This window comes from Salvelinus sp. IW2-2015, linkage group LG32 (genome assembly GCF_002910315.2).
Source record: "Salvelinus sp. IW2-2015 linkage group LG32, ASM291031v2, whole genome shotgun sequence".
NCBI classification, from domain to species: Eukaryota; Metazoa; Chordata; class Actinopteri; order Salmoniformes; family Salmonidae; genus Salvelinus; species Salvelinus sp. IW2-2015.
The window spans coordinates 23,689,488-23,823,505 of record NC_036871.1 but is presented as its reverse complement, the minus strand read 5'-3'; the positions used below and the strand labels follow the sequence as shown (position 1 = coordinate 23,823,505).

Sequence of the window (134,018 nt, the reverse complement as noted above, 5' to 3'; positions counted from 1 at the left end):
GTGCAATAGAGATTGCATCATCTGTGGATCTGTTGGTGCGGTATGCAAATTGGGGTGGGTCTAGGGTTTCTGGGATAATGGTGTTGATGTGAGCCTTGACCAGCCTTTCAAAACACTTCATGGCTACAGACATGAGTTAGGAAGGTTACCTTAGTGTTCTTGGGCACAGGGACTATGGTGGTCTACTTGAAACATGTTGATATTACAGACACAGACAGGGAGAGGATAAAATATCGGTGAAGACACTTGCCAGTTGGTCAGCGCATGCTCGGAGTACACGTCCTGGTAATCTACCTGGCCATGCGGCCTTGTGAATGTTGACCTGTTTAAAGGTCTTACTCACATCGGCTACGGAGAGAGTAATCACACAGTCTTCCTGAACAGCTTATACTCTCATGCATGTTTCAGTGTTACTTGCCTCGAAGCGAGCATAGAAGTAATTTAGCTCATCTGGTAGGCTCGTGTCWCTGGGCAGCTCGCGTCTGTGCTTCCCTTTGTAGTCAGTAATAGTTTGCAAGCCCTGCCACATAAGACGAGCGTCGGAGCCGGTGTAGTACGATTCAATCTTAGTCCTGTATTGACACTTCGTCGGAGGGCATAGCGGGAGTTCTTATAAGCTTCCGGGTTAGAGTCCCGCTCCTTGAAATCGGCATCTCTACCCTTTAGCTCAGTGCGGATGTTGCCTGTAATCCATGGCTTCTGGTTGGGGTATGTACAGTGCATACAGTCACTGTGGGGACGACGTRATCAATGCACTTATTGATGAAGCCAGTGACTGATGTGGTGTACTCCTCAATGCCATCGGAAYAATCCRGGAACATATTCCAGTCTGTYCTAACAAAACAGTCCTGTAGCTTAGCATCTGCTTCATCTGACCACTTTCTTAATGACCGAGTCACTGGTGTTTTCTGCTTTAGATTTTGCTTGTAAGCAGGAATCAAGAGGATAGAATTATGGTCAGATTTGCCAAATGGAGGGTGAGGGAGAGCTTTGTAGACGTCTCTGTGTGTGGAGTAAAGGTGGTTTAGAGTTTTTTTCCCTCTGGTTGCACATTTAACATGCTGATAGAAATGAGGTAAAATGTATTTAAGTTTCCCTGCATTAAAGTTCCCGGCCACTAAGAGCGCCGCCACTAGATGAAAATTTTCCTGTTTGCTTATGGCTATATACAGCTCATTGAGTGCGGTCTTAGTGCCAGCATCGGTTTGTGGTGGTAWATAGACAGCTGCGAAGACTATAGATGAAAACTCTCTTGGTAAATAGTGTGGTCTAAAGCTTATAATGAGATACTCTACCTCAGGTGAACAAAACCTCGAGACTTCCTTAGATTTCTTGCACCAGCTGATGTTTACAAATATACATAGACCGCCACACTTGTCTTACCAGAGGCCGCTGTTCTATTCTGCCGAAAAAGCTTAAAACCTGTCAGCTGTATGTTATTCATGTCGTCGTTCAGCCACGACTCGGTGAAACATAAGATATTACAGTTTTTAATGTCCCGTTGTAGGATGTACGTGATCGTAGTTTGTCTATTTTATTTTCCATTGATTGTACATTGGCTAATAGGACCGATGGTAAAGGGAGATTACCCGCTCGCCGTCGGATACTTACAAGGCACCCAGACCTTTCTCCCCGATATCTCCATCTCTTTCTCCTGCGAATGACGGGGATGAGAGCCTGGTCYGGCATCTGAAGTAAATCCTTCCCGTCCAACTCATTGAAGAAAAAGTATTCCTCCAGTACAGGGTAAGTAATCGCTGTCCTGATATCTAGAAGTTCTTTTCGGTCATAAGACACGGTGGCAGAAACATTATGTACAAAATAAGTTGCAAATAACACGAAAAAACACACACAATAGCACAATTGGTTAGGGGATCGTAAAACGTCAGCCATCTCCTCTGGCGCCATTAGCACTTCATAGCAGTGCTATGAGTATAATATTGTCATTGCTGTGTAAATACAATACATAAGGAAATGGATGATTTAATAGTGTTCCTGCTTGAATTTTTTTWATGATTTACTTAATAGAGTGAGTAAAGTAAAACATATTACTTTTTACTTGAATACATGGTCTTACCTCGGCTAATGTGACGTTATAGCCAATGGCTTTATGGTTACATTAGTTTTTCAGTAAAGGCAGCATTATAAACTTGCAATGTGAAGATAGTTAACACAATATTTATTTGACACACAAAGCAAAACTGATCTGAAGCAATCTGCTTTGGACACATCAAGTATGTTTTTTCCATTGTTGCATCAGTTCTATGAATGATAGAGGCCTCTGCTGGAGAAGACCATTAATGCATGTTGTTTACCAGCCTGCCTTTGCAKCCAAAATGGCCCCTGCAGGAGTACCAAACATGAAATGGAAATGGAACATTTTGTTCATACGTTTAGGTGACCCATTTCTCAATCCAGGACTGGAAAAACAATCCGAATATGTCTGACTATACTTAATCGGACTATACGGTTAAATGTAAAAACACAGACAACCAGAGTCACTAAAAGAGAGTTCATCTAAGTGACTCTCTTCACTGCAGCATTATGTTGTCTAAGGGTTGTCACCACTAACAACACTTAGACATTTGTGCAACAGTATACTATTTTGGTTGAGCTAAAATATTGATATGTTTGAGTAGGCAGCACACCAACCGTGGAGGATAACATTTAGAGAGGAGCTCCAGGTCAAAGATCCCCAGTTGAGATAAAAACGAGAATTCCCATTACCACAGTTAGCATACGGCAGTATATGGGAGCCAGTGTGTCTTACTGGAGCAAAAACGGAATGTGATTGATCGACTTTGCTAATGGTGGAATATATGAAAGGCTAATTGATTTGTGTACCAGAGCATCAATGCAGTTTACACAACGCTGACAGGCTCATTAAGTACCTCACAGTCTCCACGGTGATGCCTTTATTTCGCTGTGTCAGAGAGAAGGGGTCAAAATTGCTTTTCCGGAAATACTGTACATTCTGTTTTTTTTGTTTAAACAAAACTACATATGTTTTCATTCCCCAGGGTTCTAACATATAGTCTCTAACATATAGAGTGAGTGGTGAAAAGGAGGTTATGCAACAGCATTGGTCACTTGAGTAACTGGTGTTTAATGGAAGTGAATGGAGAGGCCTTAGAGGCATTGTAGGAGACCATTAGTATTCACAGCGGCACGGTATTGGTATTAAGACTCTGCTGCTGCTTAGATCACAATCTGCTCCCAGATCTGTAGTGGTCTTTCTTCTCCACGTAGCCCCACAACAGCTCCTGTCATGGAGACCAATAGTCCAACAGGCACTGGACATAGCCATGCTGTGGCAGACCAAAACATCCCCACATCTTAACAACTCAGGAAGTTTCCTGTATATACTGCTTTGCACAGTAACATACTGTAATCATAGCAACTTAGAGTTTAAATAAAAACATGTCTACTCTTATTAAGGGCTTCGGGGGTTGGATTGATTTCTGTGTTTTGTGCCTTGGTTCATAAATCATATGTTTCATCCATTGCTTGATTGATCTTTTTTTCAAGACCCATGTATAMGTATATTATTCTGTAGCATTGTTGTGTATATAATCAGCTCTGCTCTGGGAATGAATGTCATTCCTACTTTCACATGTTGTATGTGACTTGTTGCTTTGGTGATCACACAGATGATATGACTCACTGAAATAGAAGAAACAACTTTAGGTCATAAAGTGTTAATATCCTCCTGTATTCGTTCATTCACACTGAAAAAAAGAAACAGTCCAATTGTTTGTCAAGGACCCTTAGAGTAAGAGACAATGTGACGAAAAAGCAGTTGAGAATCTAAATCCCAGTGTTAATACAAGCAAACTGAATAAAAAACATCAAGAATATGCAATATAGACCTAAGATTAACGTTTTTCATATTTTCTGGGGACAAAAAGTCCAACATTGGCCAAGTGAAAGTCTTCAGTATTCCTTTGCAGTCTTCCTTCCAGAGCGGAGAGGAGCAGAGCGAAGTAAACTAGGTTATTTGGGTTATGTAACCACTGTAGATCCTCTCTTCAGCACAGCAGCTCGTCTTCCCCTGATCTCTTCTGCCTGATTACTCCCTCCCCTCCCTGACTCATTCAAACTGCTGAGGTTCTATCGCTCATACACAGCCACGCAGGACACACAAACAACCAAGCAACACACAGAGCATGGGGATCCAGACGAAAAAGAGCAGATTGGAAGCTCTAGGTCTTCTCCATCTTCGGTGTGTGGGTGTGTGTGTGTGTGTGTGTTGTGTGTGTGTGTGTGTGTGTGTGTGTGTGTGTGTGTGTGTGTGTGTGTGTGTGTGTGTGTGTGTGTGTGTGTGTGTGTGTGTGTGGTGTTTGTGTGTGTGTGTATGAAGTGGGATTGTATGCTTATGTGACTATAGTGTGGTGTGTGTATGGTGTGTGTGTGTGTGTGTGCGCTGTGCGTGTGTGCATGCATGCATTTGTGTGTGCAGCCATTTCTCAACAGTTGCTCTATGTGACTTGAGAAGAAATTTGATGGCTGTTTCTGGGTTTGGCTGAAACTACAGTATCATAATCGTTCTCGTCATTCCTTTTTGGTCCCTGGTACAGTTGAAATGTTTGCCTTTAGGCACAGCTGCTCTTGTGCTCTTAATGCTAACCAGCTTTCAGACTTCATCGATCAGGCCAGTGTCTTAACAGATGTATTTGACGCTCTACAACTGTCTACACACCATATCTCTATTGTAGACACAGGTTTGTTGATAACTCTTGATATGAGCTTTTTTGTTAGCTCTTACTAGGAGATTATCACAGACTTTGTATGACATAGTGATAATTGCAAAGCCTTTGTTGTAAAACAGTTCCTAGTACCGCTGAAGTAAAATAGTAGGCAAAGGTGAGGCAATAACCAGCAGCATACCACCCTGCATCCCACTGCTGGCTTGCTTCTGAAGCTAAGTAGGGTTGGTGCTGGTCAGTTCCTGGATGGGAGACCAGATGCTGATGGAAGTAGTGTTGGAGAGCCAGTAGGAGGCACGCTTTCCACTGATCTAAAAAAAATCCCAGGGCAGTGATTTGGGACATTACCCTGTGTAGGGTGCTGTCATTCAAATGGGATGTTAAACGGGTGTCCTAACTCTCTGTGGTCACTAAAGAGCCCATAGCACTTATAGTAAGAGTAGGGGTGTCAACCCTGGCTAAATTCCCAATCTGGCTGTCAATTTATCATCCCCAGTTTACAATTGGCTCATTACTATTCCCTGGGTTGTTGCTGAGAATGTGTTCTCAGTCAACTTACCTGGTAAAATAAGGGTTAAAAAAATAACACTTGATGCTGCACGTATTACTGCAGTTAATTAATAAGGATAGAATACCACTGTTTTTAGTCCAGTATATACACAGGGTGCTTGAACTTAATGGATGAGCCCTAGAATAATCACCAAAGAGGGGACTGGGTCAAATATAATGATATTCATATTCACTGTTGCTGTTGCTGTTATGCAACATTAATGACAGCATTTTTATGTCATTATCATATAAAACTCCCCATCAAATGGCTAATCCTTGAATTATAGAGAACAAAAGAGCATGCCGTGTAAACTAACATATTAGAACATAATGTTGATTCCTAAGCTCATCCAGTGTGTCACATTATGTTGACTCTCCAGTAATAGATTAAAAGTGATTTCCAAAAGTAGGCCAAACCCCATAGCTGACAAATTCTGGATTGTTGTTTTCTGCTATGACTATTGAAATGTTGGCCAACGTTGGAGATGACATCAGTGGAATCATATTGGATATGTTGGAGAACAATGTTGAATTTAAGGAGCAAATGTCTAAAAATGTCCAATGTTCAATCCTGTGAACTATTTGTTTGGCCAATCATTGCTTGTTCAGCATTTATGTCCCTAACTTTAACAGTAGGCTATAGTTGATCATATCAAATCGACAGTTGATAGCCTACAAAGCCTAGGGGTGACTTTAAATAGTGGCACAGTGGTCTAAGACACTGCATCTCAGTGCAAGAGGTGTCACTGCAGTACCTGGTTCAAATCCAGGCTGCATCACATCTGGCTATGATTGGGAGTCCCAGAGGGCGGTGCACAATTGGCCCAGGTTTGGCTGGGGTAGGCTGTCATGGTAAATAATAATTTGTTCTTAACTGACTTGCCTAGTTAAATTATAAAAATAAAGCTCATTATCACAGTGAAGTGTTAAAAATGGGAAAGACTGACTGCTCTTTGAAGTGGTTCTGATCAAGCCCATGCAGCATCCAAAAGGGCTTCAAAATGTATCTACAACAAGGCTTCCTTATCAACAATTAATATCACAAGATGTTAATCAATGTGATTTGTGATGTCTATTTTAAGTGACTACCATGTTGTTTAATCAGTGGTCACTGATGAAAACATGCTGCGAATGATTGGGACATAAGACCCCTGTGCTATTAGTGAAGAAATAAACATGTTGCTAACATTTGTGGCATCAAACATTATCACTATGTTTAGAGATGCTGTGCAAGTGCAAATACAATGACATACATTTACATAAGACACTGTCACACCCACATTCACACAGTCTGCATAGTCTGACATAAACTTTAATGCTCTGCTGACACCTACTGGCTCTATTGAAAATGACATTGTTACATCATTTGAGAACAATGGATAAATACGGAAGCTTTATCATCCTCTGCTGGTACAGAGAAAGTATACATAGAATTTACAAGCATGACAGCCATGCAGGCAAAATCATAGAAATTAAATTATTAGAGGGGCTCTGTCATCAACCCTCAAAGTTCCAGAATGGTCTGAAAATGGCAGGGAGAAATCCAAACCAGTTGAATTGAAATGAATGGTAGTAGAAGTGTAGGTGATACATTTCCTGCTTTTAATTATGCAGGCAAATAAAGGTAATGCATGTGAAAAGGTGCAATATAATATCGATTATAAATACAGTTATATGGGTTTTATACACATTTTCTGTATAAATAGCCTCTAAAATATATGTAAACAGACCATAAGTGTCTCAGTTTGTTTTCTTGGAACATTGTGAGTGTTATTATATGATACAGAATCAGTACTTAACTGATTTCAGCCAGTGTACTGCTGTGGATTGACTGCATTGTTTGCATTGAATGTTGGCATATTGGCAGTTATTTTGAAAAAATTATGGAATTATTCCTCTAAAACTGTCTGGCTAGCTAAGTAACAAACATACCATGCAGATAATCTTCAAATTCATTGTTTTACACAATATTTTATCACAGCACTGGCTGACCATGGTTGGCCAACTCCCTTACAAAAATGGCTGACCTTTTATACCATAATTTAATAGACTTATCGGAATGGATCAGGCATCATTGACTGAAAGGACACAAAGTGTTTTTTCTGATGATGTTAAGTCAGATTTCCTTGATATTATGAAAGTTGCCCCACAGGGATCACTTTTAGGTCCTGTACTTTTTACTATGTGATTTTTATTTATTTATAAAGGCTACACCTGTATGCAGATGCCACTGTTTTGTATGCTATTGCCCCGGAGCACTGGTTGATCAACAGTGCCTCGTTTCCCGATAACGATGGACCTTAAAAATAATGAAACTTAAGTGTGTCCTTACAGGAGCTGTCCCATGATGAAAATTACTCCAGAATATAGGCTAAAGAGCTTGATGTAGCTCTTAAATTATTTATGGCTATTCAAAGTAATCTTTTTTACACAATACAGATTTCKCATCTTTAACCTGTTTTGTATTTAAGTGTTTGGAAGCCTATTATTTTGCAATCTGTTATGTATTCTAAGTGTTTTCTCATACTATTTTGTATACAATGTTTTATTACGTAGGCCTAAATTCTGTATTTCTTCCATTTGTGTAAACTGTGAGCAAGAATAAATAAAGTCAAAGTCGCTCGTTCCTTCGTTCGCTATAGAAAATATCAATGTGACCTAAAAACAGGATATGACGACAATGGTTTTCATACTTGCTCAAGAAATCATTTATATTTCAGCAGACACTTTTATCCAGAGTGACTTACAGTAATGAGTGCATACTTTTTGGTACTGGTCCCCCATGGGAATCACACCCACAACCCTGGAGTTGCAAATGCCATGCTCTACGAACTGAGCCACACAAGACCCATTGCGGCCTAATGGCAGGCAGGAATTGAGCTTCATGTAAGCCTACCGATATTTTACAATTAAACAATTTTAATATTTAACCATTAAGTAGAAAGTTAAGCGACGTTGCCACAGATCTAATATGTTGACCTTTAGATTAGGCTACAGTGAAATGTGTGAGTTTTTAGATAAAAGTAGCCTATAGGCCTAATAGATACGAATATTGATGCAGCTCAGATGTAGCCTAATGGCTTAATACTAGGTAGGTCTATCCTATTGCACATACATGAAAGTGGTGTCAATATTAAGCCTAATATTCTAGCTATTACATATAACATTGCACACTTTTTAGGCTATTTACACACTGAGTATACAAAAGATTTATAACACCTGCTCTTTCCATGACATAGACCAGGGCTGCCCAACCCTCTTCCTGGAGATCTACTGTCCTGTAGGTTTTCAGTCCAACCCTAATTTAGCGTATCTGATTCAGCTAGTTAAGGTCTTGTTGAGCAGCTAATTAGTAGAATCAGGTGTGTTAAATTAGGGTTGGAATGAAAACCTACAGGACTGTAGATCTCCAGGAAGAGGGTTGGGCAGCCCTGACATTGACTGACCAGGTGAAAGCTATGATCCCTTATTGATGTCACTTTTTAAATCCACTTCAATCAGTGTAGCTGAAGGGGAGGAGACAGGTTAAAGAAGGATTTTTAAGCCTTGAGACATGGATTGTGTTTGTGACATTCAGAGGGTGAATGAGCAAGACAAAATATTTAAGTGCCTTTGAACGGAGTGTTAGTAGGTGCCAGGCGCACCAGTTTGTGTCAAGAACTGCAACTCTGCTGGGTTTTTCATGCCCAGCAGTTTCCGGTCTGTATCAAGAATGGTCCACCACCCAAAGGACATACAGCCAACTTGACACAAGTGTAGGAAGCATTGGAGTCATCATTGGCCAGCATCCCTGTGGAATGCTTTCGACACCTTGTAGAGTCCATGCCCCGACGAATTGGGGCTTTCCTGAGGGCAAAAGCGGGGAGGTGCAACTCAATATTACGAAGGTGTTCTTAATGTTTGGTATACTCAGTGTATATTCAACTGAAGTTTTGGGCTGTCACAGAGAGACCGATAAACATCTTAATTGCATATTTAGCGTAGATGTGTGTAAAATGTGTAGGAGGACAAACAGTGATTTAACGATGCATTTAGCTGTGATCTGAGGCAGGCGTTAGATTATGAGCAAATTCTAGTGCAAAGTTAGTGAAGATGGTTTCGGTAAACGGCTCAAATGTTAAAATGCAATTAACTTAGCCTTAAAGCTGCAATATGTAGCTTTTTGGGTGACCTGACCAAATTTACATAAATGAATTATAGATCTATCATTCTCAGAATACAAGTCTAAGAAGTGAAAAATCTTTCATAGTCTATTTCTATGCTTTCCGTTCTTAAATTCAGTTTTTACATTTTTTTACTTTCGGTTTAGTACACCATGCAAACAGCTAAAAAAAACTATATTTTTGGTTCTGGAAAATATATTTCCCAGAAGTTTAGATCATACAATGATTCTCTACACAATGACTGCTTGTTTTGTCACATAAAATGAAATTAGGCAAACTATTAGCATTTTAGCAACCAGGAAATGGCGGAGCGATTTCTGCGTACAGTATTCTACCTTTAAAATGCTTTTGGGAAACCGGACCCAGGCTCGTTTGGAGCCTCAATCTGCCTTCATTGCTTTGCAGAAAGCCTTCACTGAACTGAAATTGGTTCTTAATGCAGGTAAAACCAAGTATATGTTTTTCTCCAAATCACGTAAAAATCGATCTGGTGATTTATGCATATGCACATTGGATGTTGCCCTCATTAATCGTGTCCACGCTAATACATATTTGGGCATCTGGATTGACGAAACGCTATCTTTCAAAAAGCATGTTGATTAGTTAGTTACAAATTTAAGAATTAAAAATGTGCTTATTTTTTTAGGAACAGGTCATGCCTTTCATTTAATAGCAGAAAACAAATCATTAAGTTGACAAAGGTTATAGACTATGGAGATAGTCTATATGAATGTAGCTGCCACTGTATTGAAGCCATTAGACAGTTTATCATAGCTCACTTCGCTTGTTACAGGTGATATGTTCAGTACACATCACTGCATTCTGTATCAGAAAGTAGGCTAGTCCTCTTTGAAATATCGTAGATCTTTTTTCCCTCCTGCATAAACGTCTGCTGTACCTTACTTCGTTGTTAATTTATAGACAGACGCAGTCTCAGGGATTGCTAACTCTGGAGATCCCTTCAATCTCCACTGAGTTAAGTAAATCTGCTTTGTCTTTTTGCACCTTATGTGTGGAAAAAATCTAAAAAATGTGATGAATTGGTGTCTCTAGGGTAGGGGTAGGCAACCCTGTTCTGGGAGAGCAGCAGATACTGCAGGATTTTGTCCCATCTAGGCACCCCACCTGGCCATCTGAGCTTATTGATAAGTGCAGTGATTGCCTAAATACAACACACCTGGTCTTCCAAGTCAGTTAAATCAAACACATGAAGTTCCTGCGGCTCTCTCCAGGACCGAGGTTGCTTGTTCTAGGGCAAAAGGCTGATTACCTTTTTACTGAATAATGTGTTTGTTTTTTTATGATTGTGTTTTGCTTTTAGTGTATTCATGTGAATATTGATGTTATAATAAATTACATTTGTAAAGCCCTTTTCATTATAAAGAATAATCTCAAAGAGCATAAAACAAATACAATTATAAAATGTGCACAACTAGACCAGGCAACTGACACAAAGAACCCAGTTGATGCTCCAAGGGACAAGGACACCAAGGAGCACAGCTATCAACAGAAACCTTCCTAAAGAGAAAGCTGGTTTGGGCTCCTTTAAAAATGGCCAGAGTCTGTGGTGCCTTTAGGTGGTCCAGGAAGGCATTCCAGAGGCTGGGGGCATGATGTGTACTATTGATATGTATAGTGTATATTTGTGTTTTGCAGGTCTCCTCTGCGGAAAAAAAAGACAGTGTTCCTAATTCCATGGGCAAAATCTTGCATGGAGATATTGTTCTATACCTTTCTGGAATCTTGCTGAAGTAGTAGCGTGTTGGTTTCAGCTGACATTCAGTAGAAACAGTTTACTGGCAAGTAAGACCAGTCTTTTTGCTCACCAGTCATGGAAATCTTCTGCTCTCTTTTAGATGTCCAGGTACTCTTTCCCTCTCTGAGGGTCGATTCTATTTGCCAACCTGTTTCATCGAGGGTGACTCTCTGCAGACGCGGTCTCAGCCTCTTGATCTTCTACATCATCTACATGATAGGAATGATCCTGGTGTTTGGTGTGGCCCCTTTGGTGGTTAGTCTGTTCAGTCTAATCAAGCAGTTGAGGAAGTTCTGGAGGCAGTTCGTAAAGTCCATCAATAGGAGGAAGAGGAGAAAGGGCATGTGGTTGCTTCTACCAAATGACCAGCTCCCAAGTACAGCCAAGGTGCACAGACGTCGAGGTCAGAGGTGCCTCAGTATCTACAGTGGTCCCATCTCTGTGCTGCACCTGAACCAGACAGAGGACCAAGACACTAAGGAAGAGGCTAGACCAGGACACACAGCTGGAACAAAGACACGTTCACAGACCAAGACACAGCAAGTGACTGGACAGGAAGGGTCTGACAAGGATGTGAACCAGAAGGGACATGGAGATGTCTCTACCTCGAGGAACGCAAAAGCCAGTCTGAAAAGAGACACCATTCCACAGACAACCAGCCATCCCAGCAGAAGCAAGAACAGATGCAGCCACAGGAACCAATGAAGTGCAAACCATCTTTTTATTTAAAAGAAACTCATGCAGTTTACTGCAAACAAACTCTGTGATCCTTTTTATATGAACATATTTTTTATTTACAAGTGTCACATGTATTGTTATCAAATTAAGTAAATAAAATTCACAAAAAGAATACATTGTTAAAGATGCTATCAAAACAGAATACATTTTCAAACATCTTGACACTACACATTTACAACAAGTTCTCTCCCTGGACATGTAAATCATGCTCATACTGCATGTCATCCCTCAAACTATGACCTTTCTCTTTTCCTTAGGGGAGGTTGTTCCCATAAAATATAAATTACTTTACAAAGATATTACCCCCTTTTTGATATTAACATGGAAACGTGTCGCGCAACATTTGCTGCATGGCACTTTTGTTTTCAAAACAAATGACAATATAGGACAAATATTGGGGAATAAAAAAAATACAAGTTGAAAATATCATCCTGCTGTGATACAAACTGATTTCTCCTGACAATGTCATCACACATTGAAATAGCCCTAATTTGTTTTATCCTGAGATCTCAGTCTAAGGCAGCATTACTTTCAAAGTGAATCTGGGATACTGTAGGTGTCTATGTTCAGCCTGGTCTCAAAGACTAGACGTAACATAGTAAACATAATTCCGGGACACTCAAATTAGTATATGTTATGTTTGGTATGTTACATAAGACAGAAAGTTACTTAAGGCAAAAACAAAGTAGGGTGGTTGGTCGGGGTGGGTGTTAGTGGTGCGCGGGTAAGCTGTTTGTTCAGCTGCACCTACCCGCAATTGCTAATAACCCATCCACAAACACCCGACTCTGTGATAAGGTGAAAACCTGATGGCTGCACCCAATGGCTGCTATTTGCATAGCGCCTCAATCGTCACACATAACATCTGGGACTGCTATCATCCTCTTTTACCACATCAACAAATCTTTCCCAAACATGAGTTCTGGCCCTCCTTTCTCCATTTCGCAGCTCTTCTCTTTTTTAATTAAACTCAGACGTTGCCCCTTTTGCCTTCGTTCCCAAAAGCAATTTGGCGTGTAGGATATTTGCCGTGTGTACAGTTAAGTCTAAGCTTTAGGACCTATGCACTAATGCTAGATAACCTAAAATAATTACAGAAAAACCTCAAATGTAGCCTATAGATATAAATGACATAAGAATGATAAATGTATAGATTATTTAAGGTATTGTTTTTTCTTTATTCAACTCGCCTGCCACCCACCCGCCCTTCATCCACACAATATTTCACGACCTATCCCACCAGCCCTGAAGATATATAACCGTGGGGACTGCAGGTTATGAGTCAACCTGCGCATCACTAGTAGGTGTTTAGCAAACCAAAGGTTTTGTGTCAAATCTTATCATGGACAACTTTAGAATTTTTGCTAATTAGCAATTTCTTAGCATTTTAGCTAACCCTTCCCCTAACACATAGCCTTTAACCTGACTCCTAACCCCTTGCCTAGCTAATATTAGCGTTAGCCACCTAGCTAACGTTAGCCATAACGAATTACAATTCACAACATATTGTATGAATTGTAATTCATAATATCATACGAAATGGATGGACATCCACAATGGAATAGATACCATGGGAAAGGTAACATTTAATACTAATTGGAGTGACCCAGATTTATATATACACACACTATCTACCCCTGAGTCCAGATTGCTATGTTTGGACACTTCAACATAGAATCGGTGGAGTAACTGTCAGATCATCAGGGGGGCCAAATCCAAAATAATAGAAATGCTGGAGTTCATTCTGTATAGAATTATTTATTTTTTTCAACCTTTTGAATAAATATTAAATACGTTTGCATCTTGGTTTGAGCCCCATGTTGGAAACAGAGCTATAGTGAATATAATGTTGTTGGTAAGCTTATACAGTGAGGTTTAGAAAGAAATGTGTTGGTAAATGATGAATGCTAGTAGGGCACATGTGCAAATACTATTCATTCCTTTTTTTTAAGCGTAGTGTTGATAGCGTTTTCCTTTGTAAACACAATGGCTGTTTATGTATTCTGTCAAAGTGGCAGTGAGTGCTGTGAAAACTCAATTGGCTCTAATATGAAGCTCTTTATAGTAGGCCTATGGGGAGTGGTAAAAACAAGAACATAATAGTCACACAGTAAATGCAGGCGAGATTCACTCAGTGATATTATGAACACTCCGTGGATGCTGCCATGTTACTCAAATATACTCACCCTATGAACCCAACACATACAGTGTACATTGTATATCATACATAATACGTTTTGACCGTAGAAACAATTTTGGAAAACTTAATGCGAAGAAAGTAACATTAGTCCTCTGTTGCTGATCCTTTCAGCTGAGATTATATTGCAAAGGAACCGTGTGACCCCATAATAATAAATGCCTTTTAGCAGATGCGTTAATCCAAAGCGATTTACAGTCATGCATACACAATCGAACCCATGACCATATGTTATTTGCATTTCATTTAAGACCAAAGCCGCACATACTGTAATGCCAAACCAAACGTAACTATAGGAATTGAAATTATGGCATTAAACTTGTTACAATTTCGTGTCAAATCTTTCAGTTCTGGCAACAACAAAAAAATTGCTTCAGAATAATGGGCTGAAATGTCAAGCACAGAGGTCCAGACAGTCAAAAAAAAAGGGACACATCGCTTTGTGTGTTACCCCTCAGGAATGCCACAGAGAAAACACTTAAATTCTCTCATTCTGCTCTCCAGTTAGAAACCGCTTACAATAATGCCCCATGGATGTTAAGAGAGGGAGCTGAATAGAAAAGCTCTGAGGTAGGAACATCAATTCCAACAGAACCATCATCCATGTTCTTTCAACATTGGATTGGATGTTAATTACTGGTTGGCTGCTGCACAAAAGAAAAACAAAAGCTCCATTAATAGCTTGTCATAAATATGAAAAATGGCACTTCACAAAATGGCTAGACATAGGACTGGCACAATTACGGAATAACTGTATAACCGACGGTTATGGATGAAGACCGCCATGAACATAAAAGAACCCCTATAACCGTAAAAAAAATGATATACAGTACCAGTCAAAAGTTTGGACACACCTACTCATTCAAGGGTTTTTCTTTATGTTTTAGAATAGTAAAGACATCAAAACTATGAAATCATGTAGTAACCTAAAGAAGTGTTAAAAATATCAAAATATATTTTAGATTTTTCAAAGCAGCCACCCTTTGCATTGATGACAGCTTTGCACGCTCTTGGCATTCCCTCAACTACAGTGGCAAGAAAAAGTATGTGAACACTTGGAATTACCTGGATTTCCTCACCCAATGTGGCGTGGATCTGCTTTTTTTCTAAAGTATTTCTATTTACTTCGGATCTGGAGTCCCTCAACTGAAGATAGCCAGCTAACTACCTACCAGCTATCAGTTAGCAAAACATTGCTAGCGGTCATCAGCTAACCTTTAGCTCGGAAAGCTCTCGCCAGTTCGAACAACGTGACTCAAACCAGAGCATAACGGACCTATTTCTCTCCATATCCCCGGATTCCTACCGCAAACTCTGAACATTTATCTGGATCTTCGCAACTAGCTAACCGCAATCCCGGGTGACCACTCCTGGCTAGCATTTCCATCCCGGAGCAAGCACCAATTAGCCTGAAGCTAGCCCGGCCAGGGCTCCTGTGCTACCACCGAAGCCCACTCCTAGGCTACAATATCCGGACCCCTTCTACAGCCGGTACGGGGCACGGAACCCCGCCGATCCTCTACGACTGGAATACCGACATAATCTGCCCGAGGACTCCAACAGGCCCCTCAGGCGCGACGCCCGCTGAAGGCCCATTCTGGTAACTTGCTAGCTACTTAGAGCTACCTGGAACCCTACTAATTCCACGACTGGTATATCGACGTCATGAAGAGGCAAAAACAGACTTACCCCCATCGCGACGTCCCCCAAAGGCTAACTTGCTAGCCCCAGTCTGCTAACTGCTAGCGTGCCTGCCCCAGTCTGCTAACTGCTAGCTTGCCTGCCCCGGTTTGCTAACTGCTAGCTTGCCTTCCCCGGTCAGCTAACTGCTAGCCCCTGCTAACTGCTTGCTTGCTAACCCGGTCTACTAACTGCTAGCTCGCCAGCCCCGGTCTGCTAACCGCTAGTTTGTTTAGCCCTGGCCTACTAACTGTTAGCTTGTTAGCATTGGCCTGCTAACTGTCTGAATCACCGTGTCCCCAGTCAGCCCAACCACTCACTGGACCCATATGTTCACTTGGCTACGCATGCCTCTCTCTAATATCAATATGCCTCGTCCATTACGGTCCTAGTTAGTGATTGCTGTCTTATTTCACTGTAGAGCATCTAGCCCTGCTCAATATGCCTTAACCAACCATGTTGTTCCACCTCCTACATATGCGATGACATCACCTGGTTTAAACGTCTCTAGAGACTATATCTCTCTCTTCATTACTCAATGCCTAGGTTTACCTCCAATGTACTCACATCCTACCTTACCTTTGTCTGTACACTATGCCTTGAATCTATGCTATCGAGCCCAGAAACCTGCTCCTTTTACTCTCCGTTTCGAACGTGCTAGACGGCCAGTTCGTATAGCATTTAGCCGTACCCTTATCCTACTTCTCCTCTGTTCCGCTGGTGATGTAGAGGTTAATACAGGTCCTGCAGTGCCTAGCCCCACTCCCCAGGTGCTCTCATTTTTTGACTTCTGTAACCGTAAAAGCCTTGGATTCATGCATGTTAACATTAGAAGCCTACTCCCTAAGTTTGCTTTACTCACTGCTTTAGCACACTCTGCCAACCCGGATGTCTTAGCCGTGTCTGAATCCTGGCTTAGGAAAACCACCAAAAACCCTGAAATCTCCATCGCAAACTATAACATTTTCCGCCAAGATAGAACTGCCGAAGGGGGCGGTGTTGCAATCTACTGCAAAGATAGCCTGCAGAGTTCTGTATTACTATCCAAGTCTGTACCCAAACAATTCGAGGTCGCTTTCTAAAAATGCATCTTTCCAGAAACAAGTCTCTCACTGTTGCGCTGCTATAGACCCCCTCTCCCCCAGCTGTGCCCTCGATCATATGTGAAGTATTTCCCCCATCTATCTTCTGAGCTCGTGCTACTAGGTGACCTAAACTGGGACATGCTTAACACCCGGCCATCCTACAATCTAAGCTTGATGCCCTCAATCTCACACAATATCAATGAACTACCAGGTAAGGGGGGTTGGCGCCCCCCCTTGGGTTGTGCCGTGGCGGAATCTTTGTGGCTATACTCGGCCTTGTCTCAGGATGGTAAGATGGTGGTGAAGATATCCCTCTAGTGGTGTGGGGCTGTCTTGGCAAGTGGGTGGGTTAATCCTGCCTGTTGCCCTGTCCGGGGTATCATGGGATGGAGCCACAGTGTCTCCTGACCCCTCCTGTCTCAGCTCCAGTATTTATGCTCAGTAGTGTGTCAGGGGTAGGGTCAGTCTGTTATATCTGAGTACTTCTCCTGTCTTCTCGGTGTCCTGTGTGAATTTAAGTATGCTTCTCTCAATTCTCTCTCTCGGAGGACCTGAGCCCTAGGACCATGCCTCAGACTACCTGGCATGATGACTCCTTGCTGTCCCCAGTCCACCTGGCCGTGCTGCTGCTCCAGTTTCAACTGTTCTGCCTGCGGCTATGACCCTGACCTGTTCACCGGACGTGCTACCTGTCCAAACCTGCTGTTTTCAACTCCTTAGAGACAGCAGGAGCGGTAGAGATACTCTCAATGATCGGCTATGAAAAGCCAACTGACATTTACTCCTGAGATGCTGACTTGCTGCACCCTCGACAACTACTGTGATTATTATTATTTGACCATGCTGGTCATTTATGAACATTTGAACATCTTGGCCATGTTCTGTTATAATCTCCACCCGGCACAGCCAGAAGAGGACTGGCCACCCCTCATAGCCTGGTTCCTCTCTCGGTTTCTTCCTATGTTTGGGCCTTTCTAGGGAGTTTTTCCTAGCCAACGTGCCTCTACACCTGCATTGCTTGCTGTTTGGGGTTTTAGGCTGGGTTTCTGATTTGAGGTACAACTCCAAATCCGTAAACACGGGCACCCTCATAGATGTCATCCTAACTAACTCGCCCTCCAAATACACCTCTGCTATTTTCAATCAAGATCTCAGCGATCACTGCCTCATTGCCTGCATCCGTAATGGGTCTGCGACCAAACGACCACCCCTCATCACTGTCAAACGCTCCCTAAAATACTTCTGCGAGCAGGCCTTTCTAATCGACCTGGCCGGGGTATCCTGGAATGACATTGACCTCATCCCGTCAGTAGATGATGCCTGGCTATTCTTTAAAAGTGCCTTCCTCACCATCTTAAATAAGCATGCCCCATTCAAAAAAAAATGAAACTAAGAATAGATATAGTCCTTGGTTCACTCCAGACCGGTCTGCCTTTGACCAGCATAAAAACATCCTGTGGCGTTCTGCATTAGCATCGAATAGCCCCCGTGATATGCAACTTTTCAGGGAAGTTAGGAACAAATATACACAGGCAGTTAGGAAAGCTAAGGATAGCTTTTTCAAACAGAAATTTGCATCCTGTAGTACTAACTCAAAAGTTCTGGGACACTGTAAAGTCCATGGAGAATAAGAGCACCTCCTCCCAGCTGCCCACTGCTCTGAGGCTAGGACACTGTCACCACCGATAAATCCACTATAATTGAGAATTTCAATAAGCATTTCTCTACGGCTGGCCATGCTTTCCACCTGGCTACCCCTACCCCAGTCAACTGCCCGGCACCCTCCACAGCAACCCGCCAAAGCCACCACCATTTCTCTTTCACCCAAATCCAGATAGCTGATGTTCTGAAAGAGCTGCAAAATCTGGACCCCTACAAATCAGCCGGGCTACACAATCTGGACCCTCTCTTTCTAAAGTTATCTGCCGAAATTGTTGCAACCCCTATTACTAGCCTGTTCAACCTCTTTCGTATCGTCTGAGATTTCCAAAGAGTGGAAAGCGGCCGCGGTCATCCCCCTCTTCAAAGGGGGTGACACCCTAGACCCAAACTGTTACAGACCTATATCCATCCTGCCCTACCTATCTAAAGTCTTCGAAAGCCAAGTTAACAAACAGATTATCGACCATTTCGAATCCCACCGTACCTTCTCCGCTATCCAATCTGATTTCAGAGCTGGTCATGGGTGCACCTCAGCCACGCTCAAGGTCCTAAACGACATCATAACCGCCATCGATAAGAACATTACTGTGCAGCTGTATTCATCGACCTGGCCAAGGCTTTCGACTCTGTTAATCACCACATTCTTATTGGCAGACTCGACAGCCTTGGTTTCTCAAATGATTGCCTCGCCTGGTTTACCAACTACTTCTCTGATAGAGTTCAGTGTGTCAAATCGGAGAGCCTGTTGTCCAGACCTCTGGCAGTCTCTATGGGGGTTCCCCAGGGTTCAAGCCTCGGGCCGACTCTCTTCTCTGTATACATCAATGATGTCGCTCTTGCTGCTGGTGATTCTCTGATCCACCTCTACGCAGACGACACCATTCTGTATACTTCTGGCCCCTCTTTGGACACTGTTAAATAACCTCCAGACGAGCTTCAATGCTATACAACTCTCCTTCCGTGGCCTCCAACTGCTCTTAATTGCAAGTAAAACTAAATGCATGCTATTCAACCGATCACAGCCCACACCTGCTCGCCCGTCCAGCATCACTACTCTGGACGGCTCTGACTTAGAATACGTGGACAACTACAAATACCTAGGTGTCTGGTTAGACTGTAAACTCTCCTTCCAGACTCACATTAAGCATCTCCAATCCAAAATTAAAACTAGAATCTGCTTCCTATATCGCAACAAAGCATCCTTCACTCATGCTGCCAAACATACCCTCGTAAAACTGACCATCCTACCGATCCTCGACTTCGGTGATGTCATTTACAAAATAGCCTCCAATACCCTACTCAATCAATTGGATGCAGTCTATCACAGTGCCATCCGTTTTGTCACCAAAGCCCCATCCACTACCCACCATTGCGACCTGTACGCTCTCGTTTGTTGGCCCTCGCTTCATAGTCGTCGCCAAACCCACTGGCTACAGGTTATCTACAAGTCTCTGCTAGGTAAAGCCCCGCCTTATCTCAGCTCGCTGGTCACCATAGCAGCACCCACCTGTAGCACGTGCTCCAGCAGGTATATCTCCTTCCAGTTCTCTGCTGCCAATGACTGGAACAAACTGCAAAAATCTCTGAAGCTGGAAACTTTTATCTTCCTCACTAGCTTTAAGCACCAGCTGTCAGAGCAGCTCACAGATTACTGCATATAGCCTATCTATAATTTATCCCAAACAACTACCCTCTTCCCCTACTGTATTTATTTATTTTGCTCCTTTGCTCCCCATTATTTCTACTTTGCACATTCTTCCACTGCAAATCTACCATTCCAGTGTTTTACTTGCTATATTGTATTTACCTTGCCACCATGGCCTTTTTTTGCCTTTACCTCCCTCATCTCACCTCATTTGCTCACATTGTATATAGACTTATTTTTCTACTGTATTATTGACTGTATGTTTTGTTTATTCCATGTGTAACTCTGTGTTGTTGTATGTGTCGAATTGCTATGCTTTATCTTGGCCAGGTCGCAGTTGCAAATGAGAACTTGTTCTCAACTAGCCCACCTGGTTAAATAAAACATTTAAAAAGATGCTGTGGCATGACCTCAAGAGAGCGGTTCACACCAGACATCCCAAGAATATTGTGGAACTGAAACAGTTCTGTAAAGAGGAATGGTCCAAAATTCCTCCTGACCATTGTGCAGGTCTGATCCACAACTGCAGAAAATGTTTGTTTGAGGTTATTGCTGCCAAAGGAGGGTCAACCAGTTATAAATCCAAGGGTTCACATACCTTTTCCACCCTGCACTGTTAATGTTTACACGATGTGTTCAATAACAACATGAAAAAATATAATTGTGTGTTATTAGTTTAAGCAGACTTTGTTCGTCTATTGTTGTGACTTAGATGAAGATCAGATAAAAATTGTATGACCAACTTATGCAGAAATCCAGGTAATTCTAAAGGGTTCACATACTTTTTCTTCCCAATGTAGCTTCACCTGGAATGCTTTTCCAAAAAGTCTTGAAGGAGTTCCCACATATGCTGAGCACTTGTTGGCTGCTTTTCCTTCACTCTGCGGTCCATTTCATCCCAAACCATCTCAATTGGGTTGAGGTCGGGTGATTGTGGAGGCCTGGTCATCTGATGCAGCACTCCATCACTCTCCTTCTTGATCAAATAGCCCTTACACAGCCTAGAGGTGTGTTGGGTCGTTGTCCTGTTGAAAAACAAACGATAAGCGCAAACCAGATGGGATGGCGTATCGCTGCAGAATGCTGTGGTAGCCATGCTGGTTAAGTGTGCCTTGAATTCTAAATAAATGTACCAGTACCACCAGCAAAGCACCCCCACACCTCCTCCATGCTTCACGGTGGGAACCACACATGCGGAGATCATCCGTTCACCTACTCTGCGTCTCACAAAGACACGGCGGTTGGAACCAAAGATCTCAAATTTGGACTCATCAGACCAACGGACAGATTTCACTGGTCTAATGTCCATTGCTCATGTTTCTTGGCCAAAGCAAGTCTCTTATTCTTATTGGTGTCCTTTAGTGGTGGTTTCTTTGCAGCAATTCGACCATGAAGGCCTGATTCTCCTCTGAACAGTTGATGTTGAGATGTGTGTTACTTGAACTATGTGAAGCATTTATTTGGGCTGCAATTTCTGAGGCTGCTAACTCTATTGAACTTATCCTCTGCAGAGGTAACTCTGGGTCTTCCTTTCCTGTGGCTGTCCTCATGAGAGCCAGTTTCATCTTAGTGCTTGATGGTTTTTGCGACTGCACTTGAAAAAACGTTAAAAGTTCTTGGAGTTTTCCGGATTGACTGACCTTCATGTCTTAAAGTAATTATGAACTGTTGTTTCCCAAATAGGGCTACCAACCCTACATTGTCACAAGACAACCGATTGGCTCAAACGCATTAAGGAGGAAAGAAATTCCACTATTTAACAACCAAACCTGTTAATTGAAATGCATTCCAGGTGATTACCTCAAAGCTGGTTGAGATAATGTCAAGAGGGTAAAATGCTGTCATCAAGGCTCCCGAGTGGCGCAGCAGTCTATGGCACTGCATCTCAGTGCTAGAGGTGTCACTACAGACCCTGTTTTGATTCCAGGCTGTATCACAACCGGCTGGGATTGGGAGTCCCATAGGGCGGTGCACAATTGGCCCAGCAACGTCCGGGTTAGGGTTTGGCCAGGATATGCCGTCATTGTAAATAAAAAAACTGACTCGCCTACTTAAATAAAGGTTAAAGTAAAAAAATTAAAAAGGCAAAGGGTGGCTAATTTGAAGATTAAATATATTTTGATTTGTTTAACACTTTTTTGGTTGCTACAGGATTCCATATGTGTTATTACATACTTTTGATGTCTTCACTATTATTCTACAATGTAGAAAATAGTTCTAAAAAAAAGGGAAAACCCTGGAATCAGTATGTGGGTCCAAGCTTACACCTACACAATTATTCTACATTGTAGAATAATAGTGAATACATCAAAACTATTAAATAACACATATGGAATCATGTAGTAACTAAAAAAAACAGTGTTAAATCTAAATATATTTTAGATTTCAGTTTATTCAAAGTAGCCACCCTTTGCCTTGGCATTCGCTACCTGCCCTAATGCATAGTGCTAACTGTAAAGTTTGGTGGAGGAGGTCTGGGGCTGTTTTTCATGGTTAGGCCCCTTCGTTCAAGTGATGGGAAATCTTAACGCTACAGCATACAATGACATTCTAGACGATTCTGTGCTTCCAACTTTGTGGCAACAGTTTGGGGAAGGCCCTTTCCTGTTTCAGCATGACAATGCCCCCATGCACAAAGCGAGGTCCATACAGAAATGGTTTGTCAAGATCGGTGTGGAAGAACTTGACTGACCTTTTAGCAACACGAAATGCATATTGTTTATTTATTGAATTTTTTTGCTTTTCGAATGGTTATTACGGAGACCGTACTCACTTGGCTGGCCAATTACCATCATCCATAATTCCATGACCATCACTGCCAACATTTACATAGTTTTGCATCAGTCCCCTGGGGCAGGAGGCTCATGCTACAATGTGTTAATCAGGGGTGTGCTAGGTGGCCACATCATCACGTGGCAGGTTGAGCCTCACAGCCCCTCCCCCTGCCGAGGAGGCGGAATAGCAGGCCGTGGCGGAGGTGGGGCCATTCGTCTCCATGGTGAAGAGCTTGAAGGTCCCTTGGGGGGCAGGGTCAGGAGAAGCATCCCGCTCAGGGCTGGATGCCCGGGATGACCCAGGTGAGGCTGAGGGGCTGAGCTGTACTGCTGTCGTGTCCTGCAATGTGTGCTCACTCGTCTCAATCTCAAACGTCGCTCCCCCGGCTAAACCTCCACGCCCCATCATCCCCATGTTCCTTCCGCCCACCTTAGACCTCCGGGAGCCCTGGGCAGGGGGCAGGCGGCTGCAGACACAGCACGCCCCGAAGAAAGAGAAGGCCACCAGAAGCAGGATGGGCCCTATGATGATGGGAGGGTTGGCAGAGGGCACCATGGTGCTGAAGGCGAACGCCCCCACCAGGGTGATGTTGATGCCTGCCAGCATGACGCACAAGCCGCATGCGCAGCACAGCGCCGGGGAGGGCAGGCCATGGGGGCGGGATGTCCTCTTCTTCGGTTCCTTCTTCTTGGGCCCAGGAGTGCTGGAGCTCCTGTCAGTGATGACCATCTCTTCTTCTGCACCGCAAGGCTGCCTTTTCTCTCTCTCTCTCTCTCTCTCTATCCTTCAGCCAGGACTATTGCCCTTGGCAACAGACCACCGAGGGAGGCCATGGCTGTGCTGACTGATTGTTCACAGTGAAAAGCACCTGAATCAGAGCAGGAAATAAAATGGAAAACTGATTAAGTTACATGTGTTTTCAGCTATATCAGATTTTGATTTAGAGTAGGGAAAAAATTAAGGACAAGGACACTGGAAAGAAGCATACGGAACTCATGTTCAATGATGGTGTAATTCATACACCACAGTGTTTCAATGATAATTGTAGTTTATATAATGACATTATGATGATAATTCTAGCCTTGGTTTGAACACTAAAACACAATTAAAATGCTATCAAGAGTCCCATCAAGGGCCCTTGGTCAGGAAGCTCATGTCGTGCTTAACTTAACTCGGTCTCTGGCTCATACAACACTGAATACTCCACTGCAACTCCTCCAGTCCACTGCACATTACAGTATAGCAGTATAGTAAACAAAATCATTTCAAACCTTGATTAGGCTACATTGGGACACAATCACATATGCTTCTCTATTAATGCGTGGAAATACTTGGGAACAGCTAAAAATGAAATAACTTTGAACTGATTCATCCTAAATTAAAATCACTTTGAGATCATTTTCTGGTGATTTTACAGTCCTATGTCCAACAACAAACTTTTAAATAAATAAAATATGTTTTTGCTCAGAAAACTTGTGGGGACAAATAAAATCCCCAACGGGGCACCTATTGGGAAACCCTGGCCTATCTACATTTGTATTTACATTTGAGCCATTTACCTACAAAATGATGATCATAACCAATGACTGAGTAAATACATTATGACTTGTCTGTTGAAGTATCTTACATAGATATACAATATTATATGTAAACTTACTGAACAGTGACTGCATTCATTCATGTCAGGCTTGTAAGTGAATACGGTTTTAATTGCTGAGTAGCAACCAGACAGACCCTTTTCATTCATCATCAAACATACACCCCACCAAAATGAAATGAAAATCAGTCAAGTGCATAGACAGTTTTAGGATTTATTTTTTAAAACCTATGATTTCAAACAGATTATGTTTGCTATTATCTATTGCCCCCGAAAAATGAAATGACATGTTTGGTGTAGCTGTATAGCCTATCTAAGCATTGGACATTGTTGTAGAACGCGCCCAGCAATCAAATCAAATATAATTGTATTCATAGTTGTACTGATCTGTTGCATATAACATTTAAATTAACTGATTTCAGCGCTTCATCCTACCTTCTGTGCTGATATTCAGAATACCTGAAGATTCCTGAAGAATTACATCGCCAACACGCATTTTCAATCCGAATAACATTCGCACATGGCTGGTCAGGTTGGAACTACTTGTAGACGCCGAAGGATTGGTTTTCAGATTGATCACATCATAGTGAGCCATTCAATCAATATGAAATGTCACAACAATGGCCAGTCAACGTAGTGCAGTGCATCTGTGGGAGAGGCTTATTCAGGTGAAGGTATTGGTCTTGACATATGGTATCCACGTGACTGTGCAGTCGGATACATGACGCCTATACAATTATAGGATACATCAACCTCTTAGTACACAACAAGATTATATCCATTGCAATAGCAGCATTGTTCACAATGTAGCCTACATAAGACCTGTCTAATTATCGTAATATTCTTTGCTCAAGAAGGTGGTGCTCTTTAGAGAAAAGCATCGGTGCGTTTCCATAATCCCGCCAGTTTTGTGAATGACAACGCTCATGTTTTTGAGGGGTAGGCTATGTAAGGTTTCTGCGAATGATCCAGTCTTTAAAAAGCACTTAGATCTAGTTTTCTCAGTGCTTGAGACGTCCTCTCTCTCCTCACTGGGTAGCACAATAAACGATGTGCTTCTACACCTGCATTGCTTGCTGTTTGGGGTTTTATGCTGGGTTTCTGTACAGCTCTTTGATATATCAGCTGATGTAAGAAGGGCTATATAAATAAATTTGATTTGATTTGACTATGTGTGATAACGAGTGTCTTGCCTCCATACAACACCATGAAATTCACTGCTCCCCTTGGTGTAGTGGAGAAGGGAAGTGGGGCAACGACGACGGTTGACAGATCCCGGTCCTAAAACAAGCTATTCAAAGCTAATACCTCATTGAACATATTGCAAGTAGGCTAGCCATACTTTTTTTGAGCACCTTGATACTGCATGATCTGTTTGTGTTCTAGCCAACTCCATTGCTTATTATTGTTTGGCATGACAATGAGCGACAAGGAGTTGGCATGATAGCACAAACAGACTGGCATTCAAGCTATAAACACATGGGAATAAACCATTCTTCTTTCAAGCATTTGAAATGAGAAACTAGCTACATCTGAAAAACATATGCACGCCAAGGAGAGAGTGTCCTCATGTAACCTCAAAAGAGCAATGGCATCTAGTCCACACCTTGAAATTGTATCCTATTTGACCATCTTTCAATGCCTACAATGGAAACACAGTAATTTCCAAGTATTTGCATTGTTATTCAGTGAAAAAGGCACTGTAAAGGAAAAGTCCTGCATTTGAAATTAGTTGTAATTATGTAAAATGTAGCCTTACTGAAACGTTGTATATTCATTAGAGGTTTCTTCCAAATCAGACAGAAACTTCAGCCACAGTCCCCTGCTATGAAAATAGGTATTGTGGTAGACAATAACTTCCTAATTTCAAATGAAGTTGTGGATTTAAAGATCCTCACTGTGAGACAAGAAGCCAGCACAATACTGCATTGTTCAATCCCAGGCTCAGAGCACACATCATGCTTTAGTCTACATCAGAGCACAGCGTTTTCCCCACACCGCTATGCATGAAGCAGTCACTCTGCCTAATGTACTCTGCCTCTCCTGAATATAAATGCATTGTGTTTCACTATGAGGGTGCATTGTGGTGTGCGTGCGTGCATGTACTTGGGTGTGAGCATGTCAGCAAATGGTGTTCAGTCATAAAATGTGAGCGACGATAAAATAGGTTGCAATCGTGCTGCTCCCTACAGAGTCTAAGATATTTATATTGTAGCGAATTCAGGGGGAAGCTCCGACCGGTACTCAAATCCAGGTCCAGGGACCGTCAAGCCAATGCCTTCACCATTATGCCAAGAGGTCCAAAGCCCTTGACGAGTTTGCTAGGTGTTGGTTTAACGTCACTTCATTATGTAACATGCTGACTACACCGGTCGCATTGTGTGCGCACATACATGTTATTCAATAATTTTGTCTAAACTGCTCGCCCGCTTCAACTGGCGTCTGTGTAGCCAGGCGCTAAAATAGAAATTGGTTATATTTTTGACGCTTAACATGCTGCAAGTCCCCCTCTCACATCTCCTCATGGTTTTTAGGAGCTTATACAGACGTGGGTGATTGAAAGATGAACTGAGGTCCACACTCCAGTCCAGTTGGTGGTGGTAATGCACCTTAAAGTTGGTTGCCAAACAACATATAAAGTCCACAGAAGAAGAATAGTAATAATAAGAAGAAGAAGAAGAAGACTACTACTGCAGGAGGAGAGATTACTAGAATGTATTAGTTTCCCCTTTTATCTGTGGATTAAATGTCAGAGTAGAGAACACATGATTTTGTGTGCTTCAAAATGGGTCAGAATTCTACAAAGACTCCCGAGTGGCGCAGGGGTCTAAGGCACTGCAATGCAGTGCTAGAGATGTCACTACAGATCCAGGCTTGATCCCGGGCTGTGTCGCAGCCAGCTGCGACCGGGAGATCCATGAGGCGTCACACAATTGTTCGGGTTAGGGGAGGGTTTGGCTGGCCGGGGTTGTCCTTGTCTCATCACGCTCTAGTGACTCCTGTGGCAGGCCGGGTGTGGGCATGCTGACACGGTCGCCAGTTGGACGGTGTTTCCTCTGACACATTGGTGAGGCTGGCTTCTGGGTTAAGTGAGCAGTGTGTCAAGAAGCAGTGCTGCTTGGCAGGGTCGTGTTTCAGAGGACACATGGCTCTCAACCTTTGCCACTCCCGAGTCTGATCATGAGTTGCAGCGATGGGACAAGACTGTAACTACCAATTGGATATAACAAAAAATGGGGACTACATTTATTTATTTTTTTTACCTTTATTTTACTAGGCAAGTCAGTTAAGAACAAATTATTATTTACAATGACAGCCTACCCCGGCCAAACCTGGACGACGCTAGACCAATTGCGCACCGCCCTATGGGACTCCCAATCACGTCCGGATGTGATACAGCCTGGATTCAAATCAGGGTCTGTATAATCTACAAAGATCCAGAAAAAAGGACCTTATGCATTTCAGGTAAAATATCCCAGGACAAATTAGCTAGCAAAAGCAAGCAAGCTAGCTACATTTCCATGAATGTAATGTGTTTCGACCTGTCACCAAATGAATATAGTTGGTTCAGAATTTGTTTTGATATTTCAACCTGCTGTCTGGATCGCATCTGGTGTGGATGTACAAAATCAACATGCGCACCCCCGGTCTAGAAAGCATGTAAGGGTTCACCCATCAGTTTCAAATAGTAGCAATGCAGATGCCCCACCCACCTGAGGATCTGTCTTTTTCAGCCATCTATATATTGCAAGAACAACTTGTCACTTAAATCACACTGTATTGATTGCTTTTATTTTACTCCTGCTACTCTTTCTTACTCTTGCTTGTACCTGTCATTTTTTCCCAGTTCACATTACAACCACAGAAATGTAATGCCCTGTCAAACAGTAATGGCCTATTGGCTTTCCGTTGATAAATGGCCATAGATAAAATTACGTCAAATCACGTTATACAGTTGAAGTCTGAAGTTTACATACACCTTAGCCAACTACATTTAAACTCAGTTTTTCACAATTCCTGACATTTAGTCCAAGTAAAGTTTCCCTGTCTTAGATCAGTTAGGATCACCACTTTATTTTAAGAATGTGAAATGTCAGAATAATAGTAGAGGGAATGACTTACTTCAGCTTTTATTTATTTCATCACATTCCCAGTGGGTCAGAAGTTTACATACACTAAATTAGTATTTGGTAGCATTGCCTTTAAATTGTTTAACTTGGGTCAAACGATTCGGGTAGCCTTCCACAAGCTTCCCACAATAAGTTGGGTGAATTTTGGCCCTTTCCTCTTGACAGAGCTGGTGTAACTGAATCAGGTAGGCCTCCTTGCTCGCACACGCTTTTTCAGTTCTGCACACAAATTCTCAATAGGATTGAGGTCAGGGCTTTGTGATGGCCACTCCAATAGCTTGACTTTGTTGTCCATTTGGAAGACACATTTGCGACCAAGCTTTAACTTCTTGACTGATGTCTTGAGATGTTGCTTCAATATATCCACATAATTTTCCTGCCTCATGATGCCATCTATTTTGTGAAGTGCACCAGTCCCTCCTGCAGCAAAGCACCCCCACAACATGATGCTGCCACCCACGTTCTTCACGGTTGGGATGGTGTTCTTCGGCTTGCAAGCCTCCCACTTTTTCCTCCAAACATAACGATGGTCGTTATGGCCAAACAGTTCTATTTTGTTTCATCAGACCAGAGGACATTTCTCCAAAAGTACGATCTTTGTCCCCATGTGTAGTTGCAAACCGTAGTCTGCATTTTTTATGGCGGTTTTGGAGCAGTGGCTTCTTCCTTGCTGAGTGGCCTTTCAGGTTATATCGATATAGGACTCGTTTTACTGTGGATAGAGATAATTCTGTACCTGTTTTTTTCAGCATCTTCACAAGGTCCTTTGCTATTGTTCTGGGATTGATTTGCACTTTTCACACCAAAGTACGTTCATCTCTAGGAGACAGAACGCATCTCCTTCCTGAGCGGTATGACGGCTGCGTGGTCCCATGGTGTTTTTACTTGCTTACTATTGTTTGTACACATGAACGTGGTACCTTTAGGCATTTGGAAATTGCTCCCAAGGATGAACCAGACTTGTGGAGGTCTGCATTTTTTTTCTTAGGTCTTCGCTGATTTCTTTTGATTTTCCCATGATGTCAAGCAGAGGCACTGAGTTTGAAGGTCGGCGATGAAATACATCCACAGGTACACCTCCAATTGACTCAAATGATGTCAATTAGCCTATCAGAAGCTTCTAAAGCTTATCATTGTCTTGAATTTTCCAGACTGTTTAAAGGCACAGTCAACTTAGTGTATATCAACTTTTGACCCACTGGAAATGTGATACAGTGAATTATAAGTGAAATAATCTGTCTGTAAACAATTGTTAGAAAAATTACTTGTGCACAAAGTAGATGTCCTATCCGACTTGCTAAAACTATAGTTTGTTAACAAGAAATTTGTGGAGTGGTTGAAAAACGAGTTTTAATGACTCCAAACTAAGTGTATGTAAACTTCCGACTTCAATTGTACCTCACCTGTATGTTAATTTATTAATATATGCAAATACACTCAGTGTGTGTATGTATGCAAATGAGGTACAAATAGTTTTCTTTATTGAACACAAAATATAATAAAATACCTGATACAGTAAGAAACGGTACATATGAGTGTATCCTAAGAAAAAAGTGAAATTTTACAATAAATTGAATACCTGAATTCCCATCAAAATCACTGAACTCCATTCATTATTTTTCCATGCCAGTAAAATGTTTTATGTACTAACATTCTGTCAATATCTGATGGATTATACAAATTCTAAACGTTGGGAGTATCTTCATCCATTGTCCAACTGTTGCATTTATTATAATTGTTTTTAAAAACTTTTAACAATTTCGATGACCGCTGCTAATTGCTAAAAGTCATAATCACCACTTGAATCTTGTTTTTTTAACAATACAAAACATATGCACACAAATATGAAGAACATCCCACCTGCCCAGACCTACCAGCTCACACCCCCATGTCCATAACCCAATCACTCTATGGTTTCAAACTGCAACATATTTTTCCCTCCGTCACCCACGCACTTTCAACATTTAGATAATAAAGCATTTGACTTTTCCATTGTGTTAACGATGGAGGATGCGTTGATTTCCAGCTTTTAAGTAGACGTTTTTTTCAAAATGATTGAAGAGAAAAGTATAGTCCACTGCACCCTCATATGCCATGTCTTGAAATATGCAGACAGATGGATTAAAAGTACATTTACATTGTAATACTTCTGACAGACAACTCTGCCCATGACTTTAACGTTATAGCATTCCCAGAAGGCATGGATTATTGAGTCATTGTTAGTTTTACACTTAAGACGTGATTCTGCTTTTGTGCTGTAGATTTTGTGAATTTTGTTTCTTGTATTTTAAATTCTATACATTAGTTTATAGTGGATTAAACGTAAACGATTAAATGTAATTTTCTTAGTTATGTTCCAACATTCCCTCCATCTTGTGCTAATATCAGTTATTTGTATGTCTTGGTTCCAATAATGTATATTTGTTTCTAAGAGATTGTTGGTTGGATATGCTCTCTGTAAGGTTTTGTATATCTTACCTATCATATGAATATCATTTTCTGACTCAAATGGGACTTCCTCAACATTGCTTTGATGTCCAAAACTATCAGCTTGAAATTGCGTGTTATAAAATTTGTGGCCCAATTTATCGGTCAATTCTGAAAAGCTATCCAAGGATTGTTCCATAGGGGTCTCTTTTTAGGGAGTGATATTGGTTCTTGTAGAATCTGTTTCACTTTCTTCCATGTTGTTATATTGTACTTAACTATGAAGTTGTTAATGTTCTTAGCTCCATTCTTTGAAAATAGACACATGAAAAGATTCTGGATATGAGCATGCGCATATTCAATATGTACCCATTGTTCCTCTTTAGCGTATTTAACAATATGTCGCAAGTTAAAGCCTTGTGTGATGAGTTAATACAATTCCAAATCTGAAAAGTTAAAACCAGCCTCAGATTTAGGGACATGTAAAACTTTCTAATTTATTCTATGAGTTTTATTTGCCCATATGAAGTCTGTTATGGCCAAGAATACTATTTTAAAGAATGTCTTCGGTGGGGTAATTGGTATTACCTAGAATAAATATAAAAACTTTGGGAGCCATGCCATTCTAAAGAGGTTTATTCTACCTGCAAGATTTGTGGTGAGATTGTTCCATTTAATTAGCTTTGCTTTCATGTTGTTGAATAATGGGATAAAGTTACCTTTACATATTTGTTAAGCATCCTAAGTATTTCATATTTTTTTGTGGTCCACTGAAAGGATTTCTGTAGAGCACAAGGTATTATTTTTCCTATTTCCATTATTAAAATGTGTATGATTCAGGTATATCAGGAGATCTTCAGCAAATACGTTGAGTTTATATTCATGTTTACCAATACTGATAACTGTTACGTTTGGGTCCTGCCTAATTCTTTCTGCAAGCAGTTTAATTTGCCAGTGCAAACAGGAGGGTAGAGGGAAGACATCCCTGTCTCATGTCATATTATTTGTGTACATTTTTGCTTTATGATATTTATATAATATTTTTATTAAATGTATTATTTCAGCTGGAAAGTTGAACGCTTCCAAAGTTTTGAATATATATATTTTTTAAGAGTGTCTAATATTTATTTTTGGTTGATTTCCATTTTTTTGTGATTCTTTTTTTATCTGCTGATAGTTACTTCAGGGTTATTGTGTCTACCAAGGCTGTAGGATCAGTCCAGCTGTTGTTAAATTCTGATTTATATAGATTTTCATATAAGCTTTTTAAAATTGTCATTAAATCGCATTGTTGTTTCTAACAAATGCATTTGTATCTTTATCTTTTCAGATTATAACTGGTTTGGCATGTATTGGTTTGTGAAGGCTGTGAGATTTTTACCAGGTTTATTTTCCATGAAGTAGTAGGCTTTATTTGAGTTTAACCTGTAGTTGTTGGTTCTCTTCAAAAGTAAAATATCATATTCCTGTTTAAATTCAGAAATCATATTTTCTTCTTTACCTTGTAAAGATTTTTTATGGACTTTTTCTACGATATACATTTTTTAAAATGTGTATTTAATTTCTAACTCAGATTTAACTTTTGCCGAGTATGAGATTATCATTCCCATAATGTATGCCTTAAAAGCATCACACATTTTCTCTGTCCTCTATGTCTACATTTGTAATGGTAAAGGTTGACATTTTTTCATTTACAGATTTACATTTAGGGTCTTGAAGATGCACTCTGTTCATTCTCCATATACTGTTGCTAAGTGTATTTTATGTTGGTGTAATTAAGCAGGATACCGGAGAATGATCCAATTTCACTATTTCAGGTGTCCTGTAAATGATTTGTAGAGATGAAAATGTTCAGTCTCTTTGGAGGCTCCTTGAATTTGCCTTTTTTATTGCTACGTCTGTCAATCTTATCGAATATATAATTTAGGTTGCCTGATAAAATAATTGTTTCTGTCTGGATTTGATGTAATATAGCTTGACTTCCTTCTAAAAACACCAGACTTGCCCCTGGTGGGATATACAATGAAATCAGTGTGTATTTTTCACTATGTCAGTTACAATTCAACATTAGAAAACAGCCTTCTCAGTCCGTGTACTGGGATTCTTTTATTATCTTGTGCGATGAGCTGAGATGTTACTATCCACTACTTGATTATACTTGGTTGATACCTCTTTGCCTAATTCTCGCTTTCTCTCTCCCTCTCTCTCTCTCCCTCTCTCCCTCTCTCTCTCTCCCTCTCTCGCTTTCTCTCTCTCCCTCTCTCGCTTTCTCTCGCTTTCTCTCTCTCTCTCTCTCTCTCTCTCTAGGATAAGAATAATATTGCTAATAAAATGAGACATTGTGGAAGAAAATATGTATTCCTCTGGATAGTTAGGAGAAGGCACAGTATGTAGCTTTTGAATTGTATTGTTGAAGTAAGTAAACATCTGATTCACCAACTTGTGAAGTCCATTTGAAGGTGAACTCAAATCAGAGTAGGCGTGCATGAGAGATGTGTGCTGTGTGGCTGCTATAAAACCAATTTACGGGAGGTCTGGATCAGGGAGGGTCTGCTTGAACTTTCGTCTGGACAAGATGTCTGGCATGTCTGAGGATGTCCTGCAATAGAATAGTGGGAGTGTTAGTAGAGCTCATGATGAATACATTTTTGTTTGTGAGGTACTCTATGTGTGTGTGTGCATGTGCATGCATGCCCACGTGTGTGGATGCGTGCACAAGTGAGTCAAACTGGATCAGACATGCATGCCCTGCAAGGTTGGTGAATATCAGCCAGACTCAGACAATGAATGAAATCAGCGGTCTCTTGGTTACCAAGGCAACAATATCCGGAGCAACTTGATTTCTTGGTTATGACAAGGGATAGAGGTCTCCTTCTCTTCAGTACATTTGGGTTCTTATAGTACTGTTCTAATTGACTTAGGAGACAGGACAGCCATATCGGTCCTTTGTACTGAATTGGTTCTGATCATGTTTCCTTATTATTGGGGGGGAGAAAGAATACACACAAAACACACTTGATCTATGAAAATATACATTTGTTAGATAGCAATGCTAATGTTTTATATGCTTCAGTGCTTAACTTGTTTCATTTTCTACATCAACAGTTAGCCTCTATATTCTCACTGTTGCCTTATGATTTCATTTAACGCTGTGTGCATCCTCTGCTATTATCCTCTACGTTCATAATAGCTAAATGTTATCATGAGAAGGTCACGGTAGTAGCATCACAAAGCAGGGTAGTCTGCCAGTGCCACTGACTCCAAATGATGCCATTAGCATTCACCTGGTCCCATCAGAGACTATCAAACACCTTTATTGAACTGGGTGAGAAAGAAGCAGGCAGGAGCATAGCAGCATACATACAAGCAGGCTGCAAACCAAATCATTCCATTGCTCTGGAGTGCCACTGAGTGTCTGTCTGTTAACTAGGCATCACCAGCTGATTACATTCACAAGCAAAGGGATTCCCCAGGATACACTGTGAAACTAAAATGTTCATGTATATTTCAAATGTGAAAAAATATCCGATCATGCATGTGTCTGTGTGTGTGTCCAAGTGTGTGTGTGTGTGTTTGTGTGTATGTTTGTGTGTGTCTGCATGTCCATCTGTCTGTCATGTCTCACCCCTCATCTGCGGAGGCCTCAGCCATCGGTCCGGCATCAACAAATGTCCCCATCCGGCTCTTAGAGCGCTCCAGATTCAGCTGGCTCTGAGTCGCTGTCAGATGAAAGGGAACACAACAACAGCCTCTGGGTCACATTGAACAATCGGAGTATCTATGAAGTATACATATTCATTATCCAACATCTACCTGAAGCGAAATATATGTTCATATACAATGTGAATGAAATATGCATTATTAGCCCATGCCTGTCTGAGAAATGAGAGAAGTATAACCAAATAAACACTACTGGCTATGCAATGGTTTGGCTGTCCTTAGCTATCTGTAGCTTATACAACTTAGTCTAGCCATCTCTCCACATCATTTTTATTATAAACTGCTATGGTAAGTGACTGCGGTGCCTGTGCAGCATCCTTCAGACATAACTCTCTTCAGCCCAATTGCTGTTGTTCAAAGCAATCTCCATCTCATCAAAGAGTATAAAGGAGTGAGTGTGATGAGTATTCTCTAATGTAATGGGCATGCTCTTTCATCACACACTCTCCTGGCAGAGTTCATTATCATGTCCTATCTGGCCCAGCCTGCAGATTTAGTCAGATCTCTGCCAAGGTATCATGGATTAACTGTCACTATTGTTCACAAAAAATGTTTTCTCTACAATAAATTGTATGAGTCTGAACTACGTAGAACTGACTCCAACACTGGGGACGACAGCAATTGAACCACAGCAACTAAAAACTACAAACATAGCCATCTGACATTTACCTTCTCGTTTCAGTGTCTCTGGTTGCTCAGGGCCAGGAGGGTTAGCAGGCATAGGGTGCACTCTGAAGTTTCCTGTGAAGAGCAGAGGACTTTTCTTTTAAGAAACAATTTTCTTACAAATGGATTTGCTTGAAATCAAATATAATGGGAGACATTAATAACTTGCCCAAGGTGGGGAGAATGTTGTTAATGTTGAGCCAGGCTCTTATGAAGGGGAAGACAGCAATGAGGAGGCCTGGAAAAGAAAGACAATGTTGACACTAATTGATATCAGTCGACCATGGTGCTGAACTACTAATACGAGTGTAGTACTGCAAGTGTGGGAGTTTACCTTCTTTGACTGGTTTGTATTGATTGTAGCATATTAGGAGGGTTTCAAATATCCTTTTGGATACTGTAAATGTCAATTAACAAACAGATGGAAGCTAGTGTTTGGTCTTAGGCACGGACCAGAGTTAGTGATGTAATAGAATCACTGATTAATGTAATAGACCCACAATTGAAATGAAATTGTGGGTTCTGTCACGACTTCAACCGAGGCAGGCTCTCCTTCCCGTTCGGGTGGCGCTCGGCGGTCGTCGTCACCGGCCTACTAGCTGCCACTGACTCTTTTTCCTCCCCCTCCTTATGTGTTGATTTGTATCACCTGTGTTTAGGTAATTGTTAATTAGTGTGGCTTTATTAGTCAGSCAGCCCGTACGCTTCTTTGTGCGGGATTGTTCATTTTGTAGTTTTGGATTTCGGGAGTGGTTATATGTATTGTGGACTGGGTTTTGTCTCCCGTGTTTTGGACAGTTGTTTATGACACCCAGTAAGTCCGTGTTGGACATTTTGTTGCCGGTTGTGCATTAAAGAAGCACCGTATTGAAGCTCTGCTGTTTCTGCGTCTGACTTCACACCCCCCCAACACCGGGGGGTGTGAACAGGTTCTCAAAAAACAAATGGCAGATAAACAAAGAAAGTTACAATGACATAGGGACAGCACAAACATACACTGGGGAGATATAGGAGGCATATCTCATTAAAATGATATTACATTGCCTTCAAGTGGCTCAACAAACACAATCCTAAATGATTATCTCCCTGCTCATGCATATTGTATTTAATGACAAGCTGCTAACTTAATTTTAAAGGGACATTTCAAAATGTTTGAACTTCATATTCATCATCTCCAGCACCACCCCAATGGCGTGTTTCTATGTTTTGTAGTAAAAGAAGATACAGGAAGATAAGTGTTTCCAATGACATCATCAACATTTTAGTATACAATTGGTAGGCAATTAGTAGGCAATGATGTCATTGGAAACACTTATCTTCCTGTATCTTTTTTTTACTACAAAACATAGAAACCACCATTTTTACATATAATATGTTGATGTTGGGTGGTGCTGAAAATGATGAATATGAAGTTGAACATTTTCGAAATTTCCCTTCAAGTGTTTTTAAGATGTTTTTTGACTGAAATGGGTGTTTATCAGCATCATGGTCAGTGTGAAAAAAGGAGACAGATTCCCGTTTGGTGCTACTCAACTATAAATTAGCTCCCATACGATGGTTAGCCTACTGGTAGGCTAAGTGGATTTTCTCTTACCCTGACCCTCCTGCAGTCTCAGGAGCCCACTAGGACTTGTGAATGCATCCAAATAGCTCTAGCTACCCTTGGGCAGGCAGGCTGAACACACTTATTGATTTCCCTTCTGAACCACAGAGAGAGCTGCTATTGAACAGTGGCTGGTCCTGAGTGTGCCTGTGTGTGATGCATGTCTATGCTGTCAGAACATCTCACCAGTCGCCAGGCGGCAACAGGAGCGAAAAGATCCTCCCAAGAACACTGAGTTTTGTTCAGTCAGCTCATAGCCACAGATGTAGACTACCTGGATCAGTGATTGTCTTTGGAGCAAATAATAAGAGGACACCTGCACTTCAGGAAACAACATTTGATTCTGCAGTGCAAGGTCTGTGTGACGTAGTTCTCCACATAAAATGTCAAAGATGCTACCATATTGTTCTGTTAAGAAGCAATAAGTTGTTGTTTAATTACAAGGAAAAGCCACAAAAGTTTTTTGTTTTAGTTTTGGGATGTTCAAAATCAGTGGTCAAAGTTGACTTTGAATGACTTATACTCTGCAGTCAGTGTAGATCAAAAGCCGGCCACTTGTTATCTACTCTCTGACACTGAACTTAATTTCCTGGGTTGAGTGGAATACCCTGCTCCCCATGATGCTATCAACTGTCTTAGATTACACCAGCGGATCAAATGATCCCCAGGTGTGTTTTTGATGGAAGTGGATGGAAAATGGCAAGGGCCACTGATCATTCACACAGTCTGCTACAGGACTTCGCAAATATTAGACATTGCAGCAGGCCTTGTACACCTGAGAAAGGAAAGCCTCTTAGACCCATATGACACCTTAGCACAGAGATCAAATTGTCTACTGCTTCAACATTGCAGTATAATATCCCTCAGTTACAGTTAGGAATAAAGATAGATGTGGTTTTTTTTAAGAAAGAAAGGACAGCCTGGAGTGTAAATATTTTCAAGATAGACCACAGAGATTAAAAAAAGAGAACATTCAATTTGCATGAAGTTTTATCTATTGGGGAAATGACCCACTTGTGGTGCCACCATCAAAGAGGCAGTAGTTTCTGAACTGAATAAGCTACCAGTACATTTCTGTAGGCAAGCTGTATACTGTAGCTATAAATAATGTCTGCATTCCTCTTACAATGCTATGCACTGCAAGTACCAATGGAATTTTGCATAGCATGTTTTACATAGCACATTGCATAGCACTCAACAAAATGAAAGACTAGTTGGAGTTCTGGATGTACTCACCCAGCCCCCCCGCACCGAGGAAGATTCCCCCTACGGCATCCGCATCACACTCCCTCGACACCCCGATAATGATGCACCCCGCCACGATGCTGAGCAGGGCCGAGCCCACCCGCAGACCGTGGTACCCCCCAATGCTGACAGCGCTCATTCGGCAGGTGGAGAGGAGACCCCCCACCTGGTCACCAGACGCTGCCCGCTTAAGGCCCTAGACACGCAGAGGGACTAGGACTGGAACAGACTGGATCTAACTTGGGCCTTCAGAGTCAGACCCAACTGTAGCACCTGTGTCAGCACCAACTCTAGTTGCAAGTACCCACCGCCACTCTCACTCTCACTCTCACTGTCACAGGACTCCTTTCTCTGCCAGCCAGGCATTGTCTCTGCTCTGGCCTGCTTCAAGACTCCTCATGCATCATTAAAGACATGGCTCTGGTTTCCCTTTGCCACCGTTCATTCATTCACCCTCCAGACAGGGATATACAAACTACTCTATAAATCTGATCACAGCTGCTCCTCCCTCCCTCTCCCCCACAGGAATACTTAGACCACTGATAGCTCAGTCAGTGATGGTAATTAGGACTACACTGAGAGTGGTCACAGAGCGTCTGTAGTTCCCCTCTCTATAATACAGTGGTAAAAGGCTGGGTGTCATAAAGCATAAATGCACAGTCACATTGCCTTCTGCTCTTGAGACCCTGGCTGACATGTGGAATGTGCTCTGAGATTAAGGTAACAGCATGCTTGTGATTATGCAAAAGAAAAGCAGGAGAGAGAGGTGGAGAGAGAGGGGGGGGTGAGAGAGAGAGACCGAGAGAGAGGGGGGCGAGCAAGAGCGAGAGAGAGAGGAAGAAAGAGAGAGAGAGCGAAAGGAGAGAGAGTGAGAGGGTGGAGAGAGGATGAGAGAAGGAGAGAGTCTATAGAGGGAAAGAAAAGGAGAGAGGGAGAGGGGAAAAAGAGAGATAGAGGAAGAGAGAACACTGTCATTGATAACTTCTGTGAGCTAGAAAGGAATGTAATGAAAGGTTCTGAGAGTCCTCTGTGGTCGGGACCTGAGGCCGTCCACAAAGGCCCGTAGTTGCCATAGGAATAGCATATCCATGGCAACAGAGGGAGCTGAGGGTGAGCGGAATTAACACCAGAGAGTTGGGTAACAAATGAAGATATCGGGAGGGAAGAAACAGTGACACATATCCTGTTCAAGCTGCATAATTTTTCATTTTTTCCCTTTAATCGTAACATCTCATATTAATGCATTGTGGTAATATCCTGATGCTTGAAAGACATATGATTGCTTTCAGCCAGTATATTACTTTGTAAGAATGTGACAGGGTAATAAAAAAATGTAAGGAGCAACTGTGTGTGTGTGTTTGTGTGTGCGTGTGTGTGTGTCAGAGAGAGATAAAAGAGAACAGAGAATGAAAGAGACAGAAAGTGAGAAGAGAGAGAGAGAGGAGAGAGAGAGAGAGAGAGAGAGAAGAGGAGAGAGAGAGAGAGAGAAGAGAGAGAGAGAGAGAGAGAGAGAGAGAGAGAGAGAGAGAGAGGCACCATGCAAAGAGCTAACTTGTCCCTGAAGTGACTGATCAAAACTCGGTGTTCCCTTGTATAATACAAATACATTAGGATTGTGTAAAATAAATTATGGCAGACGTGAAAAATGTATAACACTACATTGTTATCTCCAACTTCTGCAGCAGTTGATGCTTCCCTCTGATCCTCAGATATCAACAGCAAGTAGCCTAGTGCCAATTAGCCTAAGCTGAGAGAGGCCTCTTGGTGAAACCAGGCTGGCTGAATCCTTCATGATAACTTCTGTGTGGCAATGGGCAGGTGATGGAATCTGTCTGCTCTCTCTGTCTATCTGTCTGTCCATCTCCACCCTTCCAGCCTGAAGGTATGCATATCTAGGGTGGGGAAAAGGATACGTCAGAGAACAAATTTAAAGGTTCATTAAAGATGTGCAGTAGGAGGAAAATGAGCACCATCAAATTAATATTGTGGAAACATTGTCTCAGTGAATGGTCATCTAGGACGGTCTCAATAGCAGGGGATGGACAACAATGACGAGTGGCGTGGGTTTAGAATTATTAGGCCAAGTCCCTGTCAGTTTGCTTAAGCTGAAAGCAGATCAGCCCATCTCCAACACTGATGGTGTGCATAAACCTTTGACATAGGTAAACCAACAACTTAATAACTTACTGTATTAGGCTCTCATTTATTAAGTAATTGGAGGTAGAGAACAACATTTTTGGGGGGACATTGTGTACAAGCATCAAACGTATAGTATTTGACAAATATATAAAACATTACATTTAATCTTGTTTATTTAAATCTTACTTTTATTGCAATTCCATAACCTTATGTGATCCTCCTACCTGGCACCCATAGGCCTGCTGGGTCATTCCTATTATGCGGTGCCTTTTCTGTCCACAGGAAATATCACTTCTTATTTGGTGTAAAATGTGGATTCCAAAAGGCTTTAAATATAAAGTCAGGTGTTCTTTTCCTTAACACAAAAATATGGATCTTGAAACTGGATTTTCTGCTGTGTTTTTTCAGTGGATGAAGGAGTTTTTGACATGACCCGGGTGTTATTCATCAACTTCCATGAAAAATATAAGCCATAAAATAATGCAATATTTAAAATCTTTCTTCGTTATTTTATAGTCCTAGATAAATGATCTCTCATCGCTAATGTTTTTTCAGGATTATTGCATGTATTATTATTTTTTTAAAGATTTTTTGTTTGTCTTTGGTGGGAAAACAATGGTGCAAAGCTAAATAAATATAAACACAGTTTTATCTATTTTTCCATGTTGTTAGTCTGTATGTCCCACTCATAAATGTCCACCCTGTTAGGCAAAATTATGGAGAAAATTAACCACATTTCAAAATGTTAAAATGTGTTTGATAGAGAAGTTATAAGCCTGTTCAAGTGTTCACCATTATGCTAGCTCAATCTTTCTCACTCACAGAGCTATAGCTGATCTAGGCTCCAAATTTCCACCCTGTTAGAATTATGCACCTAACAGGTTAGAAAATGCTCCAATATGTTTTTCGGAAAGGCAACGCATAAAGGAATGACCCTGCTAACGATTTCAATTCTATGAAGTGGGCAACACGTGGTAAACAGCATCAAGAGAAAATGGCATCGCTTGAGATGGCAAGAATGAGATGAATGTTAGGAGAAGTACAATATTATCACATGGAGACGTATACTTGGAATATGGAGGAGGAATGGAGGGAAAAAGAGAGGCAGAGGAGGCCGAAGAGAGAGGTAAGGGTGAGCTTGAGTCATGTAAAAATGGTGGGGGAAAAAGAGATGGTTTGTCGAAGAAGAATGGTAGAAAGTGTAAGCCGTATGCCTAATCGAGGTCTGGAGGAGAAATGGAAGCGAATGAGGGCAAATTATTGGAGGTGGCAGGTGTGGTGAAGTCCTCTGAGCCTGAGGCTTGCACCGATGGTCAGAATAAAGATGAGTCTGTGACAGTAGGAGTGACCATTTTTGGAGAAAGTGGACCCTTGCCTTTTGGTTGATCCATTTGTGGTTTCAGGGTGGGTGAAAAAGGAGTTGGGTGCTATGGAATCAGTGAAGGTAACCCGAAGTGGTCTTGTGAAAATTGTTTGTGTTTCTGCTGTTCAGAGAGAGCAGAGGCTTCACACCAAATGAATGGGGACAAGAGATGTGACTTGTTTTGCTCTCGATAAAAGGGTGCCATTGAATGGAGTGATTATTGGGGTAGCGGTAAATGTGAAAGTGGACCAAGTGAAGGGAAAGATTCCGGTGTTTGTGATGCTTGTCGTTTGGTGCGACGCAGACAGGGTGGCATGAGTGGGGAAACAGAAGAGTCATTGTCTGTTCTTTTGAGTTTTGATGTTGAGTCTCTGCCCTACAAAGTGATGTAAGGATATTTCAGTTATCCTATATGAGCTCACGTCCCGAATACATTACGTTGTTACAGGTGTCTGGTTTATGAGCATGTGGCAGCAGTGTATAGGAGGGAGATTTCTAGGTGTGAGAAGTGTGCAGAAGGGCATGAAACAAAGTAATGTGTAGCATTGGGAAAAGCGGTATGTGCTAATTGTAAGGGGTACCCATGGGGCTGGGAATCAGAAATGTCTGGTGCGAGAGAGGCAGGTTGAGGTTACAAGAGTAGAGCAAAAGGTGTCGTATGCTGAAGCAGTAAAGAAAGTTGATAGAAATGGGTCAAGGGGGAGAGATCCTGAGAGGATTTGTGTGAGTAGTAGATCTTTATTAGTACAGAGGGATAGGCCAACGAGTGATATATCCTTCAGTAAGATTCGCTTTTTAGCATTCATAGCAATGGTTATCAACTGTACTGCAGGGATGGAACGTACGTCGCAGAAAATAGAGGTTGTGGTGGCAGCTGCAGAGAAGTATTTGGGTGTACGAGATTTGAAGGGGTGTTGAGTGGTAGTGTTCCGTCCTTTCAGGCTGTTGGCCTGAGGTAGGACTAGATATGTTTAAATAGTGGAGTAGGGTGGTGAGTTTTTAATGAGGGTAGGGGTAGATGATATGGTATTTGTTGATATATTTGACTTTTTCAAGTAAAGTTCAAAGGAGTTATACTCAAGTCTAGTAGTTGGTGGTAATACAACTATTATTGGATGCCAACCGCCGTTAAAACTCATCGAAGAAGAAAAAGAAGAAGAAGAAGAAGAAGTAGAAGTAGTAAACAGCATCAGCTTCTGGTCAGAAGAGGGTTTGCATTGTGTAGGCTACACTCCATTCAATTTGATCCAAGCGCGCGGTGACTTCGCTAGAGGGTGAGCATTTTAGTAGCGAAAAAGGTTATACAGTTACCTAGAAATCATTTGAAAAGTTCAGCGCTAGCTTATTAGCGGGTACTGGCAAGGGCTTCAGCACTGCAACCCTGGAGCGACTTCTAATACAGCCCACCAAACCTCAGGTGAGCGCATGCATGCAGAAAAAAAAGGTTTTATCCACCTGCAACACGCATGTATCTTTAGGAACGAACTTCAACTACTTCAAATCTCGAGACTGATTTGGTCTAAGGAGTTAACTTTAGCTGTATAAAGAAAGTTGATTAGGGATGGGTGTGCTGACAGGGATGAGTGAGTGACTGATTAGGGATGAGTGAGTGACTGAGTCAATCCCAGTCTAGACAAACCTGTACAGTAATAGTTTTAGTACATCTAGGTCTATTAGGTTAGACCTAATATAGGTTAGGATCTTCCTAGTCACCCTAGTCTGTTTTCCTTCTTTCATGCATGACTGTCAGCAAAGATAGGAAATGCCCATGCCATTTGTCTCAGTTAGTGTGTCCTTGCCTTCTTCAGGTATTCAAGCATCAGCATCCCAACTGGCATCATCTGTCTAGGTGAGGGTCACACTCTTCAAAAAACACCCACCCTTCTCTTTCTCCAAGAGTTAAACATGGCTACAAGATCAAGTTTATCTAAGCAGAAAGGCTATTCTATTGACTTGTATAGTAGAGAGACCTACACATTTAAGTCTTGTAATTTCCTTTTAGGTCCTTGAATATGTTGTGGCACTGGTACACAATACAGAGCAATATGTGACTAATGACATCATGCACACACATGACATGAACATATTACCAAGTAAAAACTCTAGGCCAAGTTCAATGCTATATTGTTTTACTGCGGCTCTCGTAGAAATTAACCAACAGCAATTCAGAGAGTTTGGTTTGAAAAGCTGTTTAGCCATGTTCTATATGTAATGGAATCTGTGATTTCCTCATAAGTCAAATCCAACCTGACATGTAGGCTACAACACATGAAACACAATCCAAGGATTCCAACTATGTCACTGTACTAGAAAGAGAAGTTTGGGGATGAGGTGACTCACCATTAACAGACCTCCCCCTTTCCTCCAGTCCAGAAGCCCAGAGTATTTAGATTGTCTGTCCTGTCTATAGGATAATTTAGCAGACGCTTACATCCAAAGCAACTTACAGAACTGTCTACATTAACCGTGAGTGACATATTCTGTATGTGGTCAATGGGGGAATCAAACCCACAGCTCTGTTTTTGCCAGTACCCTGCTCTAACCACTGACATGATTGAGAGCGAATGGCTAGTCTAGTGAACATTGTCCATTCTTTAGCAATGAAGTTGGGCAATGACCAGCAGACACTTAAACAAAGAACATACCCATGGGGGATGATATTCATATTGCTGTACATGTCTTTGTCTACTTCACACACCTCTGCTGTGTGGGTAAATTACTGGCCGATCTAAAGGAAGAGATAGGGGAGCTTTTGTATGCTCCTTTGTGACACTGACCACCAGTTTACCATTTTAGCAATTCACCTCGTGTACTGTTCAGACTCGAATCATGGGATTTACTTCTCAAAAGTAAATACTCATAGAAACTATTTTGTAGGCTAGAGCAGGACCGAGAGGTTGTTTAGTTAGTTCAGCTCTTACAAGACTCACAACCTTTCACCCAGCAAACCACCCCACACCAAAGGGGAAGTTGGTATCTAGGCTAGTTAGGCCACCGTGTCTGTAGCCTGTGGTTCATTTTTCATTCATGATCTCATTTACTGTTTGTCCGAATATTTGCAATAGTATTATATATGGTTTCTGTAGAATATAGTGTAGCTGTCAGTTGTTTTGGAAATGTACGCTTGGTTTCAGTCTTGTGGTTATGATATTGATCAAATTGTAATTCAAACATTCAGGTGGATGGGGCTCTGGCCTCTGCATTTGGTTTGGAACAAGTTATGCAGCTTCTAAAAATAGAAAATGCTTTTGTTTTACTCACGGGTAACATCATAGGCCTAGTATATTCTTGTTTGTATGGTAGGATGTCGGGGATTTTTAAGATGAAAACATTAAATGCCACCTAATGCTGAGACGGCAGTGAAACTTGTGTTGTTCATGAGCAGAAAGTACCCCTGTTCTCGATGGCCTATAGTGGTTGACAACTACACCCAGTGTGAGACTACAGGTCTAGTCAATCCCCCATCTATATCGTTGCTGAAAAGAGGGACAAGAAAGTGATTGCCCTCTGTAAATACTGGAGATTTGGCTAAAACTTCAGTCCATAGGGAAGTGGTGTATCTGACTGAGAAAGAATGAGAGAATGAATGAAGGGAAATCTGTTATGTGTTGTGTGTGTGATTAACCTTGTCTGTGTTTGTTAAGGTGGAAATGTTCCTTGGTTTGTTTCAGCTCCTATCACATTTTCACTTTAGAGATGTGATGGCGTCTTCCTCCTCCCCTCACCCCATCTCACTTCATCATCCTTCTCCTCATCCTCTCGTCTCAGTCTCAAACACTGGCTCTATGCCTACATTTGAACACAGAAACTCGGTAGGAGAAATATGCACTCAAAGCCCTCATTCCTATGATGATGTTGTCATGTCTTACAGTGCATTTCGACATAACACGATGGGACGATGAGACAACCACGCCCCATTCATTTTCAATAGAGGGAAGCAAAGTGGGCGGAGGGACCATGGGGCGACGCGAGCATGGGCGAGGGTGCGTGAACAAGGCGGACCAAAGTTGGGGAAAACTTTATGCAAATACTCTGCGATATCACAACGTTATTGACCAATCGAAGCTCACTATAGCTTCCAGCCCCTACTGGATTGGAAGTTGATATACAGTTGAAATCAAAAGTTTACATACACTTAGGTTGGAGTCATTAAAACTCGTTTTTCAAACACTATGCAAATTTCTTGTTAACAAACTATAGTTTTGGCAAGTTGGTGAGGACATCTACTTTGTGCATGACACAAGTCATTTTTCCAACAATTGTTTACAGACAGATTATTTCACTTATAATTCACTGTATCACAATTCCAGTGGGTCAGAAGTTTACATACACTAAGTTGACTGTGCCTTTAAATAGCTTGGAAAATTCCAGAAAATGATGTCATGGCTTTAGAAGCTTCTGATAGGCTAATTGACATAATTTGAGTCAATTGGAGGTGTACCTGTGGATGTATTTCAAGGTCTACCTTCAAACTCAGTGCCTCTTTGCTTGAGATCATGGGAAAATCTAAAGAAATGAGCCAAGACCTCATAAAATAAATTGTAGAACTCCACAAGTCTGGTTCATTCTTTGGAGCAATTTCCAAACGCCTGAAGGTACCACGTTCATCTGTAAAAACAATAGTACGCAAGTATAAACACCATGGGACCATGCAGCCATCATACTGCTCAGGAAGGAGACACGTTCCGTCTTCTAGAGATGAACGTACCTTTGTGTGAAAAGTGCAAATCAATCCCAGAACAACAGCAAAGGACCTTGTGAAGATGTTGGAGGAAACTGGTACAAAAGTATCTATATCCACAGTAAAATAAGTCCTATATCGACATCACCTGGAAGGCCGCTCAGCAAAGAAGAAGCCACTGCTCCAAAACTGCCATAAAAAAGACATACTACGGTTTGCAACTGCACATGGGGACAAAGATTGTACTTTTTGGAGAAATGTCCTCTGCTCTGATGAAACAAAAATAGAACTGTTTGGCCATAATGACCATCGTTATGTTTGGAGGAAAAAGTGGAAGGCTTGCAAGCCGAAGAACACCATCCCAATCATGAAGCACGGGGGTGGCAGCATCATGTTGTGGGGGTGCTTTGCTGCAGGAGGGACTGATGCACTTCACAAAATAGATGGCATCATGAGGCAGGAAATTTATGTGGATATATTGAAGCAACATCTCAAGACATCAGTCAGGAAGTTAAAGCTTGGTTGCAAATGGGTCTTCCAAATGGACAATGACCCCAAGCAAACTTCCAAAGTTGTGGCAAAATGGCTTAAGGACAGCAAAGTCAAGGTATTGGTGTGGCCATCACAAAGCCCTGACCTCAATCCTGTGGGCAGAACTGAAAAAGTGTGTGTGAGCAAGGAGGCCTACAAACCTGACTCAGTTACACCAGCTCTGTCAGGAGGAATGGGCCTAAATGCACCCAACTTATTGTGGGAAGCTTGGGGAAGGCTACCCGAAAGGTTTGACCCAAGTTAAACAATTTTAAAGCAATCCTACCAAATACTAATTGGGTGTATGTAAACTTCTGACCCAGTGGGAATGTGATGAAAGAAATAAAAGCTGAAATAAATCATTCTCTCTACTATTATTCTGACATTTCACATTCTTAAAATAAAGTGGTGATCCTAACTGACCTAAGACAGGGAATTCTTACTAGGATAAAATGTCAGGAATTGTGAAAAACTGAGTTTAAATGTATTTGGCTAAGGTGTATGTAAACTTCCAACTTCAACTGTACCTAGCACTAACTAGCTTGATTGCTTGCTTGCTAACACCCACATGAAGGCGATGCTAATGTAGTTATCCAAATTGTGTTATATGGAAATGCACTGTAAGTAGCCAGGTAATCATCACGTAATGATGATGGTATATGGTCTTTTACAGAGTATCCCCCGTGTGCTTTCACCCAGTGAAAGTCCTAAAGCACTGTGTAAACCCACACAGTTCTCAATGTCTTTTTTAATGTTTTTTGCCTGTACACTGCTCATTTCCAGATTCTTCTCATTCCAGTAGCCCTTTAATTCCAGTGTAAGGATGTGTGAGCACATTTCAAGGCCATTCTTCCACTACCACGCCCATCACCAGTTCTCAGTGCCTGAGGAACAGGTAGAACCAGTGCTACTGGGAGATAGTGGAACCTGTCATACTGTGGCGGTGTGCAGTAAGTAGGACCCACCAGCGCAAACTCCATGCCTGTCGCTGGGTGACGATCCCTCAGGCAGGGTAGGGACACATTGAATCCCCATTATTCCCTGTCAAATCCCCCTGCCTCATAATTATTCACCTGTAGCTCTGACTCTGGGTTGACGATTGGGTTTTATGATTATGATGATCAGAATTACAATGATGAAAAGATTGATGATGATACTAATTGAAACAGGGAAATTATTGGAGCATTAGAAATGGATGATTTCTCAAATTTCAATATCACTAACATGTACTAAAAAATCTAAGAGAAAAGTTCCTCCAATTATATTGTCGCTAGCAAATTATTCCTGAATATCAATGCTTTGCAATTTTATGTTGAGCTCCCAAGCAATGGGAAGACAGATATTTTCCAACCCTTTTACATTTTCATTAGTCATTCTTGTTATTATATGGGATGCTCGTTTTTGTTACATACATGTGTGCTATGTGATGGGTCCCCAAAGAGACCATTCAAACTCTCCAGAGGTCGCTACTGGATTCTCCCTCACTTACTACCTTCAGATACCCAACCCTTCTCAGACGACCAATGGCCAATCTCTCTTTTTCTGCTGAACCAATCAGAGAGAGGTAGTGGTTAGGGGAGAGTGAGTCTAGATGTTGAAACAGGGTGTGGTCCTGAAACTAGGTGGGCGTTGTCACTAAGTAGTGTACTTGGCCTTGGGGGTTTAAATCTGAGTTGAATGAGTCCTATAGCTGTACACATCTCGCTCTCTTTCTGACTTAATCTGCTCTGGCTTTATGTGGCCTATTTCTAGACCGTCAAACATTTGAGGACTTCAAGGAAGAAACAAGCACTCTTTTTTTTCTTCAGTTAATGTCTCTTTGACTCTTCTGTTTTGCTGGGCCTGGTTCATTGTGAGCTCAGTGGTTGTGACTCTCTTGTATGTGTGCCTGAAGGACTGACGATTTGGGGAGAGTACTGAGGACAACTCGGCAGGTGAGTCTTGTGTTACCAGTGATGCTCAGTGTTATACTCCATCTAACACTGCTGTCTATTTACTTTACTTCAAGTTTGTTACTCTTATAACACATACCCAAACTGTCAGGACAGGTTTTCCTTTTACCTGTAGGCCTCGTATTGAGACCTGTATGACTTGGTGGATATGATGACACTGTCCCATCTTTGTCGTGTGTGCAATTAGATTTATTGCTATTGCATGGAAATGACATAAACAGTAGTGTCCCACATTCTCTCTCTCTCTCTCTCTCTCTGTCCTTAGTTTGCCGGCTCACCTCCAACCCATCCCATCTTCCTGTCATTTTTCTCAATCAACTCATTCCTATCTAGTGACCTCATACCACATACTGGCTGTTCAAACCGGTTCACCTCTCTGCCTCACCTGTTTGACTGTCTGTTAGAGACAATGAAGTGTTCTCTCAATGACTAAGGAGTAGCTAAGGAAATGTTAAATACTGCTGACCAAGCACTTTGCAAAACTACTGCCATCTTTTATTAGCAGCTATATACAATTTAAAAAAACATTACATTTCACAAGACATTAAGGGTGTGCCCTTTTGTACATGAGTGTGTATGTTATCGTGTGTATGCGTGTCTGTGTCTCTTCAGACCCTGCTGTGTGCTAGCAGTAGTTTAAACAGACAGCTTTGTGCATTTGACATGTCGATACTTCTGTAGTGATGAAGTCAATCTCTCCTCTACATTGAGCCATGAGACATTGACATGCATCTTTATTATTGTTCGCTCTCAATGTACATTTAAGGGCCAGCCGTGCAGTCCTGTTCTTGGCCAATTGTAAGTCCCTCTTTGTGGCACCTGACCACAAGACTGAACAATAGTCCAAGTGCGACAACTAGGGCCTGTAGGACCTGCCTTGTTGATCGCGTTCTTAAGCAGGCAGAGCAGAGCTTTATTATGGACCGACCTCTCCCCATCTTAGATACTGTGGCATCAATATGTTTTGACCATGACAGTTTACAATCCAGGGTTTCTCCAAGCAGTTTAGTCTCCTCAACTTGCTCAATATCCACATTATTCATTACAAGGTTTTGTTGAGGTTTATGGTTTAGGGAATTATTTGTTCCAAATACAATGCTTTTAGTTTTAGAAATATTTAGTACTAACTTGTTTCTTGACACCCATTCTGAAACTGATTGCAGCTATTTAAGTGTTGCAGTGATTTCACTTGCTGTGGTAGCTGACGTGTATAGTGTTAAGTCATCAGCATACATAGCTATCAGGCTTTACTCAGTGGTAGGTCATTAGTAAAGATTGATAAAGGTAAGGGGCCTAGACCGCTGCCCTGGGGAATTCCTGACTCTACCTAGATTATGTTGGAGAGGCTTCCATTAAAGAACACCCTCTGTTTCCTGTTAGACAGGTAACTCTCGATCCACAATATAGCAGAAGTTTTCCCAGCAGCAGATTATGATCAATAATGTCAGCCACTGAAGTCTAACAAAACAGCTCCCACCTTTTTATTATCAATTTCTTGTAGCCAATCATCAGTCATTTGTGTAAGTGCCGTACATGTTGAATGCCCTTCCCTATAAGCGTTCAGAAAATGTTGTACTTAAAAAAATTACTGTGAAATGGCGTTGTATCTGGTCAAACACAATTTTTTTCCCCCAAAGGTTTACTAAGGGTTGGTAACAGGCTGATTAGTTCGCTGTTTGAGCTACTAAAGGGGGATTTACTATTCTTGGGTAGTGGAATGACTTTAGCTTCCCTCCAGGCCTGAGGGCACACACTTTCCTGTATGCTTAGATTGAAGAGATGTCAAATAGGACTGGCAATATCATCCTCAGTAATTTTCCATCCAAGTTGTCAGACCCCGGTGGCTTGTCATTATTGATAGACCAAAACATTTTCACCTCTTCCACACTCACATTTTAGAATGCAAAATTACAATGCTTGTCTTTCGTTATTTGGTCAGTTATGCATGGATGTGCCAGACTTGTTAGCCATTCCTTTTGCCTCATCCCTCTCAACCATAAAAGGTTTCAATTCCTCATCAATCCACTGGGATTTATATGTTTTTACAGTCATTTTCTTAGTGGGTGCATGCTTATTAGTAACTGAAATAATTCATTTCATAAACATTTCCAGTGCAGTGTTTGGTTGCTCCTCATTACACACCACAGACCGGTAAATATGCTTTACATCTTCAGCATAGGAATCACTACAGAACTTCTTGTATGACCTCTTATACACTATATTAGGACCAGCCTTTGGAACTTTGGTTTTTCTAGATATGGCTACTATATTATTATCTCAACATCCTATGGATTTGGATACTGCTTTAGAGCATATTTATGCAGCATTAGTTAAGATGTGATCAATACATGTGGATGATTTCCTTCCTATGCTGTTGGTAAATACACGGGTAGGTTCACTGATAACCTGAACCAGGTTGCAGGCACTGGTTACAGTTTGAAGCTTTTTGGGTGGGCAACTTGATGACAGCTAGTCAATATTTAGGTCGATATCACATACATTATCAAGCGTTTCACACATATTATCTAGATACTGACAATTAGCACTTGGTGGTCTATAGCAACTACCTACAAGAATGTGCTTTAGATGAGGCAGGTGAACCTGTAGCCATATTACTTCAACAGCATTTGACATGAGATCTTCTCTAAGCTTTATGGGAATATGACTGAACATAAACGGCAACATCTCCCACCATTGGCATTCCTGCCTCTTCTGAAGATGTTGAAACCATGTATTGCTACCACTGTATCATCAAAGGTATTATATTATTTGAGTTCAGAGATAGACAGTATATGACTGTTATGTTACTTAGGCTACGTATGTTAATATGGGTAATTTTTTTGCACTTTTCTGGGATTCTTGACAGCTAAATGACAACATGGTGGGGATTATCTGAGCAAGGCTTGGGTCACTGATAAGTCATTGTGTCTGTTTGTGAGAAGATACTTTTATTAGTTAAGTGGACAGATTGTTTTTAGTTTGACTCAATGCTAAAGCCTATATAGTAGATGTATTATACAGTGCATTCAAAGTATTCAGACCCCTTTACTTTTTCCACATTTTGTTACGTTACAGCCTTATTCTGAAATTGATTAAATTGTGCCCCCCCCCATCTATCATATATATATATATATATATAGTGGGGCAAAAAAGTATTTAGTCAGCCACCAATTGTGCAAGTTCTCCCACTTAAAAAGATGAGAGAGGCCTGTAATTTTCACCATAGGTACACTTCAACTATGACAGACAAAATTAGAAGAAAAAAATCCAGAAAATCACATTGTAGGATTTTTAATGAATTTATTTGCAAATTATGGTGGAAAATAAGTATTTGGTCACCTACAAACAAGCAAGATTTCTGGCTCTCACAGACCTGTAACTTCTTCTTTAAGAGGCTCCTCTGTCCTCCACTCGTTACCTGTATTAATGGTACCTGTTTGAACTTGTTATCAGTATAAAAGACACCTGTCCACAACCTCAAACAGTCACACTCCAAACTCCACTATGGCAAGACCAAAGAACTGTCAAAGGACACCAGAAACAAAATTGTGGACCTGCACCAGGCTGGGAAGACTGAATCTGCAATAGGTAAGCAGCTTCGTTTGAAGAAATCAACTGTGGGAGCAATTATTAGGAAATGGAAGACATACAAGACCACTGATAATCTCCCTCGATCTGGGGCTCCACGCAAGTATCTCACCCGTGGGGTCAAAATGATCACAAGAACGGTGAGCAAAAATCCCAGAACCACACGGGGGGACCTAGTGAATGACCTGCAGGAGGCTGGACCAAAGTAACAAAGCCTACCATCAGTAACACACTACGCGCCAGGGACTAAAATCCTGCAGTGCCAGACGTGTCCCCCTGCTTAAGCCAGTACATGTCCAGGCCCGTCTGAAGTTTGCTAGAGAGCATTTGGATGATCCAGAAGAAGATTGGGAGAATGTCATATGGTCAGATGAAACCAAAATAGAACTTTTTGGTAAAAACTCAACTCGTCGTGTTTGGAGGACAAAGAATGCTGATTTGCATCCAAAGAACACTATACCTACTGTGAAGCATGGGGGTGGAAACATCATGCTTTGGGGCTGTTTTTCTGCAAAGGGACCAGGACGACTGATCCGTGTAAAGGAAAGAATGAATGGGGCCATGTATCGTGAGATTTTGAGTGAAAACCTTCCATCAGCAAGGGCATTGAATATGAAACGTGGCTGGGTCTTTCAGCATGACAATGATCCAAACACACCGCCCGGGCAACGGAGTGGCTTCGTAAGAAGCATTTCGGTCCTGGAGTGCCTAGCCAGTCTCCAGATCTCAACCCCATAGAAAATCTTTGGAGGGAGTTGAAAGTCCGTGTTGCCCAGCAACAGCCCCAAAACATCACTGCTCTAGAGGAGATCTGCATGGAGGAATGGGCCAAAATACTAGCAACAGTGTGTGAAAACCTTGTGAAGACTTACAGAAAACGTTGGACCTCTGTCATTGCCAACAAAGGGTATATAACAAAGTATTGAGAAACTTTTGTTATTGACCAAATACTTATTTTCCACCATAATTTGCAAATAAATTCATTAAAAATCCTACAATGTCATTTTCTGGATTTTTTTCTTCTCATTTGTCTGTCATACTTGAAGTGTACCTATGATGAAAATTACAGGCCTCTCTCATCTTTTAAAGTGGGAGAACTTGCACAATTGGTGGCTGACTAAATACTTTTTTGCCCCAGTGTGTGTGTGTGTGTGTGTGTGTGTGTGTGTATATATATATACACACACACACATAATGAGAAAGCAAAAACAGGTTTAGACATTTTTTGCAAATTTATAAAAAATAAATGGCAGCGATTACAGCCTCGAGTCTTCTTGGGTATGACGCTACAAGCTTGGCACACCTGTATTTGGGGAGGAACTTCCCAATCTTCTCTGCAGATCCCGAAGCCACTCCTGTGTTGTCTTGGCTGTGTGCTTAGGGTCTTGGCTGTGATGCTGCCACCACCATATTTCACCGTAGGGATGGTGCCAGGTTTCCTCCAGATGAGACGCTTTGCATTCAGGCCAAAGAGTTCAATCTTGGTTTCATCAGACCACAGAATCTTGTTTCTCATGGTCTGAGAGTCATTTAGGTGCCTTTTGGCAAACTCCAAGTGGGCTATCATGTGCTTTTTACTGGGGAGTGGCTTCCATCTGGCCAGCATCCCAGAGTCGCCTCTTCACTGTTGACGTTGAGACTGGTGTTTTGTGGGTACTATTTAATGAAACTGCCAGTTGAGGACTTGTGAGGTGTCTTTCTCAAACTAGACACACTAATGTACATGTCCTCTTGCTCAGTTGTGCAACGGGGCCTCCCACTCTTTCTGGTTAGAGCCAGTTTGCGCTGTTCTGTGAAGGAAGTAATACACAGCGTTGTACCAGATCTTCAGTTTCTTGGCAATTTCTAGCATTGAAAAGCCTTAATTTCTCAGAACAAGAATGGACTGACGAGTTTCAGAAGGAAGTTCTTTGTTTCTGGCCATTTTGAGCCTGCAATCGAACCCACAAATGCTGATACTCAACTACTCTAAAGAAGGCCAGTTTTATTGCTTCTTTAAGCAGGACAACCGTTTTCAGCTGTGCTAACATAATTGCAAAAGGGTTTTCTAATGATCAATTAGACTTTTTAAAATGATAAACTTGGATTAGCAATCACAACGTGCCATTGGAACACAGGAGTGATGGTTGCTGATAATGGGCATCTGTACGCCTATGTAGATATTCCATTCAAAATCTGCCGTTTCCAGCTACAATAGTCATTTACAACATTAACTGATTTCTGATCAATTTGATGTTATTTATTTATTTATTTTATCCCCTTTTCTCCCCAATTTTTCGTGGTATCCAATCGCTAGTAATTACTATCTTGTCTCATCGCTACAACTCCCGTACGGGCTCGGGAGAGACGAAGGTCGAAAGCCACGCGTCCTCCGAAGCACAACCCAACCAAGCCGCACTGCTTCTTAACACAGCGCGCCTCCAACCCAGAAGCCAGCGTCACCAATGTGTCGGAGGAAACACCGTGCACCTGGCCCCCTTGGTCAGCGCGCACTGCGCCCGGCCCGCCACAGGAGTCGCTGGAGGGCGATGAGACAAGGATATCCCTACCGGCCAAACCCTCCATAACCCGGAGGATGCTAGCCCAATAGTGCGTCGCCCCACGACCTCCCGGTCGCGGCCGGCTGCGACAGAGCCTGGGCGCGAACCCAGAGACTCTGGTGGCGCAGCTAGCACTGCGATGCAGTGCCCTAGACCACTGCGCCACCTGGGAGGCCAATTTGATGTTATTTTAATGAAAAAAAATGATTTTTCTTTCAAAAACTAGGACATTTCTAAGTGACCCCAAACTTTTGAACGGTAGTATATTTGAAATGGTATTTGAACCCAAGTCTGATTTTTTTTGATTTTTTTTTTTTTTATAGCCATGGCTGATAGTGGAATGTAACACTTGGCTATTATAGAAAAGTGACTAATATTACTAAGGCTACCTATGAATAATCCCATTAGGATCTATTTGACATTGACTGACATACAGTACATGGCCAAACGGACTACAGTGCCCTCTGCAGCTATTTTTTATTGTTGTGAAGCATTTGTTTTGTTTGTCTATCAATATCCCCTTATACTACCTACCGCATTGTGCCCTGGAGCAAGGCACTTTATCCCTAAGTGCTGAAGGGAAGCTGCTCTGCCGCAGCCCCCGTGCTGCTTCCAGCCTGTGATGTGTCATGTTGGGTACTACGGTGACAACAATAATAAAGTATATCCGTGCAAATGGACCAATAAAGCAAGTGTTGTATTGTTTTATTATCAGATAGTCAGTCATCAAAGCAGAGCCTCGTGTTCAGGTATATGATGGGCCTGTGCAGCTGTCTCTGTTTAGTGTGGGAGGCAGTGTGGCAGTGCTTTGTTCATCATCATCGTACGTCTCTATAGGTCTCAGTACACATTATTGCATCCCCTGTAGGCGTAACCACATAACCTGCCATCATCACCAACTGTTTGTTTGTTTTTTCAAGCAAATTGTATTTTTGTCTGTATATTTCAGGATTTTTTGATTGACTGAATAAAGGAGAAAAGAGGCCATCAAGATGCTGCGTGAAGTGGGATCCAATATTATGGTGTTTTATGAGTATGTATTGCAGAGAACGGGTGAGTGCTTTCGCATAAGTTGATATTTTTATTCAATTTGGTGATTTGCAGTTTGTACTATGCTGTTGGTGTAACCTGTATTGTCGTCTCAAATATTGAATTGCTTGATTTCTTGTCCTCAGACCACCGATTGTTACCCTACCCGTTGATGCGGACCCCCTTCCAGATGACCAGCATCCTGATGGGCTATGTGTTCTTCTCGCTGTACGCAGGGCCTCTGCTGATGGCCAACCGCAAGCCCTATCACCTCAAAACAGCCATGATCATCTATAACTTCAGCATGGTGTCCCTAAACGCCTTCCTAGTCTATGAGGTGAGCAAAGCATTTAGTTATTCAGGAGAATGAAAGTTCTTCAAAGAGCCTTGTTGTGAAGACATACTATACTGTAGTAAAACTTTTCCCAGCGTTTATGAATTGATGTGACAGCGAGTTCTGTGCTTTGCTTTTGCAGTTCCTGATGTCAGGATGGGGAACCACTTTTACCTGGAGATGTGACCTGTGTGACTACTCAAGCAACCCACAGGCTCTAAGGGTATGTTTTTTTTCTTTGAGAGAATCTGTATTGCATCATGAAATTTACATTTTACTTTACATTCAAATATGCATATGATGTGATTTTTATTCTGTGCTATTTGTCTGTACTTTTTTAAAATCCTTTTGTCAGATGGTTCAAGTGGCCTGGTGGTTTCTGTTCTCTAAATTCACCGAGCTTCTGGACACCGTAAGAATGATTTCTCTATCAGAACATCATGTTTGACGCTAGCCTAAATCATTTAGATGTTGTACATATTCTGACTGCATCTTTCTCCGACACCCTTAGTAAAATACAAATGGAGATTTCTGAACAATGTTTGCTTTAAGTAACTTGAGCTCTTGTCTGATTTTCAGATTTTCTTTGTGCTGCGTAAGAAACACAGCCAGATCACATTTCTACATGTCTTCCATCACTCCTTCATGCCCTTCACGTGGTGGTGGGGAATTACCATTGCTCCTGGTAAGCTTGACCTCTGACCTCATCCCAATGCAGTGTGCTTACAGCTGGTCATGTAACCTGTTTAACATTAACTTTTGGGGAGTTGTTAAATAAACTTTATCACCACAATGAATCTTCTGCAAGTTTACAAGGGAATAAGAACACTAAACAAAATCTATTTAGTAACATTTATTTTGTTATCCCCCTGTGACTTAAGAATTACGTTTGTGCTTTAATACTGTCTTTGTGAACCTCCAGCAGGGGGAATGAGCTCGTTCCATGCCATGGTCAACTGCTGTGTCCACGTCATCATGTACACCTACTACGGCCTGTCTGCTGCCGGACCTCGCTTCCAAAAATACCTCTGGTGGAAGAAGTACATGACCGCAATCCAGCTGGTGGGTGTTATTTCTTAATGATGTACTATTGGAAGAAACTATGTTAAAGGGGGAGCTGCCGGTATTACTGTTGTGAATTGGTGACTCCCGCGCAAACTTCACACCACATCAAAATGTTCTCATCTTTCTTCAGATCCAGTTTGTGCTGATCTCACTTCACATCTCTCAGTACTACTTCATGGAGAAGTGTGACTTTCAGGTGCCCATGTTCATTCACCTTATCTGGATGTACGGCACCTTCTTCTTCCTACTCTTCTCCAACTTCTGGATTCAGGCCTACGTGAAGGGGAAACGGCTGCCTACGGCAACCATGGAGAAGCTAAAGCAGAATGGCGTTAACAGCGACATTACCGTGGTCATCAACAGCAAGCCGCTGGAGAATAGCAACGGGACAACAGCACATCGTGTCAATGGCAATAACCAACTAGGCAAAGTGAAGGAAGTCTAGTTTCGTCCTTTTGGAAGGGGAAACATAACTGTCTGAAGGACCCTGAAATGCCAAAGATTCCCAAAAAAGTATTCATCACTTTCCTCAAATGTATATTTATCTGCAGTTCGTGGGATATGGCAGTTAGTCCACTGTTAAATTGTGGGAACATGGTGTGATTTAACTGTACATCACCCTGTATGAAGGTGTGTCAGTCACCAATACCTCAAACACAGGCTTGAAAATGGCCAATGATTGGACTCTTCTGGTTGTTTGGCTGGCATGAAACTGTTTGGACTGAAACGCTTGTAAATAGTGTACAGTTACTTTCGAAGAGGTGGCGTTCGTCACTGACCAGCTTTTCGTTGCTGCTGTTTGTATATTTAACTTTTTGAAATAAAGCCGAGTAAGACATTACTTTGAGGCACAAGACAGCAACTGTATCCGGTCTGCAGCAGCATTCTTATTAAGGGTCCTCCAGGTCAGGACTCACCTGTTGCTTTTGGACATTCTGGCTTTCCAGCATAGGGAAATCAGTGGATGTATGGTAATCTGCACATGTGGTCTATAGCATTTATTGTTTGACGCTGGACCTCCCGTGTGACGAGTCAGCAACATGCACTCCAGAAAATGAGTGGGACAGTACCTGGTTCGAATCCAGGCTGTGTCCCATAGGGCGGCGCACAATTGGCCATCATTAAGAATTTGTACTCAACTGACTTGCCTAGTTAAAGGTTACAAAATAACATTTAGTTATCGAGTGCCCTAACATGATTAGTAACTGGTGTCATTTATTGCAAATACTAAGTGGCAAGACAATATTTATTTCAGTGAATTAAAGGTACATAATTTATTAAACAATTCAGAGGCGTTGATCAATAACTTAAACAATACAGAAGTCCATTATCGGAAAGCTGTGTGTATAATGCTGCTAGTGGACTTAATCTCATGTGCCTTCTTTTTGACTGGATCCAGCTCAAAGCTCTTCCAGAACCGGACGGTTTCATCACCAGCTACAGTGGCAATAGTCGAGCAGTCTGGACTCATGGTAATGTTCCAAGATTCTGTCCTCATGACCTGGGGTGAATAAATACAGTTTAAAGTTTCTGTTTTGACCTTTCGACACCAGAATAAATCCAAGGATAGTTTTATACGTGTGCTCCGAGACCATCTGCAGGAGATTCACAGCCCAAACACGTACCTCCCCACAATTCCCAACCAATGCAGCTCTGGTACGAGTCCTCAATTTGAATGTGTTGATAGTTGGAGCAATTGCTTGAGCTGCACTGAGAATTTGATATATGACAGTCCAAATTTTAGACCGTTGGCTACGATAGACTTACAGCGTCAGACAATGCTCTTTGACAACTGCAGAGCCGTTAAGTTTAAACATAATGAATAGCAGTTTCAGACCAGACAAGCATTGCCACAACAGCTGCATGTGACCAATAAAATTTTATTTGACACTTACCATTGAGCTCTGCCACTTTAGTCAAGGAGGGGTACTTCCAGATGACTACGTTGTCGTGGGAATATCCGTGGCTGGAAACCAATTCCTTGTAGTTTGGCGCAAACATCACATGATAACTTCGGATCATACAGCATAGCAGTTATGGAAAGTAAACGCTTCAAAAATGGCTGGTATGCAAATACACATGCCGCTATGACTGAGCAGGGCCCTGGAGGTAATAACAAGGTACATTTTGTTAGACTTCACAACCTCATTAGGGTGCAGTTACCTGAGACTGAGTGTCCAGACCATTGATGCAGGAGCCACGGTTGACATTCCAGATGCGGATGTGGCAGTCTCTGGTGCCACCTCCAGAAGCAAGAATGTTGGGTTCCCATGGGCACCAGGCCAAAGCCTAAAACATTTTTGTAAGAATTAGTGTGCAGCAAAATTTCATGTAATACAACCAACTCCTTCAATAAAAACATTGTAGTTTAGAATTTCACAGCAAAATATTTTTAAATTCAAAATGTGTTCACCTTGACTGCTCCTTGGTGCTCACTGAAGCAGTGGACAGAACTGCTGCCTTGGCCACTACCATCCTGCACACCTGACCACAAATACACCAGGTTGTCGTTGCCTCCACTGGCCAGGTATCTTCCATCAGGGGACCACTTCAGCCCACACACCTCCTGAGAGTGCCCAGACAGGGTGAGGATGTAGTGGTCGGCTACCCTCACGTCATGGTGGTGGATGTGACCCGATCTGGAGCCACTTGAAAAAACATATCATAAAATGGTTAAACACTAATGCTATTTTTGCTCAGTTGACAAATGAAGTGATCAGATTAGTCAAAAGATGAATAATTGGGAAAAAGATTAGAATTGGGCTGCCTGTTTAGACAGAATAGAACATCTTGGCCACAAGTATCACAAAAGATCCTGACAGGACAGAGACTTGACTATTCCAAATTTGACATTCAAGACATGATTCTTTACCTGGAGAGAATATAATTGTTCCAACTCAGGCTGGCAACTCTTGCAGTGTGGCTGGCCATGCTGCGTAGACACTTCTGGTTCTCCACATCTACGGTAGGTGAAATATTAAAAACAGAAAGCATCAAATGATTATTTTCCCCAACACCATAATATTGCAATGAAGCCAAATATTTAGATGAGTACTGGGTTGTTCACTTCAGACATTTACCTGAACTTTGCAGTCACTGGTACCAATAGCCAGGAGGTTTCCCTCCGTGATCCAGGACACGGAGCAGATATAGTCCTCCTCCCGCTCCATCTTCATCAGCAGGACGATGTCACCCTGGGCTGCGTCCCACAGGTAAACACTGTTGTGAAGGGCAACCGCTAAAAGGTTCCGACTGCTCCAGTCCAGTAGGCTCAAATCTGTGGGAAGAGAAAGGTAAATAAATTGTTAAAAGTCAGTTAAAGAACTCCTGCCACCACCACTAATTGAATTAAGTTGATAAGAATAGAGATGAAAGGGCCAGATCCCAACGAGATAGTTGCTTTAATCACTTTCTGCAAATTTCCCACTAAAATCAATGTGTGATTTACATAAACAGCAGGCCCATGTTTCACTCAAAGCTAGGATTACTCTCCAGGTAGGTTACTGGACATGTACTGTGCTGGCAGGAGGATCTAAGATATACCTCTAGGATAAGTCCCTCTATCTTCTCACCAGACAGGTTTTAAGACATTTGTGGTGATGTGTTGGCAGGAGACTCACAGAAATCATTTCAGAGTTCAGAAGCTTCTAAGAAACTGTCAGACACAGATGATATGTATCTGGTCTTTTTGGTAGAGACTGGGGTAGGAACTTGACTGTAGAGGACTTTCAGGTTGTTCTGGTAACCTGCAAAGAAAAGAGAATGGGACATTAGATTTTGATATCAATAATCAACTGACAAGTCACACCATTACCAGTGGTAGGCCTACCTTCTGGAGCATTCAAGGGTTTTCCTCCCAGATGCAAGATCTTTGCCTCACCAATATCATATCCATTGAGTGTGACAGACCAAGCCTTCTGGTTCTCCTACAAAGACAAACGTGCAGTTGTTGACTTACAATGCATTAACAAAATGTGCTGATGTGCAATGTTAAAGAGCCTCACTGATGTTGCTGTGGAGGGGTTTGTGGCCATAGGCTCATTTCCCTTTGAAAGCAGGAAGCTTCCCAAGTCCAGCTGTTTGTTATTCCTAGTGGGAATGAAACGGTCCCCACCTGCCTTTGAAGTTGTGCACTTACCATTTTTACCTAAGAAAGAGAGAAGGGGCAAATTAGTGGAACCATTGGTGAAACCACTGACTGGCAACAATGCCACACCCATAGACAGCTGAAAGACCGTAAACAAGAGCAAAATGCAAAGGTGAAAAGCATAATATAGTTAGTTACCTGCTGTTTTACTATGCGTCTTGGACATACTAAGAGCTCTATTTGCGAATTTACCAGGTGATAGAGTGCTGGTGTTGGCACTGCTGGTAGACATTGACGAAATTGCTTTTCTTTGCCACCTCGCCATGGGCGCGTTTGTGATTGGCATATCAAGCTTCAGAATGCTATGAATGTCATTCTCGAATCCATATTGGGCCATGTTCGAATCTGCCTTTGGGACTCCCTGCAGGGTACAATAATAAATCAATTTTTAAACTATACTAACAAAAACGTATAGTTAATTTGCTAAATAAAAAAACGTACATGTAGCTAATCTTTGCCAACCCAATTCACTGCGTTAGTTATAACGTTACATCAAATTAAACGGATAACGTTAACTAACTAACTGTTAGCGACCTGGCAAACTTGCTGCCTTTCGCCGTCATTTAGTATTTACATTCCATGCAACAAAACATTAAATGTAGGTGTTAACAAACGTGTGCTACGCAACTTACTCCGACCTAATTCCACACATTGTTATTGAGAAAGTGTACTGTAGCATCTCAAACTTTACCGATACGTGTTTCTTTCTGCAGCAGGTCAAATTCGACATTTCAAAACAACCATGAAGACAATCTTTAAATGACTAAATACGCTGTCGTGATTGGTTTATTCAAAATATTTAGGAGGTAATCATGGGGGCGGAATAGTATCCGTTAGTCTGATTGGTGGAAAAGGTAGACGTCGACTTCCTGAATAATCAACGACAAAAGAAAACTCAGTGGAGACCACTGAGTATTTAAAGAGTTTATTTACGTTTTTATGGGAGTAAAGTCAAACCTTGTAAAAAAAAACAAGACAGCTATGATGGAAACAGTAAATTTCGGTTCAATTTTATCAATGCAGATAGGTAATTTGTTTGTTCACATGGTGGAATCTTTTATGTCAGTAAAAATAATTATGCGACAAAAGCCGGTGGAAACTACTTTATGCGCACATATTGATACAATAACCTTCATATCGAAGTAAACTTGGAATCACGTGATGATATGGTGTGTGGTTTGGCCTCCCACTATTACTCGGGAAACCATGCTATTAGGCTACAGATTAAATCAATTATCATGAATTTAACAGGGTGGTGCACCTTGATGAGTTTGACGCAATGAAAATTTAGGGTCTTATTCTGGTGACATGATAATCCTTGCTTGACTACCATTTGAAAAATACAAGTATTCTGGCTCCTGAGTAGCGCAGTGGTCTAAGGCACTACATCTCAGTGCGAGGTTCAGTCCTGGGCTGGAGTCCCATAGGGTGGTGCACAATTGGCCCAGCGTTGTTAGAGTTTGGGCCGTCATTGTAAATAAGAATTTGTTCTTAACTGACTAGTAAAATAAATATATAATCTCTCATGCCACTTGCCTACCTGAACTGTATCGTACTCCCTGACGAAGGCCATGCAGCCGAAACGCGTCGGTTTAAAAAAAACTTTGTTTCTATTGAACATGCCATACTAATAAAGGCATTTTAATTAATTATATGAAGAGTGCCTTGGTCCTCCTTTCTTTTTGATGTATCTGTGAGCTGTTGGCCCATGTGCCAAGCACAGAGTAGGCGCATTTGCTATTTTACCCAACAGTTTTTGTGACCACAATGACAAAACTATATCGGTAGTGTTGAAAATGCAATACACATTGAACTCTAGAATTCTTTTTTTGTACATTAAAACTTGAGCGAAAAACTACAATTTGTGTGCACTTCGTCATCAAGATTTTTATCCAAAACAAGTCAGTTTGTGGAAACTACACTGGTGGGGTAAATGTGCATATTTTCTTTAGGCGAATGTTTGAGAATTCATATGAAAATATGTCGCTAATTGGATGGAAACCTAGCTAGTGATGAGGAAATAAATGCAAGATTTGTCCATTCTTGCAAGTTAATTTATTGGAATTTCCGGAGGTGTGGTCTTCGACATCACTTCATGACCTTTCGAGATGCAGAAACTTGGATGAGCGAGGTTCGACTTCAAACAAGGAAGCAAACAATATATAATCCATTGTTCTATACTGTGGTAGGCGGTTTTAGCAACAGCTGTGCTGGACTGTGGTCGACATGGATGATAGTTCTGATGGTATGGGTGGGGATGACGAAAGTCATGGACCTGGATGGTCTGTGGTGAAAAGGAAAAGGAAAAGGAAAAAGAATGTCCCTGCTATAAGCGCTGCTGACAGCATTGGCAGTTCTAGTGTTGAGAACGTGAAGAGGGTGAAGGTAGTGAAAAACAAAAGTAATGATGTGTCAGAGTGGAAAGTTGTAATCGTGTTTGACGTGACCACAGGGTCTCATATACACCTTATTCGATTAACCAATGCCATTAAGAAAGAGATAGGGGAAGTCACATGATCCCGGTTCATTGGTAATGGTAGGCTGTTAATATTTTGTTCTGACCATGTTCAACAAGGGAAGATTCTAAACATGAAAACTCTCAATGGGAAGAAAATCACAAGTCATGTCCCTGGAGCTTCGGCTAAGCTGAGGGGGCGTGTCATTTAAAAACCCTTGAATGAGTAGGTGTGTCCAAACTTTGACTTGTGCTGTATATGTACCAGTGAGTGAAGTGGGTGAGAAAAGGAAGGTGGTTCCTTGGTGTACTGAAGAGTGCACTGCAGCTATTCGAGAAAGAAATTGGGCTTACATAGGAATATGACTCCTGAGAGTCTAGTTGATTTCCAAAAGAAGAGAGCTTAAGGATATAGGGTCATTAAGTCTGTGAAGAGAAATACATGGAGAGAGTTCTGCTCTACAATAGGCAGGGGTACTGAGCTGGGGGGATGTATGGTCTATGTTGAAGAAGATGACTGGTAGAAGCAAGTCCACTTGAATTGGGGGTTATACCTTCTGGTTGGAAACGTGCAGTAATACCTTTTGTAAAGCTTGGAAAGGACCCTTCATGTGCTGATAGTTACAGACCAATAGCACTTGTGTAAACTTGTGTAAACTGATGGAAAAGATGACAGTCAATAGATTGTCATATTTCCTCGAACATAGAGGTTTATTGAGACAATGTCAAAGTGGATTCTGTAAAGGTAGATCTACTTTGGATGCATTAGTAAAGGTGAGCAATGAAGTTGAAAAAACTCTGGTCATGAAAGAAATAATGGCTACTGTCTTTTTTGACATTGAAAAGGCCCATGACACTATGTGGAGAGAAGGCCTATTGATTAAGATGGAAATACTTGGTATTGGTGGGAGATTATATAACTGGGTTTTGGCTTTCTTATTTAATTGCTCTTTTCAAGTTAAAATTGGATCAATTTTATCTGATGACTATGGAGTTGACAATGGTATACCTCAAGGCAGTGCTATCAGTCCTATTTTGTTCAAAATTATGATTAACGATGTGTTTTCGAATGTAGGTAGGGTTATTGGGGCTACCCTATATGCTGATGATGGAGCTATTTGGAAGAGGGGAAGGAATGTCTCTCATGTAATCAAATCTATTCAACAAGCTATAGTGGATGTTGAAAGATGGTCGATTGACTGGGGTTTTAAATTGTCAGTGGTGAAGTCTTGTATGTTATTCTCGAAGAAAAAAGTTGCTGATAATATACAGTTGTTTCTGTATGGACAACCTATGGGGAGGGTTTCTAAGAACAAATATTTGGGTGGTTCTTAGAAATGGTTCAATGAGTGATATACATAGAAAGATCATATCATAAATGTTGAAACAGAGTCTAAGATGGTGGTGAATCTTATGCGCTCAGTCTCTGGTTATGAATTGGGTGCTGACAGACAATCGTTGATGGATATTTATAGCGCTCTTATCAGGACTACAATTGATTATGGGTGTATAGTTTATGGAACAGCGGCAAAGACGGCTTCAGAAGCAGGACAGAATCCAGTATATAGCTTTAAGGATATGTATTGGTGCATTTAAATCAACATATGTACGTGCCTTACTTGTGGAGTCAGATGAGATAACTATGGATATACGGCGAAAAAAAATGTAATTCGCTTATTGGGTTAGGTTGAAAGGCTGAGCATCCCACTGCTACTGTTCTAGATGACTGTTGACGCCGTTCTCCACGGCGTCTCCYGACTCTGTCACGTCTGTCACATGTGCTCATGTGCTCAGTGTGAACCTGCTTTCATCTGTGAAGAGCACAGGGCGCCAGTGGCGAATTTGCCAATCTTGGTGTTCTCTGGCAAATGCCAAACGTCCTGCACGGTGCTGGGCTGTAAGCACAACCCCCACCTGTGGACGTCGGGCCCTCATACCACCCGCATGGAGTCTGTTACTGACCGTTTGAGCAGACACATGCACATTTGTGGCCTGCTGGAGGTCATTTTGCAGGGCTCTGGCAGTGCTCCACCTGCTCCTCCTTGCACAAAGGCGGAGGTAGCGGTCCTGCTGCTGGGTTGTTGCCCTCCTACGGCCTCCTCCACGTCTCCTGATGTACTGGCCTGTCTCCTGGTAGCGCCTCCATGCTCTGGACACTACGCTGACAGACACAGCAAACCTTCTTGCCACAGCTCGCATTGATGTGCCATCCTGGATGAGCTCACTACCTGAGCCACTTGTATGGGTTGTAGACTCCGTCTCATGCTACCACTAGAGTGAAAGCACCGCCAGCATTCAAAAGTGACCAAAACATCAGCCAGGAAGCATAGGAACTGAGAAGTGGTCTGTGGTCACCACCTGCAGAACCACTCCTTTATTGGGGTGTCTTGCTAATTGCCTATAATTTCCACCTTTTGTCTATTCCATTTGCACAACAGCATGTGAAATGTATTGTCAATCAGTGTTGCTTCCTAAGTGGACAGTTTGATTTCACAGAAGTGTGAGACTTGGAGTTACATGTGTTGTTTAAGTGTTCCCTTTATTTTTTTGAGCAGTGTATATATATATATCATACACACACACACATTTTTGTAATAATGACAATTGCAACAATACTGAATGAACAATGAACACTTTTATTTTAACTTAATATAATACATAAATAAAATCAATTTAGTCTCAAATAACAGTAGAAAATATGTTAAAACGAACCACCAGCTTTCATGGGTCTTCAATATTCCCAGTTAAGAAGTTTTAGGTTGTAGTGCAGAAAGCCGAGCTTGTCTGCATGGTCCCTGTCAGTCTGCTCCTCCGCGAAACACAGACCTTATTTGAAGTAGATCAAGACATTCTCTATGGAAGACATGAACGGTAAATAACGAAGGAACCCCTTTCAAGTTCAGCCGCAAGTTATTACAGGAATATAACGCGTCGACTATTTCTCTCTAAACCATATACCTTTGACTAATCCGGAAACTATCACCTCGAAAACAAAACGTTTATTCCGTTCCGTATTTTATCTAACGGTGGCATCCATGAGTCTAAATATTCCTGTTACATTGCACAACCTTCAATGTTATGTCATAATTACGTAAAATTCTGGCAAATTAGTTCGCAAAGAGCCAGGCGGCCCAAACTGGTTGCATATACCCTGACTCTGCGTGCAATGAACGCAAGAGAAATGACACAATTTCACCTGGTTAATATTGCCTGCTAACCTGGATTTCTTTAGCTAAATATGCAGGTTTAAAAATATATACTTGTGTATTGATTTTAAGAAAGGCATTGATGTTTATGGTTACGTACACATTGGAGCAATGACAGTCATTGATTGATTGTTTTTTATAAGATAAGTTTAATGCTAGCTAGCAATTTACCTCAGCTTACTGCATTCGCTACAGGCCGGCTCCTCGTGAGTGCAATGTAATCAGGTGTTAGAGCATTGGACTAGTTAACTGTAGGGTTGCAAGATTGGATCCCCCGAGCTGACAAGGTTAAAAATCTGTCGTTCTGCCCCTGAGGCAGAACGTTCGTAGGCCATCATTGAAAATAAGAATGTGTTCTTAACTGACTTGCCTAGTTAAATAAAGATTAAATAAAGGTGAAAAATAGATATATTTAAAAAATTAGCAAATCGGCGCCCAAAAATACCGATTTCAGATTGTTATGAAAACTTGAAATCGGCCCTAATTAATTGGCCATTCCGATTAATCTGTCGACCTCTAATCAGGATGCTCTCGATGGTGCAGCTGTAAAACGTTTAGGATCTGAGGACCCAGCCAAATCTTTTCAGTCTCCTGAGGGAATAGGTTTGTCGACCCTCGTCACGGACTGTCTTGGTGTGTTTGTAACATGTTAGTTTGTTGGTGATGTGGACGCCAAGGAACTTGAAGCTCTCAACCTACTCCACTGCAGCCCCGTCGATGAGAATGGGAGCGTGATTGGTCCTAATTTTCCTGTAGTCCACAATCATCTCCTTTGTCTTGATCACGTTAAGGGAGAGGTTGTTGTCCTAGCACCACACGGTCAGGTCTCTGACCTCCTCCCTATAGGCTGTCACATTGTTGTCGGTGATTAGGCCTGCAAATATTGTGTCATCAGCAAACTTAATGATGGTGTTGGAGTCGGGCCTGGCCGTGCAGTCATGAGTGAACAGGGAGTACAGGAGGGAGCTTAGCACGCACCCCTGAGGGGCCCCCGTGTTGAGGATCAGCATGGCGGATGTGTTGTTACCTACCTTTACCACCTGGGGGTGGCCAGGATCCAGTTGCAGAGGGAGGTGTTTAGTCCCAGGGTCCTTAGCTTCTTTGCCCGCTTTGAGGACGACGTGAGTAAAACATTTAAACATGTTAACCCTCGCAAGGCTGCTGGCCCAGACGGCATCCCTAGCCACGTCCTCAGAGCATTCAATCGCTCCCTATCCCAGTCTGTTGTCCCCACTTGCTTTAAGATGGCCACCATTGTTCTTGTACTCAAGAAGGCAAAGGTAACTGAACTAAATGACTACCGCCCTGTAGCATTCACTTCTGTCATCATGAAGTGCTTTGAGAGACTAGTCAAGGATCATATCACCTCCACCTTACCGGCCACCCTAGACACACTTCAGTTTGCATGCTGCCCCAACAGGTCCACAGGCGATGCAATCGCCATCACACTGCACACTGCCCTATCCCATCTGAACAAGAGGAATACCTATGTAAGAATGCTGTTCATTGACTACAGCTCAGCATTCAACACCATAGTACCCTCCAAGCTCATCATCAAGCTGGAGGCCCTGGGTCTCAACCATGCCCTGTGCAATTGGGTCCTGGACTTTCTGACGGGCTGCCCCCAGGTGGTGAAGGTAGGAAACAACATCTCCACTTCTCTGACCCTCAACACTGGGGCCCCACAAGGGTGCGTGCTCAGCCCCCTCCTGTACTCCCTGTTCACCCACGGCTGCGTCGCCATGCACGCCTCCAACTCAATCATCAAGTTTGCAGACGACAAAACAATAGTGGGCTTGAGTACCAACAACGACAAGACAGCCTACAGGGTGGCGGTGAGGGCACTCGGAGTGTGGTGCCAGGAAAACAACCTCTCACTCAACATCAACAAAACAAAGGAGATGATCGTGGACTTCAGGAAACAGCAGAGGGAGCACCCCCCTATCCACATCGAAGGACAGCAGTGGAGAAGGTGGAAAGTTTTAAGTTCCTTGGCGTACACATCACAGACAAACTGAAAAGGTCCACCCACACAGACTTTGTGGTGAAGAAGGCGCAACAGCGCCTCTTCAACCTCAGGAGGCTGAAGAAATTTGGCTGGTCACCCAAAACCCTGACAAACTTTTACAGATGCACAATTGAGAGCATCCTGTTGGGCTGTATCACATCATCACCGGGGGCAAACTACCTGCCCTCCATGACACCTACAGCACCCGATATCACAGGAAAGCTAAAAAGATCATCAAGGACAACAACCACCTGAGCCACTGCCTGTTCACACCGCTACCATCCAGAAGGCGAGGTCAGTACAGGTGCATCAAAGCTGGGACCGAGAGACTGAAAAACAGCTTCTATTTCAAGGCCATCAGACTGCTAAACAGCAATCACTAACTCAGAGAGGCTGCTGCCTACATTGAGACCCACCGACCACTTTAATAAATGGATCACGAGTCACTTTAAACAATGCCACTTAAAATAATGACACTTTAATAATGTTTACATATCTTACATGACTCATATCATAAGTACAGTTGAAGTCGTAAATTTACATACACTTAGGTTGGAGTCATTAAAACTCGTTTTTCAACCACTCCACAAATTTCTTGTTAACAAACTATAGTTTTGGAAAGTCGGTTAGGACATCTACTTTGTGCATTTTTCCAACAATTGTTCACAGACAGATTATTTCCTCATAATTCACTGTATCACAAATCCAGTGGGTCAGAAGTTTACATACACTAAGTTGACTGTGCCTTTAAACAGCTTGGAAATTATGTCATGGCTTTATAAGCTTCTGATAGGCTAATTGACATAATTTGAGTCAATTGGAGGTGTACCTGTGGATGTATTTCAAGGCCTACCTTCAAACTCAGTGCCTCTTTGCTTGACATCATGGGAAAATCTAAAGAAATCAGCCAAGACCTGATTTCAAATAGTCTAACAAATTGTAGACTTCCACAAGTCTGGTTCATCCTTGGGAGCAATTTCCAAACGCCTGAAGTTACCACGCTCATCTGTACAAACAATAGTACGCAAGTATAAACACCATGGGACCATGTAGGCATCATACCGCTCAGGAAGGAGACGCGTTCTGTCTCCTAGAGATGAACGTACTTTGGTGTGAAAAGTGCAAATCAATCCCAGAACAACAGCAAAGGAACTTGTGAAGATGCTGGAGGAAACTGGTACAAAAGTATCTATGTCCACAGTCAAACGAGGCCTATATCAACATAACCTGACAGGCCGCTCAGCAAGGAAGAAGCAAGTGCTCCAAAACTGCAATAAATAAGCCAGACTACGGTTTGCAACTGCACATGGGGACAAAGATTGTACTTTTTGGAGAAATGTCCTCTGGTCTGATGAAACAAAAATAGAACTGTTTGGCCATTATGACCATCGTTATGGTTGGAGGAAAAAGGGGGATGTTTGCAAGCCGAAGAACATCATCCCAACCATGAAGCACGGGGGTGGCAGCATCATCCTGCAGGAGGCAGCAAAGCACCCCCAAAGTTAAAGCTTGGTCGCAAATGGGTCTTCCAAATGGACAATGACCCCAAGCATACTTCCAAAGTTGTGGCAAAATGGCTGAAAGACAACATAGTCAAGGTATTGGAGTGGCCATCACAAAGCACTGACCTCAATCCTATAGAAAATTTGTGGGCAGAACTGAAAAAGCATGTGCGAGCAAGGAGGCCTCGAAACCTGACTCGGCTTTGTCAGGAGGAATGGGCCAAAATTCACCCAACTTATTGTGGGAAGCTTGTGGAAGGCTACCTGAAACGTTTGACCCAAGTTAAACAATTTAAAGGCAATGCTACCAAATACTAATTGAGTGTATGTAAACTTCTGACCCACTGGGAATGTGAGCTGAAAATAAAAGCTGAAATAAATCATTCTCTCTTCTATTATTCTGACATTTCACATTCTTAAAATAAAGTGGTGATCCTAACTGACCTAAGACAGGGAATTTTTACAAGGATTAAATGTCAGGAATTGTGAAAATCTGAGTTTAAATGTATGTGGCTAAGGTGTATGTAAACTTCTGACTTCAACTGTATGTACTCTATTTTACACCATCTATTGCACCTTGCCTATGCCACTCGGCCATCGCTCATCCATATATTTATATGTAGATATTCTCATTCACCCCTTTAGATTTGTGTGTATTAGGTAGTTGTTGGGGAATTGTTAGATTACTTGTTAGATATTACTGCACTGTCGGAACTAGAAGCACAAGCATTTCGCTACACTCGTATTAACATCTGCTAACCTTGTGTATGTGACCAATGCAATTTGATTTGAGCTTTGAAGGCACTATGGTGTTGAATGCTGAGCTGTAGTCAATTAATAGCATTCTCCTTTTGTCCAGGTGTGAAAGGGCAGTGTGGAGTGCAATAGAGATTGAATCATCTATGGATCTGCTGGTGCGGTATGCAAATTGGGGTGGGTCTAGGGTTTCTGGGATAATGGTGTTGATGTGAGCCATGACCAGCCTTTCAAAGCATTTCATGGCTACAGACTTGAGTGCAACGGGTCGGGTAGTCATTTAGGCAGGCTACCTTAGTGTTCTTGGGTACATGGACTATGGTGGTCTGCTTGAAACATGTTGGTATTACAGACTCAGACAGGGAGAGGTTGAAAATGTCAGTGAAGACACTTGCCAGTTGGTCAGCGCATGCTCGGAGCACATGTCCTGGTAATCCGTCTTGCTCTGCGGCCTTGTGAATGTTGACCTGTTTGAAGGTCTTACTCACATCGGCTGTGGAGAGTGTGATCACACAGTCGTCCGGAACAGCTGATACTCTCATGCATGTTTAAGTGTTACTTGCTTCGAAGAGAGCATAGACGTTATTTAGCTCGTCTGGTAGGCTCGTGTCACCGGGCAGCTCGAGGCTGTGCTTCCCTTTGTAGTCTGTAATAGTTTGTAAGCCCTGCCACATCCAGCGAGTGTCAGAGCCGGTGGGGATGGGAGAGGGTCTATTAGAAGTTAGTAGGGCTCTTTTTATTTTCTCAGAAGTATTGAGTTAGGTAGGAGGATTTAGAAATGTTGTAAACCTTGATTGACCACACACTCCAGTACAGTAGATGGCGGCATGCACTTTTAAAGTTGGTTTGCGGACCGCCATATATCATGATATATGATAGAAGTAGAAGAAGACGAGGAAGAAGTAAACCTCACATAATTTCACTACGCAGCCCTTTGAAACAACGCCAGTTTCGGGAGGAGGAGCTCGCTAACGTTAGTCATTAGCCAGCCATTCGTAAACGTAGCTACCTAACTTACATATTCGCATTTATTGGAGACCCTCCGACAATAAACCACCAAGATGTTCAACAGAATGACAAGCCTTTGGATGGGTGATGTATGTTTGCTCTGTTTTAATAATTTTGCATTAACGTTACTGGTAACAAACGTTTTAGCACAGACAATTGTTTTAGTTAGCTAACTTAGCTATTTTAGCAACGTAATTTACTAACGTTAGATACCTCACAACAACTTTTTGGGAGACGTAACGGTAATGTCTATGGTGTTATTTTAAAAACAGGATAAGAAATACAGTCAATGGTGTATTCGCAGTATTTACTTCTCTAAAGTAACGTTAACGTTCCCGACAGTTTGGTTAACGTTTGCTTGCTAACGTTATGGTGATGCTGCCCTGGCTGGGCCTGACGTTACTAACCATGGCAGCGGCTTGTAATATTCTATTAGTAGTTAGTAAGTTACTACTAGCACCTAATAACTGCTACTTCTGAGCGGTAGAAATGTGGGTTAACATTTGTTGTATGTAATTCTTTGGCCACATTAGCACTATTTGGCTAGCTAGGTAGGTCTATCACTTATAATCTATCAGTATTATCTCTACATTGATCTCAATTTCCTGGCTTGAGTTTGTACATTTCATGGATATGAATGGGATATTTTAAGCAATTAGACCTGAGGAGGTGTGGTATTTGGCCAATATAACGTTACCACTGCTAAGGGCTGTTCTAAGTCGCAACGCAGCTCTGGAGTGTCTGGACAAAGCCCTTAGCCGTGATTATATTGGCCATATATCACAAACCCATGAGGTACCTTATTGCTATTATTAAAAAGTTAACATTTTATTTTTACTAATTACATTGTTTTGTCATACCCGTGGTATACGGCTTAATATACCCATCAGCATTCATGGCTTGAACCACCAAGTTTATAACAGACTTTGTACCATGGGTATGACAAGACATTTTACTGCCCTAATTACATTGGCAACCAGTTTATAAAGCAATAAGGCACCTCAGGGGTTTGTGATATATGGACAATATATCATGGCTAAGGGCTTTGTCCAGGCACTCCAGAGTTGCATTGTGACTAAGAATAGCCCTTGGCTGTGGCACATTGGCCATATACACACACCTCCTCAGGCCTTATTGCTTAAATATACCATGGCTTTCAGCTAATCAGGGCTCGAACCACCTAGTTTATAATTGCAATGGGTATGACAAAACATTTCATTTTACTGCTCTAATTATGTTGGTAACCAGTTTATAATAGCAATAAGTGACCTCAGAGGTTTGTGCTCTATAGCCAATATACCACTGCTAAGCACTGTGTCCATGTATTCTGCGTTGCGCATAAGAACAGCCCTTAGCCGTGGTATATTGGCCAAATGCTACACCCCCCTCTGGCCTTATTGCGTAAGTGTATATTTTACAGACAACTACTCAATAATCTTTATCTTCTTTATAGCTGGACCCATACATGGATGAGAATTTCATCAAACAGGCCTTCAGCACTATGGGCGAGACGGCGTATGGTGTTAAGATCATTACCCACAGAGTAACGGGGTATGTTAATCACAGACGTGTTTAATGTAGTGAGTGATATCATGTGTTTAGCTAGCTCTCAAACCCTTCTCTCCATGGGGTTTTCAGCCTAAAAGTTGACAAAACAAAAAGGAGAATAGACGAGGTACCACTGTTACGCAATTAGAGCAAGCAGGTATGATTTTCACAAGAAGGCACCAGAGCCTGCAATGCTATCAGGTTCCCACTAGATAACAAGCCTGTGAAGAGCATGAGTTGTGGGTAACATTTGCCAGCTTGAGCTAGCTAGCATACGAACTCGGTAGCACAGAGTAGATCCTCCATGTGACGTCGAGAAAAATGTATATGTGGGTAGTTCCGAAGATATCCTCAAATAAGTTAATGAATATAACCAGATTGGGACCACAACTAAGTCTTTGACCACACTGTTACTTTGGTGATTAAAAACTCATGCTTCCTACTCTTTAACATTTAGAGCAAGTGTAATGAAAGTCCCCCGGGAAGATGCCTTCATCAGTAGACGCTAATGGTAGTTAGCATATATGAATGGGCTAGTGTTTAGCATTTGTTTCCATCTTTGAAAGTAGGCCACTGACCAGTTTGTAATACACACTGTGGCATTGTATATAGATCAAGCCATTACATGCCCAAATGTGCATCTGTCACTGATCAAAATACAATCTAATTGGACCCCATCAGCTACAATGTCAAACCTAAAACATCACTTGTTATAGAACCACCTGGTGTAATTCCAGTGAAGTAGTTAGTTTACTTACCACAGCGCTGTGAATTGATACTGAAATTCCAAAATACAGTATTTGTGGGATATTATTACCCTACATTGTTTTTTTTCTGTCCTGTTTCTAAATGTGGGTGTATCATATTGTCACTAATACAATCTCTTGTGCTACAGAGGATCGGCAGGCTATTGCTTTGTGGAAATGGCAGACGAAGCCAGCGTTGACCGATGCGTTCACAGACTGAATGGGAAGCTTGTTCCTGGATCAAATCCGGTGAGCACTCATTATATGCTTGACATTTCTAATATTCATAGTTCATTTAAACAACTTACTGATTATGTATTAGTGGACAACCACCCTCTTGTTTTAGTTTGATACTTTTTTCAAAATGTGTTGTGTATAGCGGAGCTTCACTATCATTGGCCCCCACCTTAATTTGAGGTTGATGGAACAGAATATCTCAAATTTACATGACAGCCAAGTTACTGAGCTCCGTTTTCTTCCTGATGGTGGTGGTTGAGGCTGTTTGTAAATTTACTTTGTTTGAAGCTGGTGAATAAACTCTGTTAGGAACTAACTGACGAATGGGATAAAGCCTGTACTGGGTGGTGGAGGTATGTAAACCAAATAAAATGTCCTTTTCTAATATACTCTTTATTTTCTAGCAATATGTCCTTACTACACGCATTTGTCTTTGAAGGTGCTTGATTGCTTGTTCTTTCTTCCTGTATAGCCCAGAAAGTTTAAGTTAAACTATGCAACTTATGGGAAACGGCCAGAAGCTGGGTAAGCTGTTAACTTTCTTCCTCATTTTGAGGCATTCTTCTGTTGTTGGAACCTGCAGTAACGTGTTTATTATGTACACTGCTCTGTGATATTTTCCACCTACAGAAAAATAGATTGTAAAAAAAGAAACCGCTTGACGCTATGATGTTGGTAATTTAGGACACCTTGGTTATATCTCTTGCTCTCTGTCCCTCATGGCTCTGCTCAGCCTGGAATTTTCAGTCTTTGTCGGAGATCTGTCTTCAGAGGTGGACGACTACCAACTCCATCAGTTCTTCCTGAAGAAGTACCCTTCCTGCAAAGGAGGGAAAGTGGTCTCTGATCAGTATGGTAACTCCAGGTATGAGCGCTGAACAGACATAGTCATGTTATTTGGTGATGCTGGTAATGCACCACCTGATTTGAACACAATTTGAATTTAATTTCTGCTTCAGATTGATTAATCTGACATTTCATTACATTTAAATTCCTTGGAAAATCGCATGACATTTTTAACAATATATTTGTTTAATTGGATTGTGTGTAGACATATTTGTGTCTTGCGTATCTTCACCGCTGGTATATTTTCCCCAAAATACTGGAAAAGGTTTGTTTCTGACATTTATGCTAAAACTATTGTTTTCCCCATATAGGGTAAGCAAGAGCAACTCACAATTGAAGTGATGCTACTTCATATTAAAAGTAAAACAACAAGTTTCAGTTCTACCATACCATTTTTGTTTTCTAATTAATTACGTGTTTGATAAGCATGATACGCTAAGCCCGGAGAGAACGTGTGCTCAGGGTTTTAGTGTTGTGCTTGGTCTCGCAGAGGTTATGGTTTCATCAAGTTTGGGGACGAGAACGAACAGAAGAAAGCCATCGATGAGTGTCAGAACGCCTCAGGCCTGGGGACGAAACCAATCAGGATCAGCATAGCTGTGAACAAGAGGTATGGTTCTATTACTGTGGAAATTATACAATATTAGGTTTGATTAGTGGCATGCCGGTCACTCTTTGTTGAAAGTTGATCTCATATGCATGATTGTCCTCCTAACTTGACATCTGCTGAACCTAACAATTTCCCACCCCGTGTTTCCTTGCTTTTTAGCCATAAAATGAACAGCTATAACAACCAGAACCACAACTCCTACCACAACAATTACCAACAGCCGTACTATCAACAACCCAACCAGAACTACTACCCTCATTGGGGCTATGACCAGTACAACAGCTACAACTACGGTGGCTATGGTCCCTATGGAGGGTACCCTGCTCCAGGCCCCCATGGGATGATGGGACCCCCACCTCCCATTGGCATGCCCACAGACATGCAGACTTCCTCCGAGGTAAGGCTTCCTGACAAGCTCCTGGGATCTTCCCCCTCATAATTCCCCGTACCTTATCCCATAATGTAATGATATGTCAAAAAAGGATTGCCAACAGTCATCCTCAAGGGTTCACAATGATTCATTTCAGTTGTCTTGTCTTTCCCATTAGCAACCGCAGGAGTCCACAGATGAGCCTGAAGAAGAGGCAGCAGAAGGTAAGTCCTCACTATCCTATTATATGTACTAAAGGAAAATGCAATGTGCTGCAGATAAGTTATTTGTTGTTTCTTTTAACCTTTTCACACGTTCCAACACACAGGTGTGATCGTTCTACAGTGGTCCCTGTAGCGTACGATCAGACTGGTGTGATTAGAACGCTTATTTAGAACGTACAGTTTCGAATGACGCAACAATCAGCGTTTGAGTTGGCCACTGTTTTTTCAGAAACATTTTGCACAAACACAGTCCTTACAAAGTTATGTTCAGAATGTGATCTGTTTATTTTTGGGTACAGTGTTCAGACATTCACAGAAGTAGCTACAGCATAACACAATCATCCAAACCGGGAAAATGTTGGCTACATTTGTCCTAGAGCTTTCTGATGAAAGATTGACGTAACACAAGCGGTCATATTTTTATAACTCGGCTGACAAACTGCAAAATGAATTAGCTAATAGCAATTACTATTTATAATTAATCACATCACAGGTGAGCTCACCATTGATCAAAATAATTGAGTAAAACACTTTTTAGGAATCGAAAGTAATCCGACGATGGGTAGTTTGTGCGTGCCGCCATGCTTGTTTTTTTCGCATCAACCAGAGAGGTGACAAGATGAGTTTGGTCTATTTATACTATGCATGTTGAAGGGGGTGTGTCGTCTACGATCATTCACTAACGGAAGTTTACCTGAAAGATGAGTGAACCATTCCTTCAAGTCATTATAACATATTTGGTCTGACCAATTACGTGACACCCAGAATGCTTTATATAATGTATACAAACATGGCGCAACACATAGCTGGCAAATAGCTTAGCTCATTATAATCAGTACAACCTTAAAGTATTTTACACACATCATAGGTGTCCATTACAATATATGCAATAATCAGAATACATTATTTTTCACCAGTAATTGTAAATGTGAATAAAACTGTAAATACATTATGCTCCATACATACGCCTACAGTAGAAACGACAACACAATATACAGAAAATAAGGAACTTACTTTGATAGGAATGCACACATGTATAAGGAAAACAACAAGGAAGGCAAAGCGAGTGCCAGCAAGAAAGTGTTCCAATTCTTGCAGGACTGCACAAATATATGCATACTTTATCTGCGCTAACATGAGTGAAGAGAGAAGTTTATCTGGCTCAGTAAAGCCTCAAACATAAATTGTCCGCATCGCTAAAATGGACTACTATGTCAATGAGTCAGAACACCAATTCAAACTGTTAGAAAATAATTTGAATTTGACAAGTTGAAACTAATTAACAGGCAACATGTGTTAACTGTCCTGTTGCGTAATAATAACATTTTGGAACAGTGAGTGCATTCGGACATTACGTGCCTAAAACGACTCACGCGGGGGTGACCGGTAAGAGATATTTGGAACTCCGGTGTGAAAATGTTAAATGTATTGTTACCATTGCCTGACTGTTACATTGGCCCTGTAAAACATTGGTCACTAACCTTTTCTGAGTCAAAATGCAAGCCGAGAATAACCGCTCAGATTATTAAAAAAAATATATATATATATACATATTTTATTTTTTATTTTTTTTGACTAAATTTTTTTTACCCAATGCAACATTAACCAATTAAAAACAGGTCTGTAGCAATGAGGTTTGTGCAGTAGGTGCAATACATTATCACTCCATATTGGCTATGCTTGAATTGCCCTGCTAATGTTCTTCTCAGACCATTTTGAAGTTATATAAACCAAATGTTAGGTATATCAAGACACTGGTAATAGTAATTGGTCAGTGAGGGGAGGGACGGAGCCGCGGTGAGGCTGCCTCTCACCCGACTCACTGGCTCTCCCTCCGCTGAGAAAAGGGGGCACCGTCTTCCAGCTGAATGCGACACTCAAGTCACACTGCATTATTCTGCTTTATGCACCAATTCATGTTACTCCTATGACCGGAGAAAGTGAAATATTCCTCGACATTAAAAAATACAAGGCGCTAATAATAACCCAAGCTTATCGGAACACTTTGCTATACTTATTCATTGTGGCTGCAGTGCTGGTTGTTGGGAGAACGTGCATTTTATGGCTTATAAGTGTTCACTGTGCTGAGTAACTTAACCATCCATAAAAACAGCAGCTCATTCCTATATTCATTGAGTCTCTCGCTAGTCATGGTTTTAAGTTTTATCTCACGGTATCAACTTTGCTGTGCGTTCGAGGTTTCTTTTTAGTCTATGGCTTGAGGAAACTGCAGACACGGTGATCTGATTGGCCTGCGGTAGGCCTATAGGTGTACTTGATTTGGTCTCCGGGCCTGCCGTTTAGGCGGCGTTCTACTTTCAGACACATGAAATGGTTAAAAATGGGAACACTTTGCCTTCCCGGCGCTAGGGCTGCTGAATCAAGTGCACTTACCGCCATATATCTCACACACTACCGTTCGAAAGTTTGGGGTCACTTAGAAATGTCCTTGTTTTTGAAAGAAAAGCACCTTTTGTCTTATGTCCATTAAAATAACATCAAATTGATCAGAAATACAGTGTAGACATTGTTAATGTTGTAAATGACTATTGTAGCTGGAAATGGCTGATTTGTATTATTATTATTTTAAAAAATTAAATGGAATATCTACAGCTGTACAGAGGCCCATTATCAACAACCATCACTCCTGAGTTCCAATGGCACGTTGTGTTAGCTAATCCAAGTTGATCATTTTAATAGACTAATTGATCATTAGAAAACCCTTTTGCAATTATGTTAGCACAGCTGAAAACTGTTGTGCAGATTAAAGAAGCAATGAAACTGGCCTTCTTTAGTCGAGTTGAGTATCTGGAGCATCAGCATTTGTGGGTTCGATTACAGGCTCAAAATGGCCAGACACAAAGAACTTCCTTCTGAAACTCGTCAGTCTATTCTTGTTCTGAGAAATTAAGGCTATTCCATGCGAGAAATTGCCAAGAAACTGAAGATCTCGTACAACGCTGTGTACTACTCCCTTCACAGAACAGAGCAAACTGGCTCTAACCAGAACAGAAAGAGTGGGAGGCCCCAGTGCACAACTGAGCAAGAGGACAAGTACATTAGTGTCTAGTTTGAGAAAGACACATCACAAGTCCTCAACTGGCAGCTTCATTAAATAGTACCCGCAAAACACCAGTCTCAACATCAGTGAAGAGGTGACTCTGGGATGCTGGCCTTCTAGGTAGTTGCAAAGAAAAAGCCTTATCTCAGACTGGCCAATACAAATAAAAGATTAAGATGGGCAAAATAACAGACACTGGACAGAGGAACTCTGCCTAGAAGGCCAGCATCTCGGAGTCGCCGCTTCACTGTTGACGTTGAGACTGGTGTTTTGCGGGTACTATTTAATGAAGCTGCCAGTTGAGGACTTGTGAGGCATCGGTTGCCATTAAAGATATACTTCTCCTTAATGCAACCGCTGTGTCAGATTTCAAATAAACTTTACGGAAAAAGGAAACCATGCAATAATCTGAGTACGGCGCTCAGACGACAAATCAACCCAAAGAGATATCCGCCATGTTGGAGTCAACATAAGTCAGAAATGGCATTATAAATATTCACTTACCTTTGATTATCTTCATCAGAATGCACTCCCAGGAATCCCAGTTCCACAATAAATGTTTGATTTGTTCCATAAAGTCCATTTATGTCCAAATGACTCCTTTTGGTTCGCGCGTTCAGTACACAATCTAAACTCGGGGCAGGTCCAGGGAAAAGTTTAGACAAAGGCATATTACAGTCCGTAGAAACATGTCAAACGAAGTATAGAATAAATCTTTAGGATGTTTTTTTTATTTTTTATATATATTTTATTTTTGCATTTTCCAATTAACATTCAAGACAAAGGTGAAAAGATATTAGACAGCAATAGGACAAAGTAACAGACGAGCGTAACAAAGAAAGAAAAAAGAAAACAAATTATACATACAAACATACAATAAAAAAAGAAAAGAAAAAATGAGACATTGGATCATATGGTCACCTGCCGTAGGCTACATATTATACATTACGTGTGAAACATTATATACGGATAATATACAGATTCATTCAATGTGATGTGGGGGGAGATTCTCCATATAGTCAAAAGGTTGCCAAATTCTGTAAAATGTCTTTAACTTATTCCTCAAGCAGTAAGTAATTTTCTCCTGTGGGATACAGCTATTAACTTCTGATAGCCACATTGCAACTGGCAGGGAGGAARCCAATTTCCATTTCAAGGCAATACATTTCTTGGCAATCACTAGCAATATTTCTGTTAGCTTTATAGTATGGCTTTGCCTAAGATTGGTGTTAGTAAAGTTGCCCAGTAGACAGACCTCCGGGTCTAAAGGGAATGCAACCCCYTGAATTGAGGATATGGTATCGCATACCCCCTGCCAGAAACCGTGTAGTTTTGAACACTGCCAAGTGGAATGGAGGAATGTTCCTTCATCTGAGCCACATCTAAAACATAGGGAGGAGATATCAGGGTTGAACTTGTGCAGTCTAGATGGGGTGATATAGAGCTGATGGAGGAAATTAAACTGGATCAGTCTGTATCTGGAGTTCAATGTGGATGTAACACCATCCCTGCATAGGTCACTCCATAGACCCTCATCAAGATCAATACCCAGATCTTTTTCCCATCTAAGTCGGGGTTTATCTAGCCCAGGCAGTGTTAGTCCTGACATAAGAGCATCGTAAACACGGGAAATGGTCTTGAACAGTGGTTGGTCTGCGTGGCAGAGTTGTTCAATAGGCGACATCTTAGGTAGGTTCCATTGTCCCTTGAGAGACACCCTAATAAAGTTTCGTAGTTGTAGGTAGCTAAAGAAGTCCCTGTTAGGCAAGTGGTATTTCTGTTTCAGCTGATCAAAAGACATAAGAACTCCCTCCTCGTAACAATGTTCCAGAAGAGTGATCCCCTTATCAGACCATGGTCTAAAGTTACTATTCTGGAAAAACATAGGAATCAATCTATTGTTCCATAAAGGGGTTTTAGGGGAAAGGAATCCCCCTCGTCCGAACAGCTCATGCAGTTTGCACCATGCCAGGACAGAATGTATGATTTAAAGGGTTGTCTGTGATGGTTTTTATACATTTTCTGTCCCATTTGTAAAACAATTCTGCCCCAGTGTCATCATTTACCTCAAGCTTTTCAATGTTCAACCATGAGGGAGAGGGACCCTTGTCAAACCTCTGAGCCAGAAACCTAGACTGTGCTGCCCAGTAGTACATTCTAAAATTGGGGAGGTTTAAGCCCCCTTGACTGTAATCAAGGGTCAGTTTATCCAGGCCAATCCTAGGGGTTTTGCCGTGCCAGATAAACCGTCTGGTCAGCTTGTCGAGAGAAGAAAAGAATGCTGCGGGAACAGGGATAGGGAGAGATTGAAACAGATATAGAAATCTGGGCAGGACATTCATTTTAATTACATTGATTCTACCCAGTCGGGTAAGAGGTAAGTCCATCCATTTACAAAGGTCACCCTCCACCTTTTGCAACAAACTGGCCAGATTGAGTTTATAGAGGTTGTTCAGATTACCATCCACCATTATGCCCAAATATGTGAAGCCCATAGGCGACCATCTAAAAGGAAACTTGTGCTTGATGGTATGATGGTCAAAGACAGACAACGGTAAGATTTCACTTTTATCAAAATTGACCTTATATCCAGAGAAAGAACTATAACACTGTAGTAGGATCTGCAAGTGAGAGAGGGAGTGTTCTGGGTTTGTTAGAAATAAGACAAGGTCGTCCGCAAAGAGTGATSATTTATGGGTATGGGGGCCCACCTCAAAGCCATGTATGTCAGGGCACGTTCTAATAGCCTCAGCCAACGGTTCGATGGCGAGGGCAAAGAGGTGGGGGCTGATTGGGCAACCTTGTCTGTTCCCCCTATAGAGAGGGAAAGAGGAGGAGGTAATCCCATTGGTAGCAATCCTAGCTTTAGGAGATTTGTAGAGTGATTTTATCAAATTTACAAACACGGTACCTAAACCAAACTTTTCCAAGACGCGAAAGAGGTATGGCCATTCAACCCTATCAAAGGCCTTTTCAGCGTCGAGGGAGACTGCGACACTAGGTATTTTGTTTTTGTTAGCAAGGTGAATTATATCAAAGAACCTTCTGAGATTATTGGAGGACAATCTATTAATTATGAAGCCAGTCTGATCTGGGTTGACCAACAGGGGAAGACATGACTCCAGTCTCTTAGATAGCATCTTGGTGACCAGTTTACAATCTGTGTGAAGGAGAGAGATTGGTCTATAGGAGGCACACTTTAGTYGGTTTTTCCCTTTCTTGTGGATTGAGAGAAAGACTCTGGAAAGCAGTTGTCTTCCCTGGCTTTTTTAAGTACCTCCATAAGGTAGGGGACCAACAGCTCCCTAAATTCTTTATAGAACTCTGGAGGGAAGCCATCCTCCCCAGGAGATTTATTAGAAGGTAAGGAGTTAATGGCCTCCAACAATTCAGGAACTGAGAACTGTTCACTCAGGCGCTCGCTCTCTTCCCCTGACAGGCATGGGAGGTTGAGAGAGGAGAGAAAGGAGTCGATCTCTGATAGATCATCGCTTGATTGGGAAGTGTAGAGGTCTTCATAGTATTTCTTAAAAGTATTATTAATTTCAGTAGGGTCGAAAGATATCTCATTAGTAAGAGTTTCTATAGCATTAATTGTCCTCTTACTTTCCTCTGCTTTCAGTTGCCATGCCAATACTTTGTGAGCTTTCTCTCTAAGCTCGTAATAACGCTGTTTTGATTTAGTGATGGCCCTCTCGGCTTGATATGTGTTCAGAATATTATATTTCAGTTTATTTACCAAAAGCCTGTATAGATCTTTAGTCGGGCCTCTTTGGTAGGTTTTCTCTAGCTCGGCGATTTCAGATTCAAGGGCACTCAGTTCCGCACCGTGTTTTCTCTTCAGCCCTTTAGTATAGGAAATGATCTGTCCCCTCAGATAGGCCTTCAATGTGTCCCAAAGAATGAAACTGTCAGGAGTGGAGGGTTTGTTTGTCAAAGTAAAAATATTGATCTGCTCTTTGATGAATGCACAAAATTCAGGTTGCTTTAGGAGTGTAGAATTTAGTCTCCATCTATATGCTCCATTTACCTTGGTAGGAATGGAGATTGATAATACCAGAGGAGAATGGTCACTAAGCAATCTGGGGAGATACTCGATATCTAACACTCTATGAAACAGTTGGGTCGATAGTAAAAAGTTATCTATGCGTGTGTGTGTCTTGTGTGGGTGTGAATAAAAAGAGTAGTCCCTATCCTGTGGGTGCAACTGTCTCCAGATGTCTAGTAAATTGAGATCTTTCATGAATGACATGGTGAGCTTTCCGGCTTTGGTAAGAAGTGAGGGTTTATCAGAGGACCTATCAAGAACTGTATCTAAACAAAAATTAAATCTCCTCCAACCAGTAGCCATCCTGGTGGTGCTTGAGCAACCTGAAGGAAGACATTCTGTATAAACATATGGTCATCGAAGTTAGGAGCATAAATATTCAATAGGGTCCAAGACTCTGAAAARATATGCCCCTGCACCAAAACAAACCTGCCAGAGGGATCAGAGATGGTGTTGTTGACGCAGAAGGGGATGTGTCTACTTATCAAAATTGCAGTTCCTCTTGCTTTTGAGTTAAAAGAGGACGCAAAAACTTGTCCTACCCATTCCCTCTTCAATTTCTTGTGTTCACTGGCTGTAAGATGTGTTTCTTGTAAAAACACAATGTCAGCCTTTAATTTCTTAAGGTATGTATAGACTCTCTTCCTTTTAATCGGGCTGTTAAGACCTTTTACGTTGAATGTGACATATTTTAGTGGATTAAGCATAGTTGGGTTTCAAATATGTAACTGAATGGAAATCTATCATATGTAGATAGTTAGGAAATGTTTCAACTTTGGTTTGAACACAGAAGTGACCTATGTGTCTCTTTAGGAAGGAAACAATAAACATAGAAAAAAGGGGGAAAAAAATAAGAATCCCACCCACCCCGATTGTTAGACTAAAACCACAATCCCAACAATCAAACATGAATACACTTGTAGAGATACGTTGCTGCTCGCTTTCCATCTTGCTCTTACTAGCTAAACCTTGGTGTAAACTAAAACCTGCGAGCTCTCTAAATTGAAAACAAACATTGTGAATAGACACTTATGGCTGAATATTTACTGCCCACGGTAAGGGCTGCTTCTTTTTTCGAAATATTAACATAAATGAGGGGGAAAGCAGTGGACCTAAACACACTTATTTGCTTCGCCCAGTGGATATGGACTAAACCAAAATATACTCTCCTGTAAATGTAATAGAACTCACCCCGGAAAGATACGGTTAGTTGAAAATGTACAAATCAATTATAGCGACCGGAGGATATCAGCGGTTCAGTCCGGATAAGAGAGAACAAACAAACTGCATCTTATCCCCCAGAGAGACCGTCCTGGCTCAGACGTTGCTCAGTTCTTTGAGAAAAGTGTACACTTCTCCCAGTGTGTTGAAGAGATGGCTTCGGCCTTTGTACTGAACTTTCATCCGCGCAGGGTGGATGAGGTAGCCGGTGATGTTCTTCTCCTTCAGTGCTTTGGCGGCAGGTCTGAACTGCTTGCGACGTCTGGCGAGATCCGCGCTCATATCCGGGAAAAGGCTGACCCTCTTGCCATCGATGGTGATATCCCCTTTGGCTCTTGCGAGTTGCAGTATCTTCTCTCTGTCTTGGAAACGGAGGAACCTGATCAGGACGGCCCGTGGGGGCTCATCTGGCCGGTGTTTCGGCGCTGATGTTCTGTGGGCACGTTCGATTTCCAGTGGCTTGGTGAAGTTGATTATGCCTAGGACATCCGGGATCCATTGAGTGAAGAAACGGACCGGGTCACGGCCCTCGCTGTCCTCTTTCAATCCCACCACACGGATATTACTACGTCTGCTCTGGTTCTCCATCTGATCTACCTTGTTTTGAGGTAGGCATTGTCCTTTTGCAGTTGTATCAAGATCTGATCATGTCGAGCGATGGTATCTTCAACTGTGCTAATGCGCAACTCTGCCTCAGTCGTTCTCAAAAGGAGATCATTCATGGAGGATTTCAGGTCGTCAATGGAAGAATGGAGTTCAGCCGTTTTCTTATCAACTTTCATAGAAAGACCTTTGTTACCATCCTGAATTTCCCGGAGGAGAGTAGCCAGCATGTCGGCAGGCTCGCAAGAGGCCGAGAGCAACAGTCTGGAACTGTTGTCTGAGTTATGAGGGCTAATGCTAATCTTGCTAGCTGTAGCGTTATCGTTATCTTGGGAATCAACGACGTTTTGGTCGTCCTTCTTGCCTCTCGGTCGGAGGTCCATGGCTCTTTGGGAAGGTAAGTACTTGACAATTTATCAGCCGATGTTAGAATATTGTTTCAACGTTGTTATTTAGGTAATAATAGAATAACTTTGAAGAGCTCGGTTTGTCAACGTCTGCTCAGCTCCGCGGCATCACGTGCTCTCCCCTTTAGGATGTTTTTAACATAAATCTTCAATAATATTCCAACCGGAGAATTCCTTTGTCTTCAGAAAAGCAATGGAACAGAGCTCGCTCTCACGTGAACGAGCGTCACGAGCTCAAGGCATTCTGGCAGACCTCTGACTCATTCCCCTCTTATTCGGCCCCACCTCACAGTAGAAGCATCAAACAAGGTTCTAAAGATTGTTGACATCTAGTGGAAGCCATAGGAAGTGCAAAATGACCCCATAGACACTGTATTCGATAGGCCAAGAGTTGAAAACCTACAAACCTCAGATTTCCCACTTCCTGGTTGGATTTTTCTCAGGTTTTTGCCTGCCATATGAGTTCTGTTATACTCACAGACATCATTCAAACCGTTTTAGAAACGTCAGAGTTTTCTATCCAAATCTACTAATAATATGCATATATTAGCAACTGGGACTGAGTAGCAGGCAGTTTACTCTGGGCACGCTTTTCATCCAAACGTGAAAATGCTGCCCCCTATCCATAACAGTTAACAAGGTCTACACTATTTCTCATCAATTTGATGTTATTTTAATGGACAAAAAAAATAGCTTTTCTTTCAAAACAAGGACATTTCTAAGTGAGCCCAAACTTTTGAACGGTAGTGTAGATTTTCTTTTTTACAGTAATGTTTGGTGATTGACAAGGAATGCCTTGAAGATCACTGCTGTGACCAATGCCATGGCTTGTTGGCTTATTTACTCTTTTATTTTCTTCCCTGCCAGACCCCAACCCTCAGCTGGATGTGGATGCACTGAACACAGAATACATGGAGAGGAGCGAGGAACTCTACGATTCACTCATGAACTGTCACTGGCAGCCACTGGATACCATCACGTCAGAAATCCCGCCTTTTTCCAGTTCCTGATCTGTTTCAACTTGTCCTCTGAGTTTAGTATGAAATTAATCTTCTATAAAAGGGTAAAGTCGCACAGAAAATGTCTTTTTTTATCACCAGTCGACACACAGCATGTTTCTTCGCTATTGCCTTTGCCATTTGTATATATTGTCCACATCCTTCCCATCTTGTATTTTTATTTTATGGAAGTAATGTTATTTTTCGCTGTGCACTAAACTTTCCTTCTAAATTATAGCTAAGTCTTTCTGGAAGTGCATTTGTTTTTGGTTTGTTTGATTTAGAAGCTGCATTTTTTTATTTGATTAAATGAAGTAATCAATTGTCATCATCTCCCAGACATGATTTTTGTATTTAACACTGTTTTGAGTACCATCTTATCTTCAGGAAGAAAGAACATTTTAGTTGTGATTTCATTTTATTTTCACAGATTAAAAACTTCAAGTTAAGCTTGTATTTCAACAGTTTGTATCACACCTTTTACTTGTGCTTGAAATCTATGTTTATTGGTGCAATATACAGCATTTTGTCTGCCATTTCCTGGTTGCTAAAATTCTAATTGCTTGTTTTGACAAACTGAAATTAAGCAAACTATGTATAGTGTAGAGAATCATTGTACCCTCTAAACCGCTGTGAAATATATTTTCAATAACCAAAAATAGTTTTCAGCTGTTTGAAGCTAATGTACCTAAATTATGAGTAAAAGTTGTAAAAACTAAACTTAAATGTGAAGCATCTACACGTTAGGCTTGCTTTAAATGAGTGACTGCTCTAACTCACATTTCTATGTGAATTTGGTCGGGACCCCCAAAAAGTTAATTCAATTGCTATTGGTCACGCAAATATTTAGCAGACGTTATTGTGGGTATAGCGAAATGCTTGTGTTCCTAGCTCCAACAGATACTTCTGCACTAACAGTGCAGTAGATACCTTTCATTCTCATGATATTCGTTTTAGACTTGTAATTCATTTGAGCTTTTTTGTGCCTGGAGCTTTTGGAATAATTCTATTAAAGCTGACTTGGGGGGGCAGGATGTTGTTTGGAATGTATTATCTAATTATGTGACAGTGAACATTGGTGCTTATGCAAAGTTTAGCGCAAGTTCATTTAGTCTGGTTTTCAGAAACACAATTTAACTTCTTACTTACATTGCTTGCACTGTCAGATGCATATGTTCAAAAATAAACAGCATTATTTAATCAGTGCTCTATGTTAAGGTCTGAAAGACAGCCAACCAATTTTATGAAGCCTTTCCTTTATCATAAAACTGCTTGTTTCATAAATGTCTTCTCGTACAATAAGTGGATAACTAACAGTTTAAAAAGGACTTGAAATTCTGTTAATATGGTTTAATTCGCCTCTCACTATTTCATGAAAAGGACAAAGGAAAATCATTATGCCAACACTTATGTTTTATGAGATGTGTGTATGGCTCCAACCAATTCTCCCCCTCTTTCACTCAGGCTAAACCCTCTTCTTTCTTGGTTAAGAGTCCAAGGCAATACCACCTGGGTCTGAGGCGGTACCAGTCCTGATATAGGGACCTCCAGCTGAGGCACCACAGGGCCCCTGCTAGGATCTGTGTGTGGAACGCAGAGAAGCAAGAACACCCAGAGGCCCAGCAGGATGACACAGAACAAGAAGAGCAGCTGCAGTGGGGTCCCTGAAGTCCCACCCATAGTCAGGTAGGGCCTGAAAATGGCCTCCTTGGCCAACAGTAGGCAGCAGACACACAGCAAGAAGATGTCATCAGAGACCTCATAGCCGTTTCCCACACACAACTGCTTGCTGCCTCCCGTAGTAGTAGGGCTGGACACCTACAGCACTGAAGGGCTAGTAGAAGCTCCCCTGTAGAGTTCTCAAGGACATCAAGGAGCTTCCAGAACCCCACCCACAGCAGACCTCCCACCATCAGCCGAGAGAGGTGTCGCAGAAAGAGGGATCTGTGCACTGAGGAGAGGAGGCCAACAAAGATGCAGGTCCATCCCCAGCCTAAGCGCAAGAACGCTCTGAATTGTGAACAAACGGCAAGATGATTTGAACATGGTTATAATTCAGCTGTAGATGCTGATTGGTGTAGAATATGTGGATGCAAACAGACTGGACATACCTGAGAAAAGGCCTTGAAACCATCAATAAGGAAATTATGTATTATTGTTTGAGCCCATCTTAATTCTTACCTGTGAAGAAAATGAGTCCTTTTGGCGAAGATGCTGTGTTTGGAGACCCACATGCTCAGGGCGGGTCCAAACACAATCAGACATGACAACAGGTGAAATTGGAACTTCCCATGAGTCCGACGGCCACCAGAAAGCTATTGAGAAACATCTCAATTTACAATCTGGCCTCAACTGAGACAGGAAATAAGCCTCTATCTCTTCCACTGGGTACAAAATAACCCCCTATAGTTTATTTGTGTATCCAATGATCCTGTAGGTTATTGTTTCGGTATTGTTTACTATGCTAGTGGGAGTGACCCTTCCTGCATGTTATAAACCAAGACCTGCAGTTGATGTAAATCAATTTCCATAGAATCAGTCCAAAGGCTTGCTAATTCAATCAAGATGCAATCCTTTGCAGGTTTGTGACATTCAACTCTTCTTGTGTAGATGTCTTGAATATAGTGGCAGGTGTCCTACGTTTCAGAAACAAACTTATTTAAATGTATACTGTAAAATCCAGTTGTTCACCTCCTGTAGCCAACACAGTTGCAGTATCCACAAATATTGCTGTTTTCTGCAGTTTAAAAATCTTTTAATCCTGACTGACTAAATTACCACTCTGGATTTACTTCCTTAATTTTACCATGGTTCGTTCTGTTATTGTTGAGGTCACCTCTTACTCATGCAGCATAAAAACACTTGCTCATCCACAATACAGCAGACCGTGAAGTCAAACTGTTAGAGCTGAAGTTAGTTCCCCTGTCCCCCACGCCTTCAGCTCCCATCTCACCACCCTTTCATCAACACCAACAGAGTGGGACATATGTTCACACCTTTGGTCTGTCCCCCCGTTGCAGGTTTCACATTACCTTTACAAAGTTCAGGGGTTACAGATTGCGTTGAGTGAATCAGCAAGTAGTGTGAAGTTGTGCAACAATATTTGATTCATGTAAGCGCAAGAGCTGCTAAAGATTGTCCTAGTTGAATTGGTTGGCCCACAGTTCTGTGACAGTGCATTTTGTTTTCTTTAACCCTCTACTGTAAATGTCAGTAGAATTCTAAATAACTAGGTCTCCTCCATTTGTCTTCTATTTATATATATATATAATCTCTGTACTGTATCCACACCATCCCATCCACGGATGTTCTCTCCATTCTTAGACTCAGCTGTTGGTGTAGGCCTAGAAGCCTGTCTCTGTCAATCAGTGAGCAGGATCTTTCTCAGTCATTCACTCACCAACTCTGAAATTTCTAGCTCAAGTATTCCTGACTGACTTCCCTCATTGTATACTTTCTCTTTATGCCTATATACAGAGAGAGTCTATCTAACATGTAACTTGTGGGGGCAAATTCCCCCTGGCTCATGATTTATTTTATTTATGCCAATGAATGTAGTAGACTTGTCTTGCCCATTATATCATTGCACATCCTTCTCTCAGCATCAATGATTTACCACAGAACTTGATCTATTGGTCTATATCTATTAAATGTATTGGTAACAAGACACTCATCTCTCTGCATGTTTTTGCACTTTGAAATCTAGGAGGTGTAGGCATTTGTGATGAGAGGATGTATTTTCATGATATGCCTTTTAGTATAGACATTACATTGAGAGAACCAAGCCTATGGGTACGGAGCTTCACGCCCCCCCCCCCCCCCCCCACACACACACGCCAACTGATTAATGGAGTGCTGAATATGATTTTATTTCACTTGCTTTGTTTTCTCTTTTCCATATATGTCTATCTATCTATGATAAGCCACCCAGGAAAGGTCTGAAAATAGCCCATATTAATATATGTAGTCTTAGAAATAAGGTTAATGAAATCAATAACTGCTGCATCAGATAACATTCATATATTTGCCATTTCTGAGACTGACTTAGATCATTCATTTAATGATACATCAGTAACAATAAAAGGATAAAACATCTAGACGAGGCAGAAATGCTTATGGGGGAGGTGTTGCTGTATATTTTCAGAGCCATATCCCTGTAATGCTGAGAGAAGATCTTATGTCAAGTGTTACTGAAGTGTTGTGGTTGCAGGTTCACCTGACACATATAAAGCCTTTTCTTTTGGGGTGTTGCTCTAGGCCACCAAGTGCTAACAGTCAGTATCTAAATAAATGCTTGATAGTGTACATGAATCTTGACTGGTTTTCATCAAGCTGTCTGCTCAAGAGCACGCTTCTCAATGTAACCAGTGCCTATACTCTGGTTCAGGTTATTAATCAACTTAGCAGGGTGTTTACAAACAGTACAGGAACAAGATCATCCACATGTATTGATCACATTTTTACTAATACTGTAGAACTTTGTTCTTAAACTGTATCCATAACCATTGGATGCAGGGATCACAATTTTAAATATTATTTTAATTTAACCTTTAAACAATATAGTGGCTATATCCAGGAAAGCCAAAGTTCCAAAAGTTGGGCCTTAATAGTGTATACAGTGTAATAGATTATGCAAAAGATTTTGCTGTGACTCTTATGTGGATGATGTAAAAAATATTTGTTGGTCTGATGTGATTAATGAGGAGCATCCAGACGCTGCACTTGATGAATTTATGAAATTGCTTATTCCAATTATTGAGAAACATGCACCTGTTAAGAAACTGACTGTTAGAACTGTTAAGGTCCCATGGATTGATGAGGAATTGAAAAACTGTATGGTTGAAAGAGATGGGGCAAAAGGAGTGGCTAATAATCTGACAGGCTGATTTACTGCAAATTGAGAAATTATGTGACTAAACTCAACAAAAAGAAGAAGAAACTGAAGCCAAGATCAATGATATAAATAATGATGGGGAAAAAACTTGAGTACATTAAATGAAATTATGGACAGAAAGACAAATTCAACTCCATGTTTCATTGAATCAGATGGCTTATTCATCATTAAACCATTTGATGTTGCCAATTATTTTAATGATTACTTCATTGGAAAAGTGGGCAGATTTAGGCAGGAAATTCCAACAAAGAACAGTGAGCCATCGTACTCATGCATAAAAAACTAATAATGAAAGAAAAGCATTGTAAGTTTGAATTTTGTAAAGTTAGTGTGGGAGAGGTGTAAAAATTATTGTTAGTAAATAAATAATTAAGCCAAATTGTATATCGCTGATTCATGATTTAAACTATGGTTTGTGCAGTTAACCAATAATTTTACAATGTTTGGAATGTGACAGGTAACAATTCATTATCATTAATAGAAGACTAGTTATAGAGTTATATTCGGGAAATTATTACTCTAAACATTTCCCTCTAATTCATGTTTACGTGATCAGTTTAATCACGTAATAATTAAACCTAGAGAATTGATTTAATAATATACAGTCGTCACATTTAATGATAGTCCAGACACGACACCTTATTGTCAATTTATTTCAACCAATCATCAGTAAAATGTGTCAGTGCAGTACATGTTGAGTGCCCTTCTCTATAAGCATGCTGAAAGTATGTTAATTTGTTTACAGATAAATAGCATTGTATTTGGTCAAACACTTTTTTCCAACAGTTTACTAAGAGCTGGCAGCAAGCTGACAGATCTGCTGTTAAAACCAGTAAAGGCAGCTTTACCAATCTTGGGTAGCGGAATAACTTTGGCTTCCCTCCAGGCCTGAGGACAAAGACATTCCTCTAGGCTCAGATTAAATATATGATAGATAGGAGTGGCTATAGAGTCAGCTACCATCCTCAGTAGCTTTCCATCTAAGTTGTCATTATTTATCGATAACTAAATAATCACACAGAATTACATAACAGATATTTGGGTTACTACATGCTACAAAGAAAAAGTCGTTAGCGGACAATGGCGATATGATGGCTTGATAGACAAAGGAAAGGGGTGGGGACTGAGAAAGAGCGGGAAAGACAAAATGGATTCACTACACACAGTGGATAATTGTACTCATGGACATGCTAATACTTTGCACATGAACAGCCGCTCATTCTGAAAGAAATTGCAATGTACATATTTACGCTTGTATGTCGTTGTTGTCTCTCCGTGTTGTCTCTCCGTTGAAAGCACTCGGTCATCCTGTAGAGTTCATCAGAGTCTCTGGTTAACTTTCCCAGAAGTCACAATGTCTTTTGAGGTTGTAGTTGGTTAGGATGGATACTTCAGAGTACCATTCGGCGGTTGTCGGTATTCTCGTTCTAGATTTACGAGTTTAACCATTTCCAGCAGTGTAGCCAAAACTACAGCTGTATGTTCTAATGAATTGTAGCCATTCCAATGTGGGGACTCTGTCCCGGCATTCTCTGACTTAATGTATATTTTGTAGGAAGTGGGTTTTATACTCTGTGGAAAAAGGGGCGGTTCTATGATGTCCAATGTGATGTCTGGGCTCACGGGGGTGTGGCCACGGACTAATCCATACTCTCATTTAGAAGGTTAACATCCCATTACATCTTTTCACAAATAGTTTCATGTTTAATCACATAGGTTTCGCAATATTTAGATGTAAACCTGACACCTGGGAAATGTACACTAAGAGATACAGTTTTGTGTTTCCTGTCCTTCATGAGATCACCAAATGAAACACACTCGTCATGACTGTCCCTTAAGTGTCCATTGACCATTCCCAAAACTAGAAAGATTGTTTAATTCTCCCATTTTGGGAATTAGGAGTTTGGCCAAGTCTCTCTCTGTATCCCACAATCACACGTTTCAATCTCAATACTACAGACACAGAAGCAGAGTATTTACGATTGTGGGAGCTGTGCTGTTAGATTTCAGTGCAGCCTGTTGTTGAGAAAACATATGTGTTATGGCTTTTGAACCTCTGAGATATCGTGGATTCAGAGCTGTCGATCTAATACAATTCAGAGGGTTTTCTTTAACTTTTACTTGGTACTCATCCCGGATCCGGGAGCACCCCCCACAGTAAAAAAGCTGACTAGCATAGCCTAGCATAGCGTCACAAGTAAATACAAGCATCTAAATATCATTAAATCACAAGTCCAAGACACCAGATGAAAGATACAGATCTTGTGAATCCAGCCATCATTTCTGATTTTTAAAATGTTTTACAGGGAAGACACAATATGTAAATCTATTAGCTAACCACGTTAGCAAAGAAAACCACTTTTTTTACTCCACCAGTTTTTTACTCCATCAGTAGCATACTAAATTCGATCTAAATAAAGATATATATAGCCACTAACCAAGAACAACTTCATAAGATGACAGTCTGATAACATATTTATGGTACTAGGATATGTTTTTTAGAAAAATGTGCATTTTTCAGGTATAAATCACAGTTCTACATTGCAGCTGCAATCTGAAATAGCGTTGGAAGCAGCCGGAATAATTACAGAGACCGACGTCAATTACCAAAATACTCATCCTAAAACATTTCTGAAAAATACACAGCCTACAGCAATTGAAAGACAAAGATCTTGTGAATCCAGACAATATTTCAAGATTTTCTCAGTGTTTTACAGCGAAAACACAAATATATCGTTATATTAGCATACCACATGAGCTAACATCACACCAACATAAATCAGGCAAAAGGGGCGATAACGTTATCGCCACCAAAATATATTAATTTTTTCACTAACCTTCTCAGAATTCTTCAGAATGACAGTCCCTGTAAATCATATTACACTGCATATAGGTTTGTTCGAAAATGTGCATATTTAGCATCACAAATCGTGGTTATGCAATGTAATCTGTCAAAACATGGCATGCATTCGGGCCGGCGCATCTTGGAAAGGCACCTATGTTTACGATTATTTTCAATTAGATTGACTAAAAAAATACAGGTTGGACAGCCTAATGAAAAGATGCATTGGTTATTAATGCAACGCTGATTTAGATTTTTAAAATTTACGTTACTAAGACATACATTGTGAGTTACAGCCAAGATAGTGCCACAAAAAAATGGCTGACAACTGCGTTTCATTTTTCCACATAAATACGGAATAAAATCATAAATAACTCTTACTTTTGGACGGGCTTCATCAGTATCTTGGGCAATGTGTCCTTTGTCCAAAATAATCGTTTGCTTTTGTTGTAAAACGACCTCCTCAACTTCGGAACTAGCAGCTAACGATAGCTACACGGCACACACAGTGCCCAAATCCTCAAACAGCATACTAAGGAAATTCAGAAAAATGCATAATAACTCGCAATAAACTGATATAAATCGGTTTTCAAATAACTTCGTTATGATGTTTTCTAAACACCTATATCGAATTAAATCACAGACGGATATATCTTTGATCAATAACGAGAGCTTTTGAGCATGCGATTCTGATGTCCTCCCTTGCGTCCTGGCAAGCGTCGAAAAGAAGGGACATCTCACTCCATTCCCTTTATAAAACTCTGACAAACACGTAGAGACACCATTCCACTTCTCATTGGTTACTGACATCCAGGGGAGCGGGTGCAGTTCATGTCAAGCCATAGGCACACACAGAGTTTTAAAACTGATCCGAGATCAGAGACTATTTTTTCAGAGCTTCGCATGTCCTGTCATGAGTTCGCTGTAGAAAGAGTTCTGGTTCACCCACAGAACATAATTCAAAGCGGTTTTGAAACTAGAGATTGTTTTCTATCCAATAGTAATAATAATGCATATTGTACGAGCAAGAATTGAATAACGAGGCAGTTTAATTTGGAAATGTAAAAAAAAAAAATTGTTAACAGCTCCCCCTATTGACAAAAGGTTTTATGCAAGCTTCTCTAATCTCAACCAAGTAAGTGTGGTGTACTGCAGGGCAGATCTCTAGGCCCTCTACTCTTTTCTAGTTTTACCAATGACCTGCCACTGGCATTAGACAAAGCATCTGTGTCCATGTATGCTGATGATTCAACCATATTTGTATCAGCAACCACAGCTAATGAAGTCACTGAAACCCTTAAAGAATTGCACTCCGTTTTGGAATGGGTGGCCAGTAATTAACTGGTCCTGAACATCTCTAAAACTAAGAGCATTGTATTTGGTACAAATCATTCCCTAAATTCTAGACCTCAGCTGAATGTGGTAATGAATGGTGTGGCTGTTGAACAAGTTGAGGATACTAAATTACTTGGTGTGTTAACTTGGATTATAAACTGTCATGGTCAAAATGTATACAGTACCAGTCAAAAGTTTGGACACACCTACTCATTCAAGGGTATATTTATTTTTACTATTTTCTACATCGTAGAATAATAGTGAAGACATCAAAATTATGAATTAACACATATGGAATCATGTAGTAACCAAAAAAGTGTTAAACAAATCAAAATATATTTTATATTTGAGATTCTTCAAAGTAGCCTCCCTCTACCTTGATGTCAGCTTTGCACACTCTTGGCATTCTCTCAACCAGCTTCACCTGGAATGCTTTTCCAACAATCTTGAAGGAGTTTACAATATGCTGAGCACTTGTTGGCTGCTTTTCCTTCACTCTGCAGTCCAACCTATCCCAAACCATCTCAAATGGGTTGAGGTTGGGTGATTGTGGCTAGCTCATCTGATGCGACACCATCACTCTCCTTCTTGGTCAATTAGCCCTTACACAGCCTGGAGGTGTGTTGGGTCATTGTCCTGTTGAAAAATGTATGATAGTTCTACTATGCATAAACAAGATGGGATGGTGTATCGCTGCAGAATGCTGTGGTAGCCATGCTGGTTAAGTGTGCCTTGAATTAACACTTTTTTGGTACTACATGATTCCATATGTGTAATTTCATAGTTTTGATGTCTTCACTATTATTCTACAATGTAGAAAATAGTACAAAATAAAGAAAAACCCTTGAATGAGTAAGTGTGTCCAAACCTTTGACTGGTACTGTAGATTTAATGGTTGTAAAGATGGGGAAAGGTCTGTCCCTAATAAAGAGATCCTCTGCTTTTTTGACAACACACTCCACAAAGCAAGTCCTGCAGGCTCTAGTTTATTCTTATCTTGATTATTGTCCAGTTATATGGTCAAGTGCTGCAAAGAAAGACCTAGTTAAGCTGCAGCTGGCCCAGAACAGTGCCACTTCTTGCTCTTCATTGTAATCAGAGGGCTAATATTAATACTATGCATGCCAGTCTCTCTTGGCTAAGAGTTGAGGAAAGACTGCTTGTTTTTATAAGAAATATTAATGTGTTGGAAATTCAAAATTGTTTGCATAGTCAACTGACACACACTTACCCCACCAGACATGCCACCATGGGTATTTTCACAGTCCCCAGGTCAAGAACAAATTCAAGGAAATGTACAGTATTATACATAGACATGAGTGCGTGGAACTCCCTTCCATCTTCTATAGTACAAGTGAACAGCAAACTTTGTTTCAAAAGACAAATAAAGCAACACTTCTCCCTTCATGTGATGTACTTGTGTGTGTGTGTACTGACATGTATGTGTAACTGATAGATGCACACACACACACACACACACACACACACACACACACACACACACACACACACACACACTACATTAAATGTATGTATTGTAAATTGTAAAGTCTTTTGTCTGTAATGTGTTGGATCCCAGTAAGACTGTCTGTTGCCATTGGCGTTGGCTAATTGGGATCCTAATAAATCAACAATAAAAATCAAATACATTATATTTTAGAACAGGGTTTCCCAAACTTGGTCTTGGTGCCCCCCTCCCTGGGTGCACGTTTTGGTTTTTGCCCTAGCCCTACACAGCTGATTCAAATAACCAACTAATCATCATACTTGAATTATTTGAATCAGCTGTATAGTGCTAGGGCAAACACCAAAACATGCACCCAGAACCGAGTTTGGGAAACCCTGATTTAGCGGACTCTCTTAAAATCAAATGGATTTATAAAGCCTTTTTTAACACAAACCTTTTTTCTCCCCATTTCGATCTTGTCTCATTGCTGCAACTCCCCAACAGGCTTGGGAGGCAAAGTCATGCGTTCTCTGAAACATGATCTACCAAACCACACTTCTTAACACCTGCCCGCTTAACCTGGAAGCCATCCGCACCATGTGTCAACTGATGACCAAAGTCAGCCTTCAGGCGCCATAAGGAGAGCGCAATGAGCCAAGTAAAGCCCCCCAGCCAAACCTGGACAATTGTGCACCGCCCTATGGGACTCCCGATCACGGCCAGTTGTGACACAGCCTGGGATTGAACCCGGGTCTGTAGTGACACCTCTAGCACTGTGATGCAGTGCCTTAGGCCACTGTGCCATTCAGGAGGCCCTATAAAGCCTTTTCTACATCAGCAGATGTCACAAAGTGCTTATACAGAAACCCAGCATAAAAAAAAACCAAAAGCAAGCAATGCAGCTGTAGAAGCATGGTGGCTAGGAAAAACTCCCTAGAAAGGCAGGAACCTAGGAAGAAACCTACAGAGGAACCAGGCTATGAGGGGTGTCCAGTCCTCTTCTGGCTGTACCGGTGGAGATTATAACAGTACATGGCCATTAAAGCCAGATTGTTCTTCAAGATGTTCAAACGTTCATAGATGAACAGTAGGGTTAAATAATAATTACAGTGGTGGCGCAAGAGCCCGAGGTGGCGCAAGACCGGACAGGAAGATCACGTCAGTGACTCAACCCGCTCAAGTCGAATATAGCAAAAAAAGCTTGGCACGATGTGACGCACCCCTCCTAGGGACGGCATGGAAGAGCACTAGTAAGCCAGTGACTTAGCCCCCGTAATAGGGTCAGAGGCAGATAATCCCAGTGGAGAGAGGGGAACCAGCCAGGCAGAGACAGCAAGAGCGGTTCATCACTCCAGTGCCTTACCATTCACCTTCGCACTCCTGGGCCAATCGTAGGACCTACTGAAGAGATGAGTCTTCAGTAAAGACTTAAACGTTGAGACAGAGTCTACGTTTCTCACATGGATAGGCAGACCATTCCATAAAAATGTAACTATAGGAGAAAGCCCTGCCTCCAGCTGTTTGCTTAGAAATTGTATGGACAATAAGGAGGCCTGCATCTTGTGACCGTAGCGTACATGTAGGTATGTACGGACCAAATAGGAGAGATAAGTAGGAGCAAGTCCATGTAATGCTTTGTAGGTTAGCAGTAAAAACATTGATAACAGCTCTAGCCTTATCTGGAAGCCAGTTGGCTAGCACTGGAGTAATATGATCAAATTTTCGGTTCTAGTCAAAATCATAGCAGCCATTTTTAGCACTAACTAGCCGGAGAGTAGAGCATTGCAGTAGTCTAATCTAGAAGTGACAAAAGCATGGATTAGCTTTTCTGCATTATTTCTTGACAAAGAGGTTCAGATTTTTGCAATGTTACAAAGATGGAAAGACTCTGCCCTTGCAATATTATTGATATGTTCGTCAAAAGAGAGATCAAGGTCCAGAGTAAGGTCCTTCACAGTTTAATTTGAGATGACTGTACATCCATCAAGATTAATTGTCAGATCAATAAGCAGATATCCTTGTTTCTTGGGACCTAGAAATAGCATCTCTGATTTATCTGAGTTTAAAAGTTTTTAAAAATGCCGCCATCGACTTCCTTATGTCTGAAACTCAGGCTTCCAGGGTAGGTAATTTTAGTGTTTCAACATGTTTCATCAAAATGTACAGTGGTGTGTTGTCATTATAGCAGTGAAAGTTGACATTGTGTTTTTGAATGACATCACCAAGAGGTAGATTATAGAGTGAAAACAATAGTGGTCTTAAAATGGAACCTTGAGGAACACCGAAAGTACAATTGATTTGTCAGAGGACAAACCATCCACAGAGATGAACTGATATCTTTATGACAGATAAGATCTAAACCAGGCAAGAACTTGTCCGTGTAGACCAATTAGGGTTTCCAATCTCTCCAAAAGAATGTGGTAATCGATGGTGTCAAAAGCGTCACTAAGGTCTACGAGGACAGATGGAGAGCCTTGGTCTGACGCCATTAAAAGGTGATTTACCACCTTCACGAGTGCAGTCTCAGCACTATGATGGGGTAAAAAACCAGACTGGAGTGTTTTGTATACATTATACTCAGGAAGGCAGTGAGTTGCTGCGCAACAGCTTTTTCCAAAATGTTTGAGAGGAATGGGAGATTCGATATAGGCCTATAGTTTTTTAATTTTCAGGGTCAAGGTTTGGCTTTTTCAGGAGAGGCTTTATTATTTTCACTTTTAGTGAGTTTGGTACACATCCAGAAGATAGGGAGCCGTTTATTGTGTTCAACATAGAAGGGCCAAGCACAGGAAGTAGCTCTTTCAGTAGTTTAGTTGGAATAGGGTCCAGTAGGTAGCTGGAAGGCCATTACTATTTTCGTGAATGTGTCGATAGGTACAGTATTAAAAAACGTGAGTGTCTCCCTTGATCCTAGGTCCTGGCAGTTCTGTACTGACTCAGGACAACTGAGTTTTGGCGAAATACTCAGATTCAAAGAGGAGTTCGTAATTTGCTTTCTAGTGATAATGAATTATTTTGTCTCAGAAGTTCATGAATTCATCAGAGCTGATGTGAAGTTAATCCTCTCTTGGGGAATGCTGCTTTTTTAGTGGGCTTTGAGACAGTATCAAAAAGAAATGTTAAACTTAAAGGGAACTATGATAAACAAACTAACACTTGCCAATATTGATACAAAACCTGACATTTAACCTGCATCGAAATAACAGAGTATATAGTTATAGTGAAGAATCATTAGTATCACTAGCATGACCCTAATCATGGTAAATGGCTAATGAAAATATATGGTAGAAACAATTTATTAGTCCACTGGCTATTCAAATTAAATCAACATCAACACCAGTGAAGTTTTCTTCCACCCACAGGCAAAAGAGCAGTCTCTTCAAAGGTTGGCGGTGGTAACAGAGAAGGCTGGTGGGAGGAGCTATTGAAGGACGGGCTCATTGTAAATGCTGGAATGATATCAATGGAATGTACTGTATCAAGCACATCAAACATATATAAACCACACATTTTACTCCGTTCCATTCATTCCATTTCAGCCATTACAATGAGCCAATCCTCCTATAGCCCTTCTCACCAGCCTCCACTGGGTGGTAACATTACCCTTAACCCACCATGTAGGCCTACAGCAAAAGACCCATTTTACCAGGGGAATGTTCCCCACATCGTCTTATTGGCAACACCTGTAATATTCTGTGAATGAGTGTACCTGCTGGTAGTTTCCCAACAAGTAAAGAACAGGTTTTATGTACACGTACTGAAGATAACATGGAGCTGAAAGGTTTATTCTAACTTGCTCCATTGCATTTTGGGCACTATGCACCTTGGAACTGTATCACTTTGGAAAAATAAATATACTATTTTGATGAAGTTTTGAGTCCGAAGATCAAGTTTTGCAGTGTGCAGACAGCAAGCCGTCTTTTGAAACCCACTTTGCTGATATTCATATTTGATGACTAAATAATTTATTCAAGAAACAACAATATACATGCCATTTAAAGATTTTAGCTGGAGGAGTGAAGAATGGTAGCAGCAGATGATACCCTCTGGGCTAAACTGTATTGTAGTCAGTCCATCGCTCTAGTTCTATCTCACTCCACATGTATGCATCCCATCTCCTTCCAATCCTAGAATAACTGGGTCAGTTTATGGGCCTATATTAATGTGGTGTTACTGCCACTATGTGGCTAAAAGCTGCACTACATTTACATTTACATTTAAGTCATTTAGCAGACGCTCTTATCCAGAGCGACTTACAAATTGGTGCATTCACCTTATGACATCCAGTGGAACAGCCACTTTACAATAGTGCATCTAAATCTTTTTTAAGGGGGGGGGGGGTGAGAAGGATTACTTTATCCTATCCTAGGTATTCCTTAAAGAGGTGGGGTTTCAGGTGCTCCGGAAGGTGGTGATTGACTCCGCTGTCCTGGCGTCGTGAGGGAGTTTGTTCCACCATTGGGGGGCCAGAGCAGCGAACAGTTTTGACTGGGCTGAGCGGGAACTGTACTTCCTCAGTGGTAGGAGGCGAGCAGGCCAGAGGTGGATGAACGCAGTGCCCTTGTTTGGGTGTAGGGCCTGATCAGAGCCTGGAGGTACTGAGGTGCCGTTCCCCTCACAGCTCCGTAGGCAAGCACCATGGTCTTGTAGTGGATGCGAGCTTCAACTGGAAGCCAGTGAGAGAGCGCGAGGAGAGGTCGAGGGTGACGTGAGAGAACTTGGGAGGTTGAACACCAGACGGGCTGCGGCGTTCTGGATGAGTTGTAGGGGTGTAATGGCACAGGCAGGGAGCCCAGCCAACAGCGAGTTGCAGTAATCCAGACGGGAGATGACAAGTGCCTGGATTAGGACCTGCGCCGCTTCCTCTGTTGAGGCAGGGTCGTACTCTGCGGATGTTGTAGAGCATGAACCTACAGGAACGGGCCACCGCCTTGATGTTAGTTGAGAACGACAGGGTGTTGTCCAGGATCACGCCAAGGTTCTTAGCGCTCTGGAGAGAGGACACAATGGAGTTGTCAACCGTGATGGCGAGATCATGGAACGGGCAGTCCTTCCCCGGGAGGAAGAGCAGCTCCGTCTTGCCGAGGTTCAGCTTGAGGTGGGTGATCCGTCATCCACACTGATATGTCTGCCAGACATGCAGAGATGCGATTCGCCACCTGGTCATCAGAAGGGGGAAAGGAGAAGATTAGTTGTGTGTCGTCTGCATAGCAATGATAGGAGAGACCATGTGAGGTTATGACAGAGCCAAGTGACTTGGTGTATAGCGAGAATAGGAGAGGGCCAAGAACAGAGCCCTGGGGGACACCAGTGGTGAGAGCACGTGGTGAGGAGACAGATTCTCGCCACGCCACCTGGTAGGAGCGACCTGTCAGGTAGGACGCAATCCAAGCGTGGGCCGCGCCGGAGATGCCCAACTCGGAGAGGGTGGAGAGGAGGATCTGATGGTTCACAGTATCGAAGGCAGCCGATAGGTCTAGAAGGATGAGAGCAGAGGAGAGAGAGTTAGCTTTAGCAGTGCGGAGCGCCTCCGTGATACAGAGAAGAGCAGTCTCAGTGAATGACTAGTCTTGAAACCTGACTGATTTGGATCAAGAAGGTCATTCTGAGAGAGATAGCGGGAAAGCTGGCCAAGGACGGCACGTTCAAGAGTTTGGAGAGAAAAGAAAGAAGGGATACTGGTCTGTAGTTGTGACATCGGAGGGATCGAGTGTAGGTTTTTTCAGAAGGGTGCAACTCTCGCTCTCTTGAAGACGGAAGGGACGTAGCCAGCGTCAGGGATGAGTGATGAGCGAGGTGAGGTAAGGGAGAAGGTCTCCGGAAATGGTCTGGAGAAGAGAGGAGGGGATAGGGTCAAGCGGCAGTTGTTGGGCGGCCGGCCGTCACAAGACGCGAGATTTCATCTGGAGAGAGAGGGGAGAAAGAGGTCAGAGCACAGGGTAGGGCAGTGTGAGCAGAACCAGCGGTGTCGTTTGACTTAGCAAACGAGGACCGGATGTCGTCGACCTTCTTTTCAAAATGGTTGACGAAGTCATCTGCAGGAGAGGAGGAGGGGGGGGAGGGGGAGGAGGATTCAGGAGGGAGGAGAAGTGGCAAAGAGCTTCCTAGGGTTAGAGGCAGATGCTTGGAATTTAGAGTGGTAGAAAGTGGCTTTAGCAGCAGAGACAGAAGAGGAAAATGTAGAGAGGAGGGAGTGAAAGGATGCCAGGTCCGCAGGGAGGCGAGTTTTCCTCCATTCCGCTCGGCTGCCCGGAGCCCTGTTCTGTGAGCTCGCAATGAGTCGTCGAGCCACGGAGCGGGAGGGGAGGACCGAGCCGGCCTGGAGGATAGGGGACAGAGAGAGTCAAAGGATGCAGAAAGGGAGGAGAGGAGGGTGAGGAGGCAGAATCAGGAGATAGGTTGGAGAAGGTTGAGCAGAGGGAAGAGATGATAGGATGGAGGAGGAGAGAGTAGCGGGGGAGAGAGAGCGAAGGTTGGGACGGCGCGATACCATCCGAGTAGGGGCAGTGTGGAAGTGTTGGATGAGAGCGAGAGGGAAAAGATACAAGGTAGTGGTCGGAGACTTGGAGGGAGTTGCAATGAGGTTAGTGGAAGAACAGCATCTAGTAAAGATGAGTCGAGCGTATTGCCTGCCTTGTGAGTAGGGGGGAAGGTGAGAGGGTGAGGTCAAAAGAGGAGAGGAGTGTGAAAGAAGGAGGCAGAGAGGAATGAGTCAAGGTAGACGTGGGGAGGTTAAAGTCGCCCAGAACTGTGAGAGGTGAGCCGTCCTCAGGAAAGGAGCTTATCAAGGCATCAAGCTCATTGATGAACTCTCCGAGGGAACCTGGAGGGCGATAAATGATAAGGATGTTAAGCTTGAAAGGGCTGGTAACTGTGACAGCATGGAATTCAAAGGAGGCGATAGACAGATGGGTAAGGGGAGAAAGAGAGAATGACCACTTGGGAGAGATGAGGATCCCGGTGCCACCACCCCGCTGAACAGAAGCTCTCGGGGTGTGCGAGAACACGTGGGCGGACGAAGAGAGAGCAGTAGGAGTAGCACTACACATGAACGTTGTACAGAAATTGAGAATCCCCAACAACATAGTGTGTACGTACTGTATGTATGTTTTGAAAGCAGAGCTAGAGAGGTGCTGGATGTAGCCTAGTATATTTGTCATTGTGTCAGCAATCTAGAATGTGTGGAATGTCACTTGTTTTATAACGGCTCCTGCATCCCTAAATATTTACCCTGGGCTCCACCCTTATGGCTCCCTTGGCTTTACTGGATGTCTCGCACCGTTCATCCCAAGCTATTGTTTCTGGAAGATGCCTATGATTATTCCTGTCTCTTTGTTTTCATCTGAAAATCACCAAATTGTTCTATTTATGTTCACAGGAAGAATGGATGCCTTAAAGGTCTTTAAGGAAATTGAGACAACACAGATACACGAACATCTCATCAAAGGTATGGTGTATTTGTGATGTTTATTTCAATTTTGTATATATAAATTGTACCACAAACATGCCTTGAGAAACACACCATCACTATTAAAGTATAAGCATGAATCTGATCAGTATTATCTTCCAAATAAATAATAACTCTGCTCATCCAACTACTATCCTGTCCTTGGTGATGGCCCAATCAAATACATTTATTTCTGAGTCTCTGTGTGCCTTTGAGAATGGAACATTCAGCTGTGGAACTGGAACTTACCTCTAATCCCCCGGTAAGGCTCTGACTGACAATGCAAACAGCTGCACTGCTGGACACGATCAGTCCTCCTGTCCAAGTCCCATAAGCCCTCTCAAATGAGGACACAGGAGGGAATGATGAGGCAGATATGTGGCATGACATTCCCACACGAGTCAGGGCGCATGCAGACCATGGTAGTTGAGCTCATATGCTATTTTGAAGAGCAGTGTGGACTGAAAAGACCTTTGACGGCTATTTACATATCAATAATGACCGAGACAAAAGTTTTAAAAAACAACAACATATATTGTAAATACAAAATCATGTACCTACATTGAACCTACAGGGGTACATGACCCATCCTCTGGCTATTCTTAAAGTCTCTTAAGTCTCTCTTTCAGACTGCAGACGGTGTTTTAATCTGCTGGTAAATGGTGAAACTGTCACTGACATTGAACTCACGGGGCAGTGACAGGCTGTTGGCAGGACAATGAAAAGTGTCTCTGAAGTATTGGCTCTGGCGGACCCTGGTGGATCGGACCCAAGCAAACTTTAACCGACTTATAATAAGCCTTTCAAGATATGTCTTTCAGATTATGAAGAGTGTTCCTACAAAAGGGCACTCTTTCTGACAGGTTGGCGGCATGATTGGATTTGGAAGATTTTATGCCTGGTGTGCTAACGATGTAATAACAATGAGTGTTATTTTGAAGTTATAGCTCAACCACTTAGTTCTGCTATCATTGGGAGAGCAATAGTCAAAATTATATTTCATATTTCACATTTCAGAGAGGAACAGGAATGTGCCAAATCCTATGACTATAAATAATATGGACTTATAACAAGATCGTAGCAACACTATTCAACGCAAATGTTTGTGTTGGATCAGCTAGGTGTTTCAATCAGTCAATGTGACCTTATCAACAAAAAAAATGGTTGGATGAGTGTGATAATGTTGATTTACATCAGCACTGTCACATGCACATTCACCTGTGAACATGGCAATCTCTGCCGTTCCCCTTGGGAATTGGGAGTGGTGCTGTGGATGAGACAGATGGAGATCTAGGAAAATGGAGTGGCCAAAATGAGATGCATTATAACAAACCCTACATCCAGTTGAACAGAGATAACAAAGAAGATGAAACAGACAAAACTTGACAGTGGTAGATGAAGTGTTGGGGCTTTAGTAATGAATGCTTGCATAAGTATGACTCACAGGATAGAAATGTGAAATTCCTGGACATTATCCCATAAAATCACAATGGAGCTGTGGAAGCCCGGTCAAGGGAGTGGAGCCAGACAACAATGCTCATCTCTAGGCAAGTGGCATGTCCCTCAACAGTAATTTGTGAGTCAGTGGGTGATAGTGATGATTGTGTGTGTGTGTGTGTGTGTGTGTGTGTGTGTGTGTGGTGTGTGTGGTGTGTGTGTGTGGTGTGTTGTGTGGTGTGTGTGTTGTGTTGTGTGTGTGGGGTGTGTGTGTGTTGTGTGTGTGTGTGTGTGTTGTGGGAGGGGCATGGGGTTACAGTGTTCTTGGCCTTTTAAGGCAGGGCCAACAGGGGTTAAATATGATCTCTGCTATTTCAGGGATACAGTTCTGAAGCCTCCATTCATCTTCACCTCTTAGCAGTGTTGAAGGTAAATGAACACTCCGTAAACTATTATTGAGTGATAATTATTACATACATCTAAATCTAATTGTAGGATTTATTACTGTTCATTTGACAAATGATTAGTGGTGTAATGAGACATGTATGGTGGAAATGCAAAATGTAACATAAAGTAACTTTGAACTAATTTGGCATTTTCTCTTTCTCACAGTGCAACCATGGGTGATGCTGAGATCGCGGTGTTTGGGGCGGCAGCCCAGTACCCGAGGAAATCTGACCGGGAGCGTCTGGAGGCCCAGACTCGTCCCTTCGACATGAAGAAGGAATGCTTTGTACCAGACCCCGTGGAGGAGTTTGTCAAGGCGTCCGTCACCAGCCGCGAAGGAGACTTGGTCACTGTGCAGACGCAGAATGGGAAGGTCAGTGCTTTACTTCAAGTGACCAAGTTGAATTCTGCTAACCTTTTTTCCCCCCAGAACAAGGTTGTAAAATCATGCAGAATTAAGTTATTAATAAATCCTTGTTCACGTTGCAGGCCTTAATGCTCAAATCCGTTTTGTTTTTCAAATCAGTTTTGGAATACTGAATTTCCAAACAGAAAGTTACAAATGACCAAATCAGATGTGTGTGTTCAGACAGCAGTCATTTGCTGACATGGCTACGCTAGTTGTCATAGTAATGACGGGTGTGTGCGCAGTGGTGTAGGTTGATTAGTGTAGGATGACCTTCCAAAAGGGTTCTTCAGCTGTCCCCATAGGAGAACTCTTTTTGGTTCCAGGTAAAACTATTTTGGATTCCATGTAGAACTCTCTGTGGAAAGGGTTCTACATGGAACGCAAAAGAGTTATACCTGGAACCAAAAAGGGTTCTTCAAAGGGTTATCCTATGGGGACAGCCAAAGAACCCTTATTGGTTCTAGATAGCACCTTTTATTTCTAAGAATATTTAACTCAGAAGTTATGTAGCAAGCTAAAGTGACAACGATGCCTGCCATGGACATTTCCCAGTTGCTTTGAATGTTCAAAATCATAGAGTAAGAACACTTTTAAAGCCTCAAAGGATAAGATGATCCAACTTTCAAAAGTAGTCCTTTTTGGCTAGCCTCAGTAGTCAACTAGCTAGGTAGCTGTTTAGCTTTCCAGGACAGGAATCAGATTTGTATCTGATTTCAAACCACCTATGAAGGTGGTTTGAAATGCGGCTTGGAACATTTTATTCCATATTCTTTTTGGCTGTTCAGACTGCAAGAAAAATAACAGATTTGAATCGAATATGAGTCACTTCAAACTGCCAATGTGAACAAGGCTTAACTGTCTTTACATAATCTCACAGACTCTCACCTTCAAAGACTCTCAGATTATGCAACAGAATACTCCCAAATTTGACAAGATTGAGGACATGGCCATGCTGACCTTCCTCCACGAGCCTGCTGTTCTGTACAACCTCAAAGAGTGTTACGCAGCATGGATGATCTATGTGAGCACATGAGAGTCGCTTCATCATTAAGTTCGAAATTTGAATCTTAAATTAGCAACTTTTTTCTATGTAAATTATCCCCACCAAACCCATAGTAATACTTTCCAATGTTAGGCCTTAATTCTTCCACTTAAAATGTTATGCACTTTCAACTGAATATATCTTTTACAGACCTACTCAGGGCTGTTCTGCGCCACTGTCAACCCCTACAAGTGGCTGCCAGTGTATGATCCATCTGTGGTCATAGCCTATAGAGGCAAGAAGAGGCAAGAAGTTCCTCCCCACAGTTTCTCTATCTCTGACAATGCCTATCAGAACATGCTGACAGGTAAACTAAAATAGCTACTTTAGAAAATATGTAAGGGAATCATAATGATAATTAATTCTGATAATTGTATAAAATTGCATTTTTATAACCTGTATAGACCGTGAGAACCAGTCTATTCTGATCACGTAAGTAATACACTACCCATTCTACTCACATGCTTTTAAAAAGTGTGTTATCTGTCATGTTACATAAGATAGTGTGATAAGTGCTATTTTTAAAGATTACTGTGTGTTTCCAGTGGAGAATCTGGTGCTGGAAAGACTGTGAATCCCAAGAGAGTCATCTAGTACTTTGCAAGCATTGCAGCTAGTGGCGGGAAGAAAGATGCAGCCGCCCAAAACAAGGTATTCAATCTGCGACAGCTTTGACATGCATATTTTCATGATTGAGCAGTTCTGTAGCTATTTGTAAAGCTAAGCATCTAACATGTGTTTCTATACCATTCTAAGGGAACTCTGGAGGATCAAATTATCCAGGCTAACCCAGCCCTGGAGGTCTTTGGTAACGCCAAGACCATCAGAAATGACAACTCCTCAATATTTGTGAGTTTCTGATGGATATTCTTATACAGCATTAATCACCCAAAAATAAACTAACAAAACTATTCTATTTAGGGTAAATTTATCAGGATTCATTTTGACACTCGAGGAAAGCTTGCTTCTGCTGATATTGAGACATGTAAATCCAAAGATAACAGACTTTGAAAAATCAGAGAGAAATTGTCAACAGTGGCTGTAAGAAATGTATTTGTCTACTGTTCTAAATCACCTTCTTTCCAGACCTTCTGGAGAAGTCTCGTGCCACTTTTCAGCTGAAGGCTGAGAGGGACTAACACATCTTCTATCAGATCTTGTCAAACAAGAAACCTGAATTACTGGGTCAGTACCACAATTAGATAACAATGGTGTATTGACTGCATTCATTTGTGTAGTGTAATAATAAGTAATAGCATGTCTATATTTATCTTTCTATGTCTCTCTCCCCAGCCTCATGGGTATACAGAGATGTTGCTGGTGACAGCTAATTCCTATGACTACGCCTTCATCTCCCAGGGGGAGACAACTGTGTTGTTTATTAATGACGCTGATGAACTGATGGCAACAGATGTGAGTTACTTATTCACCGTCACTCTGCCCCCTGAATTTTGGTATTCTTTCATTTGGGAAAACAAAGTGTTGTCTTGTTGAATTTCAAGCCAGCTTGTTATGTTGCATACAGCACCAGGCAAATTTGGACACACCTACTCAAGTGTTTGACTTTATTTTTTACTGCTTTATACATTGTAGAATAATAGTGAAGACATCAAAACTGTGAAATAACACATATAGAATCATGTAGTAACCAAAGAAGTGCTAAACAAATCAAAATATATTTTGTATTTGAGATTCTTCAAAGTAGCCACCCTTTGCCTTGATGACAGCTTTGTACACTCTTGGCATTCTCTCAACCAGCTTCATGAGGTAGTCACCTGAAATGCATTTCAATTAACAGGTGTGCTTTCTTAAAAGTTCATTTGTGGAATTTCTTTCCTTTATTAATAGTTTTCAGCCAATCAGTTGTGTCGTGACAAGGTAGGGGGGTATACAGAAGATAGCCCTATTTGGTAAAAGACCAAGTCCATATTATGCTAAGAACAGCTGAAATAAGCAAAGAGAAACAACAGTCCATCATTACTTTAAGACATGAAGGTCAGTCAATCCAGAAAATGTCAAGAACTTTGAAAGTTTCTTAAAGTGCATTCGCAAAACCCATCAAGCGCTATGATGAAACTGGCTCTCATGAGGACCGCCACTGGAATGGAAGACCCAGAGTTACCTCTGCTGCAGAGGATACGTTTATTAGAGTTAACTGCACCTCAGATTGCAGCCCAAATAAATGCTTCACAGAGTTCAAGTAACAGACACATCTCAACATCAACTGTTCAGAGGAGACTGTGTGAATCAGGCCTTCATGGTCAAATTGCTGCAAAGGAACCACTACTAAAGGATACCAATAATAAGAAGAGACTTGCTTGGGCCAAGAAACACAAGCAATGGACATTAGACCGGTGGAAATCTGTCCTTTAAAACCCTCCACTGTCACGACTTCCACCGAAGGTAGTTCCTCTCCCTGTTCGGGCGGCGCTCGGCAGTCGGCGCTCAGCGGTCGGCGTCGCCGGCCTACTAGCCATCACCTATCCTTTTTTCCTTTTCTGTTTGTTTTGTCTTTGGTTCATTCACACCTGGTTTCATTTGCCTTAATTTCGGTTGGTATAATTTACCCTGTTGCCTGCCTAGGTTTGTGCGGGATTATTTATTGTGATGTTGCTCGGTTAGGTTGTGCCCATTTTTGTTTCACGTATTTATACTGAGTGTGTATAAATTTAGGAGCTTTGTTTGTTCCTCCTTTCATGAGTAACGGGTTTCTCTGTTGTCGAGGGCGCTTGATTTTTGTATTGTGCCTTACCTGTATTTGGTGGACTTGCCCATTAAAATTACGCATCTCGGACATCTCTGCTCTCCTGCGCCTGACTCCTTCACCTACCTCTAAACGCAATACTGTCACACCCACTGATGTCTCCAAATTGGAGACTTTTGGTTGCAACCTCTGTGTCTTTGTGAGATGCAGAGTAGGTGAACGGATGATCTCCGCATGTGTGGTTCCCACCGTGAAGCATAGAGGAGGTGTGATGGTGTGGGGGTGCTTTGCTGGTGACACTGTCTGTGATTTATTTCAAATTCAAGGCATACTTAACCAGCATGGCTACCGCAGCATTCTGCAGCGATATGCCATCCCATCTGGTTTGCGCTTAGTGGGACTACCATTTGTTTTTCAACAGGACAATGATCCAAAACACACCAGGCTGTGTAAGGGCTGTTTGACCAAGGAGCGTGATGGAGTGGCACATCAAATGACCTGGCCTCCACAATCACCCAATCACCCAACTTTGGGATGAGTTGGACCGCAGAGTGAAGGAAAAGAAGCCAACAAGTACTCAGCATATGCGGGGAACTCCTTCAAGACTGTTGGATAAGCATTCCTCATGAAGCTGGTTGAGAGAATGCCAAGAGTGTGAAAACTGTCATCAATACAAAGAGTGGCTACTTTGAAGAATCTCAAATATAAAATATATTTTGATTTGTTTAACACTTTTTTGGTTACTACATGATGCCATATGTGTTTTTTCATAGTTTTGATGTCTTCACTATTATTCTACAAAGTAGAAAAAAGTTTAAGTAAGAATTTAATTTAATTTAATTTAATTTTGATGTACATTGTATGTACATTGTACATTGTAGCCTACCCAGTTCTTGGTTTGAAATAATAATATCCCCTATAGTAGAGCGGTTATTACATCATGAAATGTCAGTGGTGGGTTTTAAATGACCAATTCTTACTACTACATCGCTTTGCTCTTCTTTTCCTCCACAGAATGCTTTTGATGTGCTGGGCTTTACTCAGGAGGAGACAAAATCAGTGTATAAGCTGACTGGTGGCATCATGCACTATGGCAACATGAGGTTCAAGCAGAAACAGAGTGAGGAGCAGGCAGAGGCTGATGGCACTGAATGTGAGACCTGGCTAAAAGCCAAAAGCATTGAGATGAAATAGTTCTGTGAATCCATGGGTAAACTCACTGGTTTTCTTTCCCAGGTGCTGACAAAGTCTCATATCTCATGGGCTTGAACTCTGCTGACCTCATAAAGGGTCTCTGTCACCCAAGGGTCAAAGTAGGGAACGAGTGGGTCACAAAGGGGCAAACTGTCCAACAGGTGAACTATACCATTGGTGCCCTTTCCAAAGCTGTGTATGAAAAGATGTTCATGTGGATGGTTGTGCGAATCAACCAGTCATTGGAGACCAAGCAGGCTCGCCAGTACTTCATTGGTGTACTGGACATTGCTGGTTTTGAGATCTTTGATGTGAGTTTATAAATAGACAATTATTATCAAATATCAATTTAGGCTCTCAAAGAACACTATCAAGTAATATTCCCGATTGGAACCTTTATGTGAAAACCTAACTATCTATAATTGCAGTACAACACCTTTGAGCAGCTCTGCATCAACTTCACCAAAGCTGCAACAGTTTTTCAACCACCACATGTTTGTTCTGGAGCAAGAGGAGTACAAGAAAGAGGGAATTGAATGGAGTTCATTGACTTTGGCCTGGACTTGCAGGCTTGCATTGACCTTATTGAGAAGGTAACTGAAATACTGTAAAGGCAAGTGAGCCGTTAACTGCATCTATGGACCAAATTAAATATAGCTATAATATGATACATACAATCATATTTAGTAGTATCAGACAACAACCTCTCAGTTGAGTCAAGTGAACCATCTTACCTCTACCTTCTTCCGCTCAGCCAATGGGTATCATGTCCATCCTTGAAGAGGAGTGCATGTTCCCCAAGGCCAGCGATGCTACCTTTAAAACCAAGCTTTACGACAACCATCTTGGAAAATCCAACAACTTCTAGAAGCCCAGGCTTATCAAAGGGAAACCAGAGGCCCATTTTGCCCTGGCTCACTATGCTGGTACTGTGGACTACAACATCAGCAACTGGCTGATGAAGAACAAGGATCCCTTAAAGGAAACTGTTGTAGGACTGTACCAGAAGTCTGCAATGGCTATCCTGTTTGCCAATTATGCTAGTGCAGACTCAGGTATTGTACACTTGGTCAGATATTCACACTTCAATAAGACTGATCTTCATAAAGAGTAAAGCACAAACTCTTCCTGGGTGCCTGAATGACTGAAGGATTTCTGTAGGCTTAATTTCTTTATTTTCTAACTTCAGCCGACAGTGGGAAGAAGGAGAAAAAGAAAAAGGGATCATCTTTCCAAACGGTCTTAGCATTTCACAGGGTATGTAGTTGCATTGTTTTATACAGCAAAATATTATTTGAAATTAAATAATCTCCAAAATATTGCTATTTTTAAAACAAGCTATAGAAAGTTTGTTGCAATTTCAGTTTAATTCACCAGAAAAGACAGAACAAATATTACAACAAAAATGATGGTTAAACTCAAATATCCTAATTGATAAAAAAAGATTTTTTTAAAGGTGCAATCTTTGTAAATTATATCATAAATAGGACTGGTGGAGTTGTGTCACACATGAAGCTAACAAAAATATATCTAAATGCCTGCTCTACCCAACATTAAAACAAACTAATTGCAGCATTACCACAAAAATGGAAGAGGCAAGTGGAAGGGGGAGAAAGTAAGGAACTTGTCTACCAGACAAAAATTAAAGACCAAAATTGTTTAAAGAAAAGTATGATAAATAAAACAGTATTGACAGCTGTGCCATATAGATTGCAAAATAGTTAGGAAGAGATTTTCAATCTACCGATTCCATGGCACATGGTTTATAAATTGATACACAAAACGAAGCCGGATGAAAAATTTAGAGTTTTTCAATTTCAATTATTATACAAAATTCCTGCAACCAATAGAATGTTATATATATATATATAGCTGGGATACAACCATCCCAGCTCTGCAGAGACAGAATCATTAGATCATTCGTTTTGGTACTGTTCATATGTAGCTTGTTTTTGGTTGCAGGTTCAGGAATGGCTGAAGAATTGCAACATTTACTCAAGCTAACTCGAGCTAACTCTGCAAATAGCACTGATGGGTGATTTGAAAAGTCATAATCAATCGACCAATAATATAATAAAACTCTTATAAAAATAAAAGAAATCTTTAATTTACAATCTGTAGAAACTATGAGAATAGAATGGTTCATAACTTTTGTGAAACAATCACAGCACAGTTGAAAAATATATTGCACACAGTAATCAAAAACTGGATGGTCTTCAGAGATAGATGGGAGGGGTTGAGGGTAGCTGAAGGATGGGACTTAAAAACAAACAAAAGATAACTAATGTAAAATATACTGGGTCCGTCAAATGTATATACTGTACTATGAATAAACTGGAAGAGGAAGCCTAAGTGTTGTTGTCCATTAGTTTACCTTAATTAGGGGAGGGTGGTAGGGTTAGGGGAAAATATTAATGTAAGATATATATTTATTTAACTAGGCAAGTCAGTCAAAAGGATCCACCCATTTTTTTCAATTTTCGCCTAAAATGACATACGTAAATCTAACTGCCTGTAGCTCAGGCCCTTAAGAAAGGATATGCATATTCTTGGTACCATTTGAAAGGAAACACTTTGAAGTTTGTGGAAATGTGAAAGGAATGTAGGAGAATATAACACAATCTGGTAAAAGATAATACATATAAAAAAACAACCGTTCTTTTGTATTTTTTTTCTACCATCATCTTTGAAATGCAAGAGAAAGGCCATAATGTATTATTCCAGCCCAGCTGCAAATTACATTTTGTCCACTAGGTGGCAGCAGTGTGTGTACAACGTTTTAGACTGATCCAATGAACCATTGCATTTCTGTTCAAAATGTTATATCAAGACTGCCCAAATGTGCCAAATTTGTTTATTAATAACTTTCATGTTCAAAATTGTGTACTCTCCTCAAACAATAGCATGGTATTATTTCACTGTAATAGCTACTGTAAATTGGACAGTGCAGTTAGATTAACAAATTTAAGCAACCTCATGCTAATCGCATTAGCCTATGTTAGCTCAACCGTCCCGTGGGTGGGACACCGATCCGGTAGAGGTTCATTAAGAACAAATTCTTATTTACGATGATGGTCTACCAGAAGGCAAAAGGGATTGCATGGCAGCAACACATGCAAACACAGCATGGTAGCAACACAACATAACAACAACATGATAGCAACACAACATGGCAGCAGCACAAAACATGGTACAAACATTATTGGGCACAGACAACAGCACAAAGGGCAAGGTAATAATAGTGAAGACATCAAAAATATGAAACAACACATATGGAATCATGTAGTAACCAAAAAAGTGTTAAACAAATCAAAATATATTTTAGATTTTAGATTCTTCAAAGTAGCCACCCTTTGCCTTGATGAGAGCTTTGCACACTTGGCATTCTCTCAACCAGCTTCACCTGGAATGCTTTTCCAACAGTCTTGAAGGAGTTCCCACATATGCTGAGCACTTGTTGGCTGCTTTTCCTTCACTTTGCGGTCCAGCTCATCCCAAACCATCTCAATTGGGTTGAGGTCAGGTGATTGTGGAGGCCTGGTCATCTGATGCAGCACTCCATTACTCTCCTTCTTGATCAAATAGCCCTTACACAGCCTAGAGGTGTGTTGGGTCATTGTCCTGTTGAAAAACAAATGATAGTTCTACTATGCACAAACCAGATGGGATGACGTATCGCTGCAGAATGCTGTGGTAGCCATTCTGGTTAAGTGTAGCTTGAATTCTAAATAAATCACAGACAATGTCACCAGCAAAGCATCCCCACACCATCACACCTCCTCCTCTATGCTTCACGGCGGGAACTGCACATGCAGAGATCACCCGTTCACCTACTCTGCGTCTCACAAAGACACGGCGGTTGGAACCAAAAATCTCACATTTGGACTCATCAGACCAAAGGACAGATTTCCACCGGTCTAATGTCCATTGCTCGTGTTTCTTGGAACAAGCAAGTCTCTTATTCTTATTGATGTCCTTTAGTAGTGGTTTCTTTGCAATTCGACCATGAAGGCCTGATTCACGCAGTCTCTTCTGAACAGTTGATGTTGAGATGTGTCTGTTACTTGAACTCTGTGAAGCATTTATTTGGGCTGCAATTTCTGAAGCTGGTAACTCTAATGAACTTATCCTCTGCAGCTGAGGTTACTCTGGGTCTTCTTTTCCTGTGGTGGTCCAGTTTCATCATAGCACTTTATGGTTTTTGCAAAGAAGGAAAGAAATTCCACAAATGAACTTTTAACAAGGCACACTTGTCAATTGAAATGCATTCCAGGTGACTACCTCATGAAGCTGGTTGAGAGAATGCCAAGAGTGTGCAAAGCTGTCATCAAGGCAAAGAGTGGCTACTTTGAAGAATCTCAAATATAACATATATTTTGATTTGTTTAACACTTCTTTGGTTACTACATGATTCCATATGTGTTATTTCATAGTTCTGATGTATTCGCTGTTATTCTACAATGTAGAAAGCAGTAAACATTTAAAAAACCTTGAATGAGTAGGTGTTCAAACTTTTGACTGGTACTGTATTTATATTTACCCCAAAAAATCTATGGGGGATTGGAAATTATGCAGAAAATGACATTGATGGAAGTCACAATCTATCTGCAATATTAAAGCTGATCTTCCCCCCTGGTAAAACATTGGTAACTGTGGGAATTCACTCTCTACCACAGGAAAACCTGAACAAGCTGATGACCAACTTGAGGTCTACCCACCCTCACTTTGTGCGCTGCATCATCCCCAATGAGACCAAGACTCCTGGGGCCATGGAGAATCCTCTGGTCATGCACCAGCTGCGCTGTAACGGTGTGCTGGAAGGAATCAGGATCTGCAGAAAGAGTTTTCCCAATAGAATCCTGTATGGAGACTTCAGGCAAAGGTATTGTAAAATATAATACAGTTCTATCCCCTTTTAATCATGTAACACATTTTAAAATTATTTACCAGTTTCCTTCTTATAGATATCGCATATTGAATCCTGCTGCTATCCCTGATTGAACAGTCATTGACAGCAAGAAAGGAGCTGAGAAACTGTTGGGTTCGCTCGACATCGATCACCAGCAGTACAAGTTTGGACATACCAAGGTAAGATTCATAGCAAGGCTTGGATGAAATCCTAGGGGCGTTGTACTGAAGCGCATTGCTCTTGACTTTTAAATTACATTTCACTAAAATATCATTTTTGTTAGGTGTTCTTCAAGGCTGACCTTCTGGATCTATTAGAGGAGATGAAAATTATCACTGGTATTCAAGCCAGAGCCCGTGGTGTTCTGTCACAAATGGAGTATAAGAAGATCCTTGACCACAGGTATTTATATTGACACGCTATAAAATGTATCCTTCTGAAGTAGTTTTTCAGTTTAGACACAAAGCACTGGTGTGGGAATATAGTCCCATGCATGAACATGTTAAAGTTACCAATGGTTTTCTTCAAGGGGGGCATTGCTTGTCATCCAATATCCGTGCATTAATGGTGGTCAAGAATTGGCCCTGGATGAAGCTGTACTTCAAGATCAAGCCTCTGCTGAAATCTGCTGATGCCGAGAAGGAGTTGGCCAACTTGAAGGTAGAATTCATGTCAAGAGTGTGCAAAGCTGTCATCAAGGCAAAGTGTGGCAACTTTGAAGAATCTCAAATATAACATATACAGTGGGGAGAACAAGTATTTGATACACTGCCGATTTTGCAGGTTTTCCTACTTACAAAGCATGTAGAGGTCTGTAATTTTTATCAATAGGTACACTTCAACTGTGAGAGACGGAATCTAAAACAAAAATCCAGAAATTCACATTGTATGATTTTTAAGTAATTCATTTGCATTTTATTGCATGACATAAGTATTTGATCACCTACCAACCAGTAAGAATTCCGGCTCTCACAGACCTGTTAGTTTTTCTTTAAGAAGCCCTCCTGTTCTCCACTCATTACCTGTATTAACTGCACTGTTTTGAACTCGTTACCTGTATAAAAGACAACCTGTCACACAACTCAATCAAACAGACTCCAACCTCTCCACAATGGCCAAGACCAGAGAGCTGTGTGTAAGGACATCAGGGATAAAATTGTAGACCTGCACAAGGCTGGGATGGGCTACAGAGACAATAGGCAAGCAGCTTGGTGAGAAGGCAACAACTGTTGGCGCAATTATTAGAAAATAGAGAAAATAGAAGAAGTTCAAGATGATGGTCAATCACCCTCGTCTGGGGCTCCATGCAAGATCTCACCTCGTGGGCATCAATGATCATGAGGAAGGTGAGGGATCAGCCCAGAACTACACGGCAGGACCTGGTCAATGACCTGAAGAGAGCTGGGACCACAAGTCTCAAAGAAAACCATTAGTAACACACTACGCCGTCATGGATTAAAATCCTGCAGCGCACACAAGGTCCCCCTGCTCAAGCAGGCGCATGTCCAGGCCCGTCTGAAGTTTGCCAATGACCACTGGATGATCCAGAGGAGGAATGGGAGAAGGTCATGTGGTCTGGATGATTCAAAATAGAGCTTTTGGTCTAAACTCCACTCGCCGTGTTTGGAGGAAGAAGAAGGATGAGTACAACCCCAAGAACACCATCCCAACCATGAAGCATGGAGGTGGAAACATCATTCTTTGGGGATGCTTTCTGCAAAGGGGACAGGACGACTGCACCGTATTGAGGGGAGGATGGATGGGGCCATGTATTGCGAGATCTTAGCCAACAACCTCCTTCCCTCAGTAAGAGCATTGATGATGGGTCGTGGCTGGGTCTTCCAGCATGACAACGACCCGAAACACACAGCCAGGGCAACAAGGAGTGGCTCCGTAAGAAGTATCTCAAGGTCCTGGAGTGGCCCTAGCCAGTCTCCAGACCTGAAACCCAATAGAAAATCTTTGGAGGGAGCTGAAAGTCCGTATTGCCCAGCGCAAGCCCCGAAACCTGAAGGATCTGGAGAAGGTCTGTATGGAGGAGTGGGCCAAAATCCCTGCTGCAGTGTGTGCAAACCTGGTCAAGAACTACAGGAAACGTATGATCTCTGTAATTGCAAACAAAAGGATTCTGTACCAAATATTAAGTTCTGCTTTTCTGATGTATCAAATACTTATGTCATGCAATAAAATGCTAATTAATTACTTAAAAATCATACAATGTGATTTTCGGGATTTTTGTTTTAGATTCCGTCTCTCACAGTTGAAGTGTACCTATGATAAAAATTACAGACCTCTACATGCTTTTTAAGTAGGAAAATCGGCAAAATCGGCAGTGTATCAAATACTTGTTCTCCCCACTGTATTTTGATTTGTTTAACACTTCTTTGGTTACTACATGATGCCATATGTGTTATTTCATAGATTTGATGTCTTAACTATTATTCTACAATGTAGTAAAAATAAAGAAAAACCCTTGAGTAGGTGTTCTAAAACTTTTGACCGGTAGTGCACGTTTTCTGTTCACAGGTGAAGAACCTGATTGAGGAATTGGCAGCTCTGGATGAAATCATTGCCAAGCTGACAAAGGAAAAGAAAGCTCTTCAAGAAGCTCACCAGCAAACACTGGATGACCTACAGAGTGAGGAGGACAAAGTCAACAATCTAACCAAGGCCAAGGCTAAGCTAGAGCAACAAGTTGATGATGTCAGATCCTATATAGAGATTAGATGGTCTTTAAATGGAAAAAATGCTAACAATCAGCTAGCAATTTTGATTTGCTTCTTATCCTCTGAAGCTTGAAGGGTCCCTTGAGCAAGAGAAAAAGGTGCGAATGGATCTTGAAAGAGCCAAGAGGAAGCTGGAGGGTGATTTAAAGCTGTCCCAGGAGAGCGTAATGGACCTGGAGAATGATAAACAACAGCTAGAGGAACGCCTCAAGAAGTAAGATTAAAATCATCACAAAATATTACATTCTACTGCAAACAAATGCATAAACGAGCTACCAATTAATGATTCCACTGATTCCAATTAATGATTCCACTGATTCCACAGGAAGGACTTTGAAATCAGTAATCTGATCTGTAGGATTGAAGATGAACAGGGCATAATAATTCAACTTCAAAAGAGGTTGAAGGAGCTTCAGGTAATGAAAAAGTCCAAGTCCTTAATCGATTTGAACTCTTCAACCATTTGTATATTTAACCACGATGATGCCATTTTGTGCTAGGCCTGTGTAGAGGAACTGGAAGAGGAGCTTGAGGCAGAAAGAGCTGCCCGAGCCAAGGTGGAGAAGCAAAGAGCAGACTTGGCCAGAGAGCTGGAGGAGATCAGTGAGAGGCTGGAGGAGGCTGGTGGAGCCACTGTGGTCCAGATTGAGATGAACAAGAAGAGGGAGATGGAGTTCCAGGAACTTCGCAGAGACCTTGAAGAGGCCACTCTGCAGCACGAGGCAACAGCTGCCACACTCAGAAAGAAACAAGCTGACAGTGTGGCTGACCTGGGGGAGCAGGTAGACAACCTGCAGAGAGTGAAGCAGAAACTGGAGAAGGAAAAGAGCGAATTTAGGCTAGAGCTGGATGATGTCCTCTCCAACATGGAACATGTTGCAAAGTCAAAAGTAAAAAGTCCATCTAAGTGAAAGTACAACGTCTTTTTTCCATTTGGTCACTGTTAACCTCTTGAATTTATTTGTTCTTATCTTTAATCTTGAAGAATAACTTGGAGAAGTTGAGTAGAACTCTAGAGGACCAAGCCAATGAATACAGGACCAAGTATGAGGAAACCCAGAGATCCCTCAATGACATTACAACTCAGAAAGCCCGACTTCAAGCCGAGAATGGTAGGTAGAATAACTTCTGTCTCTGGATATTGCAATAAATACTCTGAATGAGGTAACAAGCTAAAGTCTATTCCTCAACCTCTTACTTTCTAGATGAGATTGGAAGACAGTTGGAAGATAAGGAATCTCTGGTCTCTCAGCTGATCAGAGGAAAGAATTCCTACGGTCAACAGCTTGAAGATCTAAAGAGACAGCTGGAGGAGGAAGTCAAGGTAATTTAGACCATTCGTTTTCTTATTGATAAATGATGATGCCTTCGTCATAAAATGAATCCCATCTGTCCTTGCTCCCTTCAGGCAAAGAATGCACTATCCCATGCAGTGCAGTTTGCTCGCCATGACTGTGACCTGCTTAGAGAGCAGTATGAGGAGGAGCAGGAGGCCGAGGCTGACCTGCAGCATGGCATGTCCAAGGCTAACTCTGAGGTGGCTCAGTGGAGAAGTAAGTATGAGACTGATGCCATTTAGAAAACTGAAGAACTGGAGGAAGCCAAGTAAGGAATGAGTGCTATTTGTTAGAATCCTAATACCTGCTAAATAGAAGAAACATTTCTCAATGTACAAATAGTGAACAAATAGTCAATGGATGGAGTCCAAAATAATAAATACCAACTCTAAGTACATTTACTATTACGTAGGAGTTGGTATTTATTATTTTGGACTCGATCCATTGAGTATTTGTGTGAGCCTGAAGTTTGGAGAAGCTATGAAATTATATGCCACATTTTCTACTTTGTCTCTTCATCTACAACTCAGGAAGAAGTTGGCTCAGCGCCTGCAGGATGCTGAAAAAGCTGTGGAGGCAGTGAACGCTAAGTGTTCCTCCCTGGAGAAGACCAAACGCAGAATGAGATTGAAGATCTCATGGTGGATGTGGAGAGGTCTAATGCTGCTGCTGCCGCCCTGGACAAGAAGCAAAGAAACTTTGACAAAGTATGCAATGCAGTTCTTCAATTTACACGTGTATCTGAATTCCTGAATTCTACACAGCAGAAACAAAATAATAGGCTTACTAGAACACTTATAAAGAGTCATGATTGAAGTCAAATGGCTGCTGTATTATATAATGTAGGTCCTGGCTGGATGGAAGCAGAAGTATGAGGAGTCTCAGTGTGAGCTGGAGAGCTCCCAAAAGGAGGCCAGGTATCTGAGCACTGAACTCTTCAAGCTAAAGAACTCCTATGAAGAATCTTTGGATCAGCTGGAGACAATGAAGAGGGAGAACAAGAACCTCCAAGGTGAGTAAAGAGCTCTTTGTTTGAAATGTTTTCAGCTCTGCCAATGTTCACATCCATGCACTGAAGAGCAAACAGCTCTTTTATGAAACAAGGTTCTGCAAGTGCCCAATATAGTTTTCATATTTCTTCATTGCAACACCTTTTTCTCAGAGGAGATAACTGATCTGAGTGAGCAGCTGGGTGCGGGAGGAAAGACAATTTATGAGTTGGAGAAGGTCCGTAAACAGTTGGAGCAAGAGAAGGTAGAGATCCAGGCTGCTCTGGAGGAAGCTGAGGTAAGAGTGCAATTTCAAATCTTCCCTGGTTCTGTCTGGATTAGCCATTTTACATCAACAACTGTCATTTTCAGTTTGAATCTTCTGATGTGTATTCTAGGCCTCCCTGGAGCACGAGGAGGGAAAGATCCTCAGAAATTCAGCTTGAGTTAAATCAGGTCAAGGCTGACATTGATCGTGTCGTGGAAAATCGGTTCAAATATAACGCTTACAAGAACTTGTGAAATCAAACATGCTTTTAATACAATTGTATAGCAAGCTGGAATGCCCCGCGGAACACACCCTTTCCCAGAGCCCTAGCTCTTATATTTATACACACATAGTATTATGTCCATCCCTTATGCAAATGAAGTTTATTTTCTTAAGTAATTCGCCACCATTATCTTTTAGTTCAAGCTTCCTGCTTGTTCACGCCCAATAACGCCCATATCTGCTTTCAATTAGATTATAATGGTGGCCGGACCCTCTCTTATCCTAAAAATAATATATGTCCATCTATCCTATAGGCCTTCTTTTTAGAAGGAGCTGACTATGGGTCCTTTTATCATTAGTGTGTCAGCAGACCATGTGTCTCTCCCTTTCATTAATGTGTCAATCTACTCTTTGTTCTGTTCTCCCCTATCCTTAGTGTGTCCAATTGTCTTAGGCGCCTATGTGTCTCCCTGTCTTCCTGTGGTCTGTTTTTAATGTTCAGCTGTCCTATACATCTATGTGCTGTCCTATACGTCTCATTTACTCCTACAATCGCAAGTTAGCTGAGAAGGATGAGGAGATGGAGCAGTCCAAGAGAAACCTGCAGAGGAGCATTGATACCCTGCAGAGCTCTCTTGAGGCAGAGTGCAGAAGCATGAATGAGGCCCTCAGGCTGAAGAAGAAGATGGAGGGAGACCTCAATGAGATGGAGATCCAGCTTAGTCAAGCCTGCAGGCAGGCAGCTGAGGCCCAAAAACAAATGAAGAGCGTTCATGCTCATCTGAAGGTAAATTAAAACCGATTGCCATCTGACTGGGCACAAACTGGTGGAATCAACATTGTTTCAACATAATTTGTCAACATATTATGATGTGGAATCTATGTGGAAAATACATTAGATTTTAAAAAGTAATCAACATAAACAGTTGTTTTGAGGGTGAAATTTCAACCACAGGATTATGTCATCATGGTAACCATATTTCAACATAAACAAACATATAAAATATGTTGAATTTGTACCTTTCAAACAACGTCAGATCTTCAACGTTATATTCACTATAAAACATTATTTTCTTTATTAAAGGCTGGGCAGCACCTCCTACTTGAATTGATTTATCTACAGCTACTCTTTGGTCTCTCATCCAGGGTTTTAACCAATCCCAGCTATAATATTTGACACAATATTACTAATGTGCTATCTTGAGAATGATTGTTGAGAGATCTCCACATGAAATATATTCACTGTTGCTATAGAAGTCATTCCAATGGTTAGTTTAACAGAGGAAATTAAATATGACCATACTTTATCACTCATCATCAATGATGCTATTTAGGCCTATATAGCATTTGCAAAGTCATCAACAGCTATTGTTTCAATTCAACCCAGAATTCAACTAAAAATAGACAATACAATAGGCCTAGGGTTTCAAGCTCCATTTCAAATGTAATGATATTTAGTGATATTGAATTGTGTCTGGTTGTCAATGCAACCAAATGTCATCATTTGAAGGATATATATATTCTGCTTGGATAGTTCCATCTGTGCCAATTATTCTAGTTTTAATTCCAGTTTGTCTACAAATTAATTAATGGCACATATTGAACTATCCAAGCAGAAGACATCTCCTTCAAATGTTGATATTTGGTTGCTTTGACAACAAAACACAATTCAATATTACTTTTGTAATAAAGTAAATAGCCTAAAGTTAAGGCTATCTTAAATACTAATGTAACATTCAACCTTAAAATAAGAAGCACATCCATGGCCACATTGAGGTTACTGTAGCTATACATTTCTTCCTATGTAATCATAGAAGGCGTGCATGTTCAAGATAGCATAGGTCGTCACAGGTCTGAGGAGATCTTCATAATTGCTGCAGAATCTTGAACAGCATTGATCACTTGCACCATATACTTTTAAAGTGATCTCAACTGCAATCCAGGTCACTTGTTCTGCTATTAGATGAAACACAGTAATAATAATCTGTTGTATAAATAAGCAAACTATCTGACATTGTATTCCCATTTGAACTTTGCTGTGCTTTTAAATGGTTGAAAGCATGATAGACATAAACCAAAAATAAGACATTGTTTTTTTCATTGGAATTTGGTTGTGCTTTTAGATGGTTGAAAGCATGGAAATTCAACTAACTTTTGGCTGTCTTTTGGAGTGGGTGAATATAGTTTGTAATCTCACTGATCAACATCTCAACCGAATATTACCCAATTATCCACATTGAAATGACGTGGTGTGCCCAGTGGGATGGTGTGCCTAATAGATACTGCTCAAAATGAGGTATCTCCAACCTTGCATATTTCTCTCTAGGATGCCCAAATCCAGTTGGATGACTCTGTCCGTTCCAATGATGATCTGAAGGAGAACATTGCCATTGCAGAGAGACGTAACAATCTGATGCAAGCAGAGCTGGAGGAGCTAAGAACCTGCCTTGAACAAACTGAGAGAGGCCGCAAGCTGGCTAAGCAAGAACTACTGGATGTCAATGAGAGGGTGCAGCTGCTGCACTCACAGGTAAAGTATAATCACTAATTATGGATTTCCTGCTGTAGCTGAACATTGTTACAAAGTTATTTTCTTAAAATCTATGAATAGAACACTGGCCTGCTGAATCAGAAGAAGAAACTTGAGGTTGACACCGCCCAGTTTCAGACTGAGGCAGAAGAGGCAGTGCAGGCGTGCAGAAATGCTGAAGAAAAGGCAAAGAAGGCCATTACTGATGCTGCCATGATGGCAGAGGAGCTGAAGAAAGAGCAGGACACCAGTTCTCACCTAGAGCGTATGAAGAAGAACATGGAGCAGACCATTAAGGACCTGCAGCACCGCCTGGAGGAGGCTGAACAAATTGCCATGAAGGGGGGCAAGAAGCAGGTGCAGAAGCTGGAGGCCAGGGTAAGCGTAACTTTACATATTGTACATGTACATAAGAAGACACAAAAAAAGTAATACTGCATCCTGTAACATGAATGTTATTTCTTTGTTGTGACAGATGAGGGAGCTGGAGATTGAGGCTGAGCAGAAGAAGGGTCAAAGGAATTCGTAAATATGAGAGGCGTATCAAGGAGCTGACCTACCAGGTATCTTCAGTAACTCCGTCATTGGCTGTCCAGTCTTTTGACCTGATAACAAATGGGGTTAACCTTTTTTTATTCTGAAATTTACAGACTGAGGAGCACCGTAAGAATATGGTCTTCAAGGCCTTGCCGATAAGTTGCAGCTAAAAGTAAAATCCTACAAGAGAGCTACAGAGGAAGCTGTAAGTGTGTACTTTATGCATTCATTCTTGAGGTACTGTCCACCTGTATTAGCTCAGGCTACATAATGTTTGTTTTGTTTCTGTACCACAGGAGGGACAGGCCAATACTAACCTGACCAAGTTCCGCAAGATACAGCATGACCTGGATGAGGCCAAGGAAAGGGCCGACATCGCTGAGTCTCAGGTCAACAAGCTACGTGCCAAGAGCCGTGATGTTGGTTCCAAGGTTAGAATTTCTGTAAAATATATGATCTATGGTTTCTGACCCTGGCAAATGCCAAACAATGTTTCCATCTATCATGGAACCGCCTTTTCTATTGTTACAAATAAAAACCCCTCCTGAGGAAATGCTCTTCAGACCACGCATACCTCGGTGTAAGCTGAGGTGGCACAGGTTTGAGTACCAAGACTAGAAAACCATACCACATGGAGCATTGGCCACACGTCTGGAAATGGTTAACCTCTGAGACTATCGATACCTACAGAATAAGAGAAAATCTTAGATACTAATTACTAGTCTGCAGCTAGAAATTATGTAAAGCTGGGATGCGAATACCGACAACCGCCGAAACATCTATTCTATGAGAACATTTCTGAATGGTACTCTGATGTAACCATGAAAGACTTTGATCTTCAGGGAAACAGAAAGAGAGAGAGAGACTCGGATGAACTCTCCAGCAGACGAACCGGATTCCAACACAGAAGACAACAATTACATATACCGTAAATATGTACTTGCAATTATTCTCGAATAAGCGGCCGTTCATGTGGGAAGGATTAGCATTTCACTATGTAATGAATCCATTTGTCTTTCCCACTCTTTCTCAGTCCACACCCCTTTCCCTTTGTCCACCAAGCCATCATATCGGTTTAGCCCACTAGGGAATCTTCCCTATCATTGTTAGTAACCAATATCTACTGTTTGTTTGTTTATGCATTTCTGTGATTAGTTAGTTAGTTAGTTAGTTAGTAAATAAATTATTAAGCCAATTGGTGTATGGATGATTTATAGTAAAGGCTGGGTTTGTGTAGATAACCAACAATTTACGACGTTCAGATGAGACTGACGTGAGGTAAAGAGTAATTCATTAATAGAAGACTAATTGATCAGATATTAAAATATATGAAGAGTTATATTCGGAAAAGTATAACTTTGAAATCTGAAGATTTTCCGAGGTGCCCCGACTTCCTAGTTAATTAAATGTACATGATTAGTTTAATCAAGTAATAATAATTACAGAGAATTGATTTGCTAAAATAACAGTCTGCACCTTTAATGATGCCAAAGCCACGACACTACTAAAGCTTGACCAGTGCTTACCAATGTCTTCTCTCCCTGATGTCTTTCGCTATTCTTTCCCATCACAGAAAGAGCATGATGAAGAGTGAAGCTCTCAGATGGATCTCTGAAACCTTCTGCTTTGGTGTACTCCAGGTAATTTTGGTTTTTGCCCTAGTACTACACAGCTCATTCAAATAAGAAACTCATCATGCTTTGATTATTTGAATCAGTTGTGTAGTGCTAGGGCAAAAACCAAAATTACCTGCTATTGTCTGCAGGAGCACGTCCTGGAAATCGCAAATTCAACAATGAGTGGTTTGGAAGGAATCAGTGGCTAACTGCAAGCATTGCAAATGAATCACTAGCCTGCTATTTAGTGTAGTGGTTGTGTCGTCCAAGTCTGGGTTTAAGGGTCTCTTTTCCAAGCTTAAAAGGAAAACATTCAGCATTGTTCATGCATGATTTCTGCCGCGTTCGAAACAACTGGAAACTCAGATCTGGGAAATCTCAGACTTCAGTGAGTTCAAGACAACTGGGAACACACTTTTTGAACGGTCATCCAACTCGGAATTACAAGACTATACAGTGGCTGGCACGATGGGTTGTAATGGAACGGCTGACTTTCCTTCGCTGCTGCCTGCCTAGATGCATCCTCCCTCTACATACATGTTATCTTCTCTCTGTACATTAAAGGCAAGGTAGGCTAGTTACTACCATTTCACTTTGCACCTTGCTGATACTTTATGGACACTGAACAAAAATATAAACGCAACATGTAAAGTGTTGGTCCCATGTTTTATGAGCTGAAATAAGACCCCAGATATTTTCCATACGCACAAAGTTTATTTCTCTCAAATTTTGTGCACAAATTTGTTTACATCCCTGTTAGTGAGCATTTCTCCTTTGCCAAGATAATCCATCCACCTGACAGGTGTGGCATATCAAGAAGCTGATTAAACAGCATGATCATTATAAAGGCCACTCTAAAATGTGCAGTTTTTTCACACAACACAATGCTACAGATGTCTCAAGTTTTGAGGGAGCGTGCAATTGGCATGCTCACTGCATGAATGTCCCCCAGAGCTGTTGCCAGAGAATTTAATGTTCATTTTCTACCAACGTCATTTTAGAGAATTTGGCAGTACGTCCAACCAGCCTCACAACTGCAGACCACGTGTATGGCGTCATGTGGGCGAGTGCCCCATGGTGGCGGTGGGGTTTTGGTATGGGCAGGCATAAGCTACAGACAACGAACACAATTTCATTTTAGCGATGGAAATATGAATGCACAGAGATACCGTGACGAGATCCTGAGGCCCATTGTCGTGCCATTCATCCACCGCCATCACCTCATGTTTTAGCATGATAATGCACAGTGTCGTGGAAATTCTAATCAATAATGAGGAGAGACAAGGTCAATCACTAATCAGGATATTACTTTGTTCAAAACTTATTAATAAGGAAGCATAGAGTAATTGCTTCTATAATGATGAGGCTGGTGGGGTCAATACTCCCAAGTGTTGTGATGAGTAGCTCTGACATACGAAGAATACAAATATATTTTATAGCAAAGATATGCCCTTTAGTCTACATGACAAACAACAGATGTATGGAATGGGTCACAAGGTGAAACTTGATATATGAGAAAGGAGTATTCCGCAGCCAGATAGCATTTGCTATGAAGACTGTTCTTATTGTTCAGTTTGGCCCCTAAGACGAGGCTCCGATCTCGTTCCTGGTACTTCATAGCACAGAAACACCAACTCATTCTATGGCATAAATCAATTGTCAACTCCAGACACTCCCATCTCAAGTAAAACCCCTTCTGACCACACTAATGGACCAGCTCACTGAGGTGAGTGAGCCTCTAGGTCATACACTATCCCAGGATAGGTGCAACATCAGAGATGACGTACAATGGTTCCAGACACTACCCCACACATCTTGTCTCAGACCTTATCTCCCCCAAGACCAAAGGAAGGAGTGACTGGTGCACAGACATTGTGTAGACAAGTAATTGGTTCCCCATTAATTACGCCATCCCTTCACATGGTTTAATAGGTAAAGGTAAAGGTAAATAGGTAAAGACACATTCACATATGAAGACAATGTTCCCTCCTGACCTCTTCTCTTTCTGATATTCTGTATAGCACCAGGGACATGTGAAAGACAAGCCTGACTTCTCCCCTCTCTGATATAAGGGAGGAAGTGCAACTGCCAACACCAGAGTCCGAAGGGATACATTTTAATAACAAGCATATCATACAAGCATATTGTGCAGATAAGACATCTTAATTATCTATGTTACCTAACTAATTCTGATTCTTCCGCCACAACAGCACCATGATGCAAGGCTCTGTACACAATTCCTGGAAGCTGAAAATATCCCAGTTCTTATATGGCCTACATACTCACCAGACATGTCAACCATTGAGCATGTTTGGGATGCTCTGGATTGACGTGTACGACAGCGTGTTCTAGTTCCAAACAATATCCAGCAACTTCGCATAGCCATTGAAGAGAAATGGGACAACATTCCACAGGCCACAATTAACAGCCAGATCAACTCTATGTGAAGGAGATGTCGTGCTGCATGAAGCAATGGTGGTCACACCAGATACTGACTGGTTTTCTGATCGACTCCCCTACCTGTATTTAAAGGTATCTGTGAACAACAGTGGCATATCTGTATTCCCAGTCATGTGAAATCCATAGATTAGGGCCCAAATAATTTATTTCAATTGACTGATTTCCTTATATGAACTGTAACTCAGTAAAATCGTTGAAATTGTTGCATGTTGCGTTAACATTTTTGTTCAGAATACAGTACTATACGTTGTGTTCTTGTGGACTCAGACAACATAGTTCTTTATGGAAAAGACGTACTGTAATAAAAAAAGACAATGTTTGTACAGTTATACACAAAAGACAGTTAAGCAGAAAAGGAAACATACACTCAAATGTTTGCTTGTCTTTTATTTCATGATTAATATTCACATCACTAGATAACAATTAATCACAATGAACATCTCTTTCATACCAAATGACATCTCAAATCGAAGGGGAAACAATGAACTCCTATCTATGACAGATGTCTACAATCCATTGTCTTCTGCATGCTCTTATGTTGTGCACTATGGAGAATAATACACACTGTAGGTGTGCTCTAAGATGAAGCACAGCTATGAGCTCCTTGATGCTTTACAGAAGCACACTACATAACACATGCCAAAAGACTGTTACTGTTAGTCTCACATGGGGGGTGTGGGAGGGATGTCTGGATGACATTCAAGGGCTGTGTGTGTCAGGTGCTGCATTTGGGAGCATGACCTTCAACCTATCCTCACAATTACAGTTGGGCACTTGGTCAGCTCACCAGTGACACAAAACATTTGGAAGAATAAGCATGAAACCGGATTATTCTTTGTTCCATGTAGATTTCTAACATATAGTGAGTACAGGCCTAAGTGTAAGAGGCAGATAAAAGTGTTAATTTATTCCTCTACAAAGTTGGAGTTGGTAATAGCACACCTTGACCAACCATTGAGATGCTAACCACCATTCCTACTGTCAAGTCAAATGTAGATTTAGGGCTCTATTCAATCAGAGGCGCTTTAGCCGACATCCGCATAGTGTCGGAGGTGGAACTGTGTTAGAGCTGTCAAATCCACAAGTGGCTCTCTTCTACCTAAGGTGGACATTGCCATTGGCTGCACAGTCAAATTATTAACAGAAATCCCATGCAGCCTTGTTTACAACTTCAAACACTGGAATGTGATGTAATCTACACCTCGATTAGGATGATGGAAATCCTCATTTTGTTGAATGATTTTTTTATTTGAGTGTAATTATTTATATATATATATATATATATATATATATATATATATATATATATATATATATATATATATATATATATATATATATAGTGTACATGTTCTCACTCTGAACTTCTAATGCGAGTTGGGGGGGCGGGTGTGGCTTCCTGATGATTGCAAGAGCAGCTGCTCAATAACTTGACAGCTCCAACACAGTTTCCTTCTCCAACACCACCAAAACATTCGCTATGCAGGTGTCTGCAGTCCGCTGGTTAACGCTTGATCTGATTGAATCTAGGTCTTAGTATGTGTCCTATTGTGATTTTTAAAACAAAACAAAAAGTTCATACATTTGATATTCCTGTCTTGCATCTTTAATACATTACATTTTAAAAACATTCTTGTACTTCAGCCCTTTCTGAAAAAGGCAGACTCCAGAAAGAAAACACTCTGAAAATGGGTTCATGGATGTGAAATACATTTGTCAACAACCATAAAGACCCTAATATCAATACCTATTTGTTTTCCTGTGGTGATAAAAACATGTGGATGTCTATTTACAAACGACTGTGTGAAGACTGGTGAAAGGATGGTGTTGCAAGCAGTGGTTAAGCGTTGGAAAGGTGAGTGTTAATAAACGTGACGTCTAACAGGCACAAGGAGAACAGACAGAGTGAGTGACCATCGTCCCAAAGCACGACACCAAACTCCACTAACGTGACCAGGACGCAAGGTTACCACCAAGGAGACTAAAAGACAAATCTGTTCATCCAATCATGCCAACAGTTGTAACATACCGTAGAGCTCAAACATAACATGTACATACCACTGTGCATTCAAAGTATTTTCATCAGTGTATGACTTATGCTTCAGGAAGAATTCAATTCATTCCAGTTTTTTAACTAACCATGGGAATCTTAGGGGGAAAGAATACTTGTAAATATCATAAGGTGCTTTTTCTTTCATTCTCAATATTTTGATAACTTGCTCGTTGATTATCTCTGCCATTGACGATCCCTATTATTTCTTCCACTGCAGTGCACACACTCAAATAAATTCAAATGACACCTTACCGACATCAAGCAGCATCATATCATTACAGTACATAACAACTCAAAATAAAAGGGTTTTAGGGTGGGACATAAAGATAATTTTTTGGGAACTATACACCTGTTACAGTTCAGCCACAGATTTTTACTAACCCAAGATACACCACCGATGTTGTTTGCAATGGGAGCAAATTAAGCATATTGAGCAGAACAAGCAAAGAGCTGGGCAGAGCTAAGCACGAACTAGCGAGATCCTATTGGCGCGTTCTAGCATGTATTTGCATATTTCTGTTAGAGAACTCCTACTCTGTGAAGTTGCGATTGTGCAATTACTAAATTTGCCCTTGTAATCCTTCTAAACAATGCCATTTTTTTTAGAAAGGGTGAAGTCTAAAAAACTTTGATTACTCTGTTTTTAACAGATGTTCGTTTTGGGAACAGAAAACTGTATTGAGATTGAATGTTTCATCTATGAGAAAATTAGCAGGTTTCATCTAGCTCCATATTCTCCCACTTCCCGCCACTGGACTTCCTCTCATCACAATATTTGGTGGTGAGAAGAAGCTATAAAGGGATGCTTCAGATTTATACCTCCTGTGAGAGATCTGGTTCTATCTGTGGTTCAGCCTTGAGAATCTACAAGGCACAATTACACATTAACATCTGGGGCCCTTATCCCTCCTGTTGGAGGTGCCATTTTTGTACTCTAAGAGCCAAACTACCAGTACTTTAAAGGCAATGGGGTGCCCTCGACCTTGATCCAGCAACATACCACTAATCTGACAAACTCCACAGACATGCCTAAATGTTGATCACAACATACTACACACACACACACACACACTGAATCCTAATTTATAGTTTACAACCTCTTTACAAAACCGACAGCAAGTTAATCTGAGTAATTAGCTTCTTTGTTAAAAAAAATAAGAAAACTGCTCCAATAAGCAATTGTGCGCTATTGTTACACAATAATGTCACTTCACAGTGGAACCAATAGCATAAGCAGCCATTCAAATGAATTCATATTTAACAATGGAGTAGTTGAGAAGACTGAAAATATACAATTGTTACATTGGAGATCAATTTATGACTGTCTTTGTTCGTCACAAACTGCTCTTGATATTGACTTAAAATTGTGATTATATTGTTAAATGTATCTATCTAAATCTTGCTTTCCTTCAAAATGTCTTTCTATTCGTCTTCCCTGTCCCAACGATTTGGCCAACACTACAGAGACTTGATCACTGGGGGACAACACAAACAGCATTGGAGTATCTTCACTCTCCTGGTGCAGTCATAGGCCTTTCCTCACTCTGTTTGCTGCCTCCTGCTTACTATTTTGTCCTGTCCCAGGCATCCAGTCTCTGTGCACAGA

At 41.5% G+C, this 134,018-nt stretch overlaps 4 protein-coding genes and 3 pseudogenes across 4 annotated transcripts; 3 read left to right on the top strand and 4 right to left on the bottom strand.

The window, feature by feature from the left end:
• Positions 1-22,662: 22,662 nt before the first annotated feature.
• Positions 22,663-25,492, bottom strand: LOC111957196 (transmembrane protein 275-like). Its single transcript, XM_023977960.2, has 2 exons — positions 24,989-25,492; positions 22,663-23,824 (listed from the first exon to the last, which is right to left on the bottom strand). Exon 2 carries the CDS (start codon positions 23,683-23,685, stop codon positions 23,074-23,076), a length of 612 nt encoding a protein of 203 aa, XP_023833728.1. The 5' UTR covers positions 23,686-23,824; positions 24,989-25,492; the 3' UTR covers positions 22,663-23,073.
• A 4,655-nt stretch (positions 25,493-30,147) lies between these two features.
• Positions 30,148-38,693, bottom strand: kncn (kinocilin). Its single transcript, XM_070436732.1, has 5 exons — positions 38,336-38,693; positions 35,666-35,734; positions 35,500-35,571; positions 34,736-34,829; positions 30,148-33,709 (listed from the first exon to the last, which is right to left on the bottom strand). The coding sequence occupies exons 1-5, from the start codon at positions 38,481-38,483 to the stop codon at positions 33,634-33,636; spliced, it is 459 nt and encodes a 152-aa protein (XP_070292833.1). The 5' UTR covers positions 38,484-38,693; the 3' UTR covers positions 30,148-33,633.
• A 10,007-nt stretch (positions 38,694-48,700) lies between these two features.
• LOC111956972 (very long chain fatty acid elongase 1-like) lies at positions 48,701-58,433 on the top strand. The gene is made up of 8 exons (XM_023977681.2): positions 48,701-48,992; positions 56,088-56,191; positions 56,314-56,504; positions 56,644-56,724; positions 56,857-56,913; positions 57,081-57,186; positions 57,424-57,563; positions 57,697-58,433. Exons 2-8 carry the CDS (start codon positions 56,131-56,133, stop codon positions 58,009-58,011), a joined length of 951 nt encoding a protein of 316 aa, XP_023833449.1. The 5' UTR covers positions 48,701-48,992; positions 56,088-56,130; the 3' UTR covers positions 58,012-58,433.
• Positions 58,434-58,794: 361 nt separating this feature from the next.
• On the bottom strand, positions 58,795-62,485 carry LOC111956973 (cell division cycle protein 20 homolog; annotated as a pseudogene).
• A 10,077-nt stretch (positions 62,486-72,562) lies between these two features.
• Positions 72,563-88,016, top strand: LOC111956536 (tRNA selenocysteine 1-associated protein 1-like). The gene is made up of 9 exons (XM_023977008.2): positions 72,563-72,737; positions 74,102-74,199; positions 75,092-75,191; positions 75,652-75,704; positions 75,913-76,044; positions 76,516-76,635; positions 76,795-77,032; positions 77,184-77,229; positions 87,437-88,016. The coding sequence occupies exons 1-9, from the start codon at positions 72,702-72,704 to the stop codon at positions 87,577-87,579; spliced, it is 966 nt and encodes a 321-aa protein (XP_023832776.1). The 5' UTR covers positions 72,563-72,701; the 3' UTR covers positions 87,580-88,016.
• Positions 88,017-89,027: 1,011 nt separating this feature from the next.
• On the bottom strand, positions 89,028-89,801 carry LOC111956535 (fat storage-inducing transmembrane protein 1-like; annotated as a pseudogene).
• A 17,784-nt stretch (positions 89,802-107,585) lies between these two features.
• LOC111957011 (myosin-7-like) lies at positions 107,586-127,505 on the top strand (annotated as a pseudogene).
• The last annotated feature ends 6,513 nt before the right edge of the window (positions 127,506-134,018 follow it).

What these genes read in the sequence shown, in the direction of transcription:
- LOC111957196 (XM_023977960.2), bottom strand. Translation starts at nt 23,685, where the DNA reads ATGGTCATCACTGACAGGAGCTCCAGCACTCCTGGGCCCAAGAAGAAG.
- LOC111956536 (XM_023977008.2), top strand. Translation starts at nt 72,702, where the DNA reads ATGTTCAACAGAATGACAAGCCTTTGGATGGGTGAT. An exon ending in GGGAAACGGCCAGAAGCTGG is followed by an intron (nt 75,705 to 75,912) that starts GTAAGCTGTTAA and finishes GGCTCTGCTCAG; the next exon opens with CCTGGAATTTTCAGTCTTTG. An exon ending in TGAAGAAGAGGCAGCAGAAG is followed by an intron (nt 77,230 to 87,436) that starts GTAAGTCCTCAC and finishes CTTCCCTGCCAG; the next exon opens with ACCCCAACCCTCAGCTGGAT.
- kncn (XM_070436732.1), bottom strand. Translation starts at nt 38,483, where the DNA reads ATGAGCGCTGTCAGCATTGGGGGGTACCACGGTCTGCGGGTGGGCTCG. An exon ending in CCTCGGTGCGGGGGGGCTGG is followed by an intron (nt 35,735 to 38,335) that starts GTGAGTACATCC and finishes TTTCTTTTCCAG; the next exon opens with GCCTCCTCATTGCTGTCTTC. An exon ending in GAGGCCTCCGCAGATGAGGG is followed by an intron (nt 33,710 to 34,735) that starts GTGAGACATGAC and finishes ATTCTATTGCAG; the next exon opens with GACATCCTCAGACATGCCAG.
- LOC111956972 (XM_023977681.2), top strand. Translation starts at nt 56,131, where the DNA reads ATGCTGCGTGAAGTGGGATCCAATATTATGGTGTTTTATGAGTATGTA. An exon ending in GTATGTATTGCAGAGAACGG is followed by an intron (nt 56,192 to 56,313) that starts GTGAGTGCTTTC and finishes TCTTGTCCTCAG; the next exon opens with ACCACCGATTGTTACCCTAC. An exon ending in GCAACCCACAGGCTCTAAGG is followed by an intron (nt 56,725 to 56,856) that starts GTATGTTTTTTT and finishes TCCTTTTGTCAG; the next exon opens with ATGGTTCAAGTGGCCTGGTG.